Source organism: Ziziphus jujuba, chromosome 1 (genome assembly GCF_031755915.1).
Source record: "Ziziphus jujuba cultivar Dongzao chromosome 1, ASM3175591v1".
In the NCBI taxonomy this organism is placed as follows: Eukaryota; Viridiplantae; Streptophyta; class Magnoliopsida; order Rosales; family Rhamnaceae; genus Ziziphus; species Ziziphus jujuba.
In genome coordinates this window covers 14,336,828-14,466,843 of record NC_083379.1, presented here as the reverse complement: position 1 = coordinate 14,466,843, position 130,016 = coordinate 14,336,828, and the positions used below count along the sequence as shown (strand labels likewise).

The 130,016-nt window shown below is 32.5% G+C and overlaps 14 protein-coding genes, 3 long non-coding RNA genes and 3 pseudogenes across 28 annotated transcripts; 3 read left to right on the top strand and 17 right to left on the bottom strand.

Annotated features, from left to right (window-relative positions):
- Positions 1-23,328: 23,328 nt before the first annotated feature.
- On the bottom strand, positions 23,329-26,103 carry LOC132800218 (uncharacterized). Its single transcript, XR_009635101.1, has 3 exons — positions 25,911-26,103; positions 25,730-25,817; positions 23,329-23,644 (listed from the first exon to the last, which is right to left on the bottom strand). It is a non-coding gene; the product is annotated as an uncharacterized LOC132800218 (long non-coding RNA).
- An 899-nt stretch (positions 26,104-27,002) lies between these two features.
- LOC107419830 (UPF0481 protein At3g47200) lies at positions 27,003-29,416 on the bottom strand. Its single transcript, XM_016028647.4, has 2 exons — positions 28,047-29,416; positions 27,003-27,527 (listed from the first exon to the last, which is right to left on the bottom strand). The coding sequence occupies exons 1-2, from the start codon at positions 29,224-29,226 to the stop codon at positions 27,058-27,060; spliced, it is 1,650 nt and encodes a 549-aa protein (XP_015884133.3). The 5' UTR covers positions 29,227-29,416; the 3' UTR covers positions 27,003-27,057.
- Positions 29,417-29,881: 465 nt separating this feature from the next.
- Positions 29,882-34,043, bottom strand: LOC107419686 (glycine cleavage system H protein 2, mitochondrial). 2 transcript variants are annotated; one of them, XM_016028464.4, is made up of 3 exons: positions 33,807-34,043; positions 32,349-32,608; positions 29,882-30,336 (listed from the first exon to the last, which is right to left on the bottom strand). In XM_016028464.4, the coding sequence occupies exons 1-3, from the start codon at positions 33,883-33,885 to the stop codon at positions 30,208-30,210; spliced, it is 468 nt and encodes a 155-aa protein (XP_015883950.1). In that variant the 5' UTR covers positions 33,886-34,043; the 3' UTR covers positions 29,882-30,207. The 2 variants fall into 2 exon arrangements, with proteins under 2 accessions (XP_015883950.1, XP_024923720.1); XM_025067952.3 differs by having other exon boundaries at positions 33,789-34,008.
- Positions 34,044-36,641: 2,598 nt separating this feature from the next.
- Positions 36,642-40,882, top strand: LOC107420935 (uncharacterized). Its single transcript, XM_016030028.4, has 6 exons — positions 36,642-37,619; positions 38,070-38,121; positions 38,572-38,664; positions 39,317-39,381; positions 39,895-40,101; positions 40,176-40,882. Exons 1-6 carry the CDS (start codon positions 36,834-36,836, stop codon positions 40,242-40,244), a joined length of 1,272 nt encoding a protein of 423 aa, XP_015885514.3. The 5' UTR covers positions 36,642-36,833; the 3' UTR covers positions 40,245-40,882.
- Positions 40,883-41,317: 435 nt separating this feature from the next.
- LOC107420930 (pentatricopeptide repeat-containing protein At2g35130) lies at positions 41,318-47,109 on the bottom strand. 2 transcript variants are annotated; one of them, XM_016030014.4, is made up of 8 exons: positions 46,960-47,109; positions 45,790-45,974; positions 45,464-45,696; positions 44,651-44,900; positions 43,946-44,091; positions 43,471-43,676; positions 42,556-42,680; positions 41,318-42,181 (listed from the first exon to the last, which is right to left on the bottom strand). In XM_016030014.4, exons 1-8 carry the CDS (start codon positions 47,049-47,051, stop codon positions 41,598-41,600), a joined length of 1,821 nt encoding a protein of 606 aa, XP_015885500.3. In that variant the 5' UTR covers positions 47,052-47,109; the 3' UTR covers positions 41,318-41,597. The 2 variants fall into 2 exon arrangements, with proteins under 2 accessions (XP_015885500.3, XP_024925143.3); XM_025069375.3 differs by having other exon boundaries at positions 43,504-43,676.
- Positions 47,110-48,196: 1,087 nt separating this feature from the next.
- On the bottom strand, positions 48,197-50,083 carry LOC132799233 (2-alkenal reductase (NADP(+)-dependent)-like). Its single transcript, XM_048462091.2, has 4 exons — positions 49,643-50,083; positions 49,215-49,392; positions 48,932-49,098; positions 48,197-48,756 (listed from the first exon to the last, which is right to left on the bottom strand). Exons 1-4 carry the CDS (start codon positions 49,895-49,897, stop codon positions 48,268-48,270), a joined length of 1,089 nt encoding a protein of 362 aa, XP_048318048.2. The 5' UTR covers positions 49,898-50,083; the 3' UTR covers positions 48,197-48,267.
- A 5,254-nt stretch (positions 50,084-55,337) lies between these two features.
- On the bottom strand, positions 55,338-57,093 carry LOC107419104 (2-alkenal reductase (NADP(+)-dependent)-like; annotated as a pseudogene).
- A 798-nt stretch (positions 57,094-57,891) lies between these two features.
- LOC112488834 (NADPH-dependent oxidoreductase 2-alkenal reductase) lies at positions 57,892-62,004 on the bottom strand. The gene is given in 6 exon segments (XM_060815403.1): positions 57,892-58,049; positions 58,051-58,368; positions 58,544-58,713; positions 58,831-59,005; positions 59,287-59,803; positions 60,169-62,004. Coding segments are annotated over 5 exon segments (990 nt in total). The 5' UTR covers positions 59,539-59,803; positions 60,169-62,004; the 3' UTR covers positions 57,892-57,974.
- A 1,305-nt stretch (positions 62,005-63,309) lies between these two features.
- On the bottom strand, positions 63,310-65,228 carry LOC107420558 (2-alkenal reductase (NADP(+)-dependent)). The gene is made up of 4 exons (XM_025068003.3): positions 64,860-65,228; positions 64,430-64,607; positions 64,136-64,302; positions 63,310-63,916 (listed from the first exon to the last, which is right to left on the bottom strand). The coding sequence occupies exons 1-4, from the start codon at positions 65,109-65,111 to the stop codon at positions 63,458-63,460; spliced, it is 1,056 nt and encodes a 351-aa protein (XP_024923771.3). The 5' UTR covers positions 65,112-65,228; the 3' UTR covers positions 63,310-63,457.
- Positions 65,229-67,876: 2,648 nt separating this feature from the next.
- LOC132800390 (uncharacterized) lies at positions 67,877-69,394 on the bottom strand. The gene is made up of 3 exons (XR_009635464.1): positions 69,216-69,394; positions 68,664-69,122; positions 67,877-68,014 (listed from the first exon to the last, which is right to left on the bottom strand). It is a non-coding gene; the product is annotated as an uncharacterized LOC132800390 (long non-coding RNA).
- Positions 69,395-71,580: 2,186 nt separating this feature from the next.
- Positions 71,581-73,484, bottom strand: LOC125418179 (2-alkenal reductase (NADP(+)-dependent)). Its single transcript, XM_048462110.2, has 4 exons — positions 73,136-73,484; positions 72,693-72,870; positions 72,375-72,541; positions 71,581-72,199 (listed from the first exon to the last, which is right to left on the bottom strand). Exons 1-4 carry the CDS (start codon positions 73,379-73,381, stop codon positions 71,741-71,743), a joined length of 1,050 nt encoding a protein of 349 aa, XP_048318067.2. The 5' UTR covers positions 73,382-73,484; the 3' UTR covers positions 71,581-71,740.
- Positions 73,485-79,633: 6,149 nt separating this feature from the next.
- Positions 79,634-80,723, bottom strand: LOC125424131 (2-alkenal reductase (NADP(+)-dependent)-like; annotated as a pseudogene).
- A 100-nt stretch (positions 80,724-80,823) lies between these two features.
- On the bottom strand, positions 80,824-83,132 carry LOC132802796 (uncharacterized). The gene is made up of 3 exons (XR_009637906.1): positions 82,982-83,132; positions 81,803-81,979; positions 80,824-81,712 (listed from the first exon to the last, which is right to left on the bottom strand). It is a non-coding gene; the product is annotated as an uncharacterized LOC132802796 (long non-coding RNA).
- An 868-nt stretch (positions 83,133-84,000) lies between these two features.
- LOC125419473 (2-alkenal reductase (NADP(+)-dependent)-like) lies at positions 84,001-86,073 on the bottom strand (annotated as a pseudogene).
- A 1,762-nt stretch (positions 86,074-87,835) lies between these two features.
- Positions 87,836-97,009, bottom strand: LOC107419709 (proteasome subunit alpha type-2-A). The gene is made up of 11 exons (XM_016028486.4): positions 96,788-97,009; positions 96,619-96,695; positions 95,973-96,037; positions 94,679-94,725; positions 93,785-93,860; positions 93,390-93,457; positions 91,674-91,743; positions 90,642-90,727; positions 90,127-90,189; positions 88,612-88,677; positions 87,836-88,159 (listed from the first exon to the last, which is right to left on the bottom strand). The coding sequence occupies exons 1-11, from the start codon at positions 96,826-96,828 to the stop codon at positions 88,111-88,113; spliced, it is 708 nt and encodes a 235-aa protein (XP_015883972.2). The 5' UTR covers positions 96,829-97,009; the 3' UTR covers positions 87,836-88,110.
- An 831-nt stretch (positions 97,010-97,840) lies between these two features.
- On the bottom strand, positions 97,841-101,339 carry LOC107420629 (putative pentatricopeptide repeat-containing protein At5g13230, mitochondrial). 2 transcript variants are annotated; one of them, XM_048470595.2, is made up of 2 exons: positions 98,719-101,339; positions 97,841-98,139 (listed from the first exon to the last, which is right to left on the bottom strand). In XM_048470595.2, the coding sequence occupies exon 1, from the start codon at positions 101,328-101,330 to the stop codon at positions 98,829-98,831; it is 2,502 nt and encodes an 833-aa protein (XP_048326552.2). In that variant the 5' UTR covers positions 101,331-101,339; the 3' UTR covers positions 97,841-98,139; positions 98,719-98,828. The 2 variants fall into 2 exon arrangements, with proteins under 2 accessions (XP_048326552.2, XP_060668783.1); XM_060812800.1 differs by having other exon boundaries at positions 97,841-98,134.
- Positions 101,340-101,778: 439 nt separating this feature from the next.
- LOC107420636 (uncharacterized protein At4g19900) lies at positions 101,779-106,686 on the top strand. 2 transcript variants are annotated; one of them, XM_016029654.4, is made up of 5 exons: positions 101,779-103,043; positions 103,124-103,273; positions 104,014-104,148; positions 105,149-105,343; positions 106,255-106,686. In XM_016029654.4, exons 1-5 carry the CDS (start codon positions 101,779-101,781, stop codon positions 106,340-106,342), a joined length of 1,833 nt encoding a protein of 610 aa, XP_015885140.2. In that variant the 3' UTR covers positions 106,343-106,686. The 2 variants fall into 2 exon arrangements, with proteins under 2 accessions (XP_015885140.2, XP_015885131.2); XM_016029645.4 differs by having other exon boundaries at positions 106,156-106,686.
- Positions 106,687-110,904: 4,218 nt separating this feature from the next.
- On the bottom strand, positions 110,905-112,096 carry LOC107418621 (protein EXORDIUM-like 7). The gene has a single exon (XM_016027328.4). The coding sequence runs from the start codon at positions 111,975-111,977 to the stop codon at positions 110,931-110,933; it is 1,047 nt and encodes a 348-aa protein (XP_015882814.1). The 5' UTR covers positions 111,978-112,096; the 3' UTR covers positions 110,905-110,930.
- A 2,428-nt stretch (positions 112,097-114,524) lies between these two features.
- LOC107419858 (uncharacterized) lies at positions 114,525-120,351 on the bottom strand. Of its 3 annotated transcripts, none has more exons than XM_048467351.2 (9): positions 120,159-120,351; positions 119,046-119,471; positions 118,841-118,928; positions 118,323-118,408; positions 117,752-117,830; positions 115,608-115,667; positions 115,077-115,198; positions 114,898-114,969; positions 114,525-114,778 (listed from the first exon to the last, which is right to left on the bottom strand). In XM_048467351.2, the coding sequence occupies exons 2-9, from the start codon at positions 119,300-119,302 to the stop codon at positions 114,676-114,678; spliced, it is 867 nt and encodes a 288-aa protein (XP_048323308.2). In that variant the 5' UTR covers positions 119,303-119,471; positions 120,159-120,351; the 3' UTR covers positions 114,525-114,675. The 3 variants fall into 3 exon arrangements, with proteins under 3 accessions (XP_048323308.2, XP_015884177.3, XP_060669875.1); XM_016028691.4 differs by having other exon boundaries at positions 119,046-119,432; XM_060813892.1 differs by having other exon boundaries at positions 119,046-119,232.
- A 6,121-nt stretch (positions 120,352-126,472) lies between these two features.
- Positions 126,473-129,378, top strand: LOC107419895 (O-fucosyltransferase 23). Of its 6 annotated transcripts, none has more exons than XM_025069105.3 (3): positions 126,473-127,022; positions 127,253-127,352; positions 127,696-129,378. In XM_025069105.3, exon 3 carries the CDS (start codon positions 127,706-127,708, stop codon positions 129,035-129,037), a length of 1,332 nt encoding a protein of 443 aa, XP_024924873.2. In that variant the 5' UTR covers positions 126,473-127,022; positions 127,253-127,352; positions 127,696-127,705; the 3' UTR covers positions 129,038-129,378. The 6 variants fall into 6 exon arrangements, with proteins under 6 accessions (XP_024924873.2, XP_015884221.2, XP_048323274.2 ...); XM_016028735.4 differs by having other exon boundaries at positions 127,249-127,352; XM_048467317.2 differs by having other exon boundaries at positions 126,474-127,022; positions 127,661-129,378.
- Positions 129,379-130,016: the final 638 nt, after the last annotated feature.

Here is a 130,016-nt window from a genome sequence, read left to right as displayed (position 1 = left end):
ATTAGACCCATTTTCTAATAGATCAAATCAATTCAAAATCAACTTAATACAGAATGTGGCAAACCACGGTCCAAAACCGATCCTCGATACAGTTCTTTTGTTTTTTTGTTTTTTATTTTTTATTTTATTTTATTTAAAAAAAAAAAACATTCCACAATATCGTTAAAACATGCTATATATTTATTATTGCCCAAAACTAAAATAGAATCAGCTTTATGGCATCAATGGTGGTTTTACACCTAAAAAGGTTATTCACCACCCTATGAGAAGGTGAAACACTTCCTTTCTCATACGTTTAGGCCCCTATACATTTGTAGGGTTAAAAATTTTTCTTTCCTCATAGAACTGTCGAGGAGAATTAATTTTTGGAAAGAAAATTAAAAATCGTCCTCCAACTCATAAACAGGAAAACTAAAGAAACTCGGTAACAAAAATAATACAAACAAGAATTTGCACTTCAGCTCCTCCAACTAAAATTCAGCCTTTAATCCGCCAAATAGTAGGGTGCGATTTTTAAAGAGATTGAGAAAAAAATAAGTGATTAATAGCTCTAGATCAAAACAAAACAACATCATTAGAATCTTATAAAACGATTGAACACAAAAGAAGTGATTAAAATAGATCAAAATCCAACAACATCAGAAGAATCTTATATTCTTATTAAACTGGAAAAGAGAGAGGAAGATCTTTTCGTAATGGTAGGCACTACTTCTATTCTGAATATGAAAAGATGCAAAATTGCCAATAAGTGAACATGTCACATGTCAACCAAATAAAATTCCTACAACTTACCTACTTTGTGGTGGTGTGGTACCACCATCTCAGCAATTATTTAAAATCCTATAGTTTCACTCTTATGGAAGTTCAACTCGGACATGATATTTTGTTTCTCTTTCATTTTTTTTTATTTATTTATTTTTTACTAAAAGATATTTTGTTTCTCTTTAGTGGATATAACATTGCACCATTTGTTTTGTGTTGTTTATTGGTTGTCAACATAATCCTACAACTCCACTAATATACCTTGTCAAAGAATTCATAATCATAAATCAAAGGTAACAATTCAAAAATTTTCATTGAAAGTGGCAAATCTAAGCATGTTATAGTTTGACAATTAACACGAACTATACAGGCATAAGAATTGGTTTCCTACTCCAGTAATATTGTAGCAGAATATTGATTCCTTATAGTGAATAAAATTTTTTGAGAAATTATTGACAACACCAAGTGGAAACAATGAGACTGTTAATACAAAATTATATCCAAAAATGACTTATTAAGGAAAGTGAGATGGCACTTTAATCTTATTCTTAATAAGAGCCAATATAAGACTATACTAGCTGTAACATTTTTATAATAGATGGTGTGAATGATTTGTCTTCCGTCAGTGGCCGACACATGTCCGTTGTCAACAATGACACATGGCTCTATTGCTTTTCAACATGTATCCACTGCCACTGATCGACACGTGGCCCATGTCTTTGCACAACATGTGACATTAATTGATAGACGCATGTGGCCCTTCTGGGTGGACGACACGTGGCCTTTGATATCGTGCGACACGTGGCCCTACCACTATGTGACACGTGGCCTTACCACCTTATGACACCTCACCTTGCCACTTTGTGGCACATGGCCTCCCAATTCATTGGACCAAATTTTGCTCACGAGCCAGGTGGTATTGGGCCTCTCCTCTAGGCTAAACAGTAGTCTGCTTACATATGGGATGGGCTTTCACTTTGGCCAAACTCAACAAAAATCCCAGCTTTAGCCCACAATACTAAATCCGGCCTATTTACCCATTTTTTAACCCGTCTTCAATTCCCAACCGGGTCTTTTTAACCCATTTCTCCAATAAGCAGGTTGGCCAACCCAATGGACACATGTTGCAAAGTGATAGGGCCACATGTTGTTGTTGACAACGGACATGTGTCGGGTCACACAGTGCCACATGTTGGCCAACAATGGGAGACACGTGTCTCTCTTGGCATGGCCAGTGGGCAGACGGGTGGTGAAGTCAGAGCGACACGCCAACAGACATGTCAGTGCAACACATCATCATAACAGGTCAACTGGACTACCATGTCAGTAGGTGCCACATCAGCATGACATTGACGATGATGTCAGTGGTGATGTTAACTTTGATGGATGTATAAAGTAATTTTGCAAGTGTATAAAGCAATTTTATAGTGTAGTGTATATAAAAATTATATGGATGTATAAAGAAAAAGCTAGAAGATTCACATTGTTGTAATTTCTTATTGGAAATTGGTTTTAATTAGTTTGTCCTAGTTTAAAACATTAACTAATTGATTTCTGTTTTGTGATTTTACAGAAATAGTAAGTGAATAAAATAATGTGGTTTCTGATACGAGATTAACTGTGCATGGTGCACAAATGCCAATTCCAGCTCTTGTGGTCTAAATGCCTCCTCCTGTACCAGTTGCTATACTTGCTAATCATGTTGAGCGACCAAAGAAATTATGTCGGAGTACACTTTAAGAGATAGCAACAAAAAATGTTGTTTTACTTGATCACCATGAATCTTGCGAGGTTTTTTAGTAAAGACGCACCTCCAAGTAATGATAAGAGTGATAGAGAAATACTTATAGCAGTGGATGCATGGAAGCATTCCGATTATTTATGTCAGAATTATATCCTGAATGGTTTCTCAGATGATTTATACAGGATATATTGTAGCATGAAAACAACAAAAGAGCTGTGGACCGCAAATACAGAACTGATAATGTTGGTTCCGAAAAGTTTGTAGTAGGTCGATTCTTGGATTTCGTGATCGTGGATTCAAAGCCATTAATGAGTCAAGTATACGAATTTCAAATGCCAATTGAAGAGGTTCTTGTTGAAGGGATGATAATTAGTGAAGCCTTTCAAGTAGCAGCTATGATTGAGAATTTACCTACTAGTTGAAAAGACTTCAAGAATTATCTTAAACATAAGAGGAAGGAATGAATATGAAAATGCTTGTTGGCAAACTTCGTATTGAAGATGATAAGAGAAAATTTGATAAAAGATTTTTGAAGGTCGAGGTCAAGGCTAATATCATGGAGCATGGTCAAAGCTTCAAGATTAAAAAGAAAACTGGAAAGGATTCCAAGTTAGGGACTAAAGGAGGAATCTCCATTAAAGCCAAGTTTCAAGGAAAATGTTTCAACTGTGATAAGATGGATCAAAGAGCGGCGGAATGTAGGCTGTCAAAAAGGAAGAATAAAGAGGCACAGATGGTAAAGAAAATTACTCAAGAGGTTGATGATATCGATCTCAGTGCTGTTGTCTCTGAAGTGAACTTGGTGGGATCAAACCCAAGAGAGTGGTGGATTGATACTGATGTGACACGCCACGTATCTTCAGACAAGAGCTTGTTTACTTCCTTCAAACCAATTAAAAATTGTGAGAAATTGTTCATAGGCAATTCCGCCATGTCTGAAATCCAAGGGAATGCAAGGTAGTCGTGAAGGTGACTTCTGAATAGTGTCTAACTTTGAACAATGTGTTATATATTCAGGACATTCTCAAGAATTTGGTGTTTGGATCGCTTCTGAGCAAGCATGGTTTTCAAATGGTATTCAAGTCTAATAAGGCTGTCTTGTTTAAGCATATAATATTTGTGGGAAAAGGTTAAATAGTCAATGGTTTGTTTAAAATAAATGTAATGACTGTAAAGTCTAATGAAATTAATAAAGCTAGTACTTCTTTTGCATACTTACTTGAGTCTTTCAATTTGTGATATAGTAGACTATGCATGTTAATTATAATTTTCTGCGAAGATTAATTAACTTGAATCATATTCTCACATTTAAAATAAATTACAAGCATAAGTGTGAAATTGTATAGAGGCAAAAACTATGAGGTTATCATATTAAACGATTGGAAGGAATACCGAATTATTGGATTTAATCCATAGTGATATATGTGATTTGAAATTAAAACCAACTAGAGGAGGTAACAAGTATTTTATTACCTTTATCGATAATAGCACGAAATATTCCTATGTATATTTGCTTAAGAGCAAAGATGAGGTAATAAAGAAGTTTATTCTCTTCAAAACTGAAGTTGAGAATCAACTAAACAAAGATTAAAGTGATAAGAAGTTATCGTGGTGATGAGTATTGTAACTCAAGTTGGTGAGTATTGTACTCAACATTGTATTAAACATGAAGTTTTTCCACCATATTCACCACAGTCAAATGGTGTGGCTGAATGGAAAAATCATATCTTGAAAGATATAATGAATGCAATGCTGATAAGTTCTAGATTATCTCAAAACTTATGAAGAGAAACCATTTGTTGGCGAAATATCTTTTAAATAAGTTATCCCAAAAGAATCAAGTAAAAACGCCCTACGAGCTTTGGAAAGTAAGACAACCTTCTTATAAATACTTACATGTGTGAGGGTGTATAACCAAAGTAGTAGTACCTACTCTAAAAAAGTAAAAATAAATCCTAAAACAGTTGATTGCATCTTCATAAGTTATGCACAAAAAAGTAGTGCATATCGATTTCTTGACCACTTGAGAATATCCTCTAAAAATTGGTGTAGCCATTCATCTTTTTTTCATTATATTTATCTAATGCAATGAACTCAGATTCCGTCATAAATTGAGCTATAACAATTTGTTTAGAGGACTTCCATGTTACGACTGCACCTACTAATGTGAATATAGCCATTTGTACACTTTAAATTCTTAATATCTAATATCCAAATCGCATCACTATAACCTTCTAATATAGCAGGATATCTTGTATAGCGAAATTCGTAATTACAAGTATATCGTAAGTACCATGTGCTCTAAAGATTCCTTTCCAATGATCTTCACTTGAATTACTCTTGTATCTACTCAGTCTATTTATAGCATAGGCTATGTCTGATCTTGTACAACTCATTAGGTCTACCTGCAGCGATTACCAGTACCATCTTTATGAAATTTATTCTCGTTACTGGAGATTATGTATCAAAATAATCAAGGTTTTTTTGTTGCTTGTATCCCTTAATTACAAGTCTTACCTTGTATTTATCTATTGTTTCATCTGCTTTCATTCTTCTTTTAAATATCCATTTGTAATCCAATGGTTTACAATCTAGAGGAAGATCTACTAACTCCAAAATGTAATTATGCAAGATGGAATCAATCTCACTTTTTATGGCTTCTTTTCATAAATTCTCTTCAGAAGAGTTTACAGTTTTTTAGAAACTCTGAGGTTCATTTTCTAACATGTAAGTAAGAAAATCCAAACCAAAGGATTTTTCCATTCTTACTCTCTTGCTTCATCTAAAATCAACCTCAGTGTTAACTTCAATCTTCTCTTCCTGATCACTATCATGATTATCTTCATTGATGGTATCATATGTTCGTTTAGATGAACTTGGTCCTTCTTCGAGCTTGTACGAAAAAATGTACTAAAAAAATGATGCATTTCTCGATTCCATTATTGTATTCTTGTGTATATCAGGAATTTTAGACCTATACGTAAAAAACCAATATGCACTACTATTTTGTGTATAACCTATAAAAATATAATCAACTATTGTGGGATATATTTTCACTTTCTTAGGAGTAGGTACCACTACTTTAGCCAGACATACCCCCACATTCGTAAGTATTTATAGAAGGTTGTCTCTAAAGCTCATTGTGCGTTTTCACCTGATTCTTCTAGAGCACCATATTTAAAAGGTAGTTCATCGACAACATGGCTTCCCCCCTCAAGTTTTGAGATAATCCAGAACTTATCAACATTGCATTCATCATATAGTTCAAGGTACAATTTTTCCCTTTAGCCACACCATTTGACTATGATGAATACGGTGGGGTAGCTTCATGTTTAATACCATGTTGAGCATAACACTCACCAAATGCAATTACATACTCACCACCATGATCATTTTTTATTACTTTAATCTTTCTGTTGAGTTGATTCTCAACTTTTATTTTTATAAAAAATAAACTTCTCTATTACCTCATCCTTATTTTTAAGCAAGTATACATAACAATATGTCATGCTATCATCGATAAAGATAATAAAATTACCTCCTCTAATTGGTGCAAATTTCAAATAACATATATCACTATAGATTAAATTCAAAGGTTCGATATTCCTTTCAATCGTTTGATATGATAATCTAGTAGTTGGTACAAGCTTTAAGAAAGACCGAGCTCGTCTAAACGAACTTATGATACTATTAACGAAGATGATCATGATATTGATCAAGAATAGGAGACTGAAGTTGAGACTGAGGTTTATTTTAGACTAAGCAAGAGAGTAAGAATGGAAAAATCCTTCTGTTCGGATTTTCTTACTTACATGCTAGAAAGTAAACCTCAAAGCTTTTAAGAAGCTACAAACTCTCCTAAAAAGAATTTATGAAAAGAAGCCATGAAAAGTGAGATTGATTCTATCTTACAGAATTACACTTAAGAGTTAGTAAATCTTCCTCCAGGTTGTAACCCCAATTATTCTTAGTTAAACACATTATGTGGATAAAATACTGACTAAATTTATTAAAGATAATACTGATATAGCTAGAACACCCATAGATATGAGTTTAAACTTATCCAAGAACAAAAGAGAGAGTGTATCTCAGGTGAAATACGCAAGAGTGATTGGAAGTCTGATGTATCTGATGAGTTGTACACGACCAGGCATAGCCTATATTATAAGTAGACTGAGTAAATACATAAATAATCCAAATGAAGATCATTGAAAAAGAACTAAGGTACTTACAATATACTTGTGATTACGGATGACACTATACAAGATATCCTGCTATATTAAAAGAATACAGTGATGTAAATTGGATATCAGATATTAAGAATTCAAAATACATTAATGGCTATGTATTCACATTAGCAGGTGCAGCCATAACATGGAAGTCCTCAAAACAAACTGTAATAACTCAATCCATGATGGAATCTGAGTTTATAGTATTAGATAAATGTGGTGAAGAGACTGAATGGCTATGTTAATTTTTAGATGATATTCCAAGGTGGCCTAAACCTGTGCCAGCAATAAGTATACATCGTGATAGTCAATCTGCGATTGGTAGGGCATAGAATATTATATATAATGTAAAGCCTAGACACATTCGTCATAGACATAATTTCATTAGACAATTAATCTCATCTGGAGTAATCTTGATAAACTATATAAAGTCAAAAGAAATATTGTGGATCCCCTAACCAAAGAGTTAAATAGAGATTTAGTAGAAAAGTCATCGAGGGAATGAGATTGAACCTCGTGAGGAAATTCAATACGTTGGGAACCCAATCTAGTTGACTGAAGATCCCAAGATCTACGTTCAAACAGGAGAACACAATTGTAAAGATTGATATTGATTACTGTGGGGTTTAATCCTCTATCCATTCCTATGATGAAACAGCAATAGATGAAAGTTTAGCTTAAAATATGCTTTTAATGATTTTTAAATGTGTGTTTTTGGTAATCTATGCATAATCATGCTAGTTACATTGAAAATAAGAATCAGCTATGTAAGAAAGAAGAGTAGCCACTTCAAGGAAAGTTGTTAAGGGTGTACTTCTCTACAAACTCTCGCAAAACCAAGAAGGTGTTCAAGATCGAAATGAACACAACAATGAGAACTGAAGTGTACCAGAAAGAAATCATGTGTGAAACTATATTATCATTTACATAAACGACGAATTGGTTCAAAGCTATCGCATCTACCCTCAATAAGAGAAGATTTAAATAGTAACATCTATTTATCTTATATAGGTTCCAACTGCAGAGTTTTACCATCAAAGTCATGCATTGTCCCTAGTAATCAAATCATTCATGTGGGAGATTGTAACATTTTTAAAATAAATGGTGTTGATGATTTGTTATTAATGTGTTTTATGGATTTGGAATAACAGAAAACACATTTTTTGAGTTCCTTTAGTATTCAGAGAGAAATCTTGAGAGGAAACATTGGATTGCATATAGTGGTAAAGCTTAGGTACTGACAATTCGGACATAAAACTTTGGCGGTACCGTGTCCAAGGTCTGAAGAATCCATTATATTCTGTGAGACAAGCGTTACAAAACCATTTGCATTGTGGGACGAAAATCGTCTTAAGGACACTGTAGTATCATACAGGTCTCGGACAAATTAACTAACTACACACATACAGGTTCTTCTAAAAATTGTTATTTTATTTTTCTCATTTTTTTTTTAACACTAGCTTCTTGTGAAGTAATAGCCGAGATGAAAAACTTGAGCAGAAAAGTAGATTAACACATTAAGACCCTCATTATTCATCTCTCTACCATCAAGCCCATTCACAACTTCTTGTTTCGTCATTCACTTCAAAGGTCATCCACATAAATATTGTTCTTAAAACTTCATCTTGGATTGTACATATAGGCTCGCAGAAACACATAGTCCAAAGAGGGTGACTATAATTTCAAATTTCCAGCAAAATTTTCTCAAAATCTCTATGACATGCCATACTTGAAAACTAAAGGCCTGTTTGGCCAGCTATTTTTAGAACAGTTTTTTGTTCTATAAAATAGAAAATTGTTTCTAAAACAACAACATACTTGTTTGGCCATTTGTTTCTAAAAACAAATTAAAAAAAAAATTGGGAAAACATTAAAAAGATGTTTCCACTGTTTTGAAACCCACCTGTTCTCACCTTCACCGCTCACACCTGCTCTTTCACTCTTCGAAACTTTCACCGCTTTTTGAAACCTTCACCACTCTTCAAAACCCTCACCGCTCACACCAACTTACCTTCACTACTCTTCGAATAGATCTCGAACCAGCTTACCTTCACCACTCTTCAAACAGATCTCGAATAGCCATTCCTTCGACAAATTTCGAATAGATTTCTGCTCTTGGAGTTCATTGATCAAGGTTTTTCTTATCTTCTCAAATCTTTCAATGTTCTGTTATTCTATAAGCTATTATTCCTGTTTCTGCTAATGTTTTTTTTCCCTACTATTTTTTTTTCTTCTGTTATTCCTGTATTTTCATTTTGTGGTTTTGGGTATTTTTCCTTTGGGTATGTTCATTCTCTGGTTTTAGGTGTACCACTGAAAAATTTTCAATTTTTTTTTCTATTTTTGAGAAAAGTTAGAAGGTCTTTTTTTGTTTTTTTTAGTGTTCTTAGGTTGGTTTTTTTGGAATTTATTTGCAGAATGAAGATTTTGGTTAGATTTTGTATTTCTGTTGATAAATTAAGGGTGTTTGTAGTTTTTTTGGATTTGGTTTAATTGCTTATTATCGATTGTGAATTTTTCATCATCGACCGTCAATCTTTTATCGAATATGGGTTTAATTGCTTATTATCAATTGTGGGTTTAAACTTTTTACCCTTTTTAATTAATTGATTGTCAATCTTTCACTATGTCTCTACTCTACTCTCTGGTACTTCGTAGCTCAACTAGGCCAGTGACCACACACCATACCATACATACTGAATCAAAATCCATCCCACTATGTTTTGAGAGAGATAACACTATCTATCCGGATCGGGCTGTATAACACCTTTTCAATGTTTGATAAAGAAAAATGTTTTTCACATTAAACTAGTCTATTGCCGTTGAAGATATTGATCTAAAATTTTGCAGAAATAAGGTGTTTGGGTACTTTTTATGTAAGGGAGAGTTTAATGCAGCCAATAGCAAGCATGGAGACAGAGACAGAACAAGATGGCATTGTAAAAAAAAAAATATAATCCCAAAATTTTAATCCTATGCGAAAGAAATTTTTTTAACAAAATAATTTAATAAACATATATTGATTATGAGAGAATTGCTTTAGATACAGATGACTGGGGTTATGTAGAAAGCATTTTGCTTTTCTGTTTCTTTATGTTTGGTTTCTATTTGATTTAGGATGTTAATTGAAAATAAAGTATGTATATATATAAGCAATCCAAGTTTGTGCTCTTTAATAGAAGCAATTCATAGGCATATGTTTAACTAAATTACTTTCGAAGAATCATGCATCATCTGTTTGTTTACTTGTGTAACACCCCGTCCCGAAGTACACCAGAAATTTCTCAAATCTGACCAAGGTTGATCGGGTTTGACCGTCGTTGACCGATAAGGGGTCAAATGTTGACTTTTTGTTCCTGTTGGAATTTCACATTGACTGAGGTACCGTTAAAAAGTACACATTGTCACGAGTTCATAGACCAGTAGCACGTTGAAAAAGAGAGCTACGGTTTGAAAGTTATGAGCAAAACAAGTTGAGGTCCAAACTGTCCAAGGGGTGCCAGAGTTGACTTTTTATTCATGAAAAGTTGAGTTTTGACTCATACATGGTTGTGAAGTACTCGTCGATACGAGTTCACAGACTAGCTGTACGTCCGATTTGGACATGTGGTTTAAAAGTTATGGACCTGTAGAATTTTTCAAACACAGTATTATTTTAATATTATTTTTAAATATGTGAACAGTGTGCCACGTGTGACTTAATAAAGGTGCCATGTGTCACAATGGTGAGATGTCACATGCCAACTATGAATAAATACCATATTATTTTATTATTATTCTATACAATAATATTATTTTAATATTATTTAATTATTTTCTTTTATTTTCTTTTCTTTTCTTTTTCTTTTCTTTTTTTTCTTTTTTTTTCCTTCCCCCACGTGGGAAAAACACCCAGCCCCCCCGAATTCTTTCTTATTCTTCTTCCTCCTTCTTCTTCCTTTCCTTTCCTTTTCTTCCTCTCGGGTCCTTGCTGTTTCTTAAATTCTGGCCACCGAATGGCCACACGCGCCGGCCACCGGTGAAGCCCAACCGTCAACTAGCTCAGGCGCCGAGTTTGGCGGCCGGCCGATCGGCGACGCACCCAGATCAGCGGTTGAAGTCGGCGGTGGCTCATTTTGTTTTTCCGGCGATTCTCACCGCTTCCGGCCAGTCCAGTCCGAATTGCCACCCCTTTCCCCCTAGTTTAGGTCCTCTGAGTTCAAATATGGTCTCCAATTGTTTAAATTCGAAGTGGTTCGCGAGTTATGAGGAGGTGAAGTTTGGCCGGTACTTCCCGGGCAAATTCCGACCACCACCGGCGGAATGGGGTGAAATGGAGGCCGGTCATGCGATCCTCATTCCACAAGTTTTGATTCAGTATATTACTCGTCAATTTTGGTTAACGTTTGTGTTAGTCCCCCCGGGTACCGGGTATTATTTATCCAAATAAAATATTAATTTATTTAAGTTGTGTAATATTGTTGTTCTAGGAGCACATGTATGTCGTGGAATTGATCCCATGGAGGCTCTTGAGTTAATTGCGTGCTCGAGGTGAGTGACCCACCTTTAAAATTATTTTCGAGTGTTAAATTATATTTATTTAGGGGTAATTAAATGTTTGGATTTAATATTTATGTGTTAAATATTTAGCAAAATTATATTTGAAATTTTGATGGCACAATTTGGATAAATTGAAATGTATATGTGCAATAAATCATATATGATTTTTGATAAATTATGGAAATCTAGATTTTATGGCAATTTGATATTTAAAGGAATTGTAAAATTAATATTGTTTGATCTATTGTGGAATTTATTTGTGAGTTTATTTTGATTAATAAAAAATGCATTTATATAAATTTATGCATTGTAGAAATTATTTTATGGTATTGAGGATTTGTGGAATTAAATTATATATGAAATTTATGTGGTTTTAAGGATATATTGATTTAAATGGATTTTGAGGATTGGAGAAAAATATTGTTTTAAAGAATTATGTTTCAAAAATATTATGCCATTGGAAAATTGTATATTTGAGTTGATGGAAATGAAAGTTGATGGATTTGAAAATTGTATAATTGGATCGATGGATTTTGTGAGGTGAGAAAAAAGAAAAATGTGAGAATGTGAATTTGAAAAGTGGTATAATTCCCACGGTGAATTTTGGAAAATTTATGTATTTTAATAATAAATTTGGTTATTTGTTTTAGACGCACTCATACAGTACTGATGTTCTGTACTGTATATGTGGATGAGTGCGCGAGTTATAATGTATTCTGTGAGTTGCCATCGGACCGAGGGCAGGCAAGTTTGATATTGGCCATAAGCTGCCCCCCTCCATGGCCGGGATAACGCTTTAAGCAGCGGCGCTGTCGGGATGCCGAAGCGACTTTATGCAAGTTTCTCTTTTTAACCTCCCTTTACACGGTGCTCGGGACACTGGGTATCGTGGGATATCACTGGTATATAGTGTGATGCGTCAAGTAGCTTTTGATATTATTTCCAAATAATAATGTTTTTAAAAAGTATCTAAAATAAAAATGTATCTGATGGAATTTTTATAATTTATTTAATCAATGTCTCTAAAATGCATTTTACCTTGATTATTTTACTATTTAAATGGATTGGTGTTTTCAAATAAATTCTTTTATAGTTTTATCATTTACTTCAAATAAATGATTAAATTGATTTAAGAATTTCTTTTATTAATTAAATGATTTATTTTACTATTTATATTGATTTGCTGATTTTAAAGCGATTATATTATGTTCTCACCATTCATTTTAAATGGAGGTTTTAATTTGATTTAATTATTAATTTATTTAATTGTTCAATTAATTGATTCATTCTAATTATTTTATTTTTTCCTGAATTGTCTTAATGTAAGTTTCATTAATATTTTTGTATTATTTGTTTATGACATTTATTAATCATTTAGTAATTGTTACGAAATTATTTTTATTTCTATTCCTATTTTATTTTCATTATAAATTTTGGATGCTTGATTTATTATATTTTATTTGATATTTAGTTGACTAATTTATTTTTGGGGCATAAAAGATTGGGTTTTGCGAAAGTGTTTTAAAAGGGGAACCTTTCCAACGGAGTGAATGGTGAGGGTTTTGAGAAAAAATATTATTTTCAATTAATTATTATTATTTATTTACTTATTTATTCTTAATTAATTAAATGTACTATAATTAACGTGGCTTTATAATTGTACAGTAGATAGGGTCACTCACTGAGATGATTAGCATCTCATATTTTAAAATTCCGTTCCCCTAGGTACAAGGATTGGGAGACGTGGATCGTCCGGGGCGAGCCCGACATCTCAGTTCATTGCCAAAAGTCCAAGAAGCATTTCCTCCCTTTTTCCTCTTCATCTTGTATTACTTCCTTATCTGACATTGAATAAATTTTATGTTTATTTGTATAATGCTCTGTATACTGTATTTGACATTTAGTTATTAATTATGCACTGATTTACTGTTATTCTTTTGGAATGCTGTAAATTTTTGGAAACAAATTGTAGTAATGTGGGAGGAATAAGGGGATGTATATAGAAGTGTGTTTTCAGTGCAGAAAATTTGTGGTAAGTCCATCCCTTAGGGCAGGTTCTGCCGGATTTTCCATTGGAAGGTCTGGTAGGGTTTCCCTAGGATCATGGCTTGTCTAGGGTTCCGATAAGGAATTTTGGACGGATCCTGACAACTTGGCTCATACTTGCTGGTGCCAAAGTAAAGTTTTTCAAATAATTAACTGTATTAAATGATAATCTTCTGTCCTATTTCCTGTCCAAACTAGTAATTGAATCTAAGTTATTATTATTATTTTTTTTTCATCTAGATATATTTTATTTTTCTTGTTAATGATTTTAAATAATATGTCATCTTCTTATTGATGGATAGGAAAAAAAAAAAGGCACAAAAATCCTAATTTACATTATACCTACTGTTAACATAATCAAATTAACATGGTTGGGGAAGTACTAGGAAGGGGTAAAACTAATAGTTGGAATAAAAATAAAAATATCAATTTGGTCACTTAAATTGGCCATCATCCTAGAACCTTCTTAATAGAAGGGTATGAAGCTTCTTAATTATTCCCTCTGAACCTCTTTTTTCATGGAACTCCACGCTCTGTTTTCTTTCCCCTGATCATCACAGATCCGGATATATGTATAAGAACGTAAGTACTACATTTACATATTTATAATACATATATAAAACTGAACTTGGAAATGGACCAAGTTAGGAGGATTTGAGGCATGCATTCTCAGGATACTCGCAGATAAATTATATTTAGGTGGGAAATTGAAGTTTAACCACCTGGTCAGTGCAGAAATTAATTAATATATAAAAGCACAAACAAAGGGATCCTAATTGTCATATAGCTTTTCTAGTCTGTATGTTTGCTTAGAAAATTTTGGAATTTAACAGAAATGTTTATTATTTTCTTTACGAGTCGTTAGGTGTAGATTTCAAATTATCTAATCCAAATAACAACGGACTATTTGTTTTAGATTAACCTATGGCACATTGATGGAAATGAGCTTAGTTAGCCTGAGACTTTTATTCAGAAAGGATATAGAAATGAGCTTAGACTGAACAACTCATGTCTTGTTTAAAGGCTGATAGTTATAATTGCTAGCTACTAGCTACGAGCTAGTTTATATGTTTTGCTAGATAGCTTTTTCTATATCTGTTTTTTGGTATTTAACAATTAAATCTTCATTTGCAATCTGGGTAGACTCTCTTTCTTGCCTTTTCATATAGCTCCTAATTGTTTTGTCTTTATTTTAGCATGGAATTTGTCTCTCTCACTTTCTATGATGATTGCCTTTGCTGAAACTTTTAAATTCCTAGAAATATTTATGATAATTGCTTTAATTTTGCTTTTTTTTTTTTTTTAGTAGTATATTTTTACGATGTCCACTATGGAAAATGATGGTGGTGATGATTCAACTCCATGGAGTGCTACCAATGAAAAGATTTATATAGATGTTATGGTAAATTTGATAAATAAAGGTGGTATGAAAGATGGTCAGTTCACTTCAAAGAAATGGACTAATATATACCTGGCAATTCGGGTTGGTGGGTCGTGTTCGTGTCAACCCATTTAATAATCGTGTCAAAAATGCCTAACCCGAACACGACCCATTTATTAATCGTGTCAGGTACCTAAAACACTAACCCGACCTGTTTATAAACAGGTCAACACGACACGACCCGTTTAACACGATTATTTTAATGGGTCGTGTTGACCTATTAACCCGTTAACCTGAAATTGACCTATTAACCCGAAAACTAACCTATTAACCCGTTAACCTGAAAATTAACCTATTAACCCGAAAATTTTTTTATTTTTATTTTTATTTTTATGTTTTTGTTTTATTAAAGATGTATTTTTTGTTTTTAAAAAATTAGTAATAGAAAATTATTTTTATAAAATTTTTAATTTATAATATTTTTTAGTTATTAAATATTATATTAGTGATAAAATATTAATTTAAAATTAAATTTAAATGGGTTGTAATAGGTATATAATCGTGTCGGATTGAAACTGACACGTTTAATAAATGGGTCGTAACGGGTCAATTTCGAGTTAAACAGGTCAACCCGAAAATGACACGATTAATAATCGTGTTAAACGGGTTGACCCAATTATGACCCGAACCCATTTATAATAAACCCAAACCCATTTATTCCGTGTCGTTTTCGAGTCGTGTCGTCGTGTCATGATCCAAATTGCCAGGTCTAGACTAATATGCCTGAAGCTTTAAATAATAAGTCTAAAAGAAACTACAGATGAAGCAAATTAAGCAGAAATTTAATAGGCTTCGAAGTAAGCATCGTGAGTTTAGTGAGCTGTTGCAACAAACTAGATTTAGTTGTGATGCTGAAACTAACACTGTAATTGCTACAGAGGAAATGTGGCAAAACTATACACGGGTATACGTACTTTCATTTGAGGATATACAATATATTATTATTATATGTTGATGAATATATTATTTATTCTTTTAGGCGCATCCTAAAGCAATTCAATTTCAAAAGAAAGGATGTGAGCATTACAAGCTATTAGGAATTATATTTAATAAGTCAACTGCTACTGGAGTATTTTGTCATGCATCTACTAGTGATCCTCCCAATACTGATAATAAGATGGAATTGGAGGCTGAGAGTGCACATGTTAGCACTAGTCGTGATGATCCTCTTTATATTCTCAATAAATTAACAAGTAATTTGAAGAAACGTACTGCATCATCTAGCTCAGAACGTAGAAGTAAAAAGGAAACTAGTTCGCAACAAATGAGTGATGCAATCCAAGCATGGACCGAGACTGCAAAGGCAAAGATAGAAGTTGCTAAAGCTAAAGCCGAAAGATATAAAAGTTCCTACAGTGTGGATGATAATAGTATTGGTAATGCAAAAGATTGTTCCATTGCTAGATGTGTGAGCCTTCTTGAAGCAATAGATGGAGTTGACGATGCTACTTATCTTAAAGCAGTAGAAAAGTTTGGAGAGGCAGATTGGAGAGAGATATTTTTCCATATGTCTTCGCCTAGGAAGAAGGCTTGGTTAGATAGTCTTTAGCAAGATTATCATATATCATACTTATATCTTTAGTTGGATTTTATATATTAGGATTTAATTTTGTCGGTTTAATATTTTTTGGATAATATGTTTGGACTTTTTAGATTTTTGTATGTTTTATATGTTTGGATTTTTTTGGACTTTATATGTTTAGATGATATGTTCAAATGAATGCTATGTTTGCCTACAATTGGTTAATGATGTGCTTGGTTACCAGATGGGTAAATTGTTTTAGAAGTTGAGATCTCTTAATTCTTTCATCTTAATATATATTTATATTTTAATATTATATGCAGGAAGGACAATAGTTAAAACGCACCTATGGATGATATAGATAGTTCCTCTTCCTCTAGTTCAGATGAAGATTTTCAAGATTTTATGATGTTTCTTGATGTATGTGATTATACTAAACGTTTTCTAGAAAAAAAATACCTCAAAGAACTTCAATGTTGAGTGGTCAAATCTTTATAACAGAATTGTTGAATGGGAATGAAAAAACATACTACGAGTTGTTTCGAATGGACAAAAATAATTTTCTTTCTCTTTGTACTTGTTTGAAGCAACATGAATATTTGAAAGATACTAAAGAAATTAAAGTTGAAGAAGCACTTGCTATGTTTCTTAGAATAATTGGTCACAATGTGGGAATGAGACTTATAGTGGATCATTTTCAACATTCACTTGAAACTGTGGATAGACATTTCACTTTGACACTAAGAGCAATGTGTAGACTTGGAAAAGAATTGATATGTCATATAAACTCTCCGTTCCCTTCACAAATCGTCAACAATCCAAAATATTTTCCATGGTTTGAGGTAAATACTTGCTTTTGTAAATATAATTTATGAATTTTGTTACTCTCAATTATTTTTTCAAAACTAATATTATAATATTTTGGTGTTTTCATAAATGTATTGGTGCAATTGATAGCACACACATAAACGCACATGTTCCTGCTGAAAAGCAAGTTAGCTATAGAGGTAGAAAATCTATAGTGATTCAAAATATTTTATGTGCATGCAATTTCAACATAATGTTTACTTTCGTTTATGCTGGTTGAGAGGGCACCGCAAATGATTCAAGATTTTTTCTTGATGCAATTACAAGATCTGAAAATAAATTTTCATTACCTAAAGAAGGTAAAACATAAAAAAATTTATAGTATGATTTGATTTTTAGTTGTATGATACATGATTGCGTTTTTACTATCTTTTTAGGTCAATATTATGTTGTTGATTCTGGATTTCCATGTACCATGGGTTTCTTCCTCCATTTCAAGGTGAAAGATATCATTTGCAAGAATACCATGGTAGAGGCCGCCAACCAAGAAGACCAAAAGAATTGTTTAATTATAGGCATTCTTCACTTAGAAATGTTATTGAACATTGTTTTGGTGTGTTGAAATCGCGGTTTCGAATTTTAAAAATGATGCCACCTTACAAACAAAGTAGATAACCTTTGATAGTTATAGCTTGTTGTACACTACATAATTTCATTCGAAAGTGGGCACAAAATGATGTTATGTTTAGACAATGGGAAGAAGAAGAACAAGAGATTGAAGATGAAGAAGCTAGTACAAGTGGATCAAACAATAGTATAAATTTGTTAGACGAAGCAGCAACAGCTATGATAGCTTATCGAAATCAGCTTTCACAAGTAATGTGGCATGACTATGTTAGTCATATATAAAAATTAGTAATTTAATGCATATTTATAGTTGGAGATTTTATATTAGACTTATAAAATTTAATTTCCTATTAGCAACAATTATTATATTATTTTATTATATAATATCAATTACATTTAATAATTTATTAATAAAAAAATAATTGATTGATAATGTGGCACACATGGAATGGAAAAAAATGAATATCAATGAATCAATAATAATAGAAAAAAAGAATTCAATGGAAAAAAAATGTTATCTTATATTTTAATATATATTTTATATTATATATATATATATGTAATTCATTAATATATGAATGAATTAATATTATGTATATATATATATATATTATAGCTATATATATTATACATAAGGTTCTTTGTATGAAAAAAAAAAAAAACAAAACAAAACAAAAAACAAAACAAAAAACGAAAATTGTTTAAAAAATTTTTGAAAACTATTTAACCAAACATGTTTTCTGTTTTTTGGTGTTGAAAACTATTTTCAAATATCAATAGGGCAAATACTTCTTGTTTTTGTTAAACAAAGAAAATAACTTTCTATTTTCATTTTTGAAAATAATATTTCAAAAATAAAAAACTAAAAATATGGGCAAACAGACCTAAAACTTTTGCAAGACTCTTAGACAAACAATTCCAAACCCAACATACGGCTTTGTTCTCCCAATTTAGGGTCACAGCAGTTTTATCAAACCCATATATAATTTAAAAAATAACCTTCAAAGAACCAAAGTACATTACATTCAACAATAAGGGTTTTTCCCATAAATAGCCACCTCACAACTCCATTTTAGAAAAATAGCAAAATTTTTTTTTTTTTAAAAACTAGCCACCTTGGGACAAAAATACCCTTGATAAAATTGAAAATTACACAAAAGCTTTCCTTTCTTCTACACAGCCGTTCGTTCGTGGGGGTGGGGTTTATACAAAACTGTTCGTGGGGTTTCTCTAAACTCTTTGCATCTCATCGCCTCTCACTCTCATTTTTTTGTATTTTCTCATATCTCAAACTAAAATCAGGTAAAAATTTTATCTTTTTTCTTATTAGATGAAAGTAAAGAAATATATGTTTTTTTTGTTTTTTCTCTTTCTATTTTTTCTTGTAAGTTTTATTAGTTTAGGGTTTTTTAAGCTTTTTATTTGATATGGGTATGCAAGAAATTGATTTATGAGATATTCTATGTGATTTTAAAGATACTTTAGGTGGCATATGGTTTGAAAATGGGAGAAATTTTGTGTAAAACTGAAAAATCGCGAAAAACAGTAAAAACGGAGGAAATTTGGCGAAAAAGATGAATTTCCGCCAATTTCCTCCAGTTTGTCAGTTTTCGCAAATTTCCGCCAATTTTCCGCCAGTTTTCCGCCAATTTTCCGCTAGTTTTCCGCCAATTTTCCGCCAGTAGGAAAAAGCTATATTTGGCTCGAAAAAAAAAACAGAATCAACTTTTTTAATACAGTTAATATGTTTGTTTAATATTATTCAAAATTTTATATATTTATTGATTTAGTTTAACATTATTCATTTAATTTTGTAGTCAAATGGAAGATGATGACATTGTAATTGCGGTTTTATACAATGGAACATTGGTACAAAATGATAGTGGTGATTGGGAATATCGAAATGGTAAAAATGTAATGGTTTCCGTCGGTAAGAGATGCACAAAATCAGAGTTAGAGGATGAGATTTTCAATTCTATTGAGATAGATCGAAATGAATATTTGCTAAAGCTAAAATGGATATATGGACGATGTGTAGAAAAGTTGGATCCTACAGAAATACGATGTGATAGGGATGTGAAATGCTTTCTTCAAGAAGTGAGGAATGGAGGGATGACAATGATGCGGCCTCCATTGTATGTTGAGGTGATTTCAAAAGTTGAACATGTATGTAGAAATGTTCATCAAACAGCATTTGCTTCGAATAGTGGGAGTAATCTTCATTCTTTTTCTTGTCCTCCAATTGGCGGTCGTCTACCACAAGCTTCCGGTACTGAACCAATTCAGGCTACATCTTAGGAAATTATGGTTCAAGAAACTCAGTTTAGAGATCAAGTTGATGTTCGTGGGGGGGCCTGGACATCATTTAACATTCACGAAAGAGTTGATGTTGGAGGTGACTATGCTGAACGGTTTCCTAACGACGAGGAGTATGAGCAGTTGCATCATATTGATCATGATGAGAATTACAATGCAGCAGGGGATGATGTTGGTCATAATGATGTAGATTTTGATCATGAGTTGCCGGATAATGATAATGATATGCATCCTGAAATGAACAATGAAGGAGTTGATGATGTTAGGGTTCATCGTGCTACAAGTGACCACATATCATCGAGCAACAGAAGTGGTTCTATGGCCATATTTTCGTCAAAGTTCACTGGCTGTGAGAGCATAGTAGTTGGACAATTATTTCGCATCAAACGTGACCTACAGAATAAACTGAGTATCTATTGCATGCGAGAAAATAAGGAGTTCAAGGTGACACGATCAACTACACAACGGTATGAGGTTGTATGCTTGGAAAATACTTGTAAATGGCGACTACGTGCAACCACATTTAAAAATGGAGAAATATTTGTTGTGAGAATTTTTGATAATGTACACAGTTGCTCGTTAGATATCATGCATCGAGAACACAAGCAAGCCAGTAGCTGGGTTATCGGGCAATGTATCAAATCTAAATATGAAGGTATTGCACGTGTTTACAAACCCAAAGAAATTCAACATGATTTTTTGCAGAAATATGGGGTGAATATAAGCTACAACAAAGCATGGAAAGGTAAAGAGTATGCACTTAACAGTGTTAGGGGATCTCCAGAGGAGAATTTTGCTAAGTTACCTGCCTACTGTTTTGAGTTAGTGTCGAAGAACCCTGGGACTGTTACACGTATCAAAACAGACGATAATAACAATTTTGTATATTTCTTTATGGCGATTGGAGCAAGCATTAGGGGATTTAAATCCCACATAAGACCCGTATTGGCTGTTGATGCAACTACATTGAAAGGGAAATACAAAGGGTACATGTATATTGCATCGGGCATGGATGGCAATAAGCAAATATATCCTTTGGCTTTCGGCATTGGAGATGGAGAGAACGAGCAAGCATATACATGGTTTTTCCAAAACCTGAAGGATGCCATCGGAGATTTTCCAGATTTGGTGTTTGTGAGTGATAGACACCCCGCTATTGAAAGGGCATTACGCAAAGTTTTTCCCAATGCATACCATGCGTTGTGCACGTACCATATAAGCAGAAATATTAAAGCAAATGGACATGCGAAAGATGAATCAATAATACAATGTTTCATGCTCGCAGCTAGTGCATATTTGGTTGAAGATTTTGAGTTTTATATGGGGAAAATTGAGGCAAAAAACAGTAGGGCTGCCCAGTACATTCGATCATGTGACCCTACAAGGTGGGCACGTTCTCTTTGTCCATGTAGAAGGTACACTATCATGACCACCAATATTGCAGAAAGCTTGAATGGCATTCTGCTAGATGCTAGAGAGATGCCAATAGTAGCATTAATAGAGCACATACGGGATTTACTGCAAAGGTGGTTTTATGAGCGACGTACTGCAGGTGCAAAATTGACAAAGCCTGTGACTGACCATATGGAAGAGCAATTCAAACTACGAAATTTGGAGTCCATCGGACTACGTGTGAAAGCCATTAATATGCATGAATTTCTTGTGGAAGGTGGGAGTTTGAGGGGTACAGTTAATCTCCAATCAAAAACATGCTCATGCAAAGTCTTCGATCTTGATCAATATCCTTGTGATCATTGTATTGCCGCTTGCAGAGACCGAAAAATTGCTCCTTATGGCATGTGTTCTCATTACTACACCGCGGATGCATATCGTGCAGCTTATGCTGAGTCCATTTATCCTTTGTTAGATGAAAAACAGTGGCATGTCCCGGATGACATGGCAAGTCGCATTGTTCTTCCAGCAAGATGGACACGTAGGCGAGCCGGTAGACCGAGGATGCAACGCATACCATCCGAAGGTGAAGATGTTATTGGACGTAGATGTAGCCGATGCGGTGGTGTTGGACATTATAGGCAGAGATGTACGAATCCATTGTCTTATACTTCGAATTAGAAAGTTTTAATTTAGTGTTATGGTTTAATATGTTTTGATAATTATTTCATATCTTTTTTTTTTTTGAATTTAATCCTAAATGAAAAGATGCTTTCTGGAATTGATTTTCAATCTTTAGTTTACATATCATTTTATGAAATGTCCAAATGATTTTGAAAATAAAAACAAACATATATCAATTTTATTTTTATTTAAAATGGTTATTGATTTTAAATGTCACTACATTTTTTGTTAATTCCATCTTCATCTTATATAATATTTGTCTCCACTCCCAATTTTTTTTACCCTACTATTAACTTACAATTTCTTTGCCTAGAAGAACCGTCTGTAGGAAATATAATAAAGCCAACTTCAATCTATCATCATCGGCTTCATCATTGTCTTGACACTGTGCAGTCAGGAAAGCTTCGGTTATCTCCGAATTAGTGACCTTTCGCTTTCCGCCAAAATACGTGTCACTAATACGAGTAGAGATGTTAACCTGCCTATTGGGTTCGTAACCAAACCGTAGACCTGTAATTATGGTGAAGTCTCTCTGTGTAAATCTAGCACCATGCCCTCCAAAATTGAATATCATAGAGTCCTTGTCGTCGCAAACACATTGCCTATACAGCATGCTGTTGACGATGTGGCCACTAAATTGTATCTCGTTGGCCTTCAAAAAGTGGCCAAAACAGCTATCCTCAAACTTCTTTATTTGGGCTGGAGTCAGTTTGAACTTAATATCCGACACGGCTTTCCAGAAGTTCGATCTACAATTAACCTTTGCCCTCGATATCTCCGAGTCCCAAAACCTTCGTTGGTAATCTGAATCCATTTATCTGCAAATCAAATACAACAAAACATAACAGATGGAGGAAACGTTTTTTTCGACACGAGAAAAGCCTGAAAGACAATTTTTCCGCCTGGAGGAAAAAATTTTCCAGGCGGAAAATTTTTTCCTCCAGAAGTAAAAAAATTCCCGCCAGGAGGAAAAAAAGAGAAAATATTTTCCTCGGGGTGGAAAATTTTCCAGAACCAAAATAACATACACCTAACGGGATTTTCAAACCAGCGCATAATACATTATACATTAGTAGTGTACATTATACATTGATTCGTAAAGATAACCTATAGATATATTATGGTTTCACATTCAAACCTCCCATTATATTCAAACAAAAACACAACTTCACAATAGTTTTAATTTCACATTTCACATTCTAACCATGCAACACAAACATTTCTGTCACACCAAATAAAACAATATTATAAGCATAGCGCATAATGACAAGGTTCAAAATTGTAAAACTCATTCAATACAGCACAACTAAAGGTTTTCAGATAAGTTCATTTTCTATGTTGTACAGAGAAGCAACTTACATTAATGGGGGACAAACCACCACCAATGCTTCTCTATCTTTTTTGGAAATATATCTCTCTCTCTTTATCTATCTCTGTGAGTGTATGTGTAATTTTATCAGCTTGTACTTGTAACTCCACGATCGCAAATTTTGTGCTTCAATTTTCTGCTCAGTCCATCAGTTGCTCCTCCAATGCTGAAAGAAATAGAAAATCAATATTAGTAACCATGCAGCAATCAAATTTAGCATATTATATGTGTAAGATGTGCATATGAACAAGAGCATATGAGAAATTTGGAAATTTTCCACCAACAGAAAAAAACCACAAGAAGCATAAACCCTTTTAAACAAATATAATCCATACAATTAGTTATGTCTAACCAGTCATAAGCCAGATCTCAACATGAACACCAAGAAAAACAACTAACACTCCAGTTAAAATCTCTGTTCTGGTTGCCTAAATATGACCTATCAGTATCACAATAATGCAGCCTAGATACAAGTGAATCAATAGCCTTGCAAGAAAGAAAAATCAACCTCCCTACACGTAAGTTCACATAAACAATTAGGTAGGCAGATTTCCAATCTTCTCCTATGCCACAAACAGCAAAGTGAAGCCACATTTCAGAAATCCAATACACAAGTCCAACCTCAAAAGGAAAAAGGTGAACTTCACAGAAGTACTCATCAAGCTAATCCATGATCCATCTATGGCCTAATCACATAATAACATGCAAAAAAGGCAAGAATAATTCTCAGACACCAACTATTTGTGAGTTTGAATATAAAAAGTAAGAGTCAAATGGAAGTTATGGCAGAGATGAAAATAGCCAATCTTCTTTTCTAGCTACTGGACTGAGAGAGTGCATATCGAATCATTATCAAAAAACTATGAGCATTTATTTGATAAAAAAATAAATAATGATACTAACAGCAATCATTGAAAGCTATAATATTTCCCAAACAAAAAAAAAAATGAATTTCCACAATAATTATTTATAGAACTCTTATAATAAGATCAAAACTGTAAGGAGAGCTTCTAAACCCAAAAAAAAAAAAGATAAAAAGAAAAAAAAAAAGAGGAATTAAAACAATACCTTCATTAAAATTTGAAAGTAAGAAATACGAGAAAAGAAATATCTAAAAACAAGCATCACCAATCTCCCATGTGAAAAAGTCAGAATACCACAAACCTTTGATGATCTATAAGTACCGGTTTGGTAATTTGAAAGTCACCATGAGAAACTGAATGTAGTATAAAATATCACTCATGAAAACAACACAAGAAGCTCAAAGTTAATCATGGAAATGCAACAACAAACATTACACCACCAGTAAACACTCATGAAAACAGTTCTCACTTCTTTTCAGAATATCCATATTATATGGACATCACAGTAGCAAAATGCCAAAATGTAAATCTAATCCAACCCAGTTCATGCTTTTCTGCATATTATGAAAGTATATCATAAGAATTGACATTCACCAAAAAATAAAAATAAATAAATAAATAACTATAAGAATTGACAATTATTATTATTATTATTATTATTTACTAAGCTCTCAAAATGTTGTTGGAAAATGATAAATTTTTTTTTTTGAAAAAAAATATATCAAGAATCAAAGATTAAAAGAAACAAAAAATAAAAAATAAAAATAGAAAGATATTATGATTATCAATATGTGAAAATAACTTTTTTTAAACGAAAGAAACAAGAGAGAAAAAAAATCTTAACCTTTAAAATTATGGCCCCAAAAGCTATGCGGCTCAATAAAAATGGCGAACTCTGAATGCCCAAACGCCAAAAAGTGTTATATAGGATTAATTACATATGGGTTGAGTTTTTTAGTAGCGAGAAAATTGAGTGAGAGAAAGAGAGAGCCAGCAGTGCAGGAAAAACTGAACAAGGGTTGCAGACGAAGCAGAGAGAGAGAGAATAAATAAACTACTGTAATTTGTGTTGCAATGGGCTTCAGGTGTGGACTCCAGCTGAACGGGGCTTAGCATCATTATGGCTAGTTATCGAAAAAAATATTGGCTATTTTCATCTCTGCCATAGATAAGGGTACTTTAGTCCAAACGGGTAAAATATTGGTTAGTTTTTAAAAAAATAAAAAAATTTGCTATTTTTCTAAATTGCAATTATAAAGTGGCTAGTTATCGAAAAAACCCCAACAATAATGTATGTAAACCCACCTACTTTTGAAAATCAAAATCAAAATGAAAATAAAATAGAAAAACAGAGACAGCGGACAAAGAAAGAAAAAAGAGAAATATACCTGAGGATTGGGGATTAGAATCGTGAAAAGGAGGGATTGATTCCAGATTGAGGATTCTTTCTTCAAGAGCATCAAACTTGCGCTTCATCTACAGCAAAATACCAATCTAACAAATTCAAGTTTTTTTTTTAATATAATTAAAAGTAAAAAGAGGAAGAGTAAAAAAGTAGGAGGAACATACATGGGAGGAAAAAGCGTAACGATGGAGCATAAGATCTTTCCAGACGAAGCGAGAGATGGCGGCGGACGATATAGAGAGAGTCCATTTCCAAACCATACCAACCGAGTCCTTATAATCTTTTTCTCCTTTCTTTTCACTCTCGCTCGCACTTTGCCAAATTTGCCAGTGTTTTTTGCCGCTCTAAAATTCTAAATTATTATGCGTTTTGTAATTTGTCTCTCAAAAAACAAAAGAGAATTTATGTATTTTTACCAAATAATAATAATAAATGAAAGGATTATAATGATCACTGTTGCTGATTCTGGAGTTATTTATTTAGACTATACATTTATTGCTAAAAACAATTCAACATATGTCAGGGAAAAAAAAAAAAAGTCTCTTCTCTTATATAATTTTAATATTTCAAATCGGTTTTTACATTTTTTTTTCTCTTACCAAAGATTAGTTAATCATACAGTGTATATATATATATATATATATATATTTGATCATTTAGAATAATATTCCCTATTCTACTTCGATATCTCAACTTTTCATTATAAATATTAGTGTTGAATCAACTGAATTAAAATTACTTTAACGGTTATATAATATTGATGAGTAAATTTATTAATGATAATTAAGAAATTAATATATTATTTACATTTTCTTTCATAATTTAAGGTAGGATAGGCAGGTTATGGATATAGGTTTAAAATAAAACTGAACCACTATAAATTTTTTATATTTATTATGAATACTATTTGTTTCCTGCAATTTCTTTTATTCTTACTTGCGTAAATTATTAGTCACTAAATTATTTTTTTTTTCTCAAACAAACTTTGTTTTGAAAATTAAATTTTTTTAAAGAAATTCTTTAATCGATATGATTGATTGAGTCAAAACTTGAGAGTAAAGTTTATTATTGTTCAAAAAATCTTTAATTCCACCAAAAATTATTGGAACATATTTGAAATATAAATTTAAATAAATATAGGATAATCAATGAAAGTAGTAATAATAATGAATGAATGAATTATGATACAACAAAATTAGGAAGAACTAGAAATTAAGATTAAAAAGAACATAAAATTAGCAAATTGAAAAAATGATAACAGATACTGAACGAATTATGTATAAAAGATTAAACTTTATTGGGGTTGCACACTTATGGACACCAATACATAAAAGCACTACTTATTTCTGTTGCTATCATTTCGCCGTCCTTCCCAGTAGTAGTGTCATTGGGAATATTTTCATAGGACCTTAGGTCCTTGCCAGTAGTAGTGTTATTGGGAATATTTTCATAGGTCCTTAGCTTACCAGAAAGAGGAAGACAAATAGACTCTTTCAAGAAGTAGGTGAATTCAATGTCACGCAAGTGAGACATTGCACAGGCAATTTCACAGGCTGTCTGGATGAAAGTCAAGTAGAGAGCAAAAATGGCAGCCATAGTGGAAATACCCACAACCCAGCTGCTCAAATAGTGGCGTATCAGTCCCGCCCTCACTTGCGCATAGAGACTGCGATAATACTTGTTGGCCTCTGTAACTTGTATATACAAATACGACTCCTCCGAATCTCGACCAACCTCCTTGCATATGTTGTTTACTAATCTAGCCACCTCCATATTGCTACCTAAAAACATTGAGTATTGAAAATTCGAAAATTTATTTATCTTTTTTTTTGAAAAACACCTTTGAATCATATAATAATAATAATAATAATGTAACAGTGTGTAGAAGCAAAGATATTATAGTATTAATCCCTATGGACAGCTTGGTTGCAATTTCTACTCTTTCTGTGTATAAGTCTTTGTCAATGATATATTATGTTAATTATGTCTCCCACAATTTAGTCAAGAATGGTAAGTGTTCATTTGGATTTCCATGTTTTTCATTTTTGATTTTCGATGTTTTCTTATAGTTTTTACTTAAAGTTTAACTAAAATAGACATTCACATACAATATTACGAAAAACTATTCTATGATGTTTTTCAAAATAAGCTCATTTTGGATGAACAATTTAATTTTGTTAGATATTGTAATAGTCATTTATAATTTGAAAACACACACACACACACACACACTTTCCTACCACTAGGGTAATATAAATATATATTAAAAAAAATGATGTTTTTAAGTAGAAAAAAAATACCCAAGGAATGGTGGAGAACCTCATAGTGATGCAAAATTTCCACGTCCTCGGCGGAGTTAATAAGCCCATCAAAGAAGAACAAGTAGGTAGTCACGTCCGGCTTACATTCCGGGTGACATTTCTCATACGCTACCAAATTCCGAAACAGAGTCCCCCTCCGGTCGTCGATAAAAAGTGGCCCCAAAGTCAACGTCTTTCCGACCGGCCACATCGTCATCGACGACCTCCCCCACGTTATCTCAAGCGGTCTCCGACTTTCGTCCTTCTTGATCTTCACTCCGGCCTCCCTCAGCTCGCTTATTGACCGGATCATATGCATTTGCTTTCCTTGCCTAATCACGTCCTCCGACAACCCACCGCCGGGAAGCAAACTGTTCCTGAATACATCCAGAAAATGCTTCCCACCGGCGGTGGCGACGGAATATTCTTCCCCATGTATTGTAGAGCCTTCCGTACAAGTATTGGATGCTCCATGCAATAGCGGGTTGAAGAATCGAATGGTGAGTTCTTGAAGGGAAAGATTGGAATAACAATCGGTCGAGAAACGCGAAATTGATCTGGTGAGATCGAATAGGCGGTTCAAAACGAACATCGGGAACTGGTTTTCGAGCTTGATCAGGTCTCTCCGCAGACTAGGCAACATCCATCTGTTGATGATACTACAAGTACAAGGCCCAGTTTTGAAGCCGGATTTCTCCGATTCTCGAAGAAGCTCGACGAGAAAGCAGCCGTCGATGAGCATCATCTTGTTGAATTCGTCGTTATCCAACTCGTGTTTATTGTAGTCGGAGTAGCATTTCTGAGCTTCGACTCCAAGTTCTTCCATGGCGTCCATGGCGTCGAATAAAGCTGCTCGGTTTCCATGGAAAAGGCGGTGGAAGACTTGCTTCTTGAGATTCTCCATGGATTGTAGGTTCGGAAGGCCGTAATGGTAAGGGCCGATTGATATGATTGTGGGTTTGAAGGCTTTAGGCCTTACACTGCGCATGGTTTGGGGAACTTTGTAAATGCAGAAGGAGGTGGTTTCTTCAGGTATGTGATCATCAATGGAGTCTAGCTCTTTCGTGAGGGAATCTCTCCACTTTGAATGATAATGTCTTGTTTTTTTTGGTGCAGCGAAAGGAAATTTGGTTCTGGTTATTTGGTGGAATAGTAAACTGGTAAGGTGGTTGTTCTTCATAAGTAGTTATTGATGAACAAAGGAAGATTACTATGGATCAAAATGAAGTTTGTTTTGCATTACAGAGTTTTATTCTAGTAGAAATGATATATGCTTTAATTTATCTCCTCTATACATAAAATAAAATGTAAAAGTACAAACTCCCCCATTCACCACAAAAAAAGTCCATCTTAAAAACTCCAGTCTTTGTTAGATTTAAAAATGGAATACGAATATTTATATATTACTACCTTTTGCTCATTGGCCATCATCACAAGACTTTGGATCTTGTTTGTTCGGTTATTGTACATGACTTTGTTCTTCTCTTTCTTCACTTGCACCGCATGCTTGGTATAAGCATCTCTCATTTTAATTATCTTCTTTTTACAAATAGGATACTTTTCTTTGCATTTTGAACAAATTTTTCCCCATTAACTTGATTCTGTACTTGTAAATTCTCGGGAAAATTTTTGCCTTTTTTCCGAAGAAAATTGTTCTGGATTCGGAGACGTACCTTTTTCAGCAAATAACAAGTTAAAATCTATTTCAACGATCTTAAATTTTACAATCCAAAATCCGGGATTTGAACGGCCAAGATTATATTTGAAATTCCACCATCATTTGAAACAATTTCCTCACCCTCTAGCAATCATTTCCAAAACTATTGCTATCAGCATTTGTGGCAAAACTTCTCTGAAGCTTGCATTACTACTCCCAAAATATTTTTAAAATCTGAAATAGCTCTGGTTTCACAGGAAATATTACACAGAAGCAATAACATAGAATAAAACCCTAGAGGAAAGGAGAATTCTTGATCTGGAATTCTGGATAAACATCCCACTAACTTTATGGCTCAAAATGAAATAAAATGGGCATAGTGAAAACACAAAATAAAACAGAAAGGAAAGAAATAAGTCCCCACTTTTTTGGCTTCCCCTGTTGAGAATGGTCTGTGCGTCAATAAGCCATTCAAAAAGACTTCTCTACATCGCCACACGTTAATCAATGCTTTGCATCTTCTTCTTCACAAAACTTGGAATACTTTTCAGAGTCCATCAAGTTTTTCACTTCTCCAGTGTCACTCATCTCGACCTTGATTATCCATCCATCTTCATATGGACTTGTGTTAACCTAAATATGAAAAAAAAAAAAAAAAAAATGAAAAATTAAACATGACCCTTAAATTATGCAGGTAGCAGAAGTGGTGCAACTGCAAACATTCACGATGGCAAGTGTATAACAAAGCTATGTCAAACTTCAACAGAAAGAACTACAAATAGTTTAATCATGAATTTAGGCCAACATTCACAGAGATGGTCATGATTACACAGATGACCACTTCAATAAAGGTTAAGTCTCAATACGATGGTAGCAGAAGACTGTGTTCATTGCTTATTGTTATCATCAATCCCAAAAGTTTAAGCAATTAAGAATCAAGTCTACTTGTGAATATTAAGCTAACACAAAAACTCATAGTGCCTTCACATGTAAGACTATCCAAAAGATTAGACAAACAACTAGAATTTGATATCATGTTAAATGACTATCTTCCTAGAAAATTATTATGCAATTTAAGCTAACACAAACCAACACTTTTACCACTTACTATACCTTTGATTCTTCTGAATAAGGACCACAGAGAGATAGTTTACATAGAAATTAAATGGGGTTGTACATAATCATTGGACATCTAAAGTTGGGTAGTAGAAAAAATCAGACACCATACCTATAAATGGGGATATAAATCTTTCAAGAGCATGAGACTTACATTAAGCTCTAATAAGAAAATACTGCCACTTGTGAGCCTAAGTCAGCAACTCATGAAGCAACAAAAAGCATCCAAGTTATGCATTTTCTTTTACTTCCCATAGAATTTGCATGGGAGTATCAGTCAAAATTCCAATTACATATTTTAGACCCTGACGATTTTAAGTTTCTTGTTCCTTGTCTTCTTAATTTATTTTTTTCCTTTGGTTAGCAATGCATCAGTTTATTATTGCTGTTCCCTAAGATGTTGATCACATCTGCCCCTGGAAGTTTTAGGAAAAAGAAACTTTCAATTTTGAGTAAGGCCGAGAAGAATCCCATTACGAAAAAAGAGATACCCATCTTGTAGTGCTATCTATTATTTTGTACAACTACTTACCAATAAAATAGGGCACCAGTAAACACCGAAATACCTGTTCTTTATCTTGTTTCAGGCATGTCAAAAATAAAATTGCCATTTCCTTAAATTATGAGAAAGAAATATTTTCCATGCCATTCAGAGTCAGTTAGACAGGGTATTCATAATCACTAACCACTTTAGAATCTTATGACCAATTATGAGAGAGGAACTTGGTTTACAAGATTACTTATGTGCTGTGGCAACATTAAAGATGTGAAAGAGGGCAAGTGATTCATCCAGATAATCAGGTTACATGGTGATGGAGGGAAAAAGATATTATGGAAACAAAAAGTGTCTGTCTGAGGAGGAAATAATATCACAATATTGTGACTGAATCCTGATGAGACGAAGGCATAGAAATGAAGAAACATAACACAGGAGACAGAAATCACAATAACAGCCATACCTGATTCATATTTAAGATTACGGAACTACAACCCTGTACAAAGCCTAAGCCAAACAACTTCGACGACTGTTATAGAATGAGAATTTCATGACCAGGGAAACCAAAACATCACCACTCTTTGCATTTTTATAAAATACTTTTATTCTGTTACACCTACCGTGCAATAACCAAAATAAAGACAGACAACTGAGCACATAGAATGCTGTGACTTTATACCCTGGTGCAAACATAAAAACTTTGGTGCTTATCCTTGATTTGACTGACCACAAATGAAAGCACCATATGAAGTACAATATCTTACATATGACAGAGTAACTTCAAAATATCTGAATGGGATAAAAATGGCACATGGATTTAATTAAACATTTTTTATGAGACGAACAAAATCAGCTTATGGAAACTTAAACAAGAAAATAGCCTACTACTTTCTGTGTAATTTATAACTAAGAATTTCCTGCGTTACATGTAGCACAGTAAGAAAAATAGCATCAGCCAAAACAAGTGAAGAGACATCTCTCAAGTAATTTACGGTGCAGTATACAAGCAATGTAATAGAATAAGGGTACCTACCAAACCAGGCGATTTGTTAAGCTCCTCGTTCACTTGAACCACCTTTCCTGAGACAGGGGAATAAACATCACTAGTTGCCTTGACGCTTTCAACTGCACCAAAGCCGCTGCCCTGTGTTACAGAGTGCCCCACATCTGGCAATTCAACATACACAACATCCCCTAAATGATCTTGAGCATGATCAGTTATGCCAACAGTTGCAGTCTTCCCATCAACTTTCACCCATTCATGAGATTCAGCATATTTCAGATCCTTCACAACTGCACACAGGTCAATGGAAAATTCAAAATTGATGCAACTGGAGACAAATATTTAATAAATTAGATTATGCAGTTGTTTGCTAATCCCCTCAGAAATGAAAACATGAAAGAATAATTCTAACTTTTTATCCATGATTGCTTCAAACAGCATGTTGATACAGTATATGAGCTTTTGTATGTATGCCCATATAAAAAATCAATGACTAATGGATTGCATATTTCATCAGACGATACCACTACAAAAAGATAGAAATAAAACCAGAGAAAGATACATGCAAACAAAGACATAGATAGAGAAGAGACAAACCGTTCAGAAATGCCAAAAAAGAAAAATGTTATTTTATTTCTAATTAACAATGTCTTGCAACATCAATGATTGTCTATACCATCACAGGTTTTATATGACTACAGAGCTAAGAAAATATTGCCTAAAGAACACTCCACACGCATTGTCTACTTAAAATTTGAATGTGCTTTTTGTAAATATTAGTTCCCTTAACCAATTAATAAACATATTGGCCATGCCAACCTAACGTAAGAAATGTTAAATGGAAGAACACTGAAAAACAGAAAAGACAGATCATATAGATATATGAGAAAATGGAATTTTGCAAACCAATGGTCATGTATGTGCACAAATATATTTATAATAGAGCTTCCCAAATTTCTAAATTCTAACTACGATAAACCATATATGTACCTAAAAAAACAAAAGAGGAGAGGTTGTTGTGGGGGTACAAAATTGAAATGAAAACCCAATAAACATCTTGAAACCCAATAAAAATCTCCACGGAATATAATGTTAGAATCAAGAACCTGCTAATGATTTCGGAAGTGACTGCGAATTCATCAATGCTTACAAATAAAAATCATAAAAGCATATCACTCAAGTATTTACTAACTCTTTACATTTCGAGATTGAAAACAAGAAACGAAATTATTTTAAAAAGAAAAAAATCATATTTTTTAGCAAGAAATGCAGATCAAACATATTCACAAAAAAACAGAACAGATCGACATCTGCGCCTACACGAGAAACCACGTTCTAAATAGTCATTTAGCCGATGATCAGCTCACAAACCCAGAAAAAAAAAATCAAAATATTCAACCTACAGATTGATTAACGTCTCCACATATACAGTAAATCAAGAAAACAACAAGAAATAAAATGGAAAAAAACAAAGTGGGTCTGATCTACCGGAAGCAAATCCTCTATGAGATACTGAGACTCTGAGGTAAGAAGCAACCCTTGAAGCCCATAGAAGCCTTGAAGCCATTTCCAAATCGAAATACAACTGCCCCCTGCTTCTTGTTCCTTATTCCTACACAGACTGCACTCTTTCTCTTGTAGCCACGGCTTATATGTTGGTGGGTTGGTGGGCATTCTTTTGGTTTTTTTTTTTTTTTTTTTTTTTTTTTTTCATAGTATCACCTATCACTGTAGCAAAAATTCATAAATAATAATAAATAAAATATTAAATACAATGAATTTGAAAAAAAAAAAAAAAAAAAAATGAATAAAGAAAGATGGCAATCTTGTCGTCCTAGGTGGTGGGTCAATTTGTGAACAAACCCAGTAGGCAAAAGTTGGTGAGTGGCACCGAGGCGTGGCAGATTTATTATATGTATTATATTATACGTTGGGTCACGTGTTTAGCACGTGTGCCAATTGACGATGTCGTGGTGGTCTTTCGTTTTGGAACGGTTTGATTGGAAAATTTTCACCATATTTTGTCAATATTTTGGTTTTTTTCACTGCATGTATATCAAATTTAAATTTTAAATAGAAATTGATAAAAATTTTAAAATTTGCATTGAAATTTTTGATATTTATTTAAATATCCACAAAATTTTTATTAAAATTTTCATAAAATTTCTGAAATTTATATAAAAATTTGTATTAAATTTAATTTTTTTTTAAAAATTTATTCAAAATTAATAAATATTATTGATACTCAACTTTCTACTTATCCATTATTTTTTTACCATAATAAATTTAATATTTTTATAAATATTATAAAATATATAAACATAATAATATAAACAAAAATACAAATATATATACGAAATAAATAAAAAATATTATAAAGAATATGAATATTATAAATATTACAAGAAATATATTCTATACAAATATAGTTAAATAAATTAATAAAATATTAATGAATATTTATGAAATGTCATAGTAATAACTTATGAGTATTGTTTCAAATTCAACTACTATAAGATAATAATTTTGTATACAGTCAACCACCATATTTAATATAAAATCCATATAAATACATATTAATAATTACATATAAAATTATCTAGAAAATACAACTTTTAATAATTATTTTTTATATTTTATATTTTAAAATAATGACGAATAAAAAACTAATAATTTTGAATTATCCATAAATTTTATATAGTATTGAGTTGACATTTTATGAAATATAACATAATTATAATAATTATTTTATATATTTTAATTAATAAATATTTTTACTAAATTTGTATTTTTTTTTACATTTTTATTAATAAAATTATATTTATGACCACTAAAGCTTATCATACATTGATTGACTAAGAAAAATATAAAATCCATTCAATATCTTTACAATTTTTTAATCAATTTAGTAATTAATTGATTAAATAAATTAATCATAAAGTTTCAATAAAAATTTTTATTTTTTAAAATCAATTTTCATAATTTTTTATAAATTTTTATTGATATTCAATGATTTTGAATATTTTTATGAATATTTTTATATTTTAAATTCTCAATATTTCTATCGATACTATTTTTTTAAAACTTTAATTTCACTTATCATACCCATTTCAAGCATTTGGCTTTTGTTTTATTGAATGGATAAATTAGTTACGTTTTGGGTTAAATGCACCTAGCTCTCCTATTAACTATTCTAGGTTTTGCATTTTTATTCTATAAATTACACAAAGTATAATATTTTTTCTTGAATTATTGATTTTTATCAAATTAGTTTAATTATATATCTTTCAGCGACGAATTTTATAAGATTAATTGTAAATAATTAATGTTAGAGCATCTTTAAATAGATTGTTTAAAATAAAGTATCATATTTAAACATAAAAAGTATAATTTTAAAATTTTTTTCCAACAATATATTCTATATTATAAGTAGGATTTAAAATGGCCTCCAGGCTCCAACAATATATTTTATTTTATATTTTTTATATTTATAAATATTTATTTTTATGTTAATTTCCATTTTTTGCTCGAATTCTCTTTTAATTATTAATAATTAAAAGATGTATCAATACATAAAAATAATTAAAATGTAATAGTAACATTATAATCTATCCATTATTAAATTTAAATAAATAATATTCAATAGAAAAAGTAGATTGAACTTTTTAAATTTGAAGAATTAAACTCATTCTTTATTTTAAAAATTAAAATGAAAAGAATTAAAATGAAATCAGATTGAAACATGCTTTTAAAATCTTAACTTTTTAAAATAAGAAAACATAAGGGTGGATAAAAAGTAGCGAATAAAATGTCATGAAATGCTCTTATTTTATTTATTTATTTATTTTTGATATTAGAATTAGAGTAAAAGAATATAAATCTAGATCATTATATATATATATATATATATGTAAAAAAAAAGATAGCATAATATTTTGCTAAAAAAATATTTTATTTTAGTTTTAAGTAGTATGAATGTTTAAATATGTATATATATATATATATATGAATGTTTAAATATGTATATATATATATATATATTCAAAGGGACATTGTGAAGCTTTTGAAGACTGAAACCTTTGGATTAGAGATTGAATTCTAGATTTTGTATCAAATCCATCTTATTCTTAATTTTCATTTTAGAGTTTTATTATTATTATTATTATTATATGAAACAAAACTTGGATTATGTATGAGATTTTAGAATGTTGTAGAGCTAGAAATCAGATCCACAGTAAAATAGATACTTTTCTAGTAGTGCATGGAATCAAAATTAGGATTTTGTGTGAGGGTATTGGATATATGGAGCTAGCAAATATTGCAGGGACTACCGGAGCAAATGATTCACCGAAAAATGAAAAAAATAGACTATTGGAGCTTCCAAAAAACCGTAGAAAATAGAAACCCCTTAAAACCACGTCGTTTAATGAAAGACAGAGGCCAAAAAAAATGTAAAAAGAATACCAAAATTCAGCCCTCCCTCTTTCTGCTAAAGAAAGCGTATAGAAATTAGAAATGGAGGAAGAGAAAGCAGCGGCGTATTACGACGAGCTGACTCGGAAAGGCGAAGGAGCAGCGAGATTCAAACAAGGCCTCGGATATTCTTCCACCACCTCCTCAAATACCGAAAATGCCCCTCCCGTACGAGGCTCGGCCTTACTTTCTTCCTCATCTTCCTTCCTCAGCAGCTTCGTCAAGGCGTCAAGCCCCACCAAGGCATCGGAGTTTCAGAAACAAGCTGAGCTCCAATCCATCCAAGACAAGCTCAACAGCAAGAAGATGAAGATGAAGAAGGCAACCACCAGCCCCAAACGTGAAGGAGTAGAAGAAGAAGAAGAAGAAGACGAAGCAAGAAACCGACTTAGGGTTTCTCGGAGAGATGAACGGCATTCTAGCAGGAGGAGGAGTAGGAGCAGAGATCGGGAGAGAGAGAGGCGGAGAAGTAGAAGCAGAGAGAGTTACAGGGATAGAAGAAGGGACAGAGACAGAGACGGAGATAGAGATAGAGAGAGAAGGAGAAGGAGGAGGAGTAGGTCGCGGAGTGATTCGGATGAGGATAGGCGGAGAAGAGGGAGAGGAAGGAGCAGTTGGAGTAGGAGCTCATCGCCTCGGCGGGACCGGAGACATGAAAGGAGGAACAACCGGAGTTCGTCTTCTCCGCCGCCGCCGCCGCCACGAGAGAGGAGGTCAGAGAAGGACAAGGACAGAGGTGATGATGGGCTTAGAGGGAGAATGAGTAAAACAGAGAGGAATGGTGGTGGTGTTGATTATTCACGCCTGATTGACGGCTATGACAAGATGGTACATTTTCTTGGCGTTCATTATTTGTTTGCTTAAGATTGACAATTCTGAAAATTTAACCAATTCAGTTCTCCATATTTAAGCATATTTTACTTCTTAAGTTTAAAAGATATTGATTATGAAAGTAATTGGAGCCGGTTAAATTCTTATAAGTTCTGATATTCAGGTAGTAAAAGAGCTAGCAGATTCGGTGGAATATATGTGTTATGCATCGTTGTTCTGGTTTTTATGTGAACGAAGTTTCAAGATTGATTTGATACTGCTCTGACCATTTTCATCTCTGTTTTAGTTGAATGTGGAGGAAGGATTTAATTGTTTTAGGCTTGCCTTCTTTTTTATTTTTTGTTATACAGTCACATTATTTAATTTGGAATTGGAAGTGTATGTTTCTTTATATCGTTTTTGGTCCCAATGGTCAAATCTGATACCAAGCTTTCTTTCTATTCTCAGTCACCAGCGGAAAGAATCAAAGCAAAGATGAAACTTCAACTTGCTGAAACTGGTAATGGTTATTACATGTAGTGATCTGTTTGTTCTTACTTCTCTTCACTGCTTCAGTCTAAGTTATCTGCCAATCCATTACCTCAAATACACTATGTCGGGGTACACTTTTAAAAAGTTAGAAATAATTTGAGGTGGAATGAAACAATGTTGTTATTATGCACCAATGTTTTATGTTGAAGGAGCCAGCTATGGGAGAGAAAAGTATCTGAAAATAGTTTTTCTGTGAAAAAATAGTTAAGAAAATAGAAACAAAAAACAATATATGATCAATAACATATGGAAATTTCTAAGGCAAATTTCTTCTTTTGTTTGGGTATGAATGACAGAGCTATGAGATAATTCAAGATAAAAGTTACCTTTTAATAAACTTGCTAAAGAATCTCCTTTCAATTTGTTCTTCTTTTTCCTGCAGATCCTATTTTTAATATTTTCTTAATCTTAAATGCAGCTGAAAAAGATGAAACAAAAGGCGTGGGCTCAGGTTGGGAAAGGTTTGATTTCAACAAGGATGCACCACTTGACGATGATGATGAGATTGAAGGTTAAATATTTTTGACCCTGCTGCATTTCTGATATAGTCTTTGAAAAGGAACTTTCAACTTCCAAATTTTGGTTTTTTAATTTGCATTGTTCTGCCCATGATTCATGAATTCAATTGCTTGGAATTTTCAATGTGAATTTATTTCACCACATGCTGCCTCTGACATTTACTTGGCTGCAGCTGCCCTCATTGCTACCCTTTTTTCCCCCTCTTTTTCCTTTTCTCTTCTCGTTCCAGCACTTTTTTCTTAAGGATGTCAAATAAGTTCTCTTCTAAGACATCAGAAGTAACATGCAGATCCATTATGTGGATTTCCATATAGAAAAGCAGATAAATTCCACTAAATTCTAGTTATGGCAGTACTTGACAAAAACTATTTGCTGTTTCATTATTTTTGCTCCTATGCTCATATTGAATAAAAAGGAACATCTAAACTGAATGGTTAGTTATCACAGAACTGGTGTAACTGCATTACCATAGATTGTATTAAGGTACAAAACCTCCAGTGTTGATCTACAAGGACAACCTTGATTATCATTTTCAAAGGCACGCTAGTATTATAGCTTGTATTTTAAGCGGTAACTAAGATTGCCATGGCCTGATCCGATAAGAACAAAGTAGAGCTCATTGTACTTGTTTACCCTATCCACAGCTGCAGAAGATGATGGATCATTAGTGAAGCACATTGGGCAGACCTTTCGATTCTCTGCAGTCAAGGTATGTTTTCTCATTTAAAACTAAGGGATAGCTACAAAAATGTACTTAGGGTCGTGCCTTAACATTAAATAAGTTTTATTCTTATTCAAAAGACTCACAAATAGTCTATATCAAGTTACCAACACAATATGTTTGTATTGGATTTTCTTTACCGAAATAAAATTGATAAAATAAAAATGATCATGGAAAGTTATCAACACAATAAAAATTTTCGTAATTATCTATGCAATTATTGAAATGCTAGATGATCAATCCAATTAAAAATTGACAGAGCAATTTGGCTAGTTTATGGGTAAAATTGTTTCAGAACAAAGTTTAAGGACTAAATTGGGAACAAGATCAAATTGCATATATAATTTTTATTATCATTAAAACTGATGGCTTGTTTTAGTTTTGTTCTGCCATTCGTGTATTTTGCACTGTTAAGCTGCTCCTCTCTCTCTCTCTCTCTCTCCGTGTGATGAAAAACTGTTTCTTAGTTTCTTATGTTACTCATTTCATATCATTGTGAAGGCTAAAAGGGAGGAGCAAATTGAAACTGCTCATGATTTGGCCATGTTTGGTGCACCAGTATCAGTGCCACCAGTTACAACATGTAAAGAGGTTGTGGCAGAGGCCAAGGCTGAGGCTGAGGCTGAGGCTGAAACTGAGGCTGAAGCCAACGCTAAGATTAAGGACAGTAGTGAAATTGACCTTGCTACAAGTCTCCTAAGTGAAAAGGTATTCTTTACTTACTCGTTTTCTTTTGAGAGAGAGTGAGAGGATATGTAAGTTAAGTGTTGCCATACTTTTAGGTACTTGCAAAACAACAAGGTTCATGGCGTGATCGTGCTCGTGGCCCACCATCAAAAAGATTTGGATGACTAGAATCTTGTTCATCAACAAGCTTACGATTGGAGAAAAAAACTTACTGAGGGAATTCAACCTGTGCGGCTGCACCTAGGAGTCTGATACCATGATCAAGTTTTCATCTAGCCACTGGATTGCTGGTGTTGCCATTAACGGTGGAGATTTACTTAGGTTATTCGAAAGAAAGCTGCTTCGAAAGAAACTACAAAGAGAAAAAGGACTGTCAACCCTTGTACTACTGCTCTGCTCAATGCCCACTCTCTACTAAAAATATTCTGAGGTTCTGAACGTGCAGAAAGATTCTGCTATCTTTCTAGGATAACTTGTTCGAATAATATACGGGATTTAACGAGCTTTGGCATCTTTACAAAATTCGAAAAGGCTGAAACAGCAATAAATATAGAGTGTAAAAGCCAGATGATACATTATTTATACGACAAGATCACACTTGTTGGTGATGAGCTAGTTAAGTGGGATCTAAGAAAATTTCTTTATTTGGAGTTCTTGTAGTTATACCTCTTAAAATCTCATCTACATTTGATCACCGATGTCAAATGCCAGGCACACCATGTAATCTCAAATTGTCATTGAGAATTTGAAGATCATTATTTGGGTGCAACCAATTGTTAATGTTACAGCTCTTGATTTATCATGTTTGGTGACTAAAAACAAAAAGGGCAACAAGTGTAAGGTCGCTATCCTTTCTATCATATATAGCGATACAATCCAAATCACTCAAAAGGAAGAATACGCAATAAGAGTACTGAGGGTGGAATGCATTATTAAACTAGAGAAACGATTTATACAAATTCTTAAACTAAAGTTGGTCTAAGAGTTTAATTACTGAAGAGTAGATATTTTATGAGAAACAAAAACCAAGATTAAGTTCTACCGTTTTTCTTGAATCATTAGCAGACGTGATTCAGATAAACTGGACTTGGAGTGGATGAAACAACATATTATTGTTGCAGTATTTTATCCTTGCAGGACTAAACGCACCCTGTCAGTTCATGGTACATACAGGTGATGATTTTTGTGCATCAACACAAGAAGTAACCTCAAAAAAATAAAAAAAAAATAAAAAAAGGAAAAAAGGAAAAATCATATAGAAGATAGAATCCAAGTAAACCATCATTAGCATAACAATTTCCTACTCTAATATGCATAATTACGATTAAAATGCATGCATCTAATAAACTTTCTTTAATATGATAATATTGCATAAACAAAAGTTTGCCCAGAAGAAACTTTCCATGGAAGAACTTATGTAATCCCTAACTTTGTACACCATCATTGAGTGAACATCTATCTGCTACCCAAATAAAACCGTAGCTATTCGGCATTATCGATTAAGTTATAGACATCCATCAGATGGGTAAAACAGCCCTCACATCCTTGTGCATGTTTCTAATTACAGTTGTTATCTGCTTAGTTTGATCTTCACTTGAACATGCTGAAAGAAGTACTTTAGCAGTTCCACCATCTGGGTAGCAACCAGCATCAATCATTTCTTCGAAAACTTCCAAGCATTTCCTGTATAGTTTCTTTCTAGAGTAAGCTCCAATACGAGAAGTCCAAGTCACAACATCCGGTTTTAAGTTTTTGGTCTGAAGCAATTGAAAGAGCCCTTCCATTTTCTCGAAAAATCCTGCCCGTCCATACACGTTGATCAAGATGTTATATGTACTGATGTCAGCGACATATGGTCCTTTTTCCATTGCAGTTAGAGTGTCCTCCATCTTTTCAAACTGGCCTAACCGGCCATATAAGTTCAGCATACTGTTAATGACAAAAGTGTCTGGCTCTAGCCCAGATTTGTGCATCTGATTTACAATGTCTTCACATTTAGCCACATCTCCGATTCTTGAGTAGGCTGACAAGAGGAGCATATGGGATTTCATTGTTGGAGTTATCCCAAGTCTTTTCATCTCTTCAAATGCAGCTTGAGCATCTAAAAAGCAAGAAAATAAGAGCTAAAATAGTGCTCCAATAGCTAGAAGCTGAATGGATAAAAAAGTATTATAATACTGAATAGATTTGGTATGCCTAGAATGAGTATAAGTCGCAAACCAATTGTGGCTTGGCTTGACGTTACTTTATCACATCCCAAGTAGTAAATAAGAGAATTAGAGCTGAAAATACTTTGAGCAATTTGAGAAGCATGAATTATTCTAATTTCTTGTGCAAGGTAAAATATGCAGTCTCTATTTTGTTAGAATATATAAGCTATAGTAGTGCTTGCATTGCAGATTATGTTTGATGGGACATTAATTTATACAATGAATAGAATACAAAAGTAAACAAGTTTTTGAAGTTAAGATTTACCCTCATGAAGGCCAGCTCTTCCATATGCATCTACTATGATATTATATGAAGCTCTATCTGGTTCACACCCCATGTGCTGCATGAGTGAAAAAATTTCAGCAGCCCCGTAAGGAAAACCTGCACGACTGTTAGAAGAACTAAAATGGGGTTGCAACTCCTCAAAATAACTTGAATGAAGTACTAAGTTGAGGGTCTTATAATGATTTTAGTTCTAAGCAAGGACTTAAAGATGTAGATTGAAAATATTCCTTCTCTCTCCAAACTTTCCATCTAATCGGGAAAAAAAAAGGCAAACAAATAGCAGGAAGGAAAATGGATGGGCAGGAAGTAATACATGTATTTCCTCTAATAATATCATTAGCAATCTCCAAAAACAAATTTATTTAAAACCTTATTAATATCCCCAACAAAGATATAGTCAGAGTAGACACCAGAGGTTAACTCCCTAGTGAATAAACATTGGCTGTCCTATTTTTGATGAAGAATGTCTTCAATGTGTTTTTGATGCCATATCCAAATTACTATGTCAACCAACCAACAAGTTTAGTGGTGCTATTTAATTTTTATAACAGTCTTAACAGATCTTTTTTTAAGTGATAAGATATTATTACCTTCTTTAATCTACTACATTACCGAATAATATACTATGGTTTTTGTGCAATGAACATATTCACAACTCATACCAATGTCATACATGACCAAGTCTGCACGCTACTGTCAATAAACATTTCCTTTAAGCAGCCAACTAAATGATCTAAAATTTTCGTAGTTAGCACTAATATGTTTTTGTTAAGTTTTCTCTTTTTTAGTAATAACATTATTTTGAGAAAACCAGATTCAGTATAATGCTGCAAAACAGCTTTATATTAAACAATAGACGAAACATTTAAACAACTGGACTTCGAAAATATTGACCTGTAAGCTTCCATAAGGGCATTATAAGCATACACATCAGGCTCATGCCCAGCTTCTTGCAGTTGCTCAAATATTTCTTCTGCTTTTTCACAAAGTCCCTCCCTAGCAAATGCATTCACCAGAGCAGTATATGTGCAGATATTAGGTTTGCACTTTTGACTTCTCATTTCATGAAATACCTTCAAGGCCATGTAGGATTTACTTGCCTGCATAAACCTTAGCTTTTGAGGTAAACATAGTGGCCCAAAAAAAAAAAAAAAAAGAGAGAGAGTGAGGACTATGTTTAAATATTTTTCATTCCAAATTTTTTTGGTGAATCTGAAGCACCTTTTGTTCTCAGGGTTGTTAAGATAATAATAGCAACAAACTTTGACTCCAGTGAAACTTATGAAGTTTGGTCATTAATCTATTCTAGATCCATGTAGACTACATCAAAATCCGTACAAAATATAATTTGAATCTAAGTAGAGCTCACCTTTCCATATAAGTTTATCAGCATTGTGTAAGTATCAGTTGATGGTTGGCAGCAATCTCTCTTCATTCTTTGAAATATCTCTTCTGCTTTCTGAGGGTTTCCACTTTTGATCAACCCATCAATAAAGGCATTGTACACAGTTGTACCTGAGTAAATGAGCTTTCCACATAAATTCACTACATATTTTACTTTCAAACTATTTGTGATTCTCTTCAACTTTGTAAAAAAATATTAACACGATTAGATAAATTTATGAAAACAAAGAGGACAAAGATTTAAACCACACAGATAGACCAGGAACCAGATGTATAACAATCTCAGGAATAAGATCTTAGTAACGTGAAAAGAAATCTCAAACCCCCTTCATTAAACACAAAAGACACTGCTCTCCAAAATAATGCCGTCTCCTTTTCCCTACTGCCTCTCTTCTGGGAATTGAGTTTAAACACCAAATTCAGAAATACCCAAGACACAACAAATAAAGCTTACATGAGAGACAACTGCCTCAGCACACCAATGCAAAAACATATAAGGTCTTCGTAAGTAACTCTAATAGCCAGGGAAGTTCTTATGACGTAAACAATATTATGCATAGCCATACATGTTTTGTTGACAAAAGAAAATATAACAGTAGTTTTTAATCCAGACCATATTAAGAAGATCTCACAAGTTATGTAAGTGAAGAAAATGGATAAAGAAGCATACTTGGGGGAAGACCATATTTTCTCATTTCATAAAAGACAGCTTCAGATTTTTCTAATAAGCCACACTTGCAATAAGCCTTTATAAGAAGGGCATAAGTATCTTCAGTGGGAACACATCCGGCTTCAAGAAGTTCTAAATATGATGATTCAGCCTCCTTATATAGAGATTTCTGCCCATATGCCTCTATGAGTAAATTGTAGCAAATGACATCTGGCTTGAAGGAGCTTTTGCACACCATCCACTCAAATACCTGGAGAGGTGATTTTATTTCACCTCAATATAAATTTGAAAGATAATGTCAAAAAATCAATTTGAGATGCACACCAAACTATTATAGGATAGCAAATGTATTGAAGCTAACTGTTCTGTGAATATTTAATTGCTCTGTTTTGCTCTTGCATTTTGCTTGTTGAGCATATGCACATACATGAATATACAACTTAAACTGATGGCATAATAAAAAATTTGTAATGAGAACTACTTGAGAAAGCCATGACTTAACAGTATCATTATCTAAAACATATTGAGAACAGAGTGACCAAGTAAAATATTAGAATTCTTAGCAATTTAAAATGTATGAACAACATATTTTTAATTAAAATTTTAAAAGGAGCTAAACTTTGATCAGAGCAAACAGAATTTCCATCAATATATCACCACATCTTATTTGTTTTTTACTTTTCTAAATATCAGAACTTGTGAGAACAAAGTTATACATAAAATGTTTTGCTCCCTAAAATGGTGACAAAATCAACACCCTTCAACATTACAATCAAACAAAAAATTTAAAATGAATTGGTACTGGTTTCTCACCGACATGATGAGATCCCACCTCCTATTGAGGCGAAGTTGAACGGCTACATTGATGATGTCGTCCCATATGGTATGAGAGGCAGGAAGGCTATCAAGAACTTCCCAAATTCTGTTTTGATCCACTTCCTTCTGCAGAATGTCCAGAAGCTGCTGAGCGGTGGGGCTCATAACTGGGAATATTCCATCAATAAACCCAGAACCATAAGTCCATCCTCGTCCCCTTAAAGAGCCACCTGTACAAATATAATAATATCAAATATTTGAATATAATGCAGACTATAACATTAGTTGCAAGTAGTTAATAATGGAGTACAAAAGTTCCTTACATTTTTTCCTAGACAGTTTCTTTGGATTAAAGCCTCTCACTTTGCCACGTTTGTCTATATAAATTCCATCAGGCTTAGTCTTCTTAACAGCTCCCCCAGCAGAAAGTTTTGCTTTACATATAAACTCACTCTTACACTTTCTCGGGTCTAGTAGTATGCAACTAATTGTGCATTCAATGGTCAACCTACACAATTTCGACCAAATAAAAATGTATAATTGATCAGTGATGCATAAACTCTTAGAGCACCTATCTATTAAAAACCATGACCTTAGAAGACTTATGAGTAGACCAACAGATTAGGATACCGTTTAAAATCAAAGCATATGGAATAAACAACCATAACAGCAAGTAACAGTGACAGCCAAAGTGAAATTTACAATGTATGCTACATATTGAACATGAATTTTAAGTTTTAACCAGTGTCTTTCAATGCTAAATTGATAATAAGATTGGCAATAAGTTTACGGAAAGAAGACAGTAACTATAAAAAATATCATTACGATCAGAACATGAAGAAGCCTCTTAAGCAAGGTATACTCTCACCAAACACTAGCAGAAGCAAAGAAAACGTACATGAGAACATAGTGTCTTAATTAGCAATACCCAGATAACAAAACGAAACATTTTAAATCGGAGGAATGCTTGTTTGAGTCCATGAAAACCCATTTCAAACAAGCCTTATCCTGTTGCTTCATTATACCAAGAAAATTACATACATAATGAAAAGAAATAATTATATAATAATTTTGAAATGTAATAATGAGGGGGAAAAAAAAAAAAAAAAAAAAAAAAAAACAAGGTTTCCAACATTCTACTCAGTAGCATTAAACAATGAGTTCCAATTCTCCACCCATGTGGGTGCGTGCGTGTCCATTAGTTAAGCCATCAATATTAATGTAAAAGCTGTTTTCTGATAAAAATTGGGCAGCACTTTTGAAAACCCATATTTCAGAAACGATCATTAAACGTTAAAATTTAGAGCAATGTAAACATATGAAACTCACCACAAGATAAAATAAACTGCCCATTTTGATGAATTAGAATGAAGTTGGAAAGAAGAAAATGAAAAAAAAAATAATATAGTAATAAAATAAAATAAATAAAAACAAAGAACAGAAGCTTGCAGTGCATAAAAAGACTGAGAATTGGGAGGAGGTGGTAGAGTTACATGAATGCTTGGAGGAAGAGCTTCCAGTTGGGTGTCTGGTGTGTGAACTTTTCCAGTGTACAAGACAAAGATATTTTAAGATAACGGTGCATTGATGTTTTGAAATATTACACGTGTGGACATTAGAATTTTTTAATTCTTTATTCCAAAAGGTGAAGATTGTAAGAACATCATCCATGAATCACCAAAATATATATATATATATATATATATATCACACAAGTTTAGGCACGTAAGTCTGAGCCCCAAAAAATTAAAAAATTAAGGAATTAAAAAAAATGGAAGTTTGAGAATTTGTTATATAAATTTTATAATATAGCATTTGTTATATTTTTAATTAAAATATTTTCATTTAAGATAAAAATATATATATATATATATATATATTTTTAAAAAAAAAGATTTATAATATTTTAAGATTAATTTTTTTTTCTTCATATAACTATTAGTTATGTCCTTTAAAATAAAACTTTATAAAAAAAAAAATGACAAATCCACCAAATAACACGAACAGAGTAACCATGTAAAAAGATTTTTCATTTTAATTTTATGGTGTCTACTTTCACTTTTCACTGGCTCGTATTCGCCCTTAAAAAAAAATTTGAGAAAATTGAAACAAACGCTGGTCGGAGTACAACAAAGATTTCTTTTTCATACTTGTTTAGTGACCATCTACTTAAAATATATGTTTGTAAAACCACAAAAAGTCTTTTTTAATTCTAGTCAAATAAATTAACAATGTATAATATGCCACTCATCATGGTCATTGTGCCAAAGCTAGAACAGATACAATTGATGGTCAACAATACAAGACGGTAGCAATGAAAAAATTGGCGTAGGTTAATAATACATACTTTACAAAGTTAGGCTCAATATCTTATTCAAATGTTAAAAAAAAAAAAAAAACAATCTTACTAAGAAAGTCAAAGTTAAACAAAATTAGTTGTAACTTGTAATTTTCTAAAACTATAATTATATTTATATAATATGTTAGGAATAAATTTTTAAAATAAAAATATATTAATAAATTAAGATTCAAATATTAAAAGTGTCATCTTAATTAATGATTTAAAATTAAAAATTTGATTCGAAAAGGAAAAATATAAACACTAATTAAATCAATCAAATTAATCAATTCAAATTTACCATGGGAATTATTTTAGCAGCACTTTAACATCCTCCCCCAATATGTGTACGTAGGGTTCCTTTTGCACGATCAAAATGTACTGTTCACACATTTGGTAAAGAAAATAGTTTAATGAGCTAGCTACATAGCTGTCCCCATGGTCGGACATGGGAGTTATTTATTCATACAACATGCTCTAAGAGAAAAGTAGATAGATCAGAGAGGTGAATGAGTTGTTTTCCAACATTGCGACCTAAGAAGAGTCCAACAAGAGCTGATGGAGCAGAGTCAAGGCCATGAACAATATCTTCCACATAAGCAATCTTACCCTGTCTGATATGAGGCAGAACAAAGTCCAGATACTCGGAATACTTATGAAGGTGATCAGAACAGTTGAGCCCTTCCATACGAACACGCTTGGATACCAGCTGCATCAGATTTCTTACTCCTTCCTCCTCATCAACATTGTACTGTGATATCATTCCACAAGCAGCAATGCGTCCGAACTGTCTCATATTGAGAAGCACAGCCTCTAGTGTTTTGCCTCCTACATTCTCAAAGTAAATGTCTATTCCTTGTGGGAAATACCTCTTTAGGGTTGCCTTCAAGTCTTTTTCTTCCTTGTAGTTAAATGCATCATCAAATCCTAACTTTTCTTTCAAAAGCTTCACCTGTATTATATAATTTTTATAATTAGCTTAATTATGTACATAATCTTAGGGAGGGTTTTCTATTCACAAGGCCTAATTGAATTCGATAAAATGTTGACAGTTAAGTATCAGAAGTCATTGTCATATGAATGGTCTTCAAAATAACTATTATGCATATTAGATTTTAATTGATTACCTTTTCTTTGCTGCCAGCACTTCCAACAACATAACAACCAGACAATTTAGCAAATTGACCGACAAGCTGACCAACTGCACCTGATGCAGCTGATATGAAAACATTTTCTCCTTTCTTAGGATTACATATTTGGTAGAATCCAGCATAAGCAGTCATACCAGGCATACCTACATATGAACCAATCAACAAATTTACAGGCAGTAGGTTTTTTTTTTTTTTTTTTTTTTTTCAAAAGAAATTTATTTTATAACATATTAAAAAAATTAATTAAGAAAATATATACCAAGAATTCCAGCATAGTAGGAAAGAGGTACATCTGTATGGAGGATTTTGATGAGGGTTTCGGGATTTGGAAGGAGGGTGTATTCTTCCCATGTAGTTATCCCCCAAACCAAATCTCCTTGTTTGAAATCTGGATGCCCTGAATCCAACACTTTACCCACTCCACACCCAAATAGCGGCTGCAATTTGTAAATTATATATTTACACAACACCAAGTTGACATGAATGAATTGTAGTCGAACTATTATTATTTTTCGTTCTTTTTGTTATTTTGCACATAAGTTATAGATTTCAGTCAGCTTGCTCAATGAAAACAATAAACACTATAACTGGTTTAAAAAAAAAAAAAAAAAAAAAAAAAAAAAAAAAAAAAAAAAAAAAAAAAAAAAAAAGCTTTGTTACTGGACTATGTAAGATGGATAGACATACAGAGTCAGTGGTATAGGAAGGGGAGGTGGCACCGCCAGAAGGAGGGACGTGTCGCATGAGGGTTCGCTGAAAGGGATCACATGACAAGTAGAGGTTCTTGACAAGAATGCCGCCATAACCATCAGGCAACTTGAGCTTAATAGTAGCAGTGGAGATCACCTCCATGTCATCATCCTTAGGCAACCCCTCTGGATACCTCTTTAGAATCACTTGCTTGTTTCTTTTAATTAGTGCTTCTTCTTTTTCTTCTGCCATTTATTTTCTCGCTATATATCTTGATCAATCGCCCTCTGTTATCTATGTAACTTCGCTGATCATTGACTTTAAAGCCCCTTTAATTTCCATCCATAGTCTGCTATCTAACATATGTATTTATATATTTATTCACCAACAGGGTATATTTAATATGAACTTTAAATGACTTTAAAATTTGATTGTGTTCAAGTCAGACTCATTTCATTCAAATATGTTGGCTATTTTAGGATTAAAAATATGTTGTCTCCATTATTATTATTATTATCAGACTGATTTCATTCAAATATGTTGGCTATTTTAGGATTAAAAATATGTTGTCTCCATTATTATTATTATTATTAAGTTCTGGATCCGGCTCGAATTGTGTAATTGCTTATGCTCCTTCTTTGCTCTCCTTATCAAAAATCAAATATCAAATTATATATTCGGTGTCTTTTCAAACTCTGCTTCAATGTTCATGATCAATTTATCATTCTTGATTATTATATGTGTAATTTAGATCAAGTAAATTAAAAGCCTTCGGCCATTCCAATTGAGATTTTATTGGACCTTTTACGTTTTGACCATTTTCCAAGATCTTAGAAATTATTAAAGAATGAAAATAGTTTCAACTCAATATGTATATATATATATATATATATTATAGAATATGTATAATATATGAAGATTAATAAATTTTATTCACACAACTATTAGTAATGTCCTTTAAAATAAAACTTTACATAATATGAGATTCTCAAAATAATACGAACAAAGTTACCATGCAAAAATTTCTTTTATTTGAACTCTTTGTGGTGTGTACTAGCATTTTTCAACGCTGGTTGTATTACAACAAAATATTTTATTTTATTTATTTTTTATTTTATCCTTGTTTGATAAGCTATCTACTTAAAATGCATATTTATAAAACCATAAAGGTCATTCCAATTCTAGTCAGTCATGGATTCGTGCTGGTTGTCCTAGCTCTAAATTCCCTTCAGGGGAAAAACCAATCGTTATGGAATTTTTTTTGAAAAGATTAGGTTTAGAATTATTGGAAAAATTCTTTACGTAGCAGGAAGAAAAGATTTTTTTCGTTGATTTTTTCAAAAACTTATTCGGCTTTCAAAGGTCATATAAAGGACAAATTTGATATTTGGATATTGTTTGCACTGTATGTTGGTTAGATAAAATTAATGGTCAACAATGCAATACATATGCAGTGACGACATGACACATATTAATATTATATAGTTTACAGAGTTAGTCATAATATCTTATTTAAAAATAAAAAAACCAAAAAAAAAATGTATAAAGTTAAGCAAAGTTCATTATCTAACCAATATTTTAACTAGTCAATAAATTAAGGGTAATGTTTGAAAACCAGTGATGCACCTTATTTTTTTAATTTAGGAATATTATCATAAGAAGTCTTCAAACTATGTGAACTATGTGATTTGTGACAGTTAAATCCCTAAATTATTTTTTAGACAATTAAAGCGTTCAATTCATTGTATTTGTTCATGGTTAGGACAAAATTTAAAATTCTGTTTGAAAAATTAACAGAAATTGCATATGAGAGGCATTTGCCTCCTATTGCACTTCTGTCAACTATTCAAATGAAAATTTCAATTTTGTCTCAACAGTGAACAAATCCAATTAGTTTAAGGATTTAAACGTTTAAAAAAATAGTTTAAGGATTTAAATATCACAGACCATATAATTTAAGGACTTCCTCTGATAATATTCCTTTAATTTTTCGTGTGAAGAGATATAAAATTACAAAAATTTTTTTTTGCTAAGCTGTAGTCTAACTAATTATAGTATTTAGTATATTAAGGTTTAAATTTTTATTTTTCAGAAGTTTTTTGAAAACAAATTTTATTTTTGGCGATATACATCAAATTGATTGCCAATATATATATATATATAACACACTAATTGAGGTAAAATAAAAAATAAAATTTTAATTTTAAAATAAAGTAATTGAAAACCATAAAAAAAAAAAAAAACATAACAAAAAGAATTGGATTTTTTTTTTTGAAAGGCAAAGTATATATTATTAATAACAGACAGAAGAGTACATATCAGCCTGGATCAAAGGGTCAAGCCACGTAAGGCCAACTTCAACCCAGGATTCGAACGAAGACAGATTAACAGCATATTTTGCAATCTTATGCGCTACCATGTTAGCAGCTCTACCAACAAAAACACATTTAAAAACATGTTAGCAGCTCTACCAACAAAAGCACAACAGAAGAGTTCTATGACTGTTGGTAGAGCTGCTAACAAAAGCACAACAGAAGTATGAAGAATCGTTTCATCCGTATTTGCACAGATGAGACAAACAGAGTGAACAGATGATAGTCTCTTAGCTAGATTGTACATGCAAGGTAAAGCATCATTACAAGCACGCCAAAGACACAGCTTTACCTTGTTGGGAATAGTTAGGTGCCATAAATTTTTCCAACAAAGTTGGGAAGAGGAAGTACTAGAACTGGCTCCAAGTCCTCCATTTCCCAATTTTCGTGCAACCCAATAACCAGATTTGACAGTATAAATGCCCTTCGAATTGAAATGCCAGGCCAACTGATCCGAACAGCCAAATCCACCAATAGGTAAATGTTCAATTATCGAAGCTTCCTCCAAATTAAAAACAGAGCGTATTAATGGAATATTCCATCCCCCAGTAGGTTAAGCAAAAACATCCACCGTGCCCCATAATTATTAAAACAACGATCTAAATACTCTTTGACATTAGCTTCCCCTGCACGACCATTACTCCAAGTGTACCTGTAAACCGAGAAATGGACAGGCCTTAATTGACAAGTATCAATCGCTTAACGAAAACTATCCATCTGAGAAGCCAAACGAGAAGAACCACCTAACTTGTCCGAAGGAACCAGAATTTCGTTAAAATCTCCCATAACAAACCAAGGCAGATCAAAAAGAGAACTTAATCTGCATAGCAAGCTCCAAGAAAAACAACGTTGGCTGACATCAGGGTTCCCATAAAATCCCGTGAGTCGAAAATTCCCCTTAGTTGGATGAATGATCACCAAATCAACATGACCCACCGAATATGATTGAATTTGAACTGAAACAGACGACTTCCAAAGCAAAGCTAGGCCACCACCCAATCCAACGTGATCAACACCGAAACAGCATCCCATATTGACTTTCAAATGTAATCGTTCCAATTGTCTTGATACTAATCTAGTTTCCATTAGAAACACCATATCTCGAGTCTCAACCTTGAGCATTTTAACAAATGCTCTGAATGTCCGGTGGTTCCCAAGTTCCCCAGACATTCCAGCTTAATATTTTCTTATCTCGTGGTGGAGCGCTTCCAGCGGCCCCACCATGGTTAAGAGAGAAACATCAGTATTAGCTTTGGTTGAAAACTTAAGCTTCTTAGTTCTAGCACTTGAAACTTTCTTTGAGACACGAGTGCGTTTACGGCTATATCTATTTGGCCGTAAAGAGATACAATTTGCATGTTGTTTGTCTGTCAAAAGTTTCTTTCCCCCACATGCTAATCTATTGCCCACGTGTTGCAAAAAGTCAAAATTATCTTCTTCCATGATACTCACGTGCTCCTGGCATACAATTAAATCCGTTCCATGTAGATTTGTAGTGGCATTAACCGCTTCTTCCTTGTGTAACTGCTCATCTTTCCGTAACTGCTCCTGAATAGTCGTAACCGTCTCAACACATGCCAGGAAGCCAATCATCGCATCGGAATGCTCCGCCGCAGAGATCAAAGCCAACTTCGTACCAGATGTCGATGAGGATTTTATAGGGGATGACAAAAACCTCCCAGGATGCATGCCCAGATTCAACACCACCACGTACAACCACTTTTGCTTGATTACGTTTGTTGAATTTTGGGTTATTCTGAGGGGTAGGAGCTCTCAGCCAAGCCCCATACTGGGTAGTAGAATCCGTCACTGCAAAATCACAATCTTTCTGTAGATGACCAAGCATACCACCGTTGAAACAGAAATCAGGAAGTCGTTCATATTGAAATTCAACCCAAAAACTGTCAGAACCATCCTACCAGATAAACATTCCCCTTCGCAAAGGTTTAAGAATGTCAATGGAAGCCCGAACTCGCATATGCTTTCTCCAGCAATGGCCTTCCTCATCTGAATCCACAGAAACTACGTCCCCTAATTGAGAGCCAATAGTCATTCCAACTGATTTTGTCATACACTATAAAGGAATATTATGCAACTGAGTCCAAAAAACAGCATTACGAGTAACAATTTTTCTCGGTAATACAGCCTCCGAAACCTCCGCAAGAAGCACCAAATACTTTTCAAAATGCCAAGGTGCCCCATTGAGAACCCGTTGTTTCTCATGAACAGAAGAGAAACGACAAAGAAAAGTGTTGTCACTTAACTCACGGAAAGAAATAACCCATGAACTTCCCCACAGAGATTGCATCATATCCATAAATACCTGCTTATTGTAATGGGATTTTGTATATAATTGGACCAAAAGACAAAGTGGAAGGATATCAGCCACTTCTTGTCGGTCAGTGGGTTTAATAACTAAAGCATCCTGTTCTTCCGACATCAACTTCAAATGGTGGTGAAACATGTTTGTAACCTCGTCCATTGCAAAAGAAAAACAAAAAACCTTCTATGGTATAACCAAGACGACAGAAACCTCATGCAGAGAGCATGAGAAGCCAAACTCCCTAAATGAAGAGAGACTTATATAGAAAGACACAAAAAAAATTGGATTTTCCTTTTTTTTTTTTAGCAATGCCCCCTGGCATCCCCTTCCCCCCAAGACTCGAACCCAGCTTCCACTGGCTGGGCTGTGGTGAGCTAACCACTGAGTTCCCACACAAGTCAGAAAGATTTGGATTTAAAATAATAAAATACAGCTTAAATTCCCTATAAATATAATAACAGAAACTACATATTAAATTATAAAGCTTTTTGATTTTAACTAATTGGATTATAATATTATAATAAAAAATATTAATTAAGTAATTTTATTGTTAAAATATTATGAAAAATTTAACTTAAGAATTTTATTGTTAAAATAATATTAAGTTAAATAACTAATCACTAGATATAAGAAAAATGAGAAAAACTATATATGGATAAGTTTTTTTTATAAAAAAAAAAAAAAAAAAAAAAAAAACAAGTTCAGGTGGGAATAAGAGGGGCTCAAGGAGGGGCAGAGGGGCACACTTAATGTGTTTGGAGGACAAAACTGTAAATGGATTGAAAATATTAAAAGAAAAATAAAAAATAAAAAAATTTAAAAAGGTACATTGAGTGTAACTTAAATACTTAAATAATATTAAATGTGTGATCTCAATTAATAATTTAAAATTTAAAATTTAATTGGATAAGTGAAAACCCTTAACATTTATCACGTCATTAAATCTTTCCCTAAGAATGAGAACTATGTTAATGATGGATTAATAATACTCCTCCAATATATAGTTCTTTTTGCATGTTGAAAATGTATCTTACAATTAGTTAAGAAAACTTGATGTCAAATTTCATAAAGCCAGCTAGATAGCTGTCCCCATGGTTGGACACAAAAGTAATTAATTCATACAACAAGATCAAAGACACAAGTAGATAGATCATCATCATCATCATATATGATATGATACATTAATCAGACAGATGAATGAGTTTTTTTTTTTTTTTTTTTTTAACATTGCGACCAGAGAAGAGTCCAACAGTAACTGATGAAGCAGAGTCAAGGCCATGAGCAACATCTTCCACATAAACAATCTTACCCTGTCTGATATAAGGCAGAATAAAATCCAAGCAATCAAAATACTTATGAAGGTGATCAAGACAGTTGAATCCTTCCATATGAGCACGCTTCGATAGCAGATGCATCGGATTTCTTACTCCTTCATGTTCATCAACATTGTACTGTGATATCATTCCACACACAGCAATGTGTCGAACTGTCTTATGTTGAGAAGCACAGCATCAAGTGTTTTGCCTCCTAAAATCTCGAAGTACATGTCTATGCCCTGTGGGGAATACCTCTTTAAAGTTGCCTCCAAGTCTTTATCATCCTTCTAGTTGAATGCATCATCAAATCCCAACTTTTCTTTCAAAATCTCCACCTGTACATATAATTTTTTTAATTACCTTAGTTATGTACATAATCTTAACAAGGCCTGATCATACTCAAGATCTTGCACTTACCAGAGGTCATTGTCTTCTGAACTGTCTCAAAAGAAACTAATATGTATGTTGGAGTATGTTGGACGTTAATTGATTACCTTTTCTTTGCTGCCAGCACTTCCAACAACATAACAACCAGACAATTTAGCAAATTGGCCAACAGGCAGGCCTACTGCACCTGATGCAGCTGATACGAAAACATTTTCTCCTCTCTTAGGATTACAAACTTAGTAGAATCCAACATAAGCAGTCATACCAGGCATACCTATATATAAACTAATCAATATGTTTATATATACCAACTAAAAGAAAACTTTATATTGTAACAAAAAAAAAAAGAAAAAAAAAAGAAATTATATATACCAAGAAGTCCAGCATAGTAGGACAGAGGTGAATCAGTATAGAGGATTTTGATGAGGGTGTCAGGCTTTGGAAGGAGGCTGTATTCTTCCCATTTAGTTATTCCCCAAACTAAATCTCTTTGTTTGAAATCTAGTGTCCTGAATCCAAGACTTTACTCACTCCAAACCCAAATAGTCGCTCCAATTTTCATATTATGTATTCACAAATTAGCCTCAAAAGCTTGCGGTTCTATGTACAAGTTGACATGAATTGGCAGCTTTACTTGAATGCTTAGCAGTCAAACTATTATTATTGTTGTTGTTATTGTTGTTGTTACTTTAATTATGAACTACTAATTACGTTTACATATAAGTTTTTTAAATTTCAGTATATATATATATCAGCTTGCTCAGTAAAAAAGGTAAACACTGTAACTACTAGGAAAAAAAAAAAAAAAAGCTTAAAATTTGAGAATGGATCCTATTCTTATTAAAAAAATAATAATAATAAAAAAAAAAACTTTGTTATTGAACTATCCCAAAATGGACTTATAAGAGAAATATGAAGATAGACATACAGAGTCAGCGGTATAGAATGGTAAGTCGATGCCTGCAGAATCAGAGATGCATTGCATGAGATTTCGCTGAAAGGGGCCTCATGACAAGTAGAGATTCTTGACAAGAACGCCACCTTAACCATCGCCCACTGCTATGTGCCTTAGGTGATCACTGAAGCCCCTCTAGTTCCACCCTTGATCTGCAATCTGTATATGCATTTATATATTTATACTAACTTCTTAGCTATACGTTGGTATTGGACTATTAAGAGCCTAATAATAAAAAATTAATGCATAATAAAATGCATCCAATTAGCATATGCAATCTACGATGAGGAGCATAATTGGTGGTAAGTCTGTTTTGATTCACTTCCTTCTGCAGAATGTCCAGAAGCTGCTGAGCAGAGGAGCTCATCACTGGGAGATTTCCATCTATAAACCCAGAACCATCTGTCCATACTCATCTCCTTAAAGAACCACCTGTACAAAGATAATAATATCAAATATTTGAAGATAATGCAGACTATAAATTAGTTGCAAGTAGTTAATCATGGAGTACAAAAGTCCTTTACATTTTTTCCTAGACAATTTCTTCGCATTAAAGCTTCTCACTTTGCCATGTTTGTCTACATAAATTCCATCAGGCTTACTCTTCTTAACAACTCCACCTGCAGAAAGTTTTGCTTTCCATATAAACTCACTCTTACACCTTCTCGGTTCTAGTAGCATGCAACTAATTGTGCATTCAGTGGTCAACCTACACAATTTCGGCCAAATAAAAATGTATAATTGATCAACGATGCATAAACTCTTAGAACACCTATCAATTAAAAACCATGACCTTAGAAGACTTATGAGTAGACCACTAGATTAGGATGACTATCAGTGCACACTAAAGAAGATGTGAATTTAGAGACCCTTTAAAAGCCAAGCACACCGAATAAACGACCATAACAGCCAGTGACAGTGACAGCCAAAGTGAAATTTACAATGTATGCTACATATTGAACATGAATTTTAAGTTTTAACCAGTGTCTTTCAATGCTAAATCGATAATAAGATTGACAATCTTTCCCTGTCTGATATGAGGCAGAACAAAAGTCCAAATACTCGGAATACTTATGAAGGTGATCAAGACAGCTGAAGCCTTCCATGCGAACACGCTTGGATACCAGCTGCATTAGATTTCTTACTCCTTCCTCCTCATCAACATTGTACTGTGATATCATTCCACAAACAGCAATGCGTCCGAACTGTCTCATATTGAGAAGCACAGCCTCTAGTGTTTTGCCCCCTACATTCTCAAAGTAAATGTCTATCCCTTGTGGGAAACACCTCTTTAAGGCTGCCTTCAAGTCTTTTTCTTCCTTGTAGTTGAATGCATCATCAAATCCTAACTTTTCTTTCAAAAGCTCCACCTGCATTATATAACTTTTATGATAAGCCTGATGATGTATAGAATCTTGGAGGGGGTTTTCTATTTACAAAGCCTAATTGGACCTGACAAAATCTTGACAGTTAAGTATCAAAAGTCATTGTCATCTGGACGGTCTCCAAAATAACTACCATGCACATTAGATTTTAATTGATTACCTTTTCTTTGCTGCCAGCACTTCCAACAACATAAAAACCAGACAATTTAGCAAATTGGCCAACAAGCTGACCAACTGCACCTGATGCAGCTGATATGAAAGCATTTTCTCCTTTCTTAGGATCACATATTTGGTAGAATCCAGCATAAGCAGTCATACCAGGCATACCGATATATGAACCAATCAACATATTTACATATATTAGCTTTTTTTTGTTTTGTTTTTATAAAAAAAGAACTTTATATCATAATGAATAAAAAAAAAATTAATTAAGAGAATATATACCGAGAATTCCAGCATAGTAGGAAAGAGGTACATCCGTATGAAGGATTTTGATGAGGGTTTCAGGCTTTGGAAGGAGGGTGTATTCTTCCCATGTAGTTATCCCCCAAACCGAATCTCCTTGTTTGAAATCCGGATGTCCTGAATCTAACACTTTCCCCACTCCATACCCAAATAGCGGCTGCAATTTTTAAATTATAAATTTACACAAGACAAGTTGGCATGAATTGCAGTCAAACTATCGTTGTTTTTTGTTCTTTTTATTATTTTAATCATGAACTATACTAATTTACTTTACATATAAGTTTTACTTTCAGCCAGCTTGCTCAATGAAAACAATAAACACTGTGACTAGAAAAAAAAATAAAAATAAAAATAAAAAGAAAAAAGAAAACAATGTTATTGGACTGGACACTTCCAAAAGAGACATACAAGAGAAAATTGTAAGATGGATAGACATACAGAGTCAATGGTATAGCAATGGAAGGGGGCGCTGCCAGAAGGAGGGACTTGTTGCGTGAGGGCTCGCTGAAAGGGATCACATGACAAGTAGAGATTCTTGAGAAGAATGCCACCATAACCATCAGGCAACTTGAGCTTAATAGTAGCAGAGGAGGTCACCTCCATGTCATCTTCCTTAGGCAACCCCTCTGGATACCTCTTTAGAATCACCTGCTTATTTCTTTTAATTACTATTTGTTCTTCTTCTGCCATTTATTTTCTCTCTCTATATCTTGGTCTGGCACCCTCTCCTATCTATGTACCTTAGCTCTCTCGTGTGGAGGATTTTGATGAGGGTTTCAGGCTTTGGAAGGACGCTGTATTCTTCCCATTTAGTTATAATGGAGGATTTTGATGAGGGTTTCAGGCTTTGGAAGAAGGCTGTATTCTTCCCATTTAGTTATTCCCCAAACTAAATCTCCTTGTTTGAAATCTGGATGTCCTGAATCCAACACTTTACTCCAAACCCAAATAGTTGCTGCAAATTTTAAATTATGTATTCACAAATTAGCCTCAAAAGCTTGAGGTTATATGTACAAGTTGACATGAATTGGCAGCTCTACTTGAGTGCTTAACAGTCAAACTATCATTATTATTATTGCTGTTGTTGTGGTTACTTTAATTATGAACTACTAATTAAGTTTACATATAAGTTTTTAAATTTCAATATATATATATATATATATATATCAGCTTGCTCAATGAAAAAGATAAACACTGTAACTAGTTAAAAAGACTTAAAATTTGAGAATGGATCCTATTCTTATAAAACAAAATAAAAAAACTTTATTACTGAACTGTTCCCAAAATGGACTTATAAGAGAAGTATGAAGATAGACATACAGAGTCAGTGGTATAGAATGGTAAGTCGATGCCTGCAGAATCAGAGACGCATTGCATGAGATTTCGCTAAAGAGGTCTCATAACAAGTAGAGATTCTTGACAAGAATGCCACCCTAATCATCAGGCACTTTCAGCTTAATAGTAGCAGAGGAGGTCACCTGCGTTTCATCCTCCTTAGGAAACTCCTTTGGATACCTCTTTAATACCACCTGCTTGTTTCTTGTAATTATTCTTCTGCAATTTATTTTCTCTCTATATCTTGATCGATCACCCTCTGCTATGTACCTTAGGTGATCACTGAATTTAAAGCCCCTTTAGTTTCCACCCTTTTGCGTGCAATCTGTATATGAACTGTATATGAATTTATATATTTATACCAACTTCTTAGCTATTATAAGTTGATATAGGACTATTAAGAGCCTAATAATAAAAAATTAATACATAATAAAATGCATCCAATTAAGCATATGCAATCTACGATGAGGAGCATAATTGGTGATAATTCTGTTTTGATCCACTTCCTTCAGCAGAATGTCCAGAAGCTGCCGAGCAGTGGGGCTGATCAATGGGAAAATTCCATCAATAAACCCAGAACCATATGTCCATCCTCTTCCCCTTAAAGAACCACCTGTACAAAGATAACAATATCAAATATTTGAAGATTATGCAGACTATAACATTAGTTGCAAGTAGTTAATAATGGAGTACAACATATTTTCCTAGACAGTTTCTTTGGATTAAAGCGTCTCACTTTGCCACGTTTGTCCATATAAATTCCATCAGGCTTACTCTTCTTAACAGCTCCACCAGCAGAAAGTTTTGCTTTCATATAAACTCACTCTTACACCTTCTCGGTTCTAGTAGTATGCAACTAATTGTACATTCAATGGTCAACCTACACAATTTCGGCGAAATAAAAGCGTATGATTGATCGATGATGCATAAACTCTTAGAACACCTATCTATTAAAAACCATGACCTTAGAAGACTTATGAGTAGACCACTAGATTAGGATGACTATCAGCGCACAAACTAAAGAAGAAGTGAATTTAGAGACCCTTTAAAAGCCAAGCATATGGAATAAACAACCATAACAGCCAGTGACAGTGACATAGCCAAAGTGAAATACAATGTATGCTACATATTGAACATGAAGTTTTAAGTTTTAACCAGTGTCTTTCAATGATAAAATTGATAATAAGATTGGCAATAAGTTTATGGAAAGAAGACAGTATCATTACGATTAGAACATGAAGAAGCCTCTTAAGCAAGGTATACTCTCACCAAATGCTAGCAGAAAGAAAGAAAATGCACATGACAACATAGCCTCTTAAGTAGCACTACCCAGACAACAAAATGAATCATTTGAACTTGGAGGAATGCTTGTTTATCTGAGTCCATGAAAACCCATTTCAACCAAGCCTTAACCTGTTGCTTCTTTATACCCAAAAAATTACATATATATTAAAAAAGAAATAATTAAATAATAATTTTGAAATGTAATAATGATAATAATAATAATAATAATAATAAGGGGAAAAAAGAGGTTTCAAACATTTTACTCAGTAGCATAAAACAATGTACCCCAATTCTCCACCACTGTGGGTGCCTGTGTCCATTTCTATTTTCTGATCAGATTGGGCAGTACTTTTAAAAACCCATATTTCACAAACGATCATTAAACACCATTAAAGGTTAAAATTTAGAGCAATGTAAACATATCAAACTCGCAAGATAAAATAAACTGCCCATTTTGATGAATTAAATGAAGTTGGAAAGAATAAAAGAACAGAAACTTGCAGCGCATAAAAAGACTGAGAGTTGGGAGGAGGTAGTAGAGTTACATGAATGCTTGGAGGAAGAGCTTCCAGCTGGCTATTTGGTGTGTGAATTTTTCCAGTGTACAAGACAAAGATATTTTAAAATAACGGTATATTGAAGTTTTGGAATATTACACGTGTGGACATTAGAATTTTTTAATTCTTTATTTCAATAGGTAAAGACTGTAAGAAGAATATCCATGAATCACCAAAAATAAAAATAAAAATAAAAAATACACAAGTTTAGGCAAGTTTGTCTGAGCCCAAAATTTTTATAAATTTTTTTTTTAAAAAAAAGGTTGGGAATTTGTTATATAAATTTTATTATATAGCATTTTTTATATTTTAATTAAGTATTTAATTATGAGCCAGTTAATTATTTGATAATGTTATATACTTTTAAAAAAATTAATAATATTATATAGAATAGAAATTTAGTAATATATAAAAAGAATTTTGAAAATTATTTAAGAATTAAAATAGTTTCATTTAAGATTAATATATATATATATATATATATATTTCACATAACTAGTAGTGATGTCCTTATAAAAAAAAAGAAAAAAAGAAAAATCCACAAACTAACACGAACAGAGTAACCATGTAAAAAAAAAATCATTTTAATTTTATGGTGTCTACTTGCACTTTTCACTGACTGGTATTCGCCCAAAAAAAAAAAAAAAAAAAAAAGATTAAAACAAACACTGGTTGGAGTACAACAAACATTTCTTCTTTTTCATACTTGTTTAGTGACCATCTACTTAAAATATATATGTTTGTACAAACCACAAAAAGTCTTTTTCAATTCTAGTCAAATAAATTAACAATGTATTTATGCCACTCATCCTGGTCATTGTGCCAAAGCTAGAATAGATACAATTGATGGTCAACGATACGAGACAATAGCAATGCGGGCATGGCGTAGATTAATAATACATACTATACAGTTAGGCCTAATATCTTATTCAAGTATTCTAAAAATAAAAATAAAAATCTTAATAAAAAAATTCAAAATTAAGCAAATTGGTTGTAACTTGTAACATTTTAAAACTATAATTATATTTGAAGAATAATATGTTAGTAATACATTTTTAAATAAAAATATTATTAATATTTAAATATTAAATATATCATCTCAATTAATAATTTAAAATTTACAATATGGATCGATGAATAAAAACTTAAATACTTATTAAATCAATCAAATCAATTAGTTCAAATCTACCATGGAAATTATGTTAGCAGCACTTTACTATCCTCCACCAATATGTACATGTAGGGTTCCTTTTGCACGATCAAAATGTACCCTTCACACAATTGGTAAACAAAACTTGATATATAATTTCATGAGCTAGCTGCATAGCTGTCCCCATGATCGGACATGGGAGTTATTTATTCATACAACAAGTTCTAAGATACAAGTAGATAGATAACCACCACCACCATCATCATATATGATATGACATCTATTAATCAGAGAGGTGAATGAGTTGTTTTCCAACATTGCGACCTAAGAAGAGTCCAACAAGAGCTGATGGAGCAGAGTCAAGGCCATGAGCAATATCTTCCACATAAACAAACTTTCCCTGTCTGATATGAGGCAGAACAAAGTCCAAATACTCGGAATACTTATGAAGGTGATCAAGACAGTTGAATCCTTCCATGCGAACACGCTTGGATACCAGCTGCATCAGATTTCTTACTCCTTCCTCCTCATCAATATTGTACTGTGATATCATTCCACAAACAGCAATGCGTCCGAACTGTCTCATATTGAGAAGCACAGCCTCTAATGTTTTGCCCCCTACATTCTCAAAGTAAATGTCTATCCCTTCTGGGAAACACCTCTTTAAGGATGCCTTCAGGTCTTTTTCTTCCTTGTAGTTGAATGCATCATCAAATCCTAACTTTTCTTTCAAAAGCTTCACCTGTATTATATAATTTTAATAATTAGCTTAATTATGTACATAATCTTTGGGGGGGGGGGGGGGGGGGGGGGGGGGGGGGAATTGGGGTTGTTTTCTATTCACAAGGCCTAATTGAATTAATTGAATTTGATACAATGTTGACAGTTAAGTATCAGAAGTCATTGTCATCTGAATGATCTTCAAAATAACTATTACGCATATTAGATTTTAATTGATTACCTTTTCTTTGCTGCCAGCACTTCCAACAACATAACAACCAGATAATTTAGCAAATTGGCCAACAAGCTGACCTATTGCACCTGCTGCAGCTGATATGAAAACATTTTCTCCTTTCTTAGGATTACATATTTTGTAGAATCCAGCATAAGCAGTCATACCAGGCATACCTATATATGAACCAATCAACATATTTACATATATTAGCTTTTTTCTTTTTCTTTCTTTTTTTTTTTTTTTTTTTTCAAAGAACTTCATATTATAACAAATGAAAAAATTAATTAAGAAAATATATACCAAGAATTCCAGCATAGTAGGAAAGAGGTACATCTGTATGGAGGATTTTGATGAGGGTTTGGGGCTTTGGGAGGAGGGCGTATTCTTCCCATGTAGTTATCCCCCAAACCAAATCTCCTTGTTTGAAATCTGGATGCCCTGAATCCAACACTTTACCCACTCCATACCCAAATAGCGGCTGCAATTTGTAAATTATATATTTACACAACACCAAGTTGACATGAATGAATTGCAGTCGAACTATTATTATTTTTCTCTCTTTTTGTTATTTTAATCATGAACTATACTAATTTAGTTTACAAATAAGTTATAGATTTCAACCAGCTTGCTCAATGAAAACGGTAAACACTATAACCCCAAAAAAAAAAAAAAAAAAAAAAAAAAAGGAAAAAAACTTTGTTACTGGACTATGTAAGATGGATAGACATACAGAGTCAGTGGCATAGAAATGGAAGGCGGAGCCGGCAGATGGAGGGACGTGTCGCATGAGGGTTCGCTGAAAGGGATCACATGACAAGTAGAGATTCTTGACCAGAATGCCACCATAACCATCAGGCAACTTGAGCTTAATAGCAGCAGTGGAGATCACCTCCATGTCATCCTCCTTAGGCAACCCCTCTGGATACCTCTTTAGAATCACCTGCTTGTTTCTTTTAATTACTGCTGCTTCTTCTTCTGCCATTTATTTTCTCTCTATATTTCTTGATCGATCGCCCTCTGTTATCTATGTAACTTCGCTGATCACTGAATTTAAAGCCCCTTTAGTTTCCATCCATAATCTGCTCTCTAACATATGTATTTATATATTTATTCACCACTAGGGTGTCTTTAATACCAACTTTAGTTGACTTTTATAAATTTTTCTAAAATTTATAAATTTGGGTGTATTTTAATTCAGACTGATTTCATAAAAATATATTGGCTATTTTAGGATAAAAATATGTTTTTTATTTTTATTTTTATTCTGCTTGAATAAGATAAAAATATGGTGTCTTTATTATTATTATTATTCTTAAGTTCTGGATCCGGCTTGAATTGCGTAATTGCTTCTGCTCCTACTTAGTGCTCCTTATCAAAAATCAAATATCAAATTATATATTCGGTGTCTTTTCAAACTCTGCTTTTTTATTTTCATACCACATCTTTTTAAATATTCCTGATCAATTTATCATTCTTGATTTTCATATGTGTAATGTAGATCAAATAAATTAAAAGCCTTAGGCCATTCCAATTGAGATTTTATTGGACCTTTAAGTTTTGGCCATTTTCCAAGATCTTAGAAATTATTTAACAATGAAAATAGTTTCAACTCAATATATATTATAGAAGATGTATAATATATGAAGATTAATTAATTTTATTCACACAACTATTAGTAATGTCCTTTGAAATAAAACTTTATAAAAAATGAAATTCTCAAAATAACACGAACAGAGTAACCATGCAAAAATTTCTTTCATTTTAACTCTATGGTGTGTGATAGCATTTTTTAACACTGGCTGTAGTACAACAAAAGATTTTAGCTTTTTTTATTTTTTTATTTTATGCTTGTTCGACTAGCGATCTACTTAAAATGCATATTTGTAAAAACATAAGTCATTCCAATTCTACTCAGTCATGGATTCGTGCTTGTTGTCGTAGCTCTAAATTCCCTCCAAGGAAAAACCAATTGTTATGGAATTATTGGAAAAATTCTTAAAGATTTTTCCATTAACTTATTCGACTTTCAAAGGTCATATAAAGGACAAATTTAACATTTGGATATTGGTTGCACTATATGTGATATGCCATTCATTATGGTCATTATGGTAAAGCTAAGTTAGATAAGATTAATGGTCAACGATGCAATACATTAGCTGTGACGACATGACACATATTAATATTTTATAGTTTACAGAGTTAGACCTAATATCTTATTTAAAAAAAAAAAAAGTATAATGTTAAATAAAGTTCATTACCTAACCAATATTGCAACTAGTCACAAATTAAGGATAATGTTTGAAAACCAATAATGCATTTTAGATTTTATTTGGCCATATTTTTTGTTTTCAGTTTTTAAAATTTTATTTTCAAAATAAAAAAATAAATTGTTTTTATTTGTTTTTTGAAAATAAAAATGTTTGGCTAGTGATATTTGAATATAATTTTTAAAATTAAAAAATAAAAAATAAAAAATATTATTTTAATATTTTTTAAAATTATTTTTGAAAACTGATAACCAAATAGATAATTTTTTATTTTGAAAACAATTTTATATTTTATATAACAGAAAACTGCTTTAAAACATAATAGTTAAATACATCCTTATTTTTTCAATTTAGAAATATTATTATAAAAAGTTTTTAAACTATGTGATTTGTGAATGTTAAATTCCTAAATTATTTTTTAGACAAATAAATCTTTCAACTTATTGTATTTGTTCATGTTTAGAATAAAATTTAAATTCCATTTGAAAAGTCAACAGAAATTACATGTGAGAGGCAGCGCATGATCATTGAAAAGGGCGTATTAAAGACTAATCTATATATTTATATATTTATTCACCAAATATCTATCTTCCTACTCCTTATCCGAAATTAAATATCAAATTATATTCAGTGCCTTTTCAACATTGGCGTCCGTACTCTTTGGCTTCTAATGCGGACGTCTTTTTCAATGCTCTACATCGTTCTCGATTTTCATATACAAATTAGACCGCAATGTCGAAAGTAAAGTAAAGAAAACGTTGACCCTAATAACATAATTAAATATGATCAACTAGCAGGTAACATATATTTTATTTATGAAGGTAAGATGACGAAGAACAAGACTTTAATTTTTTATTTTTTATTTTTGAGAGAAAGCAAAGCTCTCAATTAGAAGTCGTTGGGGTTTTATTTGGACCCTTAAAGGCCATTTTCCAATTTTTTTATTTTTTTTTATTTTTTTTTATAAATGGTTGGAAATATCAAATTGTTTATTATTTTTTAAAAAATAATATTAGAGATATCAAGTTTGCATTTTATTGGACAGTTAAAAGGCCATTTTCCAATTTCTTTTGGTGAACGGTTGGAAACACCAATTTTTAATTTATAATTTTTAAAAAATAATATTAAAGATATTAAATAAATATATCAAGATAGATACCAAATATATGTATATATATTTTATTGAATAATTTTAGATATGATCAATTAGCAGCTAACATAATTTTATTCATGAAGGTAAGTGATGACGAAGACTTTAATTTTTTATTTTTTATTTTTGAGAGAAAGCAAAGCTCTCAATTAAAAGTCGTTGGGATTTTATTTGGACCCTTAAAGGCCATTTTCCATTTTTTTTTATTTTTTTATTTTTTTATAAATGGTTGGAAATATCAAATTGTTTATTATTTTTTAAAAATAATATTAGAGATATTATTTATTTATTTTTTTTCTTTGCTGCCAGCACTTCCAACACTTCCAACAACATAACAACCAGACAATTTAGCAAATTGGCCAACGGGCAGGCCTACTGCACTTGATGCAGCTGATACGAAAACATTTTCTCCTCTCTTAGGATTACAAACTTAGTAGAATCCAACATAAGCAGTCATACCAGGCATACCTATATATAAACTAATCAATATGTTTATATATACCAACTAAAAAAAACTTTATATTATAACCCAAAAAAAAAAAAATGAAATTATATATACCAAGAAGTCCAGCATAGTAGGAAAGAGGTGAATCAGTATGAAGGACTTTGATGAGGGTGTCAGGCTTTGGAAGGAGGCTGTATTTTTCCCATTTAGTTATTCCCCAAACTAAATCTCCTTGTTTGAAATCTAGTGTCCTGAATCCAAGACTTTACTCACTCCAAATCCAAATAGTCGCTGCGATTTTCATATGATGTATTCACAAATTAGCCTCAAAAGCTTGCGGTTCTATGTACAAGTTGACATGAATTGGCAGCTCTACTTGTGTGCTTAGCAGTCAAACTATTATTGTTATTGTTGTTGTTACTTTAATTATGAACTACTTATTAAGTTTACATATAAGTTTTTCAAATTTATATATATATATATATATATATATCAGCTTGGTCAATGAAAAAGGTAGACACTGTAACTACTGGGGGGGGGGGGACATAAAATTTGGGAATGGATCCTATTCTTATTTAAAAATAATAATAATTAAAAAAATTAAAAAAACCGAACTTTGTTATTGAACTGTCCCAAAATGGACTTATAAGAGAAATATGAAGATAGACATACAGAGTCAGCGGTATAGAATGGTAAGTCAATGCCTGCAGAATCAGAGATGCATTGCATGAGATTTCGCTGAAAGGGGCCTCATGACAAGTAGAGATTCTTGACAAGAACGCCACCTTAACCATCACCCACTGCTATGTGCCTTAGGTGATCACTGAAGCCCCTCTAGTTCCACCCTTTATCTGCAATCTGTATATGCATTTATATATTTATACTAACTTCTTAGCTATACGTTGGTATTGGACTATTAAGAGCCTAATAATAAAAAATTAATGCATAATAAAATGCATCCAATTAGCATATGCAATCTACAATGAGGAGCATAATTGGTGGTAATTCTGTTTTGATCCACTTCCTTCTGCAGAATGTCCAGAAGCTGCTGAGCAGAGGGAATCATCACTGGGAAAATTCCATCTATAAACCCAGAACCATATGTCCATACTCATCCCCTTAAAGAACCACCTGTACAAGGATAATAATATCAAATATTTGAAGATAATGCAGACTATAACATTAGTTGCAAGTAGTTAATAATGGAGTACAAAAGTCCTTTACATTTTTTCCTAGACAGTTTTCTTCGCATTAAAGCTTCTCACTTTGCCATGTTTGTCTATATAAATTCCATCAGGCTTACTCTTCTTAGCAGCTCCACCAGCACAAAGTTTTGCTTTCCATATAAATTCACTCTTACACTTCTCGGTTCTAGTAGCATGCAACTGATTGTGCATTCAATGGTCAACCTACACAATTTCGGCCAAATAAAAATGTGTCATTGATCAATGATGCATAAACTCTTAGAACACCTATCTATTAAAAACCATGACCTTAGAAGACTTATGAGTAGACCACTAGATTAGGATGACTATCATTGCACACTAAAGAAGATGTGAATTTAGAGACCATTTAAAAGCCAAGCATATGGAATAAACAATCATAACAGCCAGTGACAGTGACGGCCAAAGTGAAATGTACAATGTATGCTACATATTGACATGAATTTTAAGTTTTAACCAGTGTCTTTCAATGCTAAATCGATAATAAGATTGGCAATAAGTTTATGGAAGGATGACAGTAACCATATAACAAATATATATATATATATATCATTACGATCCGAACATGAAGAAGCCTCTTAAGCAAGGTATGCTGTCACCAAATGCTAGCACAAAGAAAGAAAATGCACATGACAACATAGCCTCTTAAGTAGCACTGCCCAGGTAACAAAATGAATCATTTGAAAATGGAGGAATGCTTGTTTATCTGAATCCATGAAAACCCATTTCAAACAAGCCTTAACCTGTTGCTTCATTATACCAAAAAAAATTACATATATATTAGAAAGAAATAATTAAATAATAATTTTGAAACGTAATAATAATAAGATTAAAAAAGAGGTTTCCAACATTTTACTCAGTAGCATCAGACAATGTGCTCCAATTCTCCACCACTGTGGGTGCGTGTGTGTCCATCAGTTAAGTCATCAATATTAATGCAAAAGCTGTTTTATGATAAAAATTGGGTAGTACTTATGAAAACCCATATTTCAGAATCGATCATTAAACGTTAAAATTTAATTAGAGCAATGTAAACATATCAAACCCATCACAAGATAAAATACACTGCCCATTTTGATGAATTACAATGAAGTTGGAAAGAAGAAAATGAAAAAAACAAATAAATAAAAACAAAGAACAGAAACTTGCACTGCATAAAAAGACTGAGAGTTGGGAGGAGGTAGCAGAGTTACATGAATGCTTGGAGGAAGAGCTTCCAGTTGGGTATTTGGTGTGTGAATTTTTCCAGTGTACATGACAAAGATATTTCTCTGTAAGATAACGGTGTATTCAAGTTTCGAAATATTACACGTGTGGACGTTAGATTTTTTAATTCTTTATTCCAAAAGGTAAAGATTATAAGAAGAATATCCATGAATCACCAAAAATAAATAAATAAATAAATAAAATATCACACAAGTTTAGGCACGTGAGTCTGAGCCCAAAAAAAAGAAAAAGTTTGGGAATTTGTTGTATAAATTTATTATATAGCATTTGTTACATTTTATTTAATTATTTAATTATTATTAGTTAATTATTTAATATGTTATATAATTTCAAAAATATTGATATAATAATAGACATTTAGTAATATGTATAAAGAATTTTAAAACTTGTTTAAGAATTAAAATAGTTTCATTTAAGATTAAATTATATAAGATATTAGAAGATTAATTTTTTTTTTCAAATAACTATTAGTGATGTCTTTTAAGATAAAACTTTATAAAAAAATGAAAAATTCACAAAATAACACGAACAGAGTAACCATGTAAAAAAAAATTTTAATTTTAATTTTATGGTGTCTACTTGCACTTTTCACTGGTTGGTATTCACCCAAAATAAATAAATAAACAAATAAATAAATAAATAAAACGAACACTGGTTGGATTGGAGTACAGCAAAAGATTTTTTTATACTTGTTTCAGTGACCATCTACCTAAAATGATTGTTTGTAAAACCACAAAAGTCTTTATTAATTCTAGTCAAACAAATTAACCATGTAGAATATGCCACTCATCATGGTCATGTGCTAAAAGCTAGAATAGATACAATTGATGGTCAACAATGCAAGACACTGGGAATGAAGACATGGCATAGAATGATACTACATACTTTACAAAGTTAGGCCTAAGTTCTTATTCGGGTGTTTAAAAAAACATCTTATTAAAAAAATTCAAAGTTAAACAAAGTTGGTTGTAACCTATTAAAACTATAGCTATATTTGAATTATAATAACATTGGAGAAGTGAGAGCTTGAACACTTACTAAATCAGTCAATTCAAACCTACCATGAGAATTATGGGAATTATGTTAGCAGCAGGTCCTTCCGCAATATGTATATGTAGGGTTTATGTGCGTGATCAAAATGGTAAAGAAAACTTGATATATAATTTCATGAGCTAGCTACATAGCTGTCACCATGTTTGGACAAGGGAGTTATTTATACATACAGCAAGATCTAAGATACAAGTAGATAAATCATCACCACCACCACCATCATCATCATTATATATGATATGATATACATTAATCAGACAGATGAATGAGTTGTTTTCCAACATTGCGACCTAAGAAGAGTCCAACAAGAGCTGATGGAGCAGAGTCAAGGCCATGAACAATATCTTCCACATAAGCAATCTTACCCTGTCTGATATGAGGCAGAACAAAGTCCAGATACTCGGAATACTTATGAAGGTGATCAAGACAGTTGAACCCTTCCATACGAACACGCTTGGATACCAGCTGCATCAGATTTCTTACTCCTTCCTCCTCATCAACATTGTACTGTGATATCATTCCACAAACAGCAATGCGTCCGAACTGTCTCATATTGAGAAGCACAGCCTCTAGTGTTTTGCCTCCTACATTCTCAAAGTAAATATCTATCCCTTGTGGGAAACACCTCTTTAAGGCTGCCTTCAAGTCTTTTTCTTCCTTGTAGTTGAATGCATCATCAAATCCTAACTTTTCTTTCAAAAGCTCCACCTGTATTATATAACTTTTATGATAAGCCTAATGATGTATAGAATCTTAGAGGGGGTTTTCTATTTACAAAGCCTAATCGTACCTGACAAAATCTTGACAGTTAAGTATCAAAAGTCATTGTCATCTGGATGGTCTCCAAAATAACTACTATGCACATTAGATTTTAATTGATTACCTTTTCTTTGCTGCCAGCACTTCCAACAACATAACAACCAGACAATTTAGCAAATTGGCCAACAAGCTGACCTACTGCACCTGATGCAGCTGATATGAAAACATTTTCTCCTTTCGTAGGATTACATAGTTGGTAGAATCCAGCATAAGCAGTCATACCAGGCATACCTATATATGAACCAATCAACATATTTACATATATTAGCTTCTTCTTCTTCTTCTTCTTCTTCTTCTTCTTCTTCTTTTTTTTTTTTTTTTTTTTCCAAATAAAAAAAGAACTTTATATTATAATAAATAAATAAATTAAGAGAATATATACCGAGAATTCCAGCATAGTAGGAAAGAGGTACATCCGTATGGAGGATTTTGATGAGGGTTTCAGGCTTTGGAAGGAGGGTGTATTCTTCCCATGTAGTTATCCCCCAAACCAAATCTCCTTGTTTGAAATCCGGATGTCCTGAATCCAACACTTTACTCACTCCATAGCCAAATAGCGGCTGCAATTTTTAAATTATTAATTTACACAAGACAAGTTAACATGAATTGCAATCAAACTATCGTTGTTTTTCGTTCCTTTTGTTATTTTAATCATGAACCATACTAATTTACTTTACATAGAAGTTTTACTTTCAGCCAGCTTGCTCAATGAAAACAATAAACAGAGTGACTAGGAAAAAAAAAAGAAAAAAGAAAACTTTGTTATTGGACTGGACACTTCCAAAAGAGACATGCAAGAGAAAATTGTAAGATGGATAGACATACAGAGTCAATGGTACAGCAATGGAAGGGGGCGCCGCCAGAAGGAGTGACTTGTCGCATGAGGGCTCGCTGAAAGGGATCACATGACAAGTAGAGATTCTTGAGAAGAATGCCACCATAACCATCAGGCAACTTGAGCTTAGCAGAGGAAGTCACCTCCATGTCATCTTCCTTAGGCAACCCCTCTGGATACCTCTTTAGAATCACCTGCTTGTTTCGTTTAATTACTACTTGTTCTTCTTCTGCCATGTATTTTCTCTCTCTATATCTTGGTCTAGCACCCTCTCCTATCTATGTACCCTAGCTGTTCACTGAATTTTAAGCCCGTTTGATTTCCATCCGTAATCTGTTATCTAATATATGCATTTATATATTTAATATTTTCTATGGTGCAAATGTTCTTTTTTAACTTGTAATACACGTCAGACCATGTAGGCTGTCATTTTCTTTGCATTTTGCGTGTTTTCTCTCTTGTAATTTTTTTTTTATTTTTTTTTTATTTTTATCTTTTATTTGGCTATCTTAGGATAAAAATATTTTGTCTCCATTATTATTATTATTATTATTATTACTAAGTTCTGGATCCGGCTCGAATTTCGTAATCGCTCATGCTCCTTCTCAAAAATCAAATATCAAATTATATATTCGGAGTTTTTTCAAACTCTGCTTCTATATTTTCATACTCCCGTCTTTTTCAATATTCCTGATCAATTTATGATTCTTAATTTTTTATATGTATAATGTAGATCAAGTAAATTAAAAGCCTTTGGCCATTCCAATTGAGATTTTATTGGACCTTTTTAAGTTTTGGCCAATTTCCAAGATCTTAGAAATTATTTAAGAATGAAATAGTTTCATCTCAATATATATATATATATATATATATATTACGGAAGATGTATAATATATGAATTTAATTTTATTCACACAACTATTAGTAATGTCCTTTAAAATAAATCTTTATAAAAAGTGAAATTCTCAAAATAACACGAACAGAATAACCGCGTAAAAATTTCCTTTATTTTAACTCTATTGTGTGTACTTAGCAGTTTTCAGCACTGGTTGTACTACAACAAAAGATTTTATTTATTTATTTATTTTATGCTTGTTTTACTAACCATCTACTTAAAATGCATATTTGTAAAACCATAAAAATCTTTCCAATCCTAGTCAGTCATGTATTCGTGCGAAGTTGTCATAGCTCTAAATTCCCTTCGATGGACAAACCAGATTTTTTTTTAAAAGATTAGAATCGAAATAATTGAAAAAATTCTTTCCAGAAAGAAAAAGGTTCTTCTTTTTATTTTTCCAATTACTTATTCGACTTTTCAAAAGTTAAATAAAGGACGGATTTGATATTTGAATATTGTTTGCACTTTATGTGATATGCCATTGATCATGGTCGGTCATTGTGGCAAAGCTAGGTTCGATACAGTTAATGGTCAACAATGCAATGATACATTAGCAGTGACGACATGACACATATTATGTTTACAGAGTTAGGCCTAATATCTTATTTAAAAATTGAAAAAAAAAAAAAAAAGCAAAAAAAAATAGCATAAAGTCAAGCAAAGTTCATTATCTAACCAATATTGATTCAGCTATCAATAAATTAAGGGTAATGTTTGAAAACCAGGGGCTCACCTTACTTTTTAAGTTAGGGATATTATCATAAAAAGGTTCTTAAACTATGTGGTTTGTAACAGTTAAATTCCTAAACTATTTTTTAGACAATTAAATCCCTCCACCCATTGTATTTCATTGTATTTGACAATTTGTTCATGGTTAGGACAAAATTTAAAATTCTGTTTGAAAAATTAACAGGAATTGCATCTGAGAGGCACATGGTCATTGAACAGGGGGTATTAAAGGTCATTTTCCACTGGCCATTTCTTTGCACATATTCATCTTTATCCTTTCTCTTTCATTGAGTGTGGGGTGTATTTTTGATATCTACACTAGGTTTTCATTTTCCAGTTGGGATTTTCTACTTGCCATTTCTTGTACACAAAAAGGTTTGGGGAATTTGGTCCAATATCCCTATAGGGATGAGTTTCATGATTTTTACCCTTTCATTTGGTATCTTTTTTTTTTTCTACCCTTTCAATTTTTAATAATTCCAAAATACCTTTATATCCAAATTAAATATTTTTATTTTTATTTTATTTTATGTTATTTCTTTCTTTTCTTTCACCTGACTGTTCTCTTCTTGTTCATCACCCTTTCCCAAAGTTGGCTCACTCTTCTCATTCATCAAGCTCATCTCTTTTCATTCATCAAGCTTTCTTCACTTAGTTGCCCTTTTATCAAACAGCCCCATTTCGTCTCTCCGGTCACCAAAATTCCATACAAAGAAATTGATGGTTTGGAATTCGAAATTAGGGTATTGTGAAGAAGGAAGACGTGTATTTGTATACGAAGCTCAAGGGTGGTACTGCATGGCGGAAGCAGATGCCCAAGCTTGCTATTTCACTTGGCCTCTCTGATAAAATGTCTGGTCTGTTTGCTTCATTTTTCCTTTGACTTTTCGATTTGAGTGGTTTCTAGGGTTGTTTTAAAACATTTATGGGTTTTTTTTTTTCTGATTGCTTTTGAGATAAGTTGGAATCGAAATTAGGGTTATGTTTTTTTTTTTTTTTGCTATTTCTGAAATTTTTGTTTTAGGTAGTATTTGGTGTGCGATTTGACGGTCTAATAATGGAAATCAACAAGGATTCGGGAATGGAGGACGGGGATTTTGTGGTGGAGACTTGCATTACACGTACTCTACCCCCGACATTGATGCTTGAGAAGGGATTAGAGAGTATCAAAGATGCTATGGGGAAGTTGAAGCTGAATCCTCCTTCTACCTCCAATGGGTTCTTTCGGTTTCAGGTACTGGAAAATTTTGTAAGACTTTGCTATTTTGATACTATGTCGTTTTGTTTGGTTTTCATTTCATATGTAATTCTGTGAGGATTTCTAAAGGTCGCTGTACCTTCCAGTGCGAAAGCTTTGGATTGGTTTGCCTGTCAGTCAGAGTCTTGCGAGGTTTTTCCTCTGTTTTTATGTCGAATGAAACAGAAAATCATGATTGTAAATTGCTTTATGTGAATGAAACCATTGGAGTTTTTGGAATTGGGTCTGCTGTTCACTTTACATGGAGTTCTTCTTCTATCTCAGGAAAGAAGATAACGACCAAAAGGTTTAGATTCTCGTATCTCTTATTTCTCGCTCATCAAAAGCGTCTCCTATGATGATTTAGGGGTTGCATTTGGTTTTTGTTGTTTGTTGTCTGTTGTTCATTATATATATATATATATATATATATGTAAAAGTAATTTTAGCTTTATTAGGACAAGAGTTCGTTTTTTCCTATTGAGCTTGATTGTTGAACTGGTTAAAGTTGGGGGTTTGTAATACAGTTCCCCAACCCTTTGGATAGTTAGTCTGAAAGATGGATGTTTCAAACTTCTATTTGGAGGGTCATGGACAATTTTGGAGCTATTGAGACTTACGGCTTACCCTATTCCATTGACATCAAGGTGCAGGAGGTTATCTAATCATTTTTTTAAATGGCTTTAGGCTAACGAGTGGAATATGTGTTGAATAAGAACCCAAGATTTGTTTGGTATTTTGTTGAAAGGTCTATTTGGAAAATGACAAGGCAGAAATGAAATTGAATATTAACGTGAACTCTTCATTGGCAATTATGTAAGGAATGTTTCAACATATATGCTAAAGGCTCTAAAACATTTTATGAAATTTAGAATAATTTTGTCCATTTATTGGAAATTTGTGGTTGGTATGAAAAATTGATTAAGTAATGATGGTTAGTTACTTATGGTTATGCATCTAATTATGATGCAAAATTTGTTGCCCTTAAGGTTCCTGCGTGTTTGATAATTTGCATTTGGTATTGCAAATATGATGCATACTGTAGTGGCAATTTTTTTATCTGCATTTAGGTGTTTTCTAGACAGAGTTTGAGTATCATGCATTAGTGAGATAACACCTTTAGCATTAGGATTTAAACTTCAATCAGGGTAAAAATCCTTATATCCCTAAGTTGTAACAAATATATATATACATATATTATGTTTTTTTATTACAAACTAACATTATTACAAACTAACATTATTCTTCATCAAATTCATTGATTTCCCTGCCTTCATCTTTTATTTATTTTCCATGCTCAAGGATGTCGATGGAACCCAAAAAAAAAAAAAATTTAAATTTAAAAAAAAATTAAAAACGACGTGTCGTCTGGGTGTCGTTCATCCCAGACGACATGTCCTTCGCTCCATCTTCAACCTTTATCCGGGTTGACCCGAACCCGCCTGAACTGGTCCCGGTCCAATTTTTGATGCGGTTATTGCTCCCACCTCCGGCCACCGTTTAAGGCCAAACAGGTCCCTTTTTTTCCTCTCTTCATTTCCTACTGATACCCAATATCAATCTATCCTAAAACCTAGGTTATAATCACTTCTATACAAAAACCTAAATTTCAAGTAAACTTCAAAAATTCCACATTTTTAACTGGTTCTAAACACAAATCAAAAGTTTCAATGTCTCACATTGTACTAAATTTATAAGTATTTAACGGTAAAGCAACAAATAAACACAAAAAAATCCACACGGGTCCACGGAAATGCAACAAATAAACACAAAAACAAATCCATACCGATCACAACAAGGCAAAAAATTAACACAAAAACAAACCTACACCGGTCCACGGCAACAAATAAAAAAAAATATTAAAACAATTACCTCGGAGATAGCCGTTCAAGGGTGCTAAGATGAAATGCAGTTTTGTTTTTTTGTTTTTTCTTTGTATTTTTTATGGGTGCTGAGGTGAAGCTTCCTTTGGCTTTTCCACGGCAAGTTTTGTTTTTTTGTATTTTTGTGTATTCTTGTAAAAACAATTATTTGATATACTTTTTTTCTTTTTCTAAAAAGTAGATTTTTGTTTTTGTTTGTTTAAAACATAAAAAGATATTCAAGTCATTTTTTATTATTTTAAGGTTAAAATAGATATTGAAGGGTAGAAAAAAAATAATAGCAAATAAAATGGCAAATATCATTAAGCTCATTCCAAAAGGGATATTGGACCAAATTCAGAGCCCTTTTTTTAGTGGAGGGCTGTAATATGAGGTCTGGATTTTTATAGGTCAGAGGTGGCCTGAACATTTATTTCGCCCATACATGCAATTTCGTTTGAGGCAAAAGCCCACTAAGAAGCTCCAGTTATAGCCTAAATTTAATTTTAATTATAAGTGACCAAAATACTAACAGTAAGTCAGTAACAAGGTGCACTAGAAAATTAATTAAGAAAAATGTAAAACCATGCTTGTTGCGAGCATTTTCAATTTGGAAAAATGAGGGAGAGACGCCAGAATGACCTTCAATGCCCCTGTTTAATTAGCATGTGCCTCTTATGTGCACTTTCTGTCAACTATTCAAATGGAATTTCAGTTTTGCCTCAACGATGAACAAGTCCAATTGGTTTAAGGATTTAAATGTCTAGAAAAACAGTTTAGGGACTTAAATGTCACAAACTACATAGTTTAGGGACTTCCCATAATAATATCCCTTTTAATTTATGGTGTGGAGAGGTATAAACATACAAAAATGAAACATTATTATTATTTTTTATTTTGTTTTTGGGCAAGTTGTAGTCTAACTAATTATAGTATTTAGTAAATTAAGGTTTAAATCTTTTGTTTTTCCTAAAGTTTTTTGGAGACAAGTTTGATTTTTGGCAATACACATCAAATTTATTGCAAATATATATCTATATATATCTATATATAGATAGATATAAAACACACTAATTGAGGTCAAATAAAAAAATAAAATTTTGATATTGTTAGTATTTAAAAATAAAGTAATTGGAAACTATAAAAAACATAACAAAAAGAATTGGATTTAAAACAATAAAAAACGCAGCTTAACTCCCCTATAAATATAATAACAGAAAATACATAATTAAATTATAAAGCTTTTTGGATTTTAACTAATTGGATTATAATATTATATTTGCATATAAATATTATATTAAAAAATATTAATTATGTAATTATATTGTTAAATTATTATGAAAATTTTAACTCAAGAATTGTATTGTTAAAATATTATTAGGTTAAATAATAAATGACTAGATATAAGAAAAATGAGTAAAACTATATATAGATAAGTTTTGTAAAAAAAAAAAAAAAAAAAAAAAAAAAACCAAGTTCAAGTGGGAATGAGAGGGGTTCAAGGAGGGGCAGAGGGGCACACTTTATGTTCGACGGACAAAATTGTAAATAGATTGAAAATATTAAAAAAAAAATGAAAAGTAAAAAAATTTGAACAGGTAAATTGACCTGGGAATTAAAGGTTGAAAATACAATCTCTCAATTAATGATTTAAAACTAAACATTTAATTAAATAAGTAAAAATCTTTAACACTTATCACATCATTAAATCCTTAACTTAGAAGAATGAGAATGTTAACGATAGCTTATAATACTCCCCACAATATTTAGTTCTTTTTGCATGTTTAAAATGTATCTTCACACAATTAGCAAAGAAAAGATAGCCGTCACCATGGTTGGACACGCAAGTAATTTATCCATACAACAAGATTAAAGATACAAGTAGATAGATCATCATCATCATCACCACCACCATCATCATATATGATATGATACGTTAATCAGACAGATGAATGCGTTGTTTTCCAATATTGCGAACAGAGAAGAGTCCAACAATAACTGATGGAGCAGAGTCATGGTCATGAGCAATATTATCCACATAAACAATCTTACGTACCCGGTCTGATATAAGGCAGAATAAAATCCAAGCAATCATAATACTATGAAGGTGATCAAGACAGTTGAATCCTTCCATATGAACACGCTTCGATAGCAGATGCATCAGATTTCTTGCTTCTTCATGCTCATCAAGATTGTACTGTGATATCATCGGACACACAGCAATGTGTCGAACTGTCTTATGTTGAAAAGCACAGCATCAAGTGCTTTGCCTCCTAAATTCTCAAAATATATGACTATGCCCCGTGGGAAATACCTCTTTGGAGTTGCCTCCAAGTCTTTATCATCCGTCTAGTTGCACACATAATTTTTATAATTAGCTTAATTATGTACATAACCTTCACAAGGCCTGATCATACTCATGATCACCTTTTCTTTGCTTCCAGCACTTCCAAGTTCCAACAACATAACAACCAGACAATTTAGCAAATTGGCCAACAGGCTGGACTACTGCACCAGATGCAGCTCATATGAAATCATTTTCTCCTCTCTTAGGATTACAAACTTGGTAGAATCCAACATAAGCAGTCATACCGGGTATACCTCTATATAAACCAATCAATATGATTATATATACCAACTAAAAAAACTTTATATTATAACCCCAAAAAAATGAAATTATATATACCAAGAAGTCCTGCCTAGTAGGAAAGAGGTGCATCAGTATGGAGGATTTTGATGAGGGTTTCAGGCTTTGGAAGAAGGCTGTATTCTTCCCATTTAGTTATTCCCCAAACTAAATCTCCTTGTTTGAAATCTGGACGTCCCAAATCCAACACATTGCTCACTCCAAACCCAAATAGTCGTTGCAATTTTCAAATTATGTATTCACAAATTAGCCTCAAAAGCTTGCGGTTATATGTACAAGTTGACATGAATTCAGCTCTACTTGAGTGCTTAGCAGTCAAATCTATTATTATTATTATTACTTTAATTATGAACTACTAATTAGGTTTACAAATAAGTTTTTAAATTTCAACATATATATATATATATATATACACACACATGTATCAGTTGCTCAATGAAAAAGATAAACACTGCAACTACTAAAAAAAACTTAAAAATTTGAGAATGGATCCTATTCTTATAAAACAAAATTAAAAAAACTTTGTTACTGAACTGTCCCAAAATGGGCTTGTAAGAGAAATATGAAGATAGACATACAGAGTCAGTGGTATAGAGTGGCAAGTCGATGCCTGCAGAATCAGACACGCAACGCATGAGATTTCGCTGAAAGGGGTCTCATGACAAGTAGAGATTCTTGACAAGAATGCCACCTTGACCATCAGGCACTTTCAGCTTAATAGTAGCAGAGGAGGTCACATTCATGTCATCTTTGGAAACTCCTTTGGATACCTCTTTAATACCACCTTCTTGTTTCTTGTAATTACTTGTTCTTCTTCTGCCATTTATTTTCTCTCTATATCTTGATAGATCACCCACTGCTATGTACCTTAGGTGATCACTGAATTCAAAGCCCCTTTACTTTCCATCCTTAATCTGCAATCTGTATATGCAGTTATACATTTACACCAACTTCTTAGCTATACGTTGATATTGGACCATTAAGAGCCTAACAATAAAAAATTAATACATAATAAAATGCATCCAATTAGCATATGCAATCTACAATGAGGAGCATAATTGGTGATAATTCTGCTTTGATCCACTTCCTTCTGCAGAATGTCCAGAAGCTGCTGAGCAGTGGGGCTCATCGCTGGGAAAATTCCGTCAATAAACCCAGAACCATATGTCCATCCTCGTCCCCTTAAAGAACCACCTGTACGAAGATAATATTATCAAATATTTGAAGATAATGCAGACTATAACATTAGTTGCAAGTAAATAATGGAGTACAAAAGTTCTTTACATTTTTTCCTAGACAGTTTCTTCGGATTAAAGCTTCTCACTTTGCCACGTTTGTCTATACAAATTCCATCAGGCTTACTCTTCTTAACAGCTCCACCAGCAGAAAGTTTTGCTTTCCATCTAAACATCACTCATACACCTTCTCGGTACGCAACTAATTGTGCATTCAATGGTCAACCTACACAATTTCGGCCAAATAAAAATGTATAATGGATCCATGATGCATAAACTCTTAGAATACCTATCTGTTAAAAACCATGACCTTAGAAGACTTATGAGTAGACCACTAGATTAGGGTGACTATCAGTGCACAAACTAAAGAAGAAGTGAATTTAGAGACCTTTTAAAACCCAAGCATATGGAATAAACTAACAACCATAACAGCCAGTGACAGTGACAGCCAAAGTGAAATTTACAATGTATGCTACATATTAAACATGAAGTTTATGTTTTAACCAGTGTCTTTCAATGCTAAATTGATAATAAGATTGGCAATAAGTTAATGGAAAGAAGACAGTAACTATAAAAACAATCATTACGATCAGAACATGAAGAAGCCTCTTAAGCAAGGTATACTGTCACCAAATGCTAGCAGAAACTAAGAAAATGCACATGACAACATAGCTTCTTAAGTAGCGCTGCCCAGATAACATAATGAATCATTTGAAATTGAAGGAATGCTTGTTTATCTGAGTCCATGAAAACCCATTTCAAGCAAGCCTTAGTCTGTTGCTTCATTATACCAAAAAAATTACATATATAGTAAAAAGAAATATTTAAATAGTAATTGTGAAGTGTAATAATAATAATACTGGGGTACACACACAAAAAAAAAAAAAAAAAAAAGACGTTTCCAACATTTTACTCAGTAGCATTAAACAATGTAGTCGAATTCTCTACCACTGTGGGTGCGTGTGTTTCCATTTCTATTTTCTGATAAGATCGGGCAGTACTTTAGAAAACCCATATTTCAGAAACGATCATCAAACACCATTAATGGTTAAAATTTAGAGCAATGTAAACATATGAAACTCATCACAAGATAAAATAAACTGCCCATTTTGATGAATTAGAACGAAGTTGGAAAGAAGAAAATGAAAAAAGCAAATAAATAAAAACAAAGTACAGAAACTTGCAGCGTATAAAAGGACTGAGGGTTGGGAGGAGGTAGTAGAGTTACATGAATGCTTGGAGGAAGAGCTTCCAGTTGGGTATTTGGTGCGTGAATTTTTCCAGTGTACAAGACAAAGATATTTTAAGATAACGGTGTATTCAAGTTTTCAAATATTACACGTGTGGACATTAGAATTTTTTAATTCTTTATTCCAAAAGTTAAAGATTGTAAGAAGAGCATGAATCACCCAAAAAAATATCACAAAAAGTTTAGGCACGCCAAAAAAAAAATAAAATAAAATAAAATAAAATTGAAAAATCCACAAAATAACACAAACAGAGTAACCATGTAAAAAAAAAAAATTTCATTTTAATTGGTGTCTACTTGCACTTTTCACTGGCTGATATTCGCCCCAAAAATAAAAAATAAAAAAATTTTTGAAACAAACACTGGTTGGAGTACAACAAAGATTTCTTTGTCATACTTGTTTAGTGACCATCTACTTAAAATATATGTTTGTAAAACCTCAAAAAGTCTTTTTTAATTCTAGTAAAATAAATTAACAATATATAATATGCCACTCATCATGGTCATTGTGCCAAAGCTAGAATAGATACAATTGATGGTCAACAGTACAAGACACTTGCAATGACGACATGGGGTAGATTAATAATACATGCTTTACAAAGTTAGGCCCAATATTTTATTCCAGTGTTTAAAAAAAAAAAAAAATCTCATTAAAAAATTTAAAGTTAAGCAAAATTATTCAAACTTGTAATCTTTTAAAACTATAATTATATTTGAAATATAATATATTGGAAATATATTTATAAAAAAATATTATCATATTAAAATTCAATTATTAAGATTCAATTATTAAGATGTCATCTCAATGATTGAAGATGTAATCTCAATTAATAATTTAAAATTAAAAAACTTACTTAAAAAATAAAAACTTGAACACTTATTAAATCAGTCAGCTCATATCTACCATGAGAATTATGTGTAAGCAACAGGTTAATGTCCACCCCCAGCATGCATATGTTGGGCTCCTCTGGCATGATCAAAATGTACTGTTCACACCATTGGTAAAGAAAACTTGATAAATATAATTTCCACTGGTAAAGAAAACTTGATATATAATTTCTTGAGCTAGCTACATAGCTGTCCCCATGGTTGGACATGGGAGTTATTTATTCATACAACAAGATCTAAGATACAAGTAGATAAATCATCACCACCACCACCACCACCACCATCATCATCATGTATGATATGATATATGTTATTCAGACAGATGAATGAGTTGTTTACCAACATTGCGACCCAAGAAGAGTCCAACAAGAGCTGATGGAGCAGAGTCAAGGCCATGAGCAATATCTTCCACATAAACAATCTTACCCTCTCTGATATGAGGCAGAACAAAGTCCAAATACTCGGAATACTTATGGAGGTGATCAATACAGTTGAATCCTTCCATACGAACACACTTGGATACCAGCTGCATCAGATTTCTTACTCCTTCCTCCTCATCAACATTGTACTGTGATATCATTCCACAAGCAGCAATGCGTCCGAACTGTCTCATATTGAGAAGCACAGCCTCTAGTGTTTTGCCTCCTACATTCTCAAAGTAAATGTCTATCCCTTGTGGGAAATACCTCTTTAAGGCTGCCTTCAAGTCTTTTTCTTCCTTGTAGTTGAATGCATCATCAAATCCAAACTTTTTCTTTCAAAAGCTCGACCTGGATTATATAACTTTTATAATTAGCTTAATTATGTATAGAACCTTGGAGGGGTTTTCTGTTTACAAGGCCAAATCGAACCTGATAAAATCTGGATGGTCTCCAAGATAACTACTATGCACTTTAGATTTTAATTGATTACCTTTTTTTTGCTGCCAGCACTTCCAACAACATAACAACCAGACAACTTAGCAAATTGACCAACAAGCTGACCTACTGCACCTGATGCAGCTGATATGAAAACATTTTCTCCTTTCTTAGGATTACATATTTGGTAGAATCCAGCATAAGCAGTCATACCAGGCATACCTACATATGAACCAATCAATATATATTTACATATATACCAGCTTCTTCTTTTTTTGAAAAAAAAAAAAAAAAAAAATACTTCATATTATAACGAAAGAAAAAAAATTAATTAAGAAAATACATACCAAGAATTCCAGCATAGTAGGAAAGAGGTACATCTGTATGGAGGATTTTGATGAAGGTTTCAGGCTTTGGAAGGAGGCTGTATTCTTCCCATGTAGTTATCCCCCAGACCAAATCTCCTTGTTTGAAATTTGGATGTCCTGAATCCAACACTTTGCCCACTCCATACCCAAATAGCGGCTACAATTTTTAAATTATATATTTACACAGCACAAGTTGAAATGAATTGCGGTCGAATTATTATTGTTACTAATTTAGTTTATGTATAAGTTATAGATTTTAACCAGCTTGCTCAATGTAAACAATAAACTCTATAACCCAAAAAAAAAAACTTCGTTACTGGACTATCTAAGATGGATAGACATAGAGAGGCAGTGGCATAGGAATGGATGGGGACGCCGCTAGGAGGGACGTGTCGCATGAAGTTTCGCTGAAAGGGATCACATGACAAGTAGAGATTCTTGAGAAGAATGCCACCATAACCATCAGGCAACTTGAGCTTAATAGTAGCAGAGGAGGTCACCTCCATGTCATCCTCCTTAGGCAACCCCTCTGGATACCTCTTTAGGATCACCTGCTTGTTTCGTTTAATTACTACTTGTTCTTCTTCTGCCATTTATTTTCTCTCTATATATCTTTGATCGATCGCCCTCTGTTATCTATCTATCTTCGCTCATCACTAAATTTAAAGCCCCTTTAATTTCCATCCATAATTTACTATCTAATATTTGTATTTATAATTCACCAATAGGGTGTGTTTAATACCAACTTTAATTAATAGACTTTTGTAAAATTTTATTAAATTTAAAATTTTGAATGTGTTTAATTCAGACTGTTTTTAAAAATCTAATGCTATTTAATATAGATTGTAAAAAAAACATTTTAAAAATCTATAAAACCTAGAACATCTTCATTGAATTGTTCATTAATTTTGTCTATCTAAAAAAATAAAATCTATTAAACTGTGGTCATAAATTTCACCAAGTATCTATCTTCCTACACCTTATCTGAAAGCAATTATCAAATAATATTCAGTGTCTTTTCAACATTTGCGTCTTAATCTTCACTCCTGATACCCACGTCTTTTTCAATATTCCACATCATTCTCGATGTTCATGTACGAATTAGACTGCAATGTAGAGAGTAAATTAAGGATATGTAATTTATTATCATTAATAATAAAGCACATGGAACCCATATATAGTTTGAATATCCAAGAAAGATTTACTTTCCCATATTATTAATGTTTCAAATATAAAATATTAATACAAAATTAAATGTATTGGACCGTTAATTTTTTTATTTTTCATTTTTCTTTTGAGAGAAAGCATAGGGATGTCAATTTGCCCCGCTCATCCCCGAAACCGCGGTGCACCGTCCCTAATGGGGCGGTTTTTCCCCGAAAATTCGGGGATGCGGGACGGACTCGGGGCAAATGTCTAAAAACCGAGTCGGGGACGGGGAATAATAATCCCGTCCCGAACCCGCCCCGATATATATATATATATATTTATTTATTTATTATTTTTTTATAAAATTTTATTTATATAAAATTATTTTCTTTTTTTTTATTTATTTTTCTAAATATGTATTTTATTATGATTGTAAAATTGTTCCTTGATGTATTTTATTATATTTTTATTGCATTGTAGTCATTTTCTTTATATTTTAATCATAAAATAATTTTTTTATATAAATTTTTTTAAAAAATATCAATTAAAAAATAAAATGGGAAAAACCGTCCCGTCCCGTTCCCGCCCCACAAAATCCCCGATCCCGCCCCGCACCTAAAGAAACGGGGAAAATCGCGGGGATGGGATGTAAAATTCCCCACGGGGACGGGGACGGAATTTTAAAAACCGGCCCCATCCCGCCCCGTTGACATCCCTAAGAAAGCAAAGCTCTAAATTAAAAGTCGTTCGCATTTTATTGGACCGTTAAGTCCATTTTCCAAGTTCTTTTGCTGATCGGTTGGAAATATCAAATTTTCTTATTATTTTTCTAAAATAATATTATAAATACTAAATAAATATATTACAATGTATACCAAACATATATATATATATATATTAATATTTTATTAATTGATATAATATCATAATTTAGTTATACATCATTAAACCCTTTATAATGAATTTAATTAAATAAAAATCAATTAAATATTGACATATCTTATATACATTTATTTACTTACATACATTTATTTAATATATTTAGTATTATTTATTTTTTAATCCTAATTTATTGCAAGAGGACTTGGCAAGTCAAACTCATTGCTTGAAAATGCCATGATGGAACGTTAACTTTAATCCTTATCTATATATATATATATATATATTCCTTCTGCAAACTGTCCGTATACAAATAAATGCTTTTTCAAAAAAAACAAAAACAAATCCTAAAAAGCGTCGGCTTTTCTCTCACACGTACAGAAAAAACTGATGCTTTTTACATTCTTTTTCAAAAGAACATAAGCTTTTTTCATGGTCCGTATGCGCATAATTCTAGAATCACCCTATATATATATATATATACAGTCCGTATATGGTACAGACGATTATTATACGGACCACATTATTGGTAACAGTTTTTTATAGTATTGGTGACGATTTTCTAAAAAACCGTCATTAATATTATGAAAAACCATCACTAATACTGCAATCCTTATACGAACCGTCCTCACCATAGAATTTCCATATATATATATATATATATATATAATATCTGGCGGCGCACTAATACCTTGACCTTAAAAATCCAAATTCAATTATAATAGTAGAATTAAACATTTTATCTGAATACCAAAGAAATAGATTTATCTGAACATCTAAAGAAACACAAGCCACAAAATGCTGGCAAACATGCTGTTCCAACCGAAAAAGCCATAGAGGTAGCCAGCCGTACACGGCATAGTAACCTACATTAAATCAATTTCGTATATATGCAAAAATTTCGCAACTCACAAATTTAACATCAAATATCGTTTACTTTCAAAAGCTGCAGTGATAGATAGAAAAACTACTCCACTTCAGCTAAATAATCATCAATCTCGGCTGGGGTTAGAACTCTGCAAAAGGAGTGAGCCAAAAAACGAAGAATTCAGCCACAAAATACTCAGGTTATCATCAATTAAATATCCAAAATCAAAGATGGCATTTTTGAAGGGGTTGAAATCAGTTGAGTTTAAAATATTACGGCCGATGAAGATGTATATTGGCTATCTCAAGAACTTCCACATGCAAATACATAGCCAGACACACAATAGAAGTTATAGTGCAGGAAACCAAACTTCAAATAATGATAGCAGACAGCATAGTATGAAATATGGGGAATTCTGATGCACACCATATCGATTTGAAATTAGAGAACCATTCAAAATAAAAACTAGAGGTGAGAAATTACTCAAATTCTGCATTCTTTTAGCAAGATGCTTCAGGGATTTTACATTAACTCAAACTATAAATTCCCAATAGAACAAAGCTATCTGGAAGCTAGTTATGAAATAGAAATAGAACTTGCCTGAATTTCTTATCTGTGCCAATTATCCCGATCTCAATGTTTTTGCCAGAGATTTGTCCTTCGAACCTGAAAACAAAGTGAAAGCAAAATAGCTTGTGACAAACTGAAATAGGACTTGGAAGTACAACCTGGATGGACTGATGCAACATTCCTGACAGAACAAACACTAAACTGTGACTTGATAGCATTTTAAAGTGAAATATCTTGTATCAAATACTTCACTGAGGCTGATTAAATGGCAGATATAAATTCCAGGCAATATTTGCCAAAGCTTTAGTGCTACAAATTTGAACTTTATCATTAAGCACAACTACTGCATCATGGATGGGGAAAAAGAAGAAAGGGAGACGCCATATTGGTGGCGGTGACAAACAACAGCAAATACAATAAAGCGATGGTATATAGCAATGATACAGCCTCAAATGAGTTGATTCTGGTGGGATTGGGACAACCATCCTCAGTCTTTTATGATTTACCATTTTACTAGTCAAAACTTGACTTGGAATGATATTTAGTTTCCATTTTCTTTTTCTTTTTTTAAGGATTTCTAATCCTCATGAATATTTTATAATTTCAACATCTTTTCTGAGGCTAAGGCTGATGGCATTCTTATTTATCAGAATGAAGTGCTGCCATCACCAATGCTTTCACATGGCTATTACCAGCAGTGCATGACAATTTGGCAGGTGGAATGTGGGATATTGCTGGGGCCTTATCCAACTTGTTTAAGGCTGTTCTCTGGTTTGACTTATACTGGCTTGATGATGATTACATAATTCTGGCTGTTGGAACAAGGGAAGACTAACATACTAACTGGTATCCAGCAGAAAGAGAAAGATGAAGAAGAAACAAGGGAAGAGGAGACTGGAGAGACAGAGAGTGAGAAAGAGAGGCAAAACACACTGCATGTCCATTTCATTCTCAGTCGGAAGCTGAAAACATGTTATAAGCTGTGGCTATTTACATATGGTCAGACAAATCCAAATCCTACCAAGATTAAAGGAAATAACAAACCATAACCAAAAGGGAAAAGGAAATTAAACACTCAAACCCCTCAAATAAAATTAGACAAAACTAGGTAGGCGCATTGCCTACTCCTAAACTAGATGCACAAGCTGGCATTGTGATCCCTGTCAACAATAAGCAAGGAATACAAGTATACAGCCATGGTTGTAGCAACCTCTTCTGTTTTCAATTTAGCAGCTATTTTAGGTTTATGTTAATGGGCATCAAAAGTATCATCACAGTTTTATGCACAAGTTAAAGGTCTAATAGTTCAAGTTAAACAGGATCCAAGCATCTATTTTTGCTATCATCGCCGCCAGCAAGTCCAGGTTACAAGCTTACAGCAACAATGCCTAAAATGGTGAATATCATTCAAATTGAGACATTTCTTAAATTGATAAATTTATGGACTAGATTTTAGCACACTTATGCAAGACTAAAACGGTTCACTCATACGATTATTTCTTAGTTATTCCACATTTTGTGTTTGAAAGTTAAATAGCTACATACCCCTCCTTCAGAGTCAAAATAGCTGTGTGCACAGCATCATCAAGCTCCATATCATCAGTATACCTAAAAGAATAGGAGAACACTGTTAGCATACCAAAATGAAAACAATTTAGATGGAGCTGGGGAGGAAGAAAGGAGAGGGCTTTAATTCAAATATGGAACAGAAGTTATTGAGACAATCATGAAACATATAAACGCAAGTTTACTTTAAATTACAAAATTTCAAAGTTGACATCACATTGTAGAGAGCGAACTGTCACAGAAGGAAAACTACAACACTCAGAGGAAACCCCAGAGAAAATGCTATGTTATTTTGCATGGGCTTGGAAGTGGATATTCATTGCGAACATGAATCTAAGTGACAGATTTACAAGGACGGTTATAATTTTATCTAATAACTCACAAAATGCACCTAAAAGTATAATCACTAATCAGTACAAATAATCTATAATAAGAAAGAGACGCCAGTTATATCAATTTACAACTCACAACAGCTATATTATAACTCAAAATACCTCTTCTCTAGAAATGTTTTTGCATTTGAGACATTCTTTCCCATTGCAGAGGCCTTCCACGAAAAATATGAACCTGAAGGATCCACCTAGGGCATATTAAGAGTAACAGTTTCAGAATTAGCTCAATATTACTTGGAGAAAAAGAAAAAAAAAAAAAAAGGGACAAAACACAATCAGGTTTATACTGCTAAGAGCTGATCAATATTTCCATATCCTGGATAGCCAGAACTAATGTAAGTTAATATCAAAGCCAAAAGAAAACAGATAGAAATTGTTTTGAATTCATTTTATAGAAATTGTTTTGAATTCATTTTATAGAAATTGTTTTGAATTCATTATATTAAACCAAAGAAAAAAAAGCATTTTCTTTTCCAGAAATGTAGATTCAGATTAAGCTAGCCTTATTAATAGAGAAGATTCTTTTTTTTTTTTTTTTTTTTTTTTTTTTTTTTTTGGGTTGCTTGGGCAGGAAAAAAAAAAACACTTTCATTTAACAAAAACAAAAAAGATAGGATGGCCAATAGCTTGATCTTCACCAGTCTACAGCATATTACAGATAAAACCACGGGTAATAAACCTTTTAAATAACTATGTAGCAACTAAATCATAACCTATATCAAACTTCTGAAAAGAGATGGTCAACAACTGGAAAGCCACGAATCTAGAAGTGATGCACAGATGGTGATATAGTTCACATGTGCAATCTAATGTAAGTAGAGCTGGAAAATGTGAGATAGACACCAAAAAAAAAAACAAAAGAAGGGGGGGTATTCATCACATGAAATGCAACAATTTTGCAAATTATTAAAATTCCAAGATATGAAAAACATTTAATTCAAGGGGGAAAAAAAAAAAAATGGAAGGGTGCAGATCTGAAAGCAACCCAAACCAAAATAATCCAGGAGAGGTGGTCTAAACTTGAACAACATTAAAATTCCAAGTGTCCTTTACTTTCAAAGTAGTAATTCTATGCAGACAGAAACAGCAAGCACCATTACTTTCAGCCATTAACATATCAAGGAATGCAAATACCTGGTACAGTTGCGGTCCGTTGTCATCAAACCCAGCAACCAGCAGTGACACTCCAAAAGGCCTCACACCTCTAACAAAAACAAAAGAACATTGGATTTATCAAGAACACAGCAGAGAAATATGGTTTACCAAAGCCATTATCCAAGTTCACTTTCCTAAAACACATATGTATAACTGTTCATTTTCAAATTCCATATCATGTAGCACTTTATATATCCAAACTTTTCAAAAGAGAGATAAAGGTCTCTCCCTCTCCCTTCCTTCTCCCTCTCCTCCCTCTGTTGGCTTAAGCCTATCATTATCTCATTTGCAACATTTTATATATCGGTGCATTTGAGAAAGGTGCAATACAACAACTGGGAGAAGTGGCAGACACTGAAAATCTTTGGATTACCATCTTCACAGAATTATCTCATGTTCAAGGCATCTCCATATCCAAAAATCTCTTTCTTTTCCACTCTCTTTAAATCTCTTGGGCATTTTGTTTCCTTCTAGTCTAATTTTGTATTCTAGAAAATCAGGATCTCCATCTGAACAATATGATACCTGCTTAGGTTGGTTTTCTTAGAAAAAATTAATGATAAAGAATAATTTTCTTTGTTCAATTCACTTGAATATGTTGTACTACGCATGAGGAAGATGATAAGTAAATCTTAACTCACTATAGATTTCTGAGGCAGATTAATTCACATAGATGTTTTTGATTGAAAATAGTGCTGCAAACTTTTTTATTACCTTATATCTCTTTAAAAGTGGGGGTTTCTCAACAGAGAAAATTGATTTCACACTTCTTATTTTTCTAGCAAAAATATTTGGCAGGAAAAGATGTGCCAAAATGTTATTTTCAACTGTTAGTATCCTACACCGTAGTACACATTAAAAATCTCTCCATGTACAAATTGATCAACAAACACAATACTACAGATTGCATATTTGCATTTCTCCATATGATTTTCCTTTTGTTTTTATTTTATTTTTATTTTTTATGGTTTACGGTGCAGTTTTATAAGTAGGAAACCTTGTTGATGGGCTATTTTTAAAGAACCTGGTACCCACATATCATTATCAATAGAATAAAATTTAACAAATCTTCTATTAAGCTGAGATGATTATTGTTACATAAGCACAGATAAATATTTATATAGGTAATCCAAATCCAAATATATAAGTTTCCATAGGTTTTTATTGTTTTATCATTTTCAATCTTGGTATCAAACATGTTTTCACTGTTTTCGTTCTCAGAAAATTATTTGTAAATAATGCTGCTAGATGCATTGAAAAAAAATCTAAGGATACAAAATCTATTCTTGCACTACCAGACAGGCCCCTAGAAACTACTGAATTTTTGAAACGTCAAAACTACTATCCCAAAAATAAATTTAGATTAAGGTAATCCATGCCTGTGCAAGGTTCCTTGTCCCATAGTAGCTGTCCCTTGCAATCACAATTTTACTGATATCCAAGCTCTAGTTTTTTATAATTTTACTTGTTAAAAAAGGAATTGAAATGAACAATTAGAAATAACTACTAAAACAATAAGGAATCGGTTTCATAATCATAAATGCGGCCTAACATGTGTCAAATGATGATTTATAGTTCAATAACTCATGTGTCATTTTCATTATGATTATTTATTATAACAACAAAAGAAAAAAAAAAAAAAGAAAAAAAAATCTTGGTATCATAGTAAATACCATAGAAGTCATATGTACTTACCCAGACTGAGTGAACTCCTGCATCACAGCGGCAGTTTCCCTCACAAGTTGAGTAACAGGGATAGGTTCCTACAAAGATGGCGTTCGAATTACAAAATGCAAACTTGAAAATATAAAAGAATACAAGAACATATAACCTCAAACTAACTAAATTCTACCATGAAAAAGTAAAAAACGTACATTACACCATATATCAATGATCTAATAACTGAATCCATGTTTTAGGGATCAAATAATAATTTATTTCCAATACCAATCACATGGAATAATAAAATGGATCAATCAAACAATTTTTTCATGAATCAAAACAGGATTGTAAGCATTAGTGACACCATTGGTTGAGGAATTACCAAAGAAATATGAGAATATAAATTAAATCAGAGAAAAAACCAATACCTTGTATAACCTATGATATTGTTCTGCCTGCTTCCTACTTTTTCGGACCAACACTCGGAAATCAGGACCCATGCCGCTGCAAGAGAGAAAGTAAATAAGAATATAAAACCAGAAAGCATCCTAGAAGGTGATAGATTGCAACTGATAGGAGTCAGGTACATGTTAACTTGGAGCTGTTTGTCAAGAGCCAGATTTCTATGTCTTAAATATGTCTATACGAGTGCCCTTCTGTCCTTCCTTCGAAAGCAAAGAGATATTCCATATTTATTCCACAGCATGCATATAAGATACAAGTGCCACTTTGACACTAATTCTTGGGCTGTCAAATATACATGCTTCATGCTGTGCACATATTTCATGATATAACATAATCAAGTTGTTTTAAAGTTGATAGGACAAGGTCACACAGTCACAAAAAAGTTGAGAAACAGGCTCACGGTGTAATTATGCAAATTATGTAGCACGAATCTGTCAACGGTTCAATATTATGCCAAAGTTTATACTTTTCCGAAAACAATTAGTTTTCCTCTCGTGAAACATTTCTTCCAACAAATTGTGATTTAGCACCAGATAAGTTGGTTTTACTTTAAGAAACCAACAGGAATGCATTTACCAAATCTCTAAGCTGAATCTCCTTATCCACTGCTTTGCTATACTCTCAGGTCCAGAAACCATATGAGCTTAGCAACCATGTTTAGCTTCTAATTTTCAAAATAATTCAGAAGTAAATGGACAGACACTTTTCCACCCATAAATAGGAGCATCAACACCCCTTTTATAGTAATTACTATCTCAGGTAAGCTACATGCCTTAGACACATGATTATGGTTGAAAAATGTATATCTAAAGAGAAAAAAGAAAAAAAGAACAACGTGAATCATACAAAAACAATACCTGTAAACAACTCCAATATTTGGTGTCAGCGACTGTATTTTTTGAACCTGCAATAAGGACAGTCACATATCACAATAAAAAAATATATAAGGCAGTTTAATATATTTTTGGGAGGTGCAGATGGAAGGAATTGGACTGCTTTTAAAAATAATTAGAGTTTTAAAGTTTAGAGGGTGGATCTGCTGAAACCAGAAAAGAGAAAAATTGGTACAATAATAGGAAGGATCAAAAAGTGCAAGAAGGAATGCACAAAATACTACCCATAAAATAATAGATTGATGCAAATAATGGCACATCTCCATCCTTGCTTTTAACAGAGAGTCTAATTTGTCTCAACAATTAGCACAGTAAATGCACATTGCCTTTCAATGGTCAATGTTCCCACTTAAAAAAGAAAATATGTTATTAGATAAAAGCAATAACTAATAAGCCAAATACTCAGCAGCTTTGTGGCCCTCTACACATAACGCTTTCAAAGATTTCCATTTTTCTTTGATTGATCTAAATTGGAAAGATTTCACGGGCGGTTGATGTTTTTATAAGTTTTTGTAATTGTCTTAATGTTACTGTTCTGTTTTTTAAGGATTTCTTGTCCTCCTCTTTACCTTTTGTATTGATTTTCTGTCAATGAAAGGTTGTTTCTTATCAAAAATAAAATAAAAGAAAACCAACACAAGCGAAACCAAACATGAGATAGACTAATCAATTACTCATTGACATCCCTTCGCTTTTCTTTCATTAGATTAAGGGGATATCTATGAGAAATTCATTAATTTCATATTTTAGTATAAGTTTTATTTTCATAGACAGATTTAGCATCATATGTCAAATTCAAATATTTATTATCTTCCTTCATTAAGCAACAGGAAAGGATGATGAGCTAGATATGATAGCTAAAGATAAATTATCCTTAATTAATGAATACTAAATGCATGAATAGATGAAGCGATACCATTTAAAAGGCATATATAGTTAGAAGCAAATTAATCAAGTACACAAATCATCTAAACCTATATGCAAGAGTATCAAATTGAAGATATACCATACACATGAGTTTATTAGGGCACACAGATATAAAACAAAGAAAGTAAGCTTAAATGTCATGATTTGTAGTATTTACATAACCACTGATATCTAACAATCCAAAAATCTATCACCACCTTGTCCTTTGTGAGACACAAAAATCACTGTGTGATATATCAATAGCCTACGTTAAACCAAGCAGAGTCCAATCACATAATTAAACTGTACTGACGCTATAATTAGGTCGGTATCAACTTTACTACTAACTTACTGATGATTCATCCACCAAAATTGAAGGTAGCTTCTTCTCGGTTGCAATAACAACACCATTAGCAGCTGAAATGACCAGCTAAACATCAGTAACACGGTATATGTATTTCCAAAAAAGACAATGTATGTGCATATTATCAATAGAAATGGGTAAAAACACAAATTTTATTTTATTTTATTTTATTTCATTTATTTGTTTATTTTTTACCCACGAAAAGCCAATGTTTTCCAGTTTTCCATGTTGTGAGATTAAAATGCCACAAATTTCCAACTAGTTCACCCAAATTTCAGCCACATTATATATGCGTGTGTTACATTTCTCTCTCACAAACACACACACCCAAGAAAAAAAAAAAAAAAAAAGGAAGGGGGTGGGGGTGGTGGATTACGAATTTTTCCAAAAATTTTATCATCAAAATCTTTTCATATTCAAAATTTTTGTCCCAAATTCTTCCTAGAGAAGTCCCACATTAAATTAAGTTCAGAAACAACTACACTTTGGGGATCACATCTGAAAATTTTCATTAAAAACCGAAAAGAAAAAAATAAGTACGAACGAATTCCAAAAAGCATAAAAAAGAAAGATTAGCGGGAGTTAAAGAAAATGGGTAGGCATATAAAGAAACAGGAAGAGCTGAATACGATACCTTTGATTCCTAGAGAGGTTTGACCAGACCCAACTGCCGTCAAGGCGTGTTCGATCTGCACTAGCTTTCCTGAAGGACTGCTCAACCATTACAACAACAACAAGGACATCCATACATTCATTCTTTCTTATATATAATATAATATATAATATATGGAAGAGAGGCTTACCTAAAAGTGGTGAGAGAGAATGAGTACTGACTGTCTCCCATGGCGGTGTTCTTGAGAGAGAAACCGAAAGAGAATAGAGGTCGTTCAGATGAGAGAGAGAGAGAGAGAAAGAGGAAGAGGTTGATTTGCTTTGTGGGATTTCAGCCTAAAAACTAAGACAAAGTTCAGAGCAGAAAAAGGGCTACTAAAAGCTTTCTTGTCCAAGAAGAAGGTCTCCTTTTGTCCTTTTTCTTTTTTTTTTTTTTTTTTTCCTTCTTTTTTATTTGTTAATTTTTTTTTTTTTTTAATTCTTTTATTTGGGCACGGATTCGATATGGTAATAATAAATTCATAATAAGAGAGCCTTCAAACCTTAAAAAAATAAAATAAAATAATTTAAAATTTGCTTTTTTTTTCTTTTTGAAAAGGTATTAAAAAAAATGTATTTGATGTATTGTTAATTTGTTGTATTGTTATATAAATTAAAAAAAAAAAGCAATTTTTTTTTTGATGTATTGTTGATTTGTTGTATTATATAAATTTTTAAAAAAAAGCATTAAATGAATAAAACTGTTTTATTTTTTATTTTTTTCCCTCTTGCAACTATACATAGATATGTATAAGGAAAAACTGATTGAGAAACTTTTACTTTCTTTTTTTTTTTTTTCTTATTTACTTGCTAGGTGTGATGTTTAATAGATTAGTGTTTTTTTTTTTTTTTTAATCTTAACATTAGCTAAATTTCTGTTATTTATATGTAAAATATACTATTCAACTAACTATGATTTTTATGGAAAAAAATGCTTATCATTTTGGAAAATTTCATTATAATCCTCTTATATTTCTTTTTTTCTTTTTTTTTTTTTTTGGGTATAGAACTTTTGTTATTCCAATGTATTCAATACCAAAAAATAATAATAATAACAAAAGAAGGTTTATCAAACAAATGTGTAATAAGTGGATGACATTGTGGTTGAATGACATTTTCAATCCGAATAAGAAAAAAAATTTATTGCTTATGTGGGTTTTGGCACCAGTAGTAATGCAGTAGCACCTTAATTAATGTTCCGTCTGGTCACTCAATTTTTGATTTATTTTATTATTATTATTATTATTATTTGGTATTTTGATTTTGCCACTGAACACAATAAAAACTAAAACACCTAAAAGAATCCAATAGGAACAATTACAGGCCGAGGAGTAGTTGATAGATAGCAACTTAGCAGGCAAATGTATTTAAAAAGCTTCTCTCCTGGCAAGTTCTAAAATGTTTGATGGAAAACCTTATCAGAATCTCTGAGTGGGAATCTTTGATCCCTGAGCAAGCCTTTCCCATCGCTGGATTTGTGAAAATAGGAATAACTTTCACTATCCTATGAAAAAGTTGTATTACATGTTAGAATCCAAATAACATGCAAGTCCTAAAAAATGGGTATTAACTAAAAGCAAATACATGCCTAAAGGAAAGATATGAAAGTAATCCTGCTCAAAAAGGGAATATGAACACATCTGCTGGATATGATTTGTGAAACTGAGCCAATCATCACACGTCATAAAGAACTCTTTCAAGCACTCCAAAATGAATGTGCATGTAGAGAACATGAGCCAACCCCCTAGCTATTATGTTCTCCTATCTATCTCCTATAAATATCACATAATACCTTTTCAGTTAAGCAAACTATTTTTCTGTCATCAGCACCCAGCAACTTTTAGGGTTTCCAACACAGAATTGTTTTAAAAATCCCTTCTTTTAACTTTGGCTAGCATTTCGACTACCGGACTAACTAAAAATTGACTAACTAAAAATTACCTGTAGCACTAACATAAATGTTTTAAATCCTTCACGTTAATAAACTATTTTTTTTTTTTTTTTCAAAATGCAAAATGATAAAAGAAAAGTACAAGCTGTAGCCAAAATTTTCACACATGACTCATGATGCATATGGACTTACCTCTCTAATCTTTATCCCTCTTTATCCTCTTTGACAGAGAGTAACTCAATAAGATCGGCACTTTAGCCATTAGAAATTATAGATCTCAATGAAGCAGATTAATCACCATTTTACCAGTAGTCACCACAAGAGCAAACCCCATCCTGAAAGTGATGAAACCGATTTATATCCCTGACAACAATATCTCGCTTCACAACTTTAGATATCAACTTCATTGCGGCATGACAATCTATGCATATACGGAGATTTTTAATAATACGAATGGGGCTCCCTGATGGTGTTTTAATTAACCCAAATGCTAGAGCTAATCTTTCACTGTGAGCCCATAATAGGCGTTCCTTTTCGGCATCCTCCACATCTAACAAAACAGCATTGCAATTAGGAACATATCCAGCCTCCCATATTTTCATGTTCAACCACTCCAGCATCCCATTGATTAGTTTCATGTCAGGATGAGAAGTATCTCCTACAGTGAAAAAGTGAACTGTGCCCCGAATCTCAATCCAACTTAGACCTGGTTCCTTCTTTACTCCTTTCTTTTTCATGTTTTTTCTAACAAATGCAACATTTTCCCACCTCCTTGCACTGGCATATATGTTTGACAATAAGACATGTGTGGCATCATCTTGGGGTTCCATTTCAAGCAAGCGCTCAGCAGAAAATCTTCCAAGCTCAACATTGTTGTGGACAACGCAAGCCCCAAGCAAAGCACGCCAAGCCATTATGCTAGGTTCATTTGGTATTTCTTCTATCAACTTCACAGCCTTATCTAGGTGTCCTGATCTTCCTAATAGCCAGATCATACAAGAATAGTGTTCTATACTAGGTTCAATGCCATAGTCCTGTGCCATAGAGTTAAAATAAGCTTGTCCTTGATCTAACAATCCTGCATTGCTACAACCGGATAATACACCAACAAATGTTAATTTATTTGGTTTACAGTTAGTTTTCTGCATCATTTCAAATACTTTTATAGCCTCCACACCCAGGCCATGCATAGAATACCCTGAGATGATGGCGTTCCATGAAACTTCATCCCGTTTGTTCAGCTTATCAAACACCAATCGGGCATCTTTGATACTACCACATTTAGCATACATATTAATAATAGCATTACCGACTACAACATCCTTATCATATACTGTTTTAACTGTCAAAGAATGGATCTGAAGCCCTGGCTCCAAAGCAGCCATACTAGCACAAGCACGAAGGGCACTAGAATATGACACTTCTGTTGCCTGAACTTGATATCTAAGCATATCTGAAAACAAGCTCAATGCCTTCTCTCCATCACCTAGGTGAACATACCCAACAATCATTGTGCTCCAAGTTACATCATTTCTATCAGGTGATTCAACAAATAGTTTCACAGAGTTCTCCATCATTCCGCATTTAGCATAGACATCCATAAGGGCATTTGATACAAAAATATCCAAGTCAAGACCAACTTTGACTACATTGCAATGTATTTGCTTCCCTAAATCTAAAGCCTCTATGGTTGCACAAGCTTGCAGAACACTAGCATATGTAAACTGATTAGGATCCACTAAAGCTTGCCTCATCTGATGGAACACATCTAAAGCCTCCTCACACTGGTCTCTCTGAGCATAACGTGCAATCATGAAACTCCAAGGAATCACATTATTTTTGGGCATCTCTGCAAACACCCCGTGAGCATCAGCTATGTCTCCAGAACTGGTGTACAGATCAAGCAATGCAAGACCGACAAAATGATCCGCTTCATAATGTGATTTTAATACACATCCATGAACGCTTTTCCCTGCACTTAAGGCACCCAAACCATGACAGGCTTTAAGAACACCAGCAAAAGTAAAATTGTTAGGCTTGAAACCAATCACCCTCATTTGATAGAAAAGCTCTACTGCTTCTTTGAAATAATCATTCTCAGCATAACATGCTAACATTCCAGTCCAAGAAACCATATCCTTGCAAATAATATCATCAAAAACATGTCTAGCAATATCAACATGTCCGCATATAGAGTAGGCATCAATAAGAGCAGTCCCAACAAAGGCATCAGAGTCAAGTCCCAGCTTATATATACAAGCATGAAGGTTGCAACCTAGCTCTGCCCATCCCATCCTCACAAGCAACTTCAAAATCGTAGTAAAAACAAATTGATTAAGCTCATGACCTTCCCTATGCAGCCTAACAAACAAGTCCATGGCCTCAAAAAAACGTTCAGACTCTGATAATCCCTGAATCAAAGTTACAAACGAAATAGTATTTCTTTCCCGAATTTCTTCGAACAATTTATAGGCATAAGAAAAAAGGCCAGATTTCACATACAAATTCAGAAGAACATTCCTAGCAAACAAATCCAAACAACCACCTCTTTTCAGAATCTCGCAGTGAAGTCGCATTCCTAATTTGGTGTCACCTTTTTGGATACAATCTTGAAGCATAGCAGCGTATGCATAAGAATCGAAGTCTGATATGGGAATCTCTACAAAGCTCGTGCAATGTTGTTGAGTCAACTGGAGAGCTTGTGCAGAGAACCCACATTGTGAAATGCGAATCCAAGCGTTGGTTCTACACTGGGTTGCGAAATTTATACAGGGCAACGTTCTTTTGCAAATTAATTTGATCATGCACCTTATTTCTCAAGCCCCACAAATCCTTCTACCGAAACAGTATGTATATATATATATATATATATAGTGAAACTGATCAAATTACGAGCTTTTGTTCTTGAGGATTTCTGTGAAACAAAGAGAAGCGAGAAAATAGCTCTGTGAGTATAAGCGACTACTAGTGAAGGAATTTTGATAATTGACGCAGTGTGTGTTATTTAATTGCCTCTGTAATATAAGCGACGAGGACAACGACGATGATGATAAATGAACGATTGAGATCGTATGGCAGCACATAGATTTTCATCAAGACCCTTCATTGAGCTGACTTTTACTCTTTATATGTACTAGTCGGTGTGATATAAGTAAAACTCACTAATAAATAAAAAAACTTCACTTTTTGAATGGCTTCACCTTCCTCTGTCCTCTCCGATCTCCTCCCGATTCCGATTCTGATTCCACAACGATGCTGAGGAGCTCTCGCCGGCGACCGCGATACGGAGCCTACGCTTGCGCATTGCTCTCCGCACTCCTTCTCCTCCTCTCCGTCTCTCTCCTCTACTCTCGCCTCTCCTATTCCCACCCTCACCGCTATCTCCACCACGGCCGTCGCCGGAATCCAACTTCCGGCTATGACATCGTTTCCCTCACCACCAATCCCCTCATCTCCGATTCTGACGACGATCCCGTCATCGCTACGGAGGACAAGATCGATGAGCTCGACGACATCGTCGATGATTCGTCTAAGGATGAGGAATTGGATGACGAGGACGAGCCGCAGCCGGATAACAACCAGCCTAGGGTTTCCGGCTATTTCTACGACCATGCAAGTGGGGCCGTACGGAGGGCATTCAATCGGCGGTCAATCGAGGAGGAGTGGGGGGATGATGAGTCTATAGGGTTTAATGTGGGATTGGGTGCAGAGGATCGGAGTAAGGCCGCGTTTGGATCCGACGACGTACCTGTGGACGAGGAGGTGAGAAGGAGAGCAGGGTTGGTGGTTAGCATCGAGGACGCGCTGTTGCTGAAGGTGGGTCGGAGAGTTTCGCCTCTGAGAGAAGGTTGGGGGGATTGGTTCGACAAGAAGAGCGATTTCTTGAGGAGGGATAAGATGTTCAAATCCAATTTGGAGGCTTTGAATCCATTGAACAATCCATTGCTGCAAGACCCAGATGGCGCCGGGGTCACAGGATTGACTAGAGGTGATCGGCTGGTGCAGAAATCGCTGTTGAGTGAGTTCAAGAGGGTCCCATTTCTTGTCAAGAAGCCATTGTTGGAGACTGCCCATGAAACCCAAAATAGAGGTGTTGAATTGAAGAATGAGATTAAGAGAACTGAGCGTCGGACTTTGGATGAAGGTACCAGTAATGGCTACCATAGGAAGGAGGCTGTCAATGGTGGCAAGGCTTTGAATGAAATTGGAATCGGGACTTTAAAGGGTCAGAGTAAGTCTGAGTTTTCAGGTCACATATATGCAGATGGCAAAAGATGGGGATATTATCCCGGTTTGCTTCCCCATCTGTCTTTTTCGGAATTTATAGACAGGTTTTTCGATATTGGAAAATGTGATATGAAGGTTTTTATGGTGTGGAACTCACCACCTTGGATGTACAGTGTTAGGCACCAGAGGGGGCTTGAGAGTTTGCTTACACATCACCCAGATGCCTGTGTGGTAGTGTTCTCAGAGACCATTGAGCTCGATTTCTTTAAAGATAACTTTCTGAAGGATGGGTACGTGCTTATTACCATTTTGATACATTTATGTGTTAATGTATCATCTATACTGAGTACTGAACTGATTTTTTATGCAGTTATAAAGTTGCTGTTGCCATGCCAAATCTTGATGAATTGTTGAAGGATACACCAACCCATATATTTGCTTCTGCTTGGTTTGAATGGAGAAAGACGAAACATTATGCTACACACTACAGTGAGCTTGTTCGCCTTGCTGCTATCTATAAGTAAGCTTGTTTAGAATCATATGCATCTTCTCATAGTGTATTTGATAGTTGATTTTGTCCATTATGCATTTTATAGTTAGTTTTATGATAGCATGCAAGACAAATATTCTATAATCATGGAGTGTTAGTTCCAGGAAGAAATTTTTTTGACTAAAGAGAGCGAGTGTTGGTGACCAATGTGTTTATCAATTTGAACATAAAAGCATGTGAATGTTATATATCAACCATGGCGACTTATCAATTTCAGTGGCAAAGGTATTAATTGAGAGCAAGGTGTTCTTTCGTCATGTCTCCTCCATGTTTAATTCTTCTAGTATTGTACTATTGTATCAGCGGAAAATATGCAAAAGAAAAGGATTACCATGATTTACAAAACTAATAATTTTAGATGCTTTTCGTAAATGATTCAGCCTTCTCAAAAAAAATATGGAAAATGAACTAAAGGGCTTTTATATACTTCTTTGAAGTACATAAGTCTAGGAATATTACTTAGCAAACAAACTTTTTTCCATTTATACCTCATGTACTACCAGGTTGTGAGTTTTAAGCCTTCCTGAAAACTGTATGAGTGTTCTCCTTGATAAACTCATCAAAATACAACTTTAGCATTTCTACCCAAACACTGTTAAAAGCACTTCTATCCTCTTAAAAGTGCTTTCAAATGTAGTAGATGCCCGCCTTAACAGGCTCAAGTTATAAGCTAACTTCAATTATGCATTTTTTGTCGGTATCTTTGCCAGGTACGGTGGAATATATCTTGATTCGGATATCATAATTTTGAAGCCATTATCCTTGCTGATCAATTCTGTTGGTTTGGAGGATAATCTGACAGGAAGTTCTTTGAATGGTGCTGTGATGTCATTTAGAAAGCACAGGTACTGAAACTGGTCTTTTTTCTAATATTGAGGACATAATTCCTAAGTTTAGTCAAATCATATTTAGTAAAGAATTGAACTCCTTGTTAGACTTTTTTTTCTAGTTTTCTTTTAATTTATAAAGTTAATTTCATATATTGGGCATATGTAATGGTGGGTTCATAGGAATATATTTTCTGAATTCCCTCTCCTGTTGTTTTATACGAGGGTGGGTATCTCCCTTTTTCTCAGACTGTCCTGTTGGATGATACGAATTAAAGCCACAAAAGAACGGGAAAATTATAGTTACACCCATTTTGTTTTATCAGTGTTGCAGAAATGCCTTTGTATTTTCAGAATTACATGAAAATCCTCTCTCATTTCATTGTAATATTACCCTTTTTGTGCACATAGGAATTTCTAATGTGTAAACTATTACATTTTCATATAAATGTAATATAACTAGCATTTGCACATTTCCATTTGCTGAATTTGCATGTGAAAATTCTTAAAAATTATGTAGAAAAGTGGCGACTTTGCAACATAAATGAAATGTGAAGGGTTGTTTTTGTAATTTTTGAAAATACAAAGGTATAAGTTTAAAAACTTGTAAAATAGGGGGAGTATATATATAAAGGTAGTGTACACTATTTATAAGAGTTACGAAGGACCAGGAGATCATATTAGTTGGGGGATTGCCTTGATTTCTTGCAAATTAGATTATTATTTTCTTGGTTTGTATATCATTTATATTTTATCATTAATGTTAGGCTTACTCCATTTTTAACAAAAATAATGTTGAATTGCAAAAGAAGTAATTGAGGCTGTGGAAAGCAAGTGTTAAGTTTGAGCATTGCTAAATTTGCTTGAAAGTTAGAACAACAAGTTATTTTTGGGACTTTAATTGCCATGATGTTTGTCCATCTCTCATCGATTCTTTATAGTGGCAAGTCTCGTTGTATAAATTAATATGGAAAATGATCTGCCAAACTTTTGGAATTAATATGTCTTTGACATGCAGTCCATTCATAATGGAGTGCTTGAAAGAGTACTTTATGACGTATGATGATACCCGCTTGAGATGGAATGGGGCTGAACTTTTGACAAGAGTTGCCAGAAAGTTTCTAAGCACTGATAACATCTCTGCTAGACAGCTAGAGTTAAAACTGCAACCTTCTTCCATCTTTTTCCCAATTAGTCCTCAAAATATCACAAGGTAGTTTTCTCAAACTTTCACTATCTTTTTACCTTGTTTGTGGCTATCAATGGTTTGTTCATTTTTCTTAAACCGTCCATGAAGAACTAAAGTCTCTAAAACAAGGATGAAGTAATTTGCAAAGAGGTGGTTCCTTCTGAGAAGACTTATAACAGCAAAAGAAAATATAATACTCTAATAAAACCAAAATGTAACTTTACAGTTATAAATATTATTATGATTAATTTATGGACTTTAGTAATGGTACAGATTGTGTACATGTAGGTTTTTGATAGTTAGCTGTTTTGGTAAAGCCATCCTTTGTTTTTGTTTTGCTTTGCAATTGAATTTCTTAATAAAATTCGTTTTATTTTATTAAGAAGAGAAATAAGATTAGAGTAGATTTCTGATTTTCTGCCCCAAGAAATTTCAACTGTAACACCTTATTTTTCAAATGCCAAAAAGTTTTTTATGCTAAATTTTGTTAGGACATACACAATACAACATTACAATGCAACCAAAGAAGTTCCATTTGATACAATGAAAGTTGTAAAGAGTGAAAATTTCTTTGTTGTTTCTAATAGATGAATGGTTGCACATACATAAATATTTTACTTAAATGTTGGGCTTGAAAAATGGCTGACTAGCATTGTCAATTCTTGCTTATTACAGAAATGTTGCATGTAAGTTTGTTATCTTGTTATAATATGTTTCTCCCGTGTCTTTTTGCCCCATTATTTTTATTTCTTTAATCATGTAGTTCCTAGTCTTTGTTTCTTATAATTTATGTTCTTTTCCTCTTTATGCTTTTAAACCACTTGAGCAACAAACAGATACTTCACTGCACCGATGACAGAGACTGAGAAAACTCTACACGATGCTATGTTCAGAAAGATTCTGAATGAGTCATTGACGTTTCATTTTTGGAACAGCTTGACTTCTGCGCTTATTCCGGAGCAAGGTAGCCTTGTTGCAAGGCTTATGGACCACAACTGCATAAAATGCTCTGATGTCTTGTGAATTCACAGTTAGATCCTATATGGTTTACCCAAAATCCGATCAGAATAGAAGGTTAGAGCACTAAGGTTACCAAATACACATTTCTTGCTTACATTAGAAATATGTGAGGCATTAATATGTTTCATTCGTCTGTATTTTATAGTTGGGAAATATACAAAAGAGTAGGCCTGTTGTAGTTGTATAGATCTAAATACTTGTATGTTGTTGGATGTTGGTGTAAGATGTTATTTTTTTGTAGGAAATTCTTTTGCACTGTTTGTTGCTTAGGGGGCTGCTGTTGTTTTAATCATATCATTTGTCTTCTTTGTAACCATTTTCGGTTAAGGGTTTGGATTTTTTGTTCATTTTTTCCTATAGGCTTTGAAGATATTCCGCTTCCATTGGCAGTGACTTCAGCCGGTAATTATGGAAATACAAAATGAAAGTTTCCTTCGCTAATGATTTTATTCAACTTTCTATGATTGCAATGGTCTTTTTTCTTTTTTTAAGTTCCTTACTATGTGTTTTAATTTGAAATAAATAAATACAAAAAAAAAAAAAAGTTGAAAAAAAAAATCATACCGTTGACTTTACACATCGAACATGGTTTAGGGATGTCAGATATTCACTAATATTCATGTTTAAATACTTGGTGTACGCGTGATCTCTACTTGTAGATCCTTTTTATATATGTTTGAGCGGGATTAGATATGCTAAAATTTTACATGAGACGATATTATAACATGAATCCATAAATAACATAAATCCATTGGATCGATAATACTGCATCGGATTTATATCAATATTATTAAATAATATTGAATTGAATTAAATAATAAATGTAACGCATGAAATATAATAATATATAATAAATTTATTTGATCTATTAAAGTGATATTTTTGTAATTATATAAATTTTATAATATTAAAATTATTTAATTTATTGTTAAATATGTATTGATTTGTTCTTTTTTAGTTTAATTTTTAAAAAAATCTAAAAACAAACAAATCTATTTGTGAGTTTAAAAAAATATAATTTTATTATTTGAAATCTAAATCAATTTTAAATTTTTAACTTATATTTATTTTTAATAAATTAACGAATTTGATTACATGATAATTTAGCAAATGAATTTGAATTTATTTATTTTTACATAAAAAATTAACGGGCCATATTTATGTTAATGAAATTACATACAAACACAATAAAATATGATTTAACATGATAGTTTGCTAGATTAGTATGCCCATGGTGAAATTATTTATAATTTATTTTTTTCCCTACGTGATAGCTAACCATAAGATAAATCTGAAAAGTATGCAAAATGACAACAACCACATAAATTGTCCCATCAAGAGGAAAAAGAACGGCCCGAGATTGAATAACCTCTTATCTGCCTACCTAATTTCATCAACCAAAAGAAAATGGTTCGTTTGGAGCTCTTAAAAATCAGAGGCGTAAAAAGAGGCATTATGTATGAAAAAATATTGTCCTATTAGACGCTCTTTTATCTTAATTAAAATGGACACCATCCGCACCGTTAGAGAAAATCCAAACTTTGTGATAACAAAAAGTGTTCCGATTCTATACGGTTTATGTTTGTAATAATTTTTTTATTCTTCAGATTCTGCTTCATCAAAAAGCATTTTTGATCGTCTAAAACTCTTCTAGAAAATTGTTTAGCCACTTTCACAAGCTGTTTTTACCAGATTCTAGAAAAAGGGCCATAGTTTTGGATCTAGCTAAATATATAGACACTTTTCAGTGTTACAAGAGGTAGAGAATATGTAACCAAATCTTAGGCAGCTAGACATACGACAACTTAAATAATCAATTAGATGCTCACTTTTTCTAAAATTAAGTATTATAATGTTAGAGTAGTTCTCTTTGTAATGCGAAATCAATTTTATACAGTTTTATATATATTTAAAATGACTAAAATATCCATGATGTATTTTCCATATTTTAGATTTTAAAATTTAAATTTTACTTGGTTTTCTTCTTTCTAATAATTACAAACTAGTTGCTATGTTGTTGGTGCCAAAAAAAACACAGTCGACCTGCTGAGTGCAGTTACCAGACCACCAACTATTGCTGCCATGCTTGGCTATTATGTTAGCGGAATTTAAACAACTAAGGGATACTATTATGGTCGTTACAATACTGGGTCTCATCATTTTACTCTCTGGTCAAAAGCTTTCTTCCTAAACTCATCCCAAGGCAACATCTTTTCACAAAGCAAATCAATTAAAAATAATAAATAATAAATAATAAATAAATAGCTTACTGTAGAAAACCAGTGTGAGACTGGCGAGAAGAGAGAGGTAGAGAGAGCCAAGGTGAGAAGGCAAAGGGAATCAATTAAAAAGAAAAAAAGAGTTTACTGTAGAAAAACAGTGTGAGACTGGCAAGAAGAGAGAGATAGAGAAGGCAAAGAGAATCGTCATTTACTTAGAGGAAGACGAAGTCGAGAGATAGATTTTGATAAAACTCGTCCAAAAAAAACAAAAAATAAAAAACATTCAATAAGGTTACTATTGAAATTTAAAATTCATGAGACTGCAAAGAGAATGCGCATTTTATTACTTAATTTCAAAGTTAAAAAATTCAATATCGACCGAAATGTTAAAAATTTAAAATACAGTAATTTTTATAAAATATTAAAAAATATCAAATATAAATAAAAAAATTATAAAAATAATAAAAATTTATTTTAAAAAATAAAATTTTTATTAAAATTTTATAATTAGTTTATTTAATTCATAAATTATTAAATTAATTATAAAATTTGTTAAAATATTGAATAGATATTATATATTTTTTTAATAAATTAATTTATAATAAATATTAATAACCATATATGAATTATTATTAATAAAAATATATATATAATAAAATTATTTATTAACTAAAACAATTATTACAATTATATTGTAGTTTATAAATGTCATTTTAATACCATATAAAACTTCTGGATTGTTAAAAATCATCAATTTCTTCCTCATTTTGATTTTGAAATGTAAAATGTGAGAAATAAATATATCTCCCTGATAATTTTGCATATTACTATTAATATGCCAATTATATGGATTTTGCATTATTAGTTGACTATGTACATAATTACTACTCTCTGATGGTTGAGTTTGAAATAGTACCCATGAATTGCTACTTGATGATATTCCATAAATATCCGTTGAATAAGGGTTATGAAAATTACTTTCAACCCTCATAGATCCAAAATTCATAGAAATCGAATCTTCTTTTTCTTATGACATCTCCATTATAGATTTTTCTATACGTATATAATTTTTTCCAATAATCCTAAATTTTTTACCTGCATCTCTACTTTCATAATCTTAATCTTGTGTTGTATGTATGTAATATTGTTCACTAATAAATGAACTTAATCCAACTTCTCGACTTGGTGATTCCCTTTGATCACTATCTTTTCTAACTTCTTCAAAAATGTTTTAAAAAAAAAAAAAAAAACTTGTAAATTGTCAGGAATTTTTTTTATTTTTCAAATAAACATTATTATTTCACATATATATATATATATATATATATATATATATATATATATATATATATATATATATATATATATATCTATATATATTATTATCTATTGGCCACATTTGTAAAACAGATATTCACGACAATAAAATTTACCAGATTAAAAAATATAATCTACAATCTTTATATTTTTGCTTTATCGATATTCAATAAGCAGAACTTATTAATGTTATTCAACTTAATTCATTCTATTTTGCTTATATCACTAAATATCTAAAAAGCAATTAAAGGATAAAAAAAATTATCAATGAAGTTAATTTGATAAAAAAATTTACTAAATATCAATAATATTTATGAATTTTTTTTAAAAAAATTAAAAAATTCCCTCAATATTTTCGAAATTTAATGAAAATTTTAGAAATTTTCATGGAAATTATAAATTTTTTTAACCAAATTATTAAGGATTTGATATGGATATTTTACGAAAATTTTCATGGAAATTTTGACAAAATTTTCGAAATTTCAATGGATATTATGAAAATTTTATCCATTTTCATTTCGAATCTAAATTTTATATCAACCTCTTCAAAAAAATAAAAATATCAAAAAATATCGGATATTTTTAATTTTATTTAACACAATAAAAATAAAAATAAAAGCATTTTATTTTTGTAGTCTTGGATCTAGCTAGCTAAAGAAACGCACAGTTGATCAGTATTATTAATAATACTAGAGGTAGGGAATCTGTAACATACGTAATGTAGCTGGCTAGACAAATGGCAAAAGTATAAGAGCAAGTAATGTTATCATAAAATTGAAGATGGAAAAAATAAAAACATTGAAAGCATAGCAATTAGCATAGATCTCTACGAAACCCAAATTAACTACAAACAGAAGCTATCTAACCCTCGAACGGTGTGCCACTCGATCTACCTATGCATTGTATTTCCTCCTGGAGATAATGTCAGCACCATCAAAGCAATAGCTCCAAAATTCACAGGAAATTAATTATATACAAAAACAAGAAAAAACACTTTTTTTTTTTTGGAATTTTTATTTCTCTCTCTCTCTCTCTCTCTCTCTCTTTCTACTCTAATCTAAAGCATTCGGCCCAAAGCATCTCCTCCTTGCTGGGTTCCAAACCCATTGAACCAGAAACCTCCTCCCTCTCACACCCTTGACATTATATCCACTCCCCCAAGCATCCCTCTCCACCTTCCCTACGTACCCACCACCCCCACCAGTCCCATACACACCCATGCACAGATCCGCGATCTCGGTCGGCGCCGTCGGATCCTCCCCGGCGTACCATGCATTCACCAGAGGATTACTAAACACTTCTGCCAGCTCGTGACCTATCACACTGATCATTCCATCCGCACCCACATCGCCATTTGGCGGACGCATTATGTTGTTGTTGTTGTTCACCGAAACAGTGTCCGACCTCGGCGGTTTCCCCGAGTTGTCCGGCCATGCAAATGGATAAGCACACATTCCGGGACACTGAGTCCCACTGTAACCTACCCATGCATAAGGTACCGTGACCCCCACGATAGTTGGGAACGTGAAGTAGTGGAAACCACACACTGCTCGGCAAAAGTCTTGAACTTGTACGTCCGACGAGGTAAGCACCAGGTAGATACCGTTATGGGGATTGAGAGGTAGAGCTCCCGCGTGGTGTGGAACGACAGCGTTTTTTATTATGGATTGGATGGATAAGCGGCTGAGATAGCCGCCCTGGGAGTAGGTCGAGTCGTGGAATTCACCGGAGAGGTGGAGGTTTCCGGTGATGTTGGAGCCGGTTTGATCGGTGTAGAGGCGGACGGTGGACCACCAGTCGGAGACAGAAGGGTGGTGAGAGGAAAAGGAAGAGATGGAGTAGAGGAAGTCTCTGATGATGGATTGGTGGGTAGGGTTCCAATGGCCGTACCAGATTATGTAGAGGTTGATTGGAGAAGAAGCAAGAACAGGACCCATGTGGTAACGAAGGTCTATTAGGTCAGAAGAGCCTTCAAAGTTCACTGCCTGGTTGAATTGTCTGTTTGGGATGTAGGAAAAAGAAAGAGAAGAGAAACAAAAGCATGAAAGCAGGATGAGGAAATTGATCATCAAGCAGTACTGAATTAGCTTTTGCATCATCTCGGTCTTTTTTTGTTATTTCTGTTATTAGTGATTTGAGTGGTGAGTAGCTAGAAGAAGAAGAAGAACGGTGAGTAGCTAGAAGAAGAAGAAGAAGTTGTTATATATATATAAAGGGAAATGAGAAATTATATGGGGGGGGGGGGTGTGGGGGTGGGTGGTAAGATTCTTGTCTGTTATTGGCTTTTGTGGTGGAGGCTAGAGTTTGCATGTTTGAATAATTTTTCAATCCCATCATTGTCTACTATTTTAATGATAACCATGTTCTTCGCCTCTCTTTTTAATCCCTATTTTATTTTTCTTTTACTGTATCACTTTATTGTTGATTTGCTAGCAATTGCTGAATATACGGAAGAAAATTAATTTACTTCTGCTAAACAAAATCTTCAATGTAATCGTGCCACCTACATTAATATTTTCTTCATGTTTGTTTACGATTGCTTTGTGAGCCTATTGATACCTTATCATCAAGCGTCTTTATATGCCAAGTGTTGAAGCTTCTCATTTGAGTTTTTCGGTTTAAATTAATCATTAATTGAGATAGAATCTATTTATGTATATAAATATAGTTTAGATCACACACACACACACACACACACACACATATATATATATATATATGATTCTCATCTTATATTAAACATCTAGTTACTTGACAATATAATGATGCAACAAACTGTATGGTGGCAACTTAGATAATTATTTAGAATTAAAAATTTAATTGGAGATTATGACAATCCCACATATACATTTATCATGTTACTATATCTTCTTTTAATTAGGAGATAGTTCCTACTAGATGAAATCAGTGCATACATATATATATATATATATACACGAACCTGTCACCATTTGGTCCGACTGCTATATATGAACCATGGTATCAAGAAAGTGATTTGGTAGTCTCAGTACATTTTTGTAAGAAAATTATAAAGATCAAGAACGGATATGAAATTTAATGAAGAAGTGAATGGAGTGAGAGAATTATTGCCAAACAGTAAAAGAAGAATCCAACATTAATGAAAATATGCAAATTGAAATCACACCAACTGAAGAAGATTGAAATCTTATTATAAAAAGACTAGACACACAGGGTTTGACATCAAATCAGTTATTTGCATTTTATGCCAAACCAATTGTGGGGTTAAATTAAAGGTGGTTGGTTGGGAGATAAAGGTGAAAGAAAAGAAAAAAGAAAAGCAAAAGGAAAAAGGAAAAAGAGTCAAAACCAAGTATAAAAAGTGAATGATGGTTGCAACCTGTGGGAAAAGCATGCATGTGATGACTTTTCAGAAAAATATTTTCCCTTTTAAAGGTACCAATTTCTCTTTCAAAAACTTTGACTATTTATGTTTCTCTAGGACCCCAAAAAAAAAAAAAAAAAAAAAACCATAAATGCGCTTTTGGATGGTGCTATACTGACAACTGCCTAGCTATTCAATTCATTAAAAAAAAAATCTGCCTAGCTCATACAACGTTACAAGAAGAATAGTAACTTTCACGAATGGGATAACTTCGATAATTTTTCTTTTTTAATAAAATTAAGAGTGTTTCCTTTTTAAAAGCAACATTCTTTTAAAAGCATATATATATATATATATATATATATATCAAAGAAAAGGAGCAAAATCAATACCATATCGTTTGTTGATATCCAAAAAATTAATAAACAACTCGGTAACATAATATTATTCCTACAAAAGGAGAGGGAATATGGAGCATGCTTATTTTAGGATTGCAATGGCTCTCAAAATCACATATTTAGTCGCCAAAAATTAAAAATAATAATAATAATAATAATAGTAACACGAAACCTATGTTACCATTTGTTGTTATAGACTTTAGTGAGACACTTGCAATTATATAAAGGTAGAAGACTAGGAGTAGGAGGTATATGTAATGATGAGTGAAGACGCATCTTCAACCCTTCATTTCCCCTTATTTACCACCCAAAAATAAAAAATAAAAAAAAAACCTTCATTTCCCTTTAAAACAGGAGATAGATTGAATTCTTTATGTGCATAAAGGCCTCATTTATCTTTTTATCTTTCCCTAGCCTTTTACCATTCGCCCAAAAAATGTTCAAGTTTCTTTTTTTTTTTTTTTTTTTTTTCCTGATTGGAAGGACTTTAATTTTCTTTGCGAGTAGTACAAAAAATTAAACACTAGAAATGTTTACCAAATTTGTTTATCAAATGTTGTGATAAATTATATACGATAATATTTTATTAATTTGTATTAGCTTACACTAAAACATTTAAGGCTTATTTATTTTTATTTAGTTTATATTATTTGATAAACAATTCGGTACTTATAATTAGATCCCGCTTTTGTTTTGTGCCAAACAATTCATGGATTTCTTGACAAGAAATTTGACAAGAGAGTGATTCCTCAAAATAGATGTTACTCTCAAATTTCCCCTAAAAAATTAATTAATTATATTTTTCTTATTCCTAGTCTTACCTTCATTTCTAATCTTTTAATCACATTTTTAATCTTCTATTTTTTCTTATATGTAACCAAACACTACGAAGTAAAACTAATTCCTAGAAACTAACTCTCGGAAAACTATTTCAGGAAACAGGTTTCCTCATACTTCAGAGAGAATGACACTCAGAGATACAACAGAGAGAGGAGAAACTAACAATTGTACTGTAACAATTGTGCATACAACATCACATACAGAGATTTATGGCTCTCATATCTTGTAGTACTTGTATCCATACTCTGGGTTTGTCATCCCTTCTTCCCAGTCACCCATGCTCCGACCACCGAAAACTATTTGCTGAATTCCCAAATATCTGCCAGCAAGACGAAAGCAGTGCAATGATTATTCAATAGTTGAATGAAAAAACAAATACCACATACATTCACAACCAAGATCTAACCGCTGCAAATATTTGATAAAACTGTTACTTACTCTGAACTCAAGACTGTCAAGCAGTTGAGGAGTACATCTATGGCAAAATTATCCGCGGTACCAAGATCAACCCTGCAAAATCATTCATATAAAACTCTCAGAACTCTTTGGACGATGTTATAAAACAAACCTGTTATGTGACATTAGATAAACAGGAAACCAAGTCCTCAAGGTCGTACCAAACACGACCCCAGTTATCCTGAAACTCAACATCGCTGATATCATGAAATGATGAAGGCAATGCTTTGAAACCCTTATCTGCATCGTAGAGAGGATCGAACTCCATGGATGTATTTGCCAGCTGCAATTAATTTCACATTAGCAAGCAGCGGTGGTGTTCATTACTTACTAATGTACAATTTATTCTTTCTAAAAGTTGATTAAAAAAATTACCACGGGCTTCCCAAAGAGTTTTTTCTTTTTTCTTTTTTCTTTTTTTTTTTCCATGACATTGCATAATTCCCCAAATTAAATCACCATTTTGACAATATTAATTTGTCAAAGCCTCATTTTGAATGTCCAATTAAGGTTGTAAGGAGTAATAATAATTCTACAACTTCATCCAAGCAACTTATGTGTTTATAAAGTGAGCAAGAATATCAACATGTGATAGTAAGACCACAAACACCACTCACAACCCCAAATGCTCAAAAAAATAAAAAAACAAACTGAGACAAAAGAACATGATACTTCATGAACTATGGCCAAACCTGAAGATTAGTAGAATTGAAGGCACCCAAACGCCCCATAACATACCATGACTGAATAACCTGCACATTCTTTCTACATAAGCAAATAACATATTTTCTAAAACATTGACCAATACAGAAAAGAAAGAATAAGCATTAAAGTAAATTGGAGATGTCACTGTGTACCATCTAAATCATACATAATTGCTAAACGAGTATCCCAAAAGGGTATCATAGGTATTACAAACATGTATGTATATATATATATATATGTGTGTGTGTGTGTGTGTGTGTGTGTGTGAGCCGCATGTTGAAAGATACGTAGAAAATTTCATATTCTTTTCATTTCTTTCTCCATTTCTAGCATGGAATCATAGCAGAAACTTTAGAAGCCCCTTCAATGCCTACTCCCACTAACTCTAATCTATTGAATCCTTGCCACCAGTCACCATACTCCATAAACCAGCAGCCAGCCTCTACATCTTTACTAAACCATGCTGCCGTATACCATAATGACAAGCCCCAACCTGCCAACCATAAATCAATTTTATACACTGCAAGGCTATATACTCATCTCAATTGGCTTTTTTCTCAATGTCATTTTGACCGCTAAAGTTTCTCAAGCATACACAGTCAGGTTTAGTTATAATTATTTTCAGTAGAAAGTCAGCTTTAGTTATAACAGCTGTGCATCTTGTTGATGTCATTGTTATTAGTAGTGATGCTAGTGGCATTGAAGATGTAAAGACTCAGTTTACAAAATCCTTTCAAATTAAAGATTTAGGACAACTTACGTACTTCTTAGGTATAGAAGTGACTCATGAGAAGATAGTAATTATCTTGTCATAAAGAAGTTTGTACAAGACTTTTGGATTGGTACCTTGGAAATAAACCTGCAATTACCCTATGGACACTAAAATTCAGTTGGACAGTGTAGATAATTAATCCAACGATAAAGTAAACTTATATACCAAACCATAACCAAACCAGATATATCTACAAAGTTGGAGCTATCAGCCAATTTATGGAATATCATAAGCAAGTGCACTAGGATGCCATGTGTACTGTCCTCATACATCTAAAAGGAAAAGTAGGAAAGGATTGGAATAGGGATTCCACATGGGGGGGGGGGGGGGGGGGGGGGGGGAAAAAGAAAGAAAAAGTATAAGTGTTGATGGAATGAACTCAAATGTTGATTGGCTTATATCAGAATCCAAATCATCCTTTAGAAAATCTACCATTAAAAATAGCGCATTTGCAGAAGGTATTATAACTATTAAGGTAACATAAATCCCAAAAGTTGAAGCTATTAGGATTTAGACTAAACAACGCACATCAAGCCAACATTCTAACACATTTAAACTCCCTTTACATTTAGATTCATCTAATAACTATAAGCAAAGTGAGCCTAACATGTAGGAATCAACAAATTACTAGAAACGAAGGTCATGAAGGATAGGCAAAATCAAACAAACAACATGAGGCATGTTAAGTTACCTTTTATACTAAAAGCTTAAATTGTTAGGAAGTATATCCAATAATGTATATTTAGCTCACACAAATATACTTATAATCACATTAAGGCATATGAAACAAAATGTCCTGGCTAGATTTAGGATAGAGACAGAATATTGTGACATGGCTCATATCACATGTGAACCTATGTGAGTCAAGAATCTCATGACTAAATAGGACATTCATGAATGCGTTTCGATATAATGAGGTTGTTATATATATTGCTAAAAGTTCCATGTTCCATGAATTTACTAAACAGTGTAGGTGGATTGCCATTTCATTCAAAAGGATGGTTAGAAAGCAGGGTTACTGTGCCTCCATACATTGACATATATAAGAATCAATTACACTAAAGTTGTTTCTAGATTTTTATCTTTGTTCTTTTGTTCCGCACTGGGCATTGAGAAATAGGAATAACTATACTCCAACATAGAGGGCATGTTAAAAGTAAGAGTTTACTAGTAAGTGTTTCTTAGGTATTTCATCATTGGGTTTAAGGAGTGTGTCTCTTTGTCATATGTTGAAAGACATGCAGAAATTTTTCGGATTCTCTTTTCTTCTTTTACAGCCTCTTTATTATGATATTATGTAAGTATAACAATAATTTAGCACAACAAAGAACTTAAAGCATAACATAATGAGGTACTTACACTACCAATGAGATCAACATCTCGATCAGACGGTGATCCAAATAGCTCAAACCATATGTAAGAGTCAATTGGGTTGAAGCTGTCAGCCACCAAAAAGAAAAGAAAAATAAATCATACATAGGAGACTAGACAAACATGAACAAGCATTCAAAGACAGAAAATATCAAAAGAAGTTAAAGTCCCATATCTTTTTAGCACAATTTAGTTCTTACAGCTTCAAGGTTGTGACCAATATCTTATAAGTTTACAGGATACTTCATGCATATAAGTCAAAGAAAATTTCATTTATTTGATGCATAATGATAAATTTCTAATCATTAGAAGTTCAGCAATCTTGGAAAGCTTGATTCAATGACAGATACGAGCAAAATTCAATTCCGAATTTCCTAATTTAAAAGCTCTCCCACTAAACAAGCAGCAGGAGCAATAATAGAGCATTAGAGAAGATCTTGTATGTGAAAAACCAGGTCATTTTGCATAGTTTAGAAAATGCTAATTGAGAACAGGTGCAAGAGGGAATAGGGCAACAGAATGAAATGAGTATGGAAGCAGTAGTGAGGAGGCAAATTACTCTCTGAAGCTGACTTTGAAGGAAAGTACAGAACCCGTCTTTGATTTACCGAAATCTCTTCCCTTCTTTCGAACTCTGTCTTCAACCTGTGGAATATCTTCTAAAGCATCACAAATCAACTCATACACGCATAACAACAGTCCACTTGATACAACAAAATGTAAAAGGAGCTATCCAATTTGTAAAAAACTAAAAACTCATTTTAATTACAAATATTTAATGCCACCACAATGTTTCCATTTATTGGTCAATTGCATAATTATCAGGTTTAAATTTCTCCGAACCCAGCTAAAAAATTTCAACAAATGCAATCCTCAAAGAAAAAAATATATCTTTCTAAAAAGATATAAATAGGCAGTTTTTCTCATTTTAGGCTCAAGTTTACTTTGGGTAACTTATTGGAAGACAAAAAATCAGAACTGTATTCAAAGTGAAGGCTTTTATAATATGACAACAAAAACAGAGCAATATGAGAAAATAGAAATTAACAGCGCATGGGAAGGAGATAGTAACAATACCCTTTTCCTCATGAGATCTGGGTTGCCAATGCTATCACCAAGGACGGCACGGAGTTCAGCATCATCCCTGCAAGCGTCTTCTAGGACTCTGTTTGCTCACAAGACAAAGTAGATCTGTGAATCATACATCTAAATTTTAATATAAAAATTTAAATCACATTTACTTCAGAGCAAGGAGAGGCAAGGAAAGAGAAAAATTAGAGACTTGGCCCAAGCAGGATAGTTGTGAAGTTGATCATATTCACGTTTCCTCTTCTCTTCACGAAGTTTCAACAATCTACGTCCTCTCGCCGTTGTTCCTGACCCTTTGGCACGCAACACCACTGATCCATTTCTGTTACTGCTACTGCTAGTGGGGGTATCAGGGTCTTCAACGCCATCATTGTCAACATCTGAAAGCGAAGCCGTACAGAGAAACAAAGAAGGAGATGGCTTTATTTGTTGGATTGGAAACAGGAACATAAATTGATCAGAAGAGGTTAAGTGCACTCTCAAGCTCTTGTAGGAGTACCATGGAGAAGAAGAATGAGCTGACAAAGAACCATTATGAAGGGCTGACAGTGTGCAACAACGGTAAGGTAATATTTTTGGGCTGAAAGAGAATCATGAGGCATATTAATACGATGAGGGTCTGTGAGGGAAGGACAAAGATCTTAGGGATCTTTAATAAAGTAAAGATGCCACTTCTACAACAAATCACTATTAAATTAAGCTGTCTCTCAACAATTAGATAAGGTACAGTTAATCATAAAAATCAATCTTGTATTTGCATAATAAAGGGAACAGACAACAAATCCAATGCAATCACGATAGACTACTGACTTCCAAAGTAGAATTTGAGACAGGGAGCATTCAGTTCGAGGATAAAATTTGTTGATAAAAGATATCGATCACCAAAACATATCTTAATTTGTACCCGATTCGAAAGGCAATATCTAATAAATGATAGTGAGCCGGAGCTTTGCACTCTGGTATGGACTGCATATCACCAGCATGGAAGAACCATCTCTTTTCTAAAATGGAAATATTTCTCACAAATTTCTTAAAGCACGCATGAATTTAAAAACTAAATAAATATATAAATAAAAAGAACACTGCCAGAACAAAATCAGCATTTCAGCAGCATAAGCAATAGGATCAAAGGAAACCCATATGTACAAAAAGCTATTACATGAATATATATATATATATATATATATAAGAGAACAGCTCAAGAACATAAAAGAGCACATTAAAAGAAACATGGATTACACCAAGAAAATGAGAACAACAGGGTTTAGACAAAAGAGTTTGAACAGTTGAAGCAATGAACGCTCACCAGGAGGCATAGTGTAGAGTGGAGGCCATGGTTGGAGTTGGGAAACTTCAATCTCCAACAACTTTAACGACCCAGGAACCAGAGGATAAGCATACAAAATTTCGCTTCAGCTAGTTTGGAGAGACTGAGAGTGAGAGAGAGAGGCCGACAGGCAATCAGATAAAGAGTAAGAACGTTTACCGCCCATGATGTTTACACCAAATTGGAAAGAAAATTTTAAGCCGTACATCAAATTGAAAGGTGGGCCTCATTTGGGCAGTTGGTCTTAAACTAAAAGAATTTAAAATGGCCCAAACTCCTTTTTTTTTTGTAAAACGGCCCAAATTCAATTTAATCAACAAATATATGTCTATATACATGTCTGTGTAAGTGCACCAAAAAAAAAAACAATCCAATCGATTAAACCGATCAAAGCAATCCAATATAGTTGGTTCATTTATTTGACCTATAATTGGATTTGATCAGTTATTAAAATTGAACGTCAGTAATTAAAAAAATAATAAAAAAATTTGAAGATTAAAAAATATTTCTTAAAAAAATGATAATATAGAATCGATATAGTTTGTTCAAATCGGTTTTGAAGATTAAAAAATTGATATAACCGAACTGAACCAGTTATATTATTTAAAATATTAAAAAATAATATATTTTTAAAATTTGGTTTATTTTGTTTGGTGGAATTACATTTTAATTATGATTTTTAAGTTAAAAAATAAGATTATTAGTGTTAAATTTTAGGGGAATTTTAGTCACTTTATGTTCAACACAAATTATTTCAGCCCGACAAAACCTGTTTTAGATTGGTAAAAAGAGCCCAAAAATAGAAAAGCCCAATCCAAACAATAAATCCAATTAGAAAAATCAAAATTATAACTCAATCCAAACTTATTTACAATTAACTAGAGTTGATGTTAAGGTCCGTTTGAATTGAATTAAAAAAATTTAAAATCAATTGCTATTGGATTGGTACTGTCATTTGTCGATTCGAAACAGATTATATGATTCGTTTTAGATTGAATTTAAAATTGTGTTTATAAAGTTTGAGGTTTAGAAATTTAGATATAAAGTAGTTTAAATTTTAAATTTTGGCCTTTTTTTTTTAACTTGTGTAAAATAGCAAAATTTATAATTAAAATCTCTTTAACATGTTGAAAAATTAAAATATGTACGTTTAGAATAAATAAAAAAAACAAAATTACTTAAAATAATATATCAAATACCACTAATGTTTTTAACTAAATAAATGAAAACCAATATAAATATTAAATTAAGCAAAACAACAATAAGTTATTAATTATTTTTTAATTATTTATATTTTAATCAGCTTAGTTTGGAATATCCGGTTTCATCAGTTTTTATCTTTTAAAATCCATCTAAACCAATCCTATCAATTTTGAGTTTTTAATATCAATTCAATTCAACTTAGATAACCAATCCAAATAAGTTGAATTCAATTGGATTGTTCCGTTTAGTCAAGTAATCAGATTTTTTGCACACACCTATGGATCGGTTTGATTTTTGTTCGAGTAAGTCAATTGTGGACTAATGAGCACTCTTAAATATTACACATTATCAGAATATCTCTTTAAGATAAATATCATTGACCCCCTTTGAAATGTGCTATGATTGCATATAAAATTCTAGTAAAGTTGTTTTTCATCACTTAAATTCCCTACCATCCATCCACATTAATCAAAGTAACAGTTAAAAATATAATAAACATTTCATTTAGAGTAATATCATTAATCTCCTATGAGGTTTACTATAATTACATATAGACCTCAACAACATTGTTTTTCAACACTTACTTCCCCTGCACAATTTTTCAATGCTATTTAAGGGTATAAAAAAATACTTTTTTTTCATTAAAAATGATTAAAGACTTGTAAACTTTTATTTTAAGAAAAAAAATTGAAGGATTGCTTCTAAGAAAATTTGTTCATTTTATTTGTATATTGACTTTTAAATTAATATCCACTTTATTTTAGTTATAAATCTTTTTTGTAATTGGTATAAATAAATATTCATTGAAGATGCTCAAACTCTAACAATGCAATCCTCCATGATTTAAAGGGCATGCATGTGTCCAAATGAATTTTTTATTTTATTCTTTGAAAAAAGAAAAAAAAAAAAAAAAGGTCTATTATACTCTTTGACCGTCACTTTTGCGTAACATGAAGAAATGGTAGAGAAGGTAAGTAATGAAAAACAATTTTGCTAGAGATTAGAATTTACATGCAAACCCGAGAGAAGGTCAACGATATTACTCAAAGTGAAATATCTATTATATCCTTTGACTGTTATTTTGATTAAAGTAGATAAACAGCAGAGGAGATAAGTGACGGAAAAACAATTTTGCTAGGTTATATAGCAAGCTTTAGGGGTTTCATATGTGATATAAAAATTAGGGTTTCCATATAAACAAAATCTAAAAATATTAAAATATATATATGATTTGTATAATTAGACTGATCGGTTTAATATATGATATAAAAATTCATCATTTGAAACCGATCGAATAAATCAATTATCCACCCAATTCCAGTTGAATTGGACTAGATTATTAGAGTAATTAGGTGAATTGTTGGACTTTTTGCACATTAATTCCTAGCAACCCTCACAAGAGCTCAATGATGTTTCTCCCATCTCTTTATACCGCTTTATTTGTATTTGACGGTCATTTGATGAACAATTATAAATAGATGGTGGTATATTATCCAACAATTTATAAAGATGTTCAACTTATAGACATTTCATGTTCTACTTCGATATTTTTACAATAAAACTCCCTTAAAATAAAAACCAAAAAAAAAAAAGTGAAAATCACTTGGCTGGCCAAAACTCAAACAAAAAAAAACGTAATACCAACTTTGATTAATTTATTAATTTTGTTTTGTTTTATTCATTTTATCAAATGAAAACGGACCGCTAGTTTCTTTATTTAACTTTTTTATTTTATTTTTTTCTTTTTAACATTTTTGAGAAGAAAAGTTTATTCTTGGGATTTTGATGGAATTTTAATTTTATTTTTATCCGAATAGTATTAGGCGCGCAAAAGAAAATTCCAAAGAAACGACAGGAAAAATGTTCCGTGATGAACATTTAGGCGAGATGTGGGGGCCACCAAAAACCGACAATTTATGTGGGACCCACAGATTTTGCATGTCTCTTGGAAGTGTATTACTATGAGTATTGGATTTTATTTTTTCCTCGATTAGTGGTGTTGCCAATCCCATCAATGTTTTAAATTTTTATTATCAGCGACATGACCAGCACGTACATATGTGTCTATATATATATATATATACATATATAGATATATCTGTACCTGTTGCTCTTCATCCTGTACTTGTTACATTTGCAATAATTATTAATTTAATAACTCCGCATTCATATAAAAAAAAATAAAAAAATAACTCCTTATTATTTTAGCAACATACATCAAAATATTTACTTTCGAAAATATTTTTTTCCCCGAACTATTCAGCAAAACAGGGAAAAAAAAAAAAAAGTTTCCCCCGACTTTTAGTTATGAAAATTTGTGGAACAATTGTTGACATAATTTTAGATTTGAAAGTTATAACAGAGATTATTATCATCTCAATTATATTCAAAAAAATTATTTAGTTTAAGATATTAATAATATTAAACTTGAATTATTAAAAAATAATAAATTTTTTAAAAATATAGAATATTAAAAAAATTAAGAAATATAATAATAAAAATAATAATATTGTACCTAAACCAAATCGATGATAGTCAGTTTGATTTAAGTTGATTTTTTTCCACTCATTTGATTTAGTTTGGTTTACAAAAACAAAAACAAAAACAAAACAAAACAAAAAAATGACAAAATAAAATTGAAGCTCATCCCTATTTTTTAGGGTTAATATTCCCAAACTATCCATTATTTATCTCTATACATCCCAACCTTTTTAAAACTATCACATGGCACCCTAAATTATCATTTTTTCCTCACTTTTAGTTGATAGAAAACATTTAAATTTTGGATGGAGAATTTGTTATGTACGAAACACACATTTCCAATAAGGGTATTTGAAAAAATTTAATTGTTTATCGAATTTAAAGCCAAAAGAAAAAAAGGGGATTGCTATTTTAGATAACCACACTCCACTCCACAAGTTTCAAAATTATTCCATATAACGATTATATCATGTCATTTATATCATTTTCAATAATCACACGATATAAATTCAATAACTTATAATCATATGTAACATTGTATAATAATAAATTAATGTATGTGAATCTACATAAATATTGTTACGTGTTTAATAATGAATAACTTATTACATTCTATCGTTTATATATCAAATGCATATATAAAATTTTCCCATACGATTTGTCTTAGAAGGTTACAACCTTGTTCCTTATTTCTCCATTATTCCCTTCCCCCCCCCCCCCCCCCCCCAACCCAAAAAAAAAAAAAAAAAAACAAAACAAAACAATCCCCCCCCCCCCCCCCCCAACCCAAAAAAAAAAAAAAAAAACAAAACAAAACAATCTCTCATTTTTGTCCCCTTTCATGTGGTTGTGTAATTAGTCATCTTAATTGAAGATAGTCCATATATTTTGCACATGATCAATTTTCTATGGAAAAGTTAGATATATATTATCAATTTAAGTAACATAGAAGAAAATATATATGTATAGTTTAAAATATCGAAGCTTTCCACGATATTTCCGTTTGTTAAATATATCAAAAGAAAATTTAGTCTCAAATAGAAATAGATATAATTTTTATAATATTCATCAAAATTTTTGATATTTTTTCATATTTCTATGCAAATTTCCATTATAATATCCACATCAAATTCTTCAAAATTTAGTTAAAAAATCTATAATTTTTAAGGAAATTTTTGAAATTTTCATAGAAATTTTAAAAATATTTATAATTTTTTGTTAAATTTGTTTTATAATTTTTTTTAAATATTATTAATGTTTAATAAAACTTTTTGCTAAATTAATATTGTTGAATTTGTTTTATCTTTTTTAATTATCTTCCATAATTAAGCAAATAAAAATAAAACAAATTCACATTTAACAAACAATATCCAAAATTATATTAGATAAGTCTATCTATCATATTTTTAGAAAAAATTAGTATCACAAGTTACAAGTTTACATATATGTTATTATTTTTTATAATAATAAATTTAATATTTGTATAAATATTATAAAGTAAATAAAAATTAAAACGTAAACAAAAATTAAAATATGCATAGAATATAGTTTCTGTAAACCAATGTTTAAAATTTCGGTATCGATAGTATTTAATATATACAAACTTAACTTTTAAATATTCGTATTAACGGTATATTAATAATTACATACAAAATTATTAAGAAAATATTTTTTTAATTATTATTTTTTATATTTCACATTTTAAAATGACAATGAAGAAGATAAAAATAATTTTCAACCACTTAAAAGTTCTTTATAATATTTAAATGATATTTATAATATATAATATAAATATAATAATTGTTTTATATATCTTAATTAATAAATAATTTTATTAAATATATTTTTTAGATTTTTAATTAATAATAATATATTTTTAACTATTAGAATCTATTTTAAATCAATCGATTAAAAAAATAATATCCATTCAATATTTTTATAATTTTATTAATCGATTTAATAATTAATTAATTAAATAGATTAATTTTAAAATTTTAATAAAATTTTTTCTCTTTTAAATAAATTTTTATTAATTTTCTAATTTATTTTAAATTTTTATTGGTATTTAATAATTTTTAATATTTTTATATTTTAAATTTTTAATATTTTAATTAATTTTTAATAATTCTATTAATAACCAAATTTTAAATTTTGTACATATATTCACACGCAGACAAAGAGAGATGTAACATAATGATTAATTTAGGGGTTTAGGGTATTAACCCTATTTTTTAAAAAATATTTTCTCGTGATGACTTCATATGACTCAGAGATACTGACTTATTAAGTTCAAGCCTATAGATACGAACAATTATGACTCTATAACTCATAGATACTGACTCAAGCCTATAAATGCGAGCTATGGATAACTATAATACACATTTAATACAAACTAAGGAAAAACACAAACGTAAAATAGAAAGAAACTATATTTGCCAATTTTTGAATTTACTCTACAACAAAATCATAATTTATTAATTTTAACTTTTTCCCTCACGGGGGCTCTGATCTTGTACGACCTTTTTCCAGTTGATGGAAAATGTCCTTTTATGGGGTTTGCCCGATTAGACAGTTAATGCTCTGTACATCACATAATCTCTCAGTTCTTTTTATCACTTTTCTTTTTTGCGACCTCAAATCTGTTTTTCCAATTCCCAATAAAATCCTACATTCATTAATTCTTTTACACATTACATACGTACAGGATTCTCTTGCCCTTTTGTCTTGTTTCTTTTACTTCACTCTTTCTATTTTCTTTCTTTCTTTTTTATTTTTAAGTTTGAGGTTTTCATGAGAAAAAAATAATAATTTATTTTTTCCTGCTCCTGCCCTTTCGTCTTGTTTTCTTTTATGTCACTCTTTCTATTTTCTTTTTATTTAATTTAATATTTCTTGCAACTATAATAAATAAATTATGGGTGGTCACGGTGCTGAGTTGTTTTGCTTTTGGACTGCGAGAATTCAGGCTTTTTTCAGCAATTCTTTGGATACAATGACCAACTTTTCTTGTTTTGTTGTTCTATCTGCTTTCTGGGTTTTGGCTCAGGATTCAGAATTCTGATTTCTTTCACCGTAAAACCAATTTGGGACGCAAAAGATGCTCGGCTTTTTTCACTCGCTCTGTTGGGATTCGGTTCAAGGAGTTCAAATTTAAGGATTGTGAGTAATAATAAGAATTTTATTTTATTTTTTTAAAATTATTATTTTTGTATTTTGCGTTGGAAATTCTCTGTGCCTCTCTCTTTCTGTTATTGTTCCCTGGCATTTTTTGTGCAGTCTATGTTTTTGTCAGAAAACATTGTTCATTTGTGGGGAATTTTGGGACCAGAATCAGATGAATTTAATGATTTTTTTTTTTTTTTGGTTTTTTATTTTATTTATGAAGGCAGTCGGATGAGTATCACATGTGTGCCTTGTTGGCGCTTTCTTGGCTTGAGTGGATCTTGCTTTCCATAAAGCAATTGAAGATTTGATTCAATTTGCGAAATGGTAAATAACCCGTTTCTTCTTCTCTTTGCTTTTTTTACCATTTCATGTTCCATTGGCTTAATTTGATTGCATTTTATCTTATTTTCAATTTTTGAATCATATGGTACTCATGTTTCATGGACATCTTTGAAATTTGAAGTGGATTTTCTTTTGATTCATTCTTTAACAATTCTGGGTCAGAAACCTATAGATTTTCGATAATTTTACCAATTGTACTTTAAATGGGTATGTGAAATTTATCTCTGCTTTGTTCCCGTTGCTTCCTTGAGAATTGGTTTTGGTACTGAGAGAAATAATAAATTCAACAGCCTTCGAATGATTTATTTTCCCAGGTTTTGTGCAGTGAATTCTAGATGGACATCTCGTCTAATCGTAAGCATTGGAAAATCTGTGGCTTCCATTTGAACTCCATTGCCGGAAAATGTTTTGTTTTGGCTTCCCTTGCTTTGTTCATTAGAGCTGCTTTCCTTCCTTCATTCTCAAGCTTTAATTCTACAGAAAGGAACAGCTTGGTATTCTTCATACAAAATCGTTCTATGTCAAACAATAATGATGAAGTTGGAATCAGAAAAGACAAGTTTCTGGAAGTTCCTCAAATAGTTTGGGGCTTAAACAATCAAAAGATAGCATTTGCAAGAGCTTGTCTCACTGCAAGAATGCTGAACCGGACTCTTTTGATGCCCAGTTTGAGTGCTTCATTGTTCTACAAAGAAATGTCTCTCTTGGAGCCCATTTCTTTTGATAAGGTTTTCCAGTTTGAGAAGTTTAATTCAATGTGCAAGGGCTTTGTTCAATTGGGTCGCTACTCAGATCTCACGAATCGAACAGGAGTCTATGAACTCCTTAAGGGAAGTGGAAGGAAATGGACAGTTGAGAGAGATTTGGATCAATTAAGACAACATAGTAGGGACTCAATTGATGAGTACGAGGTAATTCGAATTGTCGGAAAAAACCCATTTCTTTGGCATGATCATTGGCCTGTAAAAGAGTATGCAAAGGTCTTTGAATGCTTGGTTCTTGTTGAGGAGTATCTACAGGAAGCAGATAAAATAATTTCCAAGATTAGAGAGATAGGAACAGAGGAAAGAAGTAAAAATGAGTTTGCACATAATGTAATCAACTCGCAGCAAGTGCCTTATGTTGCTGTCCACATGAGGATAGAGATAGATTGGATGATTCATTGTAAAAAGCTAGAGCAAAGATCAAACATTAGCCAAATTTGTAGTAGCAAGGAGGAAATTATGGAAAGAGTTGGGAATATTGTTGGCCTAAAACCCCCAACAATTGTTTATTTAGCTGTGGCAGATAGTCTTCTTGAAGATTCTAGTATATTGACAGGTTGGAAAGAAGGTTTGCTTCCTTTCGAGAAAAAGAAGTTGGGTGTTGATGGAATTTACAAGAAATACCCATATCTCATCCAATCTGCGATTGACTACGAAGTGTGCTTAAGGTCTGATGTGTTTGTGGGGAACAGTTTCTCTACATTTTCGAGTCTTATCGCTCTCGAAAGGACGCAGAAGATGATAAGAATGGGAGATACAAGTTCTTGTGGCATGGAAGTAAGGTGGCCTTCTTATGCGTATAATATACTAGGGAAATCAAACGGCCCTCAGAGATGGATGACAAACATGTCTGCTTCAAGCCTAAAAGCAATTAGCTATGGCTCTAATGAGATCTCCTGTTGATAGTTACTGCTCCAGTTTTCAGTTGCTTCCTTTGTGGATATATCAAGGTTTTACAGTTCTTTTTTTGATGTAGATGTAGAATTTTTTTTGGTCTAGAGAGAAAATTTACAATAGAGTTTGTTGATATAGCAGTCGGTTAATTGTTTAGGTATACAATTCTTTCTTCTTCCTCTTCTTCTTTTTTTCAGTCTTTTGGTTATTTCCTTTGTGTTGATTCTTTCATCTCGGTGGTAAATCTTGTTTTGTTATAATTCACAAGTGCATGTAATAGTGTCTATGTGAGTATACTCTGTAAATCATTTGAAGAATTAGCATAAGTATCTATTTTGTATTTTGGATTTTCTTACTGCGTTGTGGGAGAGAAATATTTTACCTTTTAAATTGTTGTCATTTTCATTGGAGGAGCAACTGAATTGGTTTTTGTATGGTCTAATTAACCAACCACCAAAAATGGTTGATTTTGTTTACCCATTTCGTCTTACTCTTCTCATCAATAATGGAATACTATATTTTCATCATTTTGTGTTTGATTTGGAAATACAGACTTTTACATCATGGTTTTTTAGTTTGTGGTTTGTCATTTTGGCTTACCATTTGATGCTCTTTGATTCTAATTCTATCATGTGAAATTGTTCCAACTACAAATGAGCTAGTTTTGGTAGGGGCCCCTTAATTCTTTTCTCTTCTCTCCCAACTCTCATCGGTCTTATGCCCTAATCATAGTAAAAAAGAGCAAAAGTTATATATCGTTTGGTAGAGCAAAGCAAGAGGGTGGGGACATCTGTTTTGTTTTGCAGCGTCAAAAGCAATCAAATGAATAAGGAATGAAGTTTGCCCCTCTTGGTGGGGTCCCTGTCTGTGAGAAATGTTAATTTGCTTCCTGCTCTGCAAATGCTTGCTTTTGCAACCATTTTGTGTTTGTAGATGTTAACCTTTTTGTGGGCCATGTTTTATTTACCATATTTACAGCTGTTCTGAA

Bases quoted from the DNA above. Each gene is read 5' to 3' on its own strand.
- LOC107419830 (XM_016028647.4), bottom strand. From the start codon at position 29,226: ATGAAGAACAACCACCTTACCAGTTTACTATTCCACCAAATAACCAGA. The intron at 27,528-28,046 runs GTATTTTTTTTC...CAATGTTTTTAG, and splicing joins GGTTCTCCACCATTCCTTGG to GTAGCAATATGGAGGTGGCT.
- LOC107419686 (XM_025067952.3), bottom strand. From the start codon at position 33,885: ATGGCTTCAAGGCTTCTATGGGCTTCAAGGGTTGCTTCTTACCTCAGA. The intron at 32,609-33,788 runs GTTTTTTTCCAT...ACCTGTGTGCAG, and splicing joins CGGTAGATCAGACCCACTTT to TTGTGAAGGATCTGAAATAT. The intron at 30,337-32,348 runs GTAGGTACCCTT...TTTCATATTTAG, and splicing joins TTAACAAATCGCCTGGTTTG to GTTAACACAAGTCCATATGA.
- LOC107420935 (XM_016030028.4), top strand. From the start codon at position 36,834: ATGGAGGAAGAGAAAGCAGCGGCGTATTACGACGAGCTGACTCGGAAA. The intron at 38,122-38,571 runs GTAATGGTTATT...TCTTAAATGCAG, and splicing joins ACTTCAACTTGCTGAAACTG to CTGAAAAAGATGAAACAAAA. The intron at 38,665-39,316 runs GTTAAATATTTT...CCCTATCCACAG, and splicing joins CGATGATGATGAGATTGAAG to CTGCAGAAGATGATGGATCA.
- LOC107420930 (XM_016030014.4), bottom strand. From the start codon at position 47,051: ATGCACCGTTATCTTAAAATATCTTTGTCTTGTACACTGGAAAAGTTC. The intron at 45,975-46,959 runs GTAACTCTACCA...GAAATTGTGTAG, and splicing joins CTCTTCCTCCAAGCATTCAT to GTTGACCATTGAATGCACAA. The intron at 44,092-44,650 runs GTATGCTTCTTT...TCATTTACTCAG, and splicing joins AAAATATGGTCTTCCCCCAA to GTACAACTGTGTACAATGCC.
- LOC132799233 (XM_048462091.2), bottom strand. From the start codon at position 49,897: ATGGCAGAAGAAAAAGAAGAAGCACTAATTAAAAGAAACAAGCAAGTG. The intron at 49,099-49,214 runs GTATATATTTTC...GTTCATATGTAG, and splicing joins CTACTATGCTGGAATTCTTG to GTATGCCTGGTATGACTGCT. The intron at 48,757-48,931 runs GTAATCAATTAA...TATATAATACAG, and splicing joins GTGCTGGCAGCAAAGAAAAG to GTGAAGCTTTTGAAAGAAAA.
- LOC107420558 (XM_025068003.3), bottom strand. From the start codon at position 65,111: ATGGCAGAAGAAGAAGCAGCAGTAATTAAAAGAAACAAGCAGGTGATT. The intron at 64,608-64,859 runs GTATGTCTATCC...TACAAATTGCAG, and splicing joins ATTTCTATGCCACTGACTCT to CCGCTATTTGGGTATGGAGT. The intron at 64,303-64,429 runs GTATATATTTTC...GTTCATATATAG, and splicing joins CTACTATGCTGGAATTCTTG to GTATGCCTGGTATGACTGCT.
- LOC125418179 (XM_048462110.2), bottom strand. From the start codon at position 73,381: ATGGCAGAAGAAGAACAAGTAGTAATTAAACGAAACAAGCAGGTGATT. The intron at 72,871-73,135 runs GTATGTCTATCC...TAAAAATTGCAG, and splicing joins ATTGCTGTACCATTGACTCT to CCGCTATTTGGCTATGGAGT. The intron at 72,200-72,374 runs GTAATCAATTAA...TATATAATACAG, and splicing joins GTGCTGGCAGCAAAGAAAAG to GTGGAGCTTTTGAAAGAAAA.
- LOC107419709 (XM_016028486.4), bottom strand. From the start codon at position 96,828: ATGGGAGACAGTCAGTACTCATTCTCTCTCACCACTTTTAG. The intron at 96,696-96,787 runs GTAAGCCTCTCT...ATGGTTGAGCAG, and splicing joins TTCTCTCTCACCACTTTTAG to TCCTTCAGGAAAGCTAGTGC. The intron at 90,728-91,673 runs GTATTTGCATTC...AATATGCCCTAG, and splicing joins ACGGACCGCAACTGTACCAG to GTGGATCCTTCAGGTTCATA.
- LOC107420629 (XM_048470595.2), bottom strand. From the start codon at position 101,330: ATGATCAAATTAATTTGCAAAAGAACGTTGCCCTGTATAAATTTCGCA.
- LOC107420636 (XM_016029645.4), top strand. From the start codon at position 101,779: ATGCTGAGGAGCTCTCGCCGGCGACCGCGATACGGAGCCTACGCTTGC. The intron at 103,274-104,013 runs GTAAGCTTGTTT...TATCTTTGCCAG, and splicing joins CGCCTTGCTGCTATCTATAA to GTACGGTGGAATATATCTTG. The intron at 104,149-105,148 runs GTACTGAAACTG...TTTGACATGCAG, and splicing joins ATGTCATTTAGAAAGCACAG to TCCATTCATAATGGAGTGCT.
- LOC107418621 (XM_016027328.4), bottom strand. From the start codon at position 111,977: ATGATGCAAAAGCTAATTCAGTACTGCTTGATGATCAATTTCCTCATC.
- LOC107419858 (XM_016028691.4), bottom strand. From the start codon at position 120,187: ATGGCCTCCACTCTACACTATGCCTCCTG. The intron at 119,433-120,158 runs GTGAGCGTTCAT...ATTCTCTTTCAG, and splicing joins ACTCTACACTATGCCTCCTG to CCCAAAAATATTACCTTACC. The intron at 115,199-115,607 runs GTTTGGCCATAG...AATTAATTGCAG, and splicing joins TCAATTCTACTAATCTTCAG to CTGGCAAATACATCCATGGA.
- LOC107419895 (XM_025069105.3), top strand. From the start codon at position 127,706: ATGGACATCTCGTCTAATCGTAAGCATTGGAAAATCTGTGGCTTCCAT.